Source organism: Maniola jurtina, chromosome 11 (genome assembly GCF_905333055.1).
Source record: "Maniola jurtina chromosome 11, ilManJurt1.1, whole genome shotgun sequence".
NCBI lineage: Eukaryota > Metazoa > Arthropoda > Insecta > Lepidoptera > Nymphalidae > Maniola > Maniola jurtina.
This window is the reverse complement of record NC_060039.1, coordinates 4,886,144-5,030,322: the sequence shown is the minus strand read 5'-3', so window position 1 is coordinate 5,030,322 and position 144,179 is coordinate 4,886,144. Positions and strand designations below refer to the sequence as shown.

At 36.4% G+C, this 144,179-nt stretch overlaps 5 protein-coding genes and 1 long non-coding RNA gene across 8 annotated transcripts; 3 read left to right on the top strand and 3 right to left on the bottom strand.

The window, feature by feature from the left end:
• Positions 1–39,803: 39,803 nt before the first annotated feature.
• On the top strand, positions 39,804–57,142 carry LOC123869372. The gene is made up of 4 exons (XR_006796877.1): positions 39,804–39,908; positions 44,581–44,583; positions 46,869–46,878; positions 57,131–57,142. It is a non-coding gene; the product is annotated as an uncharacterized LOC123869372 (long non-coding RNA).
• Positions 57,143–74,739: 17,597 nt separating this feature from the next.
• On the bottom strand, positions 74,740–97,294 carry LOC123869952 (mitogen-activated protein kinase kinase kinase 15). Of its 2 annotated transcripts, XM_045913069.1 has the most exons (25): positions 97,106–97,294; positions 96,809–97,014; positions 95,798–95,992; positions 93,445–93,614; positions 91,323–91,601; positions 90,786–90,956; positions 90,290–90,402; positions 90,000–90,201; positions 89,752–89,863; positions 89,147–89,316; positions 88,373–88,553; positions 87,898–88,098; positions 87,539–87,689; positions 86,709–86,923; positions 86,472–86,567; positions 85,738–85,877; positions 84,835–84,978; positions 82,681–82,776; positions 80,754–80,847; positions 80,013–80,195; positions 78,641–78,905; positions 77,599–77,743; positions 76,826–76,942; positions 76,320–76,511; positions 74,740–76,075 (listed from the first exon to the last, which is right to left on the bottom strand). In XM_045913069.1, exons 1-25 carry the CDS (start codon positions 97,152–97,154, stop codon positions 75,805–75,807), a joined length of 4,158 nt encoding a protein of 1,385 aa, XP_045769025.1. In that variant the 5' UTR covers positions 97,155–97,294; the 3' UTR covers positions 74,740–75,804. The 2 variants fall into 2 exon arrangements, with proteins under 2 accessions (XP_045769025.1, XP_045769026.1); XM_045913070.1 differs by lacking the exon at positions 82,681–82,776.
• A 1,537-nt stretch (positions 97,295–98,831) lies between these two features.
• LOC123869954 (muscle-specific protein 20-like) lies at positions 98,832–123,010 on the bottom strand. The gene is made up of 4 exons (XM_045913072.1): positions 122,860–123,010; positions 100,638–100,849; positions 99,917–100,037; positions 98,832–99,503 (listed from the first exon to the last, which is right to left on the bottom strand). Exons 1-4 carry the CDS (start codon positions 122,881–122,883, stop codon positions 99,312–99,314), a joined length of 549 nt encoding a protein of 182 aa, XP_045769028.1. The 5' UTR covers positions 122,884–123,010; the 3' UTR covers positions 98,832–99,311.
• On the top strand, positions 105,033–106,784 carry LOC123869955 (myophilin). The gene is made up of 4 exons (XM_045913073.1): positions 105,033–105,149; positions 105,667–105,866; positions 106,028–106,148; positions 106,232–106,784. The coding sequence occupies exons 1-4, from the start codon at positions 105,144–105,146 to the stop codon at positions 106,412–106,414; spliced, it is 510 nt and encodes a 169-aa protein (XP_045769029.1). The 5' UTR covers positions 105,033–105,143; the 3' UTR covers positions 106,415–106,784.
• Positions 114,061–121,656, top strand: LOC123869953 (putative beta-carotene-binding protein). The gene is made up of 6 exons (XM_045913071.1): positions 114,061–114,306; positions 115,816–115,908; positions 119,006–119,153; positions 119,736–119,869; positions 119,955–120,104; positions 120,995–121,656. The coding sequence occupies exons 1-6, from the start codon at positions 114,237–114,239 to the stop codon at positions 121,189–121,191; spliced, it is 792 nt and encodes a 263-aa protein (XP_045769027.1). The 5' UTR covers positions 114,061–114,236; the 3' UTR covers positions 121,192–121,656.
• A 10,167-nt stretch (positions 123,011–133,177) lies between the features above and the next one.
• On the bottom strand, positions 133,178–140,451 carry LOC123869321. Of its 2 annotated transcripts, none has more exons than XM_045912190.1 (2): positions 140,412–140,451; positions 133,178–134,554 (listed from the first exon to the last, which is right to left on the bottom strand). In XM_045912190.1, the coding sequence occupies exon 2, from the start codon at positions 134,537–134,539 to the stop codon at positions 133,430–133,432; it is 1,110 nt and encodes a 369-aa protein (XP_045768146.1). In that variant the 5' UTR covers positions 134,540–134,554; positions 140,412–140,451; the 3' UTR covers positions 133,178–133,429. The 2 variants fall into 2 exon arrangements, with proteins under 2 accessions (XP_045768146.1, XP_045768145.1); XM_045912189.1 differs by lacking the exon at positions 140,412–140,451 and adding an exon at positions 139,254–139,473.
• Positions 140,452–144,179: the final 3,728 nt, after the last annotated feature.

Below are 144,179 nucleotides of genomic sequence, written 5' to 3'. Positions count from 1 at the left end.
TAATTAACCCTCGACCCAAAAAGAGGGGTGTTATAAGTTTGACGTAAGTATCAGTGTATCTGTCTGTGGCATCGTAGCTCCTAAACTAAATAACCGATTTTAATGTAGTTTTTTTTGTTTGAAAGGTGGCTTGATCGAGAGTGTTTTTAGCTATAATCCAAGAAAATCGGTTCAGCCGTTTGAAAGTTATCAGCTCTTTTCTAGTTACTGTAACTTTCACTTGTCGGGGGTGTTATAAATTTTTAATCTACACTTGTATATTTATTATGCATAGCTTAAAGTACTAGTTTACTCCATTTTGCAATAGCAAAATTTGCGAATACGCAAGGTAGTAACCTTACTTAGTAGATAAAGATATAGATACGACATAGGTTGTAAGTATCTATGTAATAATCCCTTCATATAGCAATCAGCAATTCCTTTTATTTATAAAAAGAAATGAAAACATTATCCGAAACATTGTAACTTCGTGTAATGGTTTATTATAGCAATAAATAAAAAGTATGATATGCATCGCGACATTAAAACCGTAGTAACATTTTCACACAACAACCTTTACAAATGCTAAAACAATACGACACGCTGCCTCAAATGAAACAATAAAAATAACTTATTCGACATGATCTGAATAAACTGGCTTCATTTGATTCGCGTAGTTTTTTTTAACGATTTTGTTACTGCTAAATAATATTGGTAATATTTATTCAGTAACAAGGTTTACAAGTTAGCCCTTGATTGCAATCTCACCCGATGGTAAGTGATGATGCAGTCTAAAATGGAAGCGGGCTAACCTGGAAGGGGTATTGCAGTTTTTATTAAACCCATATCACTTTGGTTTCTACACGGTATCGTACCAGAACACGAGTTTTGCCGGAAAGGTGTTAACTAGCCAAGGCCGAAGTCTCCCACCAGACCAGACCGGAGAAAATTTAGAAATTACTAGCCGGTACCCGCGAATTCGCCCGCGTGGATTTAGATTTTTCGAAATCCCGTGGGAACTCTTTGATTATCCGGGATAAAAAGTAGCTTATGTGCTAATCCAGGATATTATCTATCTCCATTCTAAATTTCAGCCAAATCAGTCCAGTAGTTTTTGCGTGAAGGAGTAACAAACATACACACACACACACATACACACAAACTTTCGCCTTTATATAATACTAAGAGGATGCGTGGATTTCGATTTTTTTAATCCCGTAGGAACTCTTGAATTTTCCGGGATAAAAAGTAGCCTATGTCCTTCCCCGGGATGTATCCCAAGTCTGCACCGAATTTCATTAAAATCGGTTCAGCGGTTGGGCCGTGAAAACGTAGCAGACAGACAGGCAGACAGACAGACAGACAGAAAGACAGACAGACGGACACACTTTCGCATTTATAATATTAGTAAGGAATTAGTAAGGATTAGTGTGATAAAATTCTATATTTTCCCGGGACCTTCCACTAATAGGACCACAGCGCTCAGCACGCGCCAGGAAGATCTTCATAAATATTTATTGCTACTAATTCTACTAACTAGCATTGCATAATCGAGAGTACCTACCGCAGATTCCATCATCATTAAATCAACCCATCGTCAGCTCGCTACTGGGAAGGTCTCCTCTCAGATTGAGGAAGGTTTGACCTCAGTCCACCACGCTGGCCAAGTGCGGAATCACCCGCGTGAAATTACTTAAAGCCTCAACAGCTCAACGGTTATAGGAGCGGACTGAAATCCAAAGGGTCGGCGGTTCAAACCCCACCCGTTGCACTTTTGTCGTACCCACTCCTAGTACAAGCTTTACGCTTAGTTGGAGGGGAAAGGGGAATGTTAGTCACGATTCAAATAGCTAATATTGTTTTTTTAAAACTTTGGTTTATTTCCATTCGCTGGTAAGATAGGAGTATTACCAACTTATAGCTTTTATAAAATACTCCCCAGAATTTCTCACCATCTCTTACTCTTGCATAATCTACTGTACCAATAATATACTATCTAACGTTTTGTCATTTATGTATTTACCATAACAAAGGCACATTACGCCCACATCTCGTAACTCCTATTGTTTAGTGTAGTTTAGTGAACTTTAGTACACATTATATCAAGTGAAAAGCAATAGTGGTGGGCATGGAAACACTCCCGCTGTGTTAACATGAGCCTACAAGATGATATTTTGTCCTAGCTTCACACGGGTCTTAGATATTCATAATATAATTATAGGCGTCACTCAGAAAAGCAGGTATTATTTAAATATTTTTATCGAATTATTGGAATGTCCTCTCCAAAACCGACACAAAAAAACACAAGTTTAATGTGCAAGGTTATCCGAGAGTTTTAATCTAAACAAACTAATGCCAAAATAAATAATTTAATTAGAGCGTGATTGCTATCACAACATCTAATTATCCAGTTCACAACCCAAATACCGAAAATATGCGATATCGCTCCGAATCTCAGAAGGAGACTGAACTAAAACCTTCGAAACACCCGTATTTATGCAAGTTTAATCTTGTTGGCCTCCTAGCAACAGATTGTATGACATCGAATGAGCCAAATATCGATTTTATCAAACTACCTGCATTAGGTAAATTAATAATTTTATATTATTTTTGACAACTCAAATCAATTTTTAAAAATAACCTTACAGTTCGGCCGTCCTGAATTTAACACGTCCTCGTGTTTCTAATCAATCCTGTCAAGTCAGTCGCGGGCTTCCTTGCCCTAAGTCAAATCCAAATCATGGGCTATCCTGCCCTCCGTCAAATCATTAAAACCTACCCTTGAACTGCCGAACTCTCAGTTTTAATATCAAGTCAACAATAAATCCAAACGACTAACTTCCCATTCGATGTATACAAAATCTGAACCACTTATTGCAAGTTATTTTCCACTTCACAAAAGACTAAATTCTTAAAAAAAAACTAAATATTTTAATCACCAAATCAAACTCAATTAAAATTTTAATCAAATGTGGGTTGTTTACAAAAAGATACCAAAGCGAAATTAAGACAACGTGAGACACATCCCACTTCTGAATTATAGGCGTCACTCAGAAAAGCAGGTATTATTTAAATATTTTTATCGAATTATTGGAATGTCCTCTCCAAAACCGACACAAAAAAACACAAGTTTAATGTGCAAGGTTATCCGAGAGTTTTAATCTAAACAAACTAATGCCAAAATAAATAATTTAATTAGAGCGTGATTGCTATCACAACATCTAATTATCCAGTTCACAACCCAAATACCGAAAATATGCGATATCGCTCCGAATCTCAGAAGGAGACTGAACTAAAACCTTCGAAACACCCGTATTTATGCAAGTTTAATCTTGTTGGCCTCCTAGCAACAGATTGTATGACATCGAATGAGCCAAATATCGATTTTATCAAACTACCTGCATTAGGTAAATTAATAATTTTATATTATTTTTGACAACTCAAATCAATTTTTAAAAATAACCTTACATAATCATCCTCAGATGATGTACAAACGTCTCTACTACATTACTCTATCTACATTAGATATACACGCTGAAATTTTAATGATTGTCTTCCCACGGCAGAACGATTAGCCCTAAGTAGTACCTACTATCGAAAAGTAGAGTTATAACTAAGCCTATAAGCTATGTTTTTATTTAAAAACAATCAAAAAAAAAAATTCTGCGTGTATAGGTGAATACTGAAATAAAATCTGCTCTTCACTTTTAAAGAGTCAACGGATTGCTTTTTTGCTACGTAAATGATTGAGATAACAAAGGTAGGTACTACGCCATCATCTTGAGTCTCCTATTGTATAGTGTAGTTTAGTGAACTTTAGTGCGCATTATCAAGTGTACTACAGCAAATAGTGGCGTGTAATTCACGTAAACTCCTTATCGCCGGGAGCCGTGAGCTTTTAAAAGTGTATAAATAACGCTTATCAGAGAACCCGCTGGGCTGGTCTACTTTACGATGCAAATAAGTTTGTGTAACAAACAGATAGGTTCAACATTCGGCGCTTTCTTATTTGATGGGTAGGTATAACAGCTCGTTCACACAGGCTGCGTAAGCGTGGCGTAAGCATAGACTTAGCGCGTACTATTGCGCTGTAATGTATGGAACTGTATGAAACATGGCATACCACTTGCGTGGCGTAAACGTTCGCGTAGACGTAATGCGTGCAGTTATGTCTACGGATTCACGCGCGTCACTAGGCACGTGTCACGTGTACGTGCTGCATACGCAATTGGTGTGAATCGGCCTTAAGTAATACAATCAACTTATTTAGAAAGTGTCTTTGCACGACGACGGTGACATTTTCATGGGTAGAAGAGAAGTAAGCACGCTACCAAGTTGGCTCTTATTTGAATATTGACTAATTAAACTTAACGAAAAGGAGACACGTTTAAGAAATAAATATCTAGGTTGTAATTTTTTCAAATGTTCGTAAAATAGTGAAGTTTCAAAGTAACAACGGCTCAAAGATTTGTTAGTAAATCTTTGAGCGGAAGTGTCGTACGGACTTAGTAGGTATTATATCGATTGAACATTTTAAAATGAACTACTTAAGAAAATATGGTATAGGAAAAGTGCTATTTCAGTATTAAAAAGAGTCTTTTGAATACACATAGACCCAGTAGTAGGAATGTAAATAATTTTATACCTATAGAAAAGTCGCAGGCTGTACTTTTTATAGCCAACTTTCATTGTATCGTAGGAGACAAAGCGGTTGCTGTGGGGTGGAGGCACGGACTAAAAAAAGATAGACAGTAATCGAGCCGTCAAAAAATACGTCCGGAGAAGCTGTTTTCAGAAAAGGTCGTGTCGTACCTACTCGTCCGTACCACATGTCGTCGTTTTTTCCTATGGTGTACGCTGTTGCCTAGCAAGCAGGAGGTCTCTTGCTCAAACCCCGGCGGGGTAAAGGCACAGACAGTACTAGTTTAGTTAGAAGCCATGACTGAAACTTACCACCGTAATTAAATACTAGGTATTAGTGATTTTGAGTTACCCAGATACCACGTAGAAAATTTAGTCCGCCGTACTTTTTTCATATTTGTTAGTAACATCACCAGTGATTAAGATCACAATTAACTCAACTACTCTAACATTTTGTTTTCGAATTAAAACAATGTAAATGTAGTACCTACTTAAATTATGACTGCTACATCCATAACTCTCAGAGGAAAAAATCGTCATGCCACATTTGCACAGCCAAGACACGCTGTGAACACAGTCCTTCGTTAGGGCTTCGTCTATTTTTTCCTTTAGTCTGTGGGTGTGGAGGCTGAAAGCTAGTAAAAATAAAGATAATTAGTAAAGGCATCCCGTTTCCGGACAGCTGCCAGTTTCACCTGGCCCCGGTGAAAGGGTTCAGTGAATAATGTGGAAAATATCGCCTGAGATTCTAGCTCATCTGATATCGGGCCGGCTGCGATAAATATACGTACCTATACACGCAAAGAAATAAATAAAAGTGTGCGTGTGTGTGATTTTGTGATAACTGTCTTTTTTAACCCCCGACCCAAAAAGAGGGGTGTTTTAAGTTTGACGTGTGTATCTGTGTATCTGTCTGTGGCATCGTAGCTCCTCAACTAATGAACCGATTTTAATTTAGTTTTATTCGTTTGAAAGGTGGCTTGATCGAGAGTGTTCTTAGCTATGGCTATAATCCAAGAAAATCAGTTCAGCCGTTTGAAAGTTATCAGCTCTTTTCTAGTTACTGTGACCTTCATTTGTCGGGGGTGTTATAAATTTTTTATTTACACTTATTAGCTCATATTGTGGACTAGCGAATCTCGGATGCAATTTAAGAGCATCCTATCTTAGTGAGGGTCTGCTTTATATAGAATCATTCCTAGATATTTGCACTTAATTAAAACCCAAACACCCGTTCTTGATGTTTTTACCTTTCGTTCTGTCTGTTCTTACTATACTTTTACAGATAGCTAGAGAGTGGAGAGCTATGCAAGGAATAATCAAGGTTTCTTTTCATCCCGGAATCAGATTATGTTTATTATTGATAAGCAAGTAAAGCGTGCACAAAGTCGTAGCTAATACTAGTATGTAAATATCACAATCTGATATTATTGCTGATATTACTGATATGCAGGTGATGTTTTTTGAATTGTAGATTGAACGTGATAATTAATGATAATTAACATGATGAATGATCTAATCGAGCAATTACTTAGTATTTTTAAATGATAAAAATGCTTAGCTACATGCTTAGGTAAATTAAGTAAGTTTGTGTTTTTTTTTAATGAGAATGTTTTTACGTATGGTTTCAGTTTATTTGCTGAATATGAGAAGGTACATAGGATATTATAACTTGTACCAATAGGTAAGCGACCTTCATATAGACTACATAGCATGCAAAATTCAATATGATCTTATAATATCTTATATAATAATAATATTATACAAGGAATAATCCATGCGACGGAACTTAGCTGAATCTTTATTTTGATATGTGAGGATGAATTGATGATTTCGGATTTATTAGACTCGGATTTAATTAATTATCGGGGTTAATTAGACATTTTAACTCTTCCTCACTTCCCGCACATCTTTGTTGTTCAGACAGACGAGCGAATTCTAACTGCATCTATATATACCTACTAGCTGATGCCCGCGACTTCGTTCGCGTGGATGTAGGTTTTTGAATAATCCCGTGGGAACTCTTTGATTCTCTCAGGGTATAATCTATCTCCATTCTAAATTTCAGCCCAATCCGTCCAGTAGTTTTTGCGTGAAGGAGTAACAAATATACACACACACACACACACACACACACACACACACACACACACACACACACATACAAACTTTCGCCTTTATAATATTACTGTGATTTCAAATACAAATAAAAACTTAACTAATTTGTACAATAATTGTTACTAAGAATAATATTTGAAAACCGAAATGGGAATAAAAAAAATTACCACTCAAGTATTAAAGCAAATAATTATATTTCAACTAGCTACAAACGAAAAGAATTACATACTTACGAGCAGTTTGATTTTTTTTTTTAAATACAAATAGCGAGCAAACGAGCAGGCGGGTCAGCGATTACCGCCGCCCATGAACATTTGCAGTACCAGAAGAACCACTAATGCTGTCTGTCTGTCTGTCCGTCTGTCCGTCCGTCCGTCCGTCCGTCCGGCCTTTCAGGAATTTGTTGGTCCGCCCCTTGAATAACCCCATTTTGTAATCGTAAAGTACCTAGATACATCGAGAATGTGTAGTAAATCACATCACTTGTTATAACTTAAATCGTGATCGCAAGTCACGTGTAGGTAATCGATTTATGTAATTATTCGAGATAGCAACTCGAAAATATGGTCTTATCGTAATCCGCAGTGATTAAAACTCATATAAGGTTATAACGAAGTGAGAGTGCTGCCGTAACTTTTAAAATAAAAGCGTAATCAGTACCATAATTTTGTGAGATAAGTATCTAATTGTCTTACGAAGTTATGTAGGGAACTAATTAAGAAGTACACGCATATTCGTTAATGTACGTATTATCTAGATAATCTGTAGATTACTGGTGTCGATCCATTAAATATGAAGCCTTTAAAGTTTTAACTGAGAACGGTGAGAAAGTCTAATAGATAGCTTTTTTTTAATACCTTTTATATGTACATGTCAGCCCTATTATAATCTAATTAAATATAACAATACAACAAAATTCTTAACCTAACAAAATAAACAAACTATGTATTTACATTAATACAGTGCAATAAATTCAAAGTCTTTCTCACTACCCATAATAGATAGTTAAAACGTCGGCCTCCTTTTCGGGGGGTCGGCGGTTAGACCCCTTCTTATTCTGAGAGGAGACTAGTTATCAGTAGTGCGCCAGTGATGGGTTGTTCGTGATGATGATGAAAGTACTTATAAATAAATTTTTGAAGACAGCTTTATATAAATGTTTTAAAGTAGGTAGGTACATTAGCAACGCTTATTAATGAAGACACTTTTATCAAGTTGTTCGGGTAGGTATCCCGTAAGAATGTTCAAGAGAATTTCAAGATAAAAGTATCAAATTAATTTTTAACAAAGCGCCGTAAACACGGGCTCGTTTTTCTTTTGTGGGACGTTACAATGGAAATTCGGTAACGCTAAATCTCCTTCGCATGGAAAAAGTAATGATTTATTTATGTCAATGGGCCATAGCTGGGGGGGTATTTTACCTTTCAAATTGGTTATTGTTCGAATAAACTTCTTTTATTACAACATTGTTAGTAAAATGAGAGCAGGTAGCTCTTTTTTCAATTACCCCCTCTTCAGATAATGGCGGAGTTTTTCCGGCTAATCTGGGATTTTTTCATCGTTTCGACGTCAAAATTCTATCGCTTTACGACAGGGGGTTTTTGTTTTCCTTTATACTAAAGCGGGGAGGGACTAGTGAGGAGAAATTTTTATTAGGACGGACATACGAGTACATTGGATTTTCGCCACAGTTATCGCTATTTTTCAGCAGTTGTACCTACATCTTATTTTTTTCAACCTAGGTTCTCATGCACACCATTTTGACGACTTTTTTGTGGGTGCGTTCAGAACTGAATACTCTTTTCCGCCTTTTGCGAATCTTGCGGCAATACGCGATCACCTTTAGTAAGGAACAAATTTTCTTAATACAACGACATATTCCGGCGTCTAGACTAGACGTCTTGGCCACGTGTGATTTACTCGCAACCTGGGAATTGTGTACGTACTAATAAACCCTAAACGTAGGTTGTAAAACTAATAACGAACATAATTTTGTCGTAAAAGTTACTTTCTATGTCCTCTACTTTTATTAGAACGACAAATTATACCTACTTTTTATACCTACCTATAATGAAGAAAATGAAACAAAAAATGTTCTTGTGATAAGTGCTGCTGGAAAAAGTTATTTAATTTTAATATATTTAATCTGCTAGTAGTTTTCACTGATTTTGATAAAAAGATTGGTGTATTTTAAACCTACTATTAATGCATGTGTAATAAATTAAATAGTATACTCGATAAATTATACCAATCTGTTATGCATGTCGACTATCAGTTAGTGTAGTGAGACGTCGTAGTATTAATTAATAAGAGCAAATAGACGCATAGCAAGTATCCTTATCGAAGCATAAATTATGGTGACAGGTATTAAAATTGTTAAGCTAATTTGTGTCCAAGCTACTAATAAAACATTCCAACAAAACCAGTAGTTGGAGAGCAGCTAAGAAAATTAAAAGAAGTGCTTGAAAATTTATACACACACACAAACGCGCGCGCGCGCGCACGCTCGCACGCACGAATCGCAAGCACTTTAGGATTTCAGTCTGTAACCTTAGATTTTAACCCATATATAGGTATTTAACTAAACAGATTTTTAATAGAAGTATTTAGTACCCATCTAACATCGACACCTCCCACGTAAGTTGTTGTAAGCCACAAAATTGCCATTTTGCGTTTTTTACATAACAATGTCTATTTTTATCTATTTTATATGTTCAATTAAAAAAAATCCTAAAAATGTTGTTTTTTAAAGTACTTATGAGGCGTATAATGTTGTATTTTTCAAACGAGGACGACGTAAAATATTATATCGACCTTTACAACGTTTTATGTGGGGTGAAGTCGCACGTTTGCGCCTCGTATGTAACAGATACAACAGATCACGCCGGACTTCAAATGAAATGTTTGAAACTCAAGACACTGATATGTCACGGTTGTGTTTGCATTTTTTTATTTCATTATCGTATTTTAGTAATTTAATAGTGATGCCAAGCTAAACTATTGTATAGATTACATACAACAATTTACGTCGTTGAGGACACCCAAAAACAGTATTGTATGATGACATACAACCGTTTACGTTGCAGAATTATAATAAATTTTGTGTTAAGTGATACATACAACATTTTACTTCGGCATTTATTTTTCAAAATTTTGTTGTATGATTACATGCTATATTTTACGTTGCTATGACATTGTTTTTTTTCTTACATACGACATTGTATACAATAAAACTATGTTAAAATTCAGTTTGATGGCGACATAAACCTATGATAGTCAATGAAATAACTAATCGGCTCATCATACCACTAGGTTACCATATAATTAACAAAAAAATCACTACTACAATATATTATTTCAGAGCCTACCTTTCCAATAAATAGGTTGGTAGAACCTGCCAGGTGGTGGAGTCCAATTTCTTTACGGCCTATCGTCCAAAAATAACAAATATTTTTTTATGATTTTAAAGCTCATGGCCAGAAAAAGGCCAGAAATGATACTGTAGTCTTCAGCAGATGCACCTACCTACTGGCAGATCTCTATTGTACAAACATGTGACTTATGGATCTTTAATTTCGTTTTAAAGATACCATAGAACGGAACAGGAACTCAAAAGTATTCACGAAAGATCTGTCTACTAAACAGGGCCTGCTGATACGACAAAAAACTGACAACACCTCATTTTAGCTAAACTTGAGCTCTTGAAATAAGTGGAGAAGTTCTATGGACATTTATACACCACAATACAAAGACTTGTTGAAGATTTGGCTAAAGATCCCAGAGCTAAATTGACGGGACACTATACCCAAGATATCCCAGATGCCAGTTTATACGAGATAAGTATGGCTCTCAAACAACTCAAGGATAAAAATTCACTCGATGATATTAGAATCACAGTAGAATTCCTGAAAGCGGGTGGCAAACCAGTACTTGAGGTCTTTCAGCGATTTTTCAATCGCCATGACGGGATTTCCAATGCCGTAATAAATAATAAGTAATGGTTTATTTGTTGCAATGTGGGCACAAAAGGTTAGTGAATCTTATATTCAAATTAATCTAGTTCATTGCATAACGAAATTACAAAGTTACAAACATTACTCAAGAAGAGTCATAGACTCATCTCGCTGCTAAGCCATGTCTATAAGCTGTTGTTATCGTAAGTCATTATGAATCGTCACAATAATAAGTTCGATGACTTTCAGCATCCCTAACAAACTTGATTCTGAAAAAGCTTAAGCACTATAGGTCACATTCATAAGCTGCGACATGTTATGCATAACATAACTGAAGGCTATTATAATAATCTGCCTCTTTGCTAAGCGTTTGTAAACTATGAGAAAGTTTTTGATTTGGTGGAAACTGGTGCTGTATTAAGGTTGCTATTGAGATGCTGAAACAACTGCCTGTTCATACAAATGCTGAAATAGTATCCTGTACGAAAACATCATGTCAGTCGACATATAGGACCAGACTAGGCCAGTCCAATTGCAGTGACAGAGTGCATATCGAGACGTAATTCTCTGAAACTTTTTACCGCTGCTTTGGAAGACGTCCTTATCTTTAAGCTTGGATTGGAATGAACTTGACATTAACATCAAAAGAAATTCACCTTCGATTTGTCGATGACATAGTCACTATCGCAGAAACTCTGGGAAACGTCATTAGGTTTCCCAGAGTTTCTACATTTACAGCTCAATGACCTTTGCAAAGTTTCACAACAGATGGGCCTGAAAATGAACATGAGTAAGACGAAAATTATGTCTAATTCTTATGTCTCGGCCCACCCAGTAATCGTTGAGGGCTCTGCACTCGAAATTATAGAAAAGTGTGTAAGCCTGGAACAGGTACTTGGCCCAGGTAGGTAAGTGCAATTTCAAGAAACAGGTCAGCCAACGAATCCGACTCGGCGGCAGCGTATGGAAACTAAATTAGTCTTCGAACAGTGCGTGTTACCGTGATGACATATTATGGATCCGAGATAATATGGTCACATATTATAATGGAATTCATAAGAAAGTTCAGAGTCACTAAGCAGGCAATAAGAGAGCTATATTTGAAGTTTCTCTACGTGATCGAATCTGGAATGTGGATATCGGTAGGAAAATCAGAGTAACCGGCATAAATGGGTTGCGAAGCTGAAGTGTAAATGGCCGGGGCACATAATTAGAAGGACCCATAGACGTTGAGGTCCCAAGGTGCTGGAACCTCGCACTGTAAGGCGCAGCGTTGACAGACTCCCACTAGGTGCACAGACGACATCAAACGAGTGACAAGGAGCCACTGGATTCAGGTGGTGCAAGACCGTGGCATATAGAAGTCCCTACAAGAGACCTATGTCCAGTAGTGGACATCCATTGGTTGGAAATGATGAATCGGACTACACATACTACATTTTTTTTTAAATTTTAAACGACGTACACTGTTGTATTTAACACATACGATGACACTCAACCCGTTTTTCCAGCGTAATTTGTTGTAAGTATCTTATACAACATTTTACAAAGATGAAACACGCCGTAAAATGTTGTATGAACAAAATCTCAGAAATGTGAAGTATTTCTATAAATTATCTTTCAGAATATGTGAAAATACTGTAAACTATAACTAAATACCGAATTTCACAAAAATATATTGAAAAATGGAGCTTTAATTTCAATTTATATCTTTAAAACGCTCTACTGAAAAGTTGTAGTTTTGGGGATACAACAACTTACGTGGGAGGTGTCGACATATTCAACGTGTATAGGACCGCTTGAAAGCTAATGAATATTATAATAAAAAGGAGTATCACACTAATATTACAAAGGCGAAAGTTTGTATGTGTGTGTGTGTGTGTGTGTATGTTGTTACTCCTTCACGCAAAAACTACTGGACGGATTTGGCTAAAATTTAGAATGGAGATAGATAATATCCTGGATTAGCACATAGGCTACTTTTTATCCCGGAAAATCAAAGAGTTCCCACGGGATTTCGAAAAACCTAAATCCACACGGGCGAAGTCGCGGGCATCGGCTAGTAAATAATAAAAGAAGCTACAGAACATACAACAAGAAAAAACCCAAGCTGATTCTTTCTTGCCCAAAATAACATTATAATATAATTACAACTGTCAAGAGCTGAAGCAACGCAACAACTTTTAGCAATAAAACGTTTTTAGCGCTACAAAACGAAAGTTCTAAGAATAAGCTTATAAGGAAGAAATAGCTTTATGGAAGCACAAATTATGTTAACAGGCTGAATCCATTTCCTCATAATGCCCCAGCATCTAATAAAACATTCCAACAAAACAAACCAGTGGTAGTCACGGCGGCGGCATTAATATCGCTAAGATGACCATTACACAGAATTACCGCAAAGCCTTATTGCCGTCGCTTTATCTGACCGATCCCTCGAGTGTACGAATTCGAATAGTTATCGCTATCTCGCTAACACCTGGATCAGAACATCGTTTCAGATAATCTGATCCATATTATGTTTACTATTTTCTGTTTTTTTGTTTTCTACTGATGAGTCAGAGGTTTCAAAACTAGGAGAAATCCACGAAAAACTGTATCATCCCGAGACCTAGGTGCAAGGTACCTACGCCGGCACAGTCGAGGCGCTGCATCTTTCTTGATAACAACTCAAACTGAGCTTTATTTACGGTGCGGCGGCGCTCATGCACCCAAGCGTTTCCTCCGTGCTTTGTTTTCAGTATACCTACAACTAAATTCAACGATAGGTCTTGGTTCATAAAGCTAAGTTTTCTAATGTAGTATAGAAGCAGGCGTTATTTTGCGGAAGTCCATGATATACAAGGAACCAAAAGCTTATTTTGCTATAATCCGCCAAACCAAAGAAATCTGTATGGTGCAACATGCAGCATGCGACATGCACCGCCCGCCCTCCCAATGAAAAACATGCAGGAAAAGCCAGCCACCAAGCAAGCCACACAAACCACTACCACGCAGCACCACACAAATCCCAACACCACTCGACGCACGTTTCGCCCCGACACCGGAGCATCCTCAGAAGATGTAGACCTTACAATGCCTAATTGCAAAGTACTAGTTACTCTAACTACTAAGTTAAGTTTTCTGTTTGGGCCGACCCTTACAGATCGAAATTGAAAGTCCACATAAGTAAACAATATCATGCCAGGAACGATCGTCGCTACAAGATACAGTACAAAATCATTATTTAAAAAAATAATTTCGAATACTACTATCTACAATAAAAATACGCTAATTCAAAAACCATGCAATTTTCACAATAACTGTCCGTTACCAATTTTAGGGTTCCGTATACCCGAAGTGTACCAATGGGACTTTACTACTAAGACTGCTGTCCGTCCGTCCGTCTGTCAGCGTGCTGTATCTTGCGTAATAGGTTGAAAACTGAATTTATTTAGTTAATTTGAAAGAGAGTTGAAATTTTGCAGAGACTGTATTTCTATTATCAAAAAAAATCAAAATAGACACCATGAAAATTAAAACAAGTGTAAATTAAAAATTTATAACACCCCCGACAATTGAAGGTTACGGCAACTAGAAAAAAGCTGATAACTTTCAAACGGCTGAACCGATTTTCTTGGATTATAGCTAAGAACACTTTCGATCAAGCCACCTTCCGAACGAAAAAAAATTATTAAAATCGGTTCATTAGTTTAGGAGCTACGATGCCACAGACAGATACACAGATACACACGTCAAACTTATAACACCCCTCTTTTTGGGTCGGGGGTTAAAAATAGCCTCCATGAAAATTAAAATAAAAAGCGTCATGTTATCTACGATGGTACGGAACCCTTCGTGTGCAAATCCAGTTCGCACTTGTTCGGTTTTTAATGCAATGGCGACAGCTACTACGGTAATGGGTGCACCAGTATGTATCCATTCCATGTCGATACATTTTAATTGGAAGATATTATCGGGCCGCAGTAAATATGGTTGTCGATGCGGACAGTTCGCCAAATTGGAATTATTGGTATACACTGAATATTACTAAATGTAGTCTGGGATAAATATAATTTAAATACTTTATGATACGCCCTATTTACCTACTCTAATAGAGAGATATTGATTAATAATGATATATTCACAATAAAAAAATATTGTTGACTGAACAAACATATGGCTAATTAACATAAACAAAAAAGGTAACTAAACTAATGTATCACTACATATTACAAATCAAAGTCTCCGTCGAGCTGAGTTCTGTTTTTTTTTTTTGGGAAACTCAATAATTAGTTACGGATTTCATACGGTTTTTACCACTAGATATATACAGATTTGTATTCTATGCTAATTATAGTAAAGTAGAACTAGTATTATAATGAACTCACTAGTAAATGCGAGTACAATGAGTTTGAAATTACGATCTTTTGTAAGAAACAAAAAACAAGTGGCGAGGTATTTTCTTGGTCGTAAATATACGAAAACCCTTATTTGTGTCACGTTTAGCATTTAAGGTCTTTTTTTTTTTTTTTTTGTTGACGCTGGGGAATGCATTTACGCATCCCCCCCGGAGGGAGGGTATGTGGGACTCGCCGGCCGAGAGGCGACCGGAATACCCACTAAACCCCAGCGGCGCTACTGCGCGTCGCCTGGCGACTGGGTCACGGGAACGGCCGAAGCAAACAACCGCGACCCAGCCAGCGACGTCTGCCAAGGCAGACCCTCCACCGGGGACCTGCTCGGTCCCCATCGACGCACCTCCGGGACGCACCAACGAAGTGCGTCCCCCGACCTTGGGACGCGCACGTCGCCCGCGTCCCATCCTCCGCTTCATCCACTGTGCCCTCTGCTAGTCAGAGGGACACGCGGAGAAACCTCCCCCCTGCCAGGTCATTAGCCATAGCCAACAATATCTCCGAAGAGAAATTATTAGCCATGTTACCGGGGCGCACCGGCCCGAACACTGCTCTTCCCCTCGGACGCATCCAAAAGGGACCAGCAGCATCCAGGCACACTGGGAGGTTACCTGGCTGGCGCCCCAGCATTTAAGGTCTAATGTTAATCTATTAAAATTCAGTAAGTACCTACCTATTGCATACCATAAACGCAAAGTGTTTGCAATAATTCGAAGATTATTAATATAGGTTATTTATTAAGCAACTGGGTGCCCTACAAAATATAGAAACTGATTGCCGGTCCTAATAAATTGTCCCACTGTTACCCAATACCATACTAAAGTGCATTTAGCAATAGCAAGTGAATAGGTAAAATTATTGTCTTGGTGCTGTATTCATTAGCTTTAACTAATGGATCGGGAGAATATTATGTGGCTTATAAATATTCTAAAATACGAGTACGAAACAGCCTAAGACCACCAAAGTTATTTTACCCTTATATATTGAATGCTACACATTACACAATTATATAAACAACTAAGTAAATGGTACCTGCCACTTCGTTTTTCAGAAATCCCGGGGGAACTCAATTTCTGGGGATAAAAAAGTGTCAATTTGTCTATAGTATCTTTGTGTCTTTTGTCAATATGGGTTCTGAGGTTGAGCCGTGAAAATGTAACAGATAGACATACAGAAACAATTTCGCCTTAAAACATTAGCATTGTTATGAATCACTCACTAAACAGGTGTCAATTAATTTAAATCACTCCAGTGTCTAATGACATGACTAAATTATGGGTCTACGTTTTTTAAACCTAAGGTCTTGTAACTCTCCTCTCCCACTCCCACCCTTCTTCATCATCACACCTTGACAACCTATCAGTATACTTACTCATTGTGACAAAATTAAGTCATTCGAGTATTACGATACCGCATACAGAGTGACAGACTAAGGACTCAAATTTATATGCACGTTTCAGGGACTACTTTTTATCCCGAAAAATTTCAGCGGGATTAAATAAAAATTTATCCTCACGCAGATAAAGTCGCGGGCATTATCCAGTAAATTATTATATACATTGTATCAAAAAACGGTGAACGGTAACCGAAATCTCCATCCATCCATCCATCCATCAGCCTGTATGCGTCCACTGCTGGACATAGGCCTTTCCAAGAGCGCGCCACCAAACACGATCCTCCGCCTTCCTCATCCACCCGCTCCCCGCCACCTTCTTCAGGTCATCGGTCCAGCGGGCAGGAGGACCGAAATCTGCTATAAATATACTAAGTATTAATATGTAGAGAAGTTTTAAATATCGCCGTATTTAGTTTCGTATTTTGTAAAGGTATAATTTATATGACAAAACATTAATATAAAAGGAACTTAGCGCACAGCGCGCGACGCCGGCAGATGGCGCGAGACGCTAATGACGTCGGCGTCGGAGCATTAAATTATTTTTACGATCTACCCGCGCTTAGGGACACCATACTTTTTACGTGTTTCCTGACTAGATACAATCTTTATACGCTGAGAAAATGCATCTTCTAGAATATAGGCAAACGTGTTCTTACATTAGCTAAACTATGATCACTTGGAATTGTACTGAAATAACTAGAATAAACTAAAAAACGAAGCTAATTGGCGAATATAGAAAGGTATATTCGCCAAGCGAATAATCTCTTAAAATAAAGATTTAAAAAAAACAATTTAGCTAATTAACGGTATAGTGAATTAGCTTAGCTTAGTTTATTGTTGTACTATTTGTTGGTACTTATTTAATTTATTTATTGTGATTCCCAACTGTATTTTGAAATTCATTAAACTTATGGGTATCACCCATGTAAATATCTATAAGAGTTATATTGATAAATTAAAAAATAAATGAATAAATAATCACTACACTAATAAATCTTCTTTTTCTTCTTCGCCCTTTATGTCGAGAATAGTGCCTATTAAATGTGCGTAACATGAAAACAAAATGCGATAAATAAGGATCTCTAAACTTCGGCAATCTCTGCCGATGAGGATCACATGCCAATTCTGGATTATGTGTGTAGAAAGTACCAGAGCTAATTTAGATTTTTATAAATCCCTCTTTGAATTTCTGCGATAAACTGTAGGTATTTTAAATCCATCCCCAGGATGCAAATTATCTCTGTGCCTTTCGTTAAGATCGGTTCACGAGCTGAAAAAGTAACAAACGGGTAACTGACAGACTAATTCACCGTCGCATTAGTATGGACGACGGTATGGTAAGCACAGGTATTAAATTTCTAGCTACCAATTGGGGGGGAAAATAAGAAAAAGCCATTCAATATGGTCACCCTACCCGTGCCGCAATCTAACATAACCGTCCGGTGTACCGGCTCTTGTGTAGTTCTTTAGCTTTAATATTGAGTTATGGTCCTAAAGAGCTAATAAAGTCGGTCTAGCGTGGAGTCCGAACATTATTAAATTTGTTGTGTCGCTAATTAATACCGTAAAATGTAAAAGCGTTCAGATTAATGGACCCACTTAAATAACTTACCATAACGATTAACATGTATCAACTTCTTATGGTTTTGACCATATAGAGCCTAACTAAAGTTACTTAAAGGATTTTGAGTATAACACAAAAGTAGTAGGTATATTCCGTAGTATTTAAGCTTAACATTTAAGTATTAAAATTTTATAAGCGCGAGAAAAGAATAAAAACTTTGATCATCATCATGATCAAAGTTTTTATACTTTTCTCGCGCTTATAAAATCAATCGATAGATATCATAGATGGACAGAGGTCTCTTGTGAGGATTTACACACACCATAATCTTGCGCTACCTGAATCTAGCGGCTCTTTGCGACTCATTATAGCACCTTGGTACCCCAACGTCTATTCAAACCCTATCGTATTTTCAAACTATGTGCCCAATGCCACTTCAACTTCGCAGCCCATGTTTAGCTATGTTGGTTAGGTATGTACTGTGATTCTCCAACGGATCTTCTGATTTCTGATTTGTTCACGTATAGAAACTCCAAACATAGCTCTCTCCATCACCCGTACGTCACAATCGTACAAACACAATTTAAGGTTAAATAATATAATGAAACAGGCTACAAACTGAGGCAATTTATTTCAGTTCCAATGCAGCATAATATCAAGTTAAAGTAGCAGAAATATGATACAGCCCGACATAAGAACGGATATTTTTCAGTGTGGCCATTTTTCTCCGTAGCTCCTTACGTTAGGAATTATATGAAACAACTTGTTCAGTTGCGAGACGTATTTTCTTGTGAGAGAAACTGATGTGTTTTTCACCTACGTTCCTTTTTGTACCAATTTGTTAATACAAGTTACTTACGTATGTTTTAGTCTTTATAAATAAAGGTTGGGACTTAATATAGCTACTTATACCACAGAACTCTTATACTTAATAGAAATGCTATCTCTTATTTTTGCCTAATGATATGGCGACTGCAGTCACCGATTTTAAACAAATCACTCATATAAAAATAATTTGGAAAATTGTGCTTTAGCTTAGCGTTAGTTTATTTATTTCGCCTTACACTCTAGTGACTCTATAGTAGATTGAACTGTAATGATATGTAAATAAGTCTACTTACTATCAATAACACGCAATGAATGGTCACTGGCTCCACTGGCCATCAGTGCGGCGACCATCTTACGAATGTTAAAAATTTCAGCGACAACACAAGCTAAAGAAAGGGTTTCTTCATACGCAAGTGCCTTTTAAAGCCGAACAAAATGACATCAAAAACTATAATTGTAAAAATTACCTACATAGCGAATTTTGCGTACACAGCGACTTTGTTATATACTTCAAAGCTACGGCTTCGTCATTGAGCTTAGTGTATCATGCGTCAAGCGACAAAACAAAAACAAAAAGTATGAAGCCACGACTGACTATGCTCGGTGTTCAGAAACTAACCACAAAGACTAATCGTGGCCTTTAAGTAATAAATGGTCCAAAGAAATCAGGCATAAAAGTAGGTAAAATAGGTAGGTACTTAATTGAAAATGTTCAAAATTTTCCAATACAATGAACAAAGATTTTCCAAACAATTTTCTATCCTGGGAATGTTTTATCTCCATCCCTCGAATATTTTATCTTTGGTCGAGATCGAATTATACCAGGACCGCAGACGTGCGGGGGCAGTCAAGTCGGGAATCGAACATTCGGTATGTCAAGCAGTTAGACAAGATTTCAGACGCATTGTTGAAGTTATTCCGAGCATCCTCTCGATTACTTCGCCTTGAAAACAGATAATGCAGGGCTGACACGCTCTGAAACCGCTTTTATCAAAATTGAAATTAGAAGCCATCTTAGTAAAATCATTGTGTTTCGCATAACTGAATACTTTTACTGAAAAAATTCAAATCGGTTCAGAAATGTCGGAAATGCCGGTGCACATAATATACATTAACGTGTATTTTAAATGTACTTCGTACATAATACATAATATACTTCGTAGGAATGATGCTATACTTATTAAAACTTTTCTGAAAGTATGTAAATTAGGTACTGTCTTATTTTCCTGAGAGTAGATGTAAATTATTATACTATAGGTACTTATACAAATATCAAAATAGGTTCATTAGGCCTTGAGATATTCGCGGACATACCTACATCAGTAAGTACTTTTTAAGTCGTTTTAAAAAAGACTACAAGAAGACGTTAATCGATATCTTACTCTTTATAATATTAGATAGACATTGTCGAGTTTTTAATGCCCAAATATTTTTTTATTTTTTATCCTTGAATACCGACACGAACGTATTTCGTATCTAATAATTGCCTATCCAAAATTTTTACCTGATGATTATGGCATCAAAACTTATCAAAACGAGTCTGATAGACAGCAGAAAACAATAGACTTCATGTACATAATGACTGGTTACGATTACAAATTATACGTCTTTATTTTTTGCTGGTGAGTCGGCAATGTGACCTCGACCGCATGAATCATTCGTGAATCAGTTGATAAAGAAAGTAAACTCATAAGTCCATCGCACACTAAGCAAGAGATGTAGCGGCCGCAAACATTACAGGCCGCAAAAGTAAAGAGAAACTGAGTTTTTTGTGGGGTCTTCTCAGACCAGGAACGCGTTTAGAACCTTCGTAGCTTTAGTAGTCGGTGTACTTATAACCCTGGTTGAAAGATTATTATTATAACCATAATCTCAATTGCACATTTGACAGTCAAAAAGTGTACAGAAGTCAATGGTTTCGAATGGTTCAATTTCGAACAAAATTATGACACATTATTTTCTGTACTCTTGATGCAAAGACGTCAGTAGAGTGTGTCAAACGCATCTTATTGTTGCCATCCATCCTGTGACGTTAGCACCTAAAAAGCATAATTTATGTAATACCGGGCTCGTGCCGTGGAAGAAGCAGGTTTCGAAGAATAATTATTATTGTTCTAATATCAAATTGTATGTAGTAGGTACCCAATGCAGTTTAGGTCGTGCGTATCTGTGCTCTGAAAAAACATAAATCACGCTGTATTCAGCGCGTCCCATGCGGTGGACTTGTATTTAACATTAAAAAAAATGTATTGTGTACGGCTCCATTGCGCTGTGAGCGGCAATGTGCGAACAACTTTAAAAAAAAACGTCATAATATAGAGTTGTTTTCGCGAGCGCGGTTACGATCTATTGTGCGAGAAAATGAAACCCGTAAACCATGCTAGGTAGTTTTCATTAGTAGTTAGGTACTTTACTTTTGTTACCAATTTACCGAAAAGTTTCCGAACAATTTATGTTTTCACATTAATGAATACATAAATTGCTCTGAAACTTTTCTAAGATTAGTAAACGGAATATCTACCTATACCTACTTACGTAAATGCCTACCTTCACATTTAAATCAGTATACTACAATTTTTTGTTCTTTGTTAAAACAGTTTTTAATTCTAAAACGCAGTCAAATCTTTTATTATAGTTACCCATCTATAGGTACCCACGTACCTAGTCCTATAGGACTATAATGTAGAGTAGGTAGTGCAACCAGGGTTTGGCTATTTGTCATTAACATTTATAGTCGATCCATAGACCTGACGATAGATTGGAATTCAGGATCCAATGAGTTAATACTTCTGGATCCTGGATTCCAATCTACCGGCTCCTAGATAAAACCTTAATATAGGTAGGTACCTAAAGTGGCTTTTGCTATGTTTTGTCGATAAAAAAATAGCGAAAATGTGGTCAATTATCGCCTAATTGTGCTTGGACTTCTGTTGCAAAAAAATGGTTCAAATATAACATTATAAGTCAGATACCATTAGCTCTATTTACTAAGTGCCATCCACCCCTCGACACAAGTTTCACGAGTAAAAGAACAAATAATTCAATTTAGTACGAAGCTGTCGGATACACCGCGCTATGTAAACTAGACTGTACGCAAACATCGTTTCTATTTTTATTTTTAAAGGCTTCTGATATGCTTTTAAAATATCCTTTTTAACATTTTTTAAATCTAAGGTATTTTTGATGGATAAACATTCCTTAATTACTTTTTAAATTGCATTTTATTTTGTAAAAGAACTTGCTAATTTGTTCTCGAGACTGTAATCAATAGCTCTCTCTAGTTTTCTGATTAAGTACGTAACCGTTGATTTATACGAAACTATATAAGAATCTTCGATTAAGGGCCGATTTTTCAATCGTCAAAATAACTCTTATCTAAGGAATTTTGAGGCTTTGACAATTGCAATTAGTATTGTATTGGAAATCTGTCAACACGTCAAATTAATTCATGAGTTTATCCAGCTATCCAAAACTCAGCTCTTAATGAGGTTAATCTCCACTTAAATATGCAAATTTCCTTCGAATAACAGCAGCCTATGTTACTAAAATGTTGTCCATTGAAACTAGACGGCGTGGTTTCCTAGAGAGGGCTGACAACAGCGACGTCACTCCGAAATCAAAGCAGCCGACCATTTAAAAGTCTGTGGCAGCCGATCTCTTTCTAAAAATCGATATAAGATTAACTGACGAGTACCTACTGAACATAAATAGATACTTATGTTAATGATTTATTTTCTCCTTTTATTGAAATAGATTTCCCGATCAATCTGAACTCCTCAATGCAGATATTTTCGAGTCCCAACCATGCCCCAACTACAATTACGCTGTGGGAAGGAATTTTTTTTTTCCGGCATTTTCTGTGTACAAAGCGAAATTAGAGTGACAAAAGCGTAGCGCAAGTGCTGAGAATGACCACTAACAGAGGTTTACGATTATTTGAGTGGGCCTTGCCACTAACATCCTAATTTATAACCTTAATACAGCCAAGACTTCTTGGTATATCATATTAACAGTCTGGTATATTACCCAAGTACTTAGACTTCACTACCCATAAGTATAGTTTGTACTTAGTCAAATTGTGTTTTATTATCGTAAACTACATAATATTATATTTTTTACCACAAAACGGCATAATTCAAGAGCACACAACACAAAATATTAGTGGATATTCACTTTTCATAATAGATAGATAGGGACCACAAAAAACAAAGTTCCTTTTTTTTTTCAATCTGCCCATTCAAACTGATGGTTGTTATTTTTTATCTGTAGAGATGCAACCGAGCCTAGCCGTTAAAATATCGATTGTTTGTGAAAATTGCACTCTTTAAAAATACGCGATGCCGCGTACAAATTGAGGGTACGGGTTTAATGAAACTGCTATACCCCGCTTCCATCTTAGACCGCATCATCACTTACCATCAGCTGTGAGATCGCAGCCACTTGTATCGGAATAATAACAAAAGTATATCAAAAACACGAACAGCCCTTGAATATCTACTTAAATGTTAATTGGAGTTACAAAACGTGGCCTCGAATTAAAATTTGTAGCAATCAAGCGTCTCAGGGGATTTGCCGATTGCTGTAGTTTGATTGTTTGCAACACCCACAGACTAATTGTAGGAGATAGACAGCTTACTTCTTTCACTTATTGGCCGTTTGCCAATCGACACTATCTATGTATACTTAGCGAAAGATTTGTTTGTTTATTTATAATCGAAAAACTCTGAATCTACGGAACCGATTTTAATAATTATTTCACTACTCATTAAAAATCTACTTTGTCCAGGAGTAATGCAAATTATCTACATGTACCGCAGACGATGTCGCTGGCAAAAGCTAATATAAATATGTCGTACTACTGTACTTGGATATCTACTTAGTTGCTAACACGAAACACAACGGACAGACAACGGAGTGATCCTAAAAAGGTTATTCTTTTCTTGAGCTACGTACCTACTCCTAAAAAAATCCTCCTTAAATATTTTTTTTTAAAGTTAGTCTGAGGTATTTGCAACACCGTGTAACGAAGCAGACCTGCACACCGTCCGCATAACGATACTCCAGCGCTTCAGGGCTTGCAAGCTGGCACTATCACAAACTACAGCCGTAAACAATTTATCAGTTACTTGTTCATTCGTAGCGCGCGTCCGGAGCCGCGGCTATGAATAGCTTAATTCCAATGCAGTTCAACTTTTGGGTAGGTAAGTGAATTTCGCTTAGATAACACAATGTTACAAGTATCTCACTCTATAATACTCTACACTACTATAATACACTTCACTCTATAATATTATAAAGGCGAAAGGTTGTGTGTGTGTGTGTGTGTGTGTATGTTTGTTACTCCTTCACGCTAAAACCACTGGACGGATTTGGCTGAAATTCGGAATGGAGATATATATTCCTGGATTAGCACATAGGCTACTTTTTATCCCGGAAAATCAAAGAGTTCCTACGGGATTTCGAAAAACCTAAATCCACGCGGACGAAGTCACGGGCGTCAGCTAGTAACTAATCATGCGATTACAATTAACACGTCATAGCGATTGTATAATCCGCCTGAGTGTACAAATGTAATTTGGAAATGAAAAACTGGTCAAGTGCGAGTTGGACTTGCACATGAGGGTTCCGTGCCATCGTACAAGTTTTTTTTAAAAAGAATATTAGTCATTAATAATCATGACTAACATTCCCTTTTCCCCTCCAAGTAAGCGTTAAGCTTGTGCTAGGAGTGGGTACGACAATAGTGCAACGGATGGGGTTTAAACCGCCGAACTTTCGGATTTCAGTCCGCTCCTATACGCGTTGAGCTAATGAGGCTTAACATTTATAATATATGCAACACTGCAAGTTAATGCCGGACTGCGCCATTTATATATGATTTAGTAAACTAATTATGTTAGTAAACAATGTTTTTTTTTTGTGATGTAACCACAAATTCATGGTTTTCTGATTTTTTTCGTTTAATAAGACCTACTTATACCTGCTGTAATTTAGTTCAATGTCTAAAGGTTACTTAGATCCCTATAAAGATTAAAGCAAGTGGCGTTTACAAAGTAGGTAATTAGACACGCAAATATTTATTTCAATTAGCACTCCCTTCCCTAAGCGTCTGCGATTGACTGCAAAGGAAAGTGACATCTGAGAGAAAAAGGGTTATTTCTTAGGATTGGAATTTTGAGTTGAAGCTTTCTTCTTAAGCCTTTGACAAGTCTAATTAAGTAGGTTAAAGAGTATTATTTCTTACTGTTTGTGCCACTTTTCCGCTCGTGTAAATTAACGACTTTATCGTTATTTTGTGGTAACTCTAGGTACCGTCATACAAGAAATAACACTTGATATTTCAAATATTCATGGCAGCCATTTTAAAATTTTTACTATTTGTTGATATAGCGGCAAAGAAACACATATTCTGTGCAAATTTCTACACTACCCATTTAGAGTTTACGAGATACGTCCCACTGACAGAGTAACAGACGGACAGACGTAGGCGAAAATGGATGGATAGACAGATGGACAGCGGAGGCTTAGTAAAAGGGTCCCATTGTCACCCTTTGGGGACGGAACCCTAAAACTGGCTGGTTTAGGTATTGAATGGCATATGTACGTGTACGGTATATTTACATACATCAGACATAAGTGTATAAATATGTAAAATGCTTTTAGAAGTGTTTATTATTTTATACAAGCTTATATTTCGTCTAGGCTGTCTCGTTTGTTTGCAATTTCATGCATGTTGACTTATCTCACGAATTCTTTGAGTGCTTTCGGCTTTTGAATGTATTTTCGTAGTATTTTAATTCACTCCGAGCCACTTGAATTTATAAATTGAAATAAATGTATGTAAAAATATTCTGCCACAGAAATACTTATACATAATATCTACCAATCTAGTACTCTACCTACCTTTACATGATCTAGCTTAGTTAGGCTTTATTTTACGCGACATATTTTTAAGGGTAGGTAGGTATTTTTTGACTAGTAGTGACTAGTAGTGACTAGTGAGGCAATGATGGGTTGGTTATGAATTATGATGATGATTTTTAGTGTTGGTATCCGTAAAACTTATACAAATAATTAAACCGTTAAGGATCAATTTATCGTCTGTCTGTCCGTCTATCTGTTTATCTGTCCTTGATTCAAAGTCCTTTTCGGAAATGGTTTTAAGTATCGAACTGAAAATATCGCATTTTTGCCTTTGACTGGCTTAAGTTTGCATCGGTTTAGTTGCAGTAATTTGAACACCTACGTACTACATACTTGTAATAAAGTTTAGATGGTTGTATAAAGTTTTATATATGGGTGAATTTAAACACTGAGCAGCGTAATGCATTGTAAATCATTGGTGGTCTCCATTAAAACATCGCTGCGTGTTTGTTTCCACTATACCTTGATGCATCCAAGACTTGCGAATTTTGTCTCCCGGACAAGTAATTACTATTTGTCTGAGAGACAAAAATGTCAAGACAACACAAACAAGACAAAACTCTGTAGGTATACCGTATTGGTGAAAACTTTAATGATATCCGTTCAGTAGGTAAGTAGGTATTTTTTTATATTAATAATGAGTTGCTCAGTGAGGCCACAGACAAGGAAAGTGGACCGATTTTATACAGTATTCAGGTATTAAAGTCCAATTTTCACTAATACAGTGATGATAACACGCCAAAATTAGCAGTATTTTCGATTTGATATAACAAGTTGCAAAGCTAAAAAAATTCGACAAATGCCTATATTTCTGGCTCAAAAAGTATGCATCAATCAATCTAACATAAGCATCCCTAAAATTTTCACGTGACAAACGCTTGTAGATATAAGCCAGGTATCTATGAAAAAGCATGCAAAATAATAATTTATGAATTCATAACAATTGCCTGATGGGCAATGCCTAGTTTTAAGAAATTTAGAACCTACCAGCTGATTTAGAAATCTAAAAATCTCATGAAACTCTTTGATTGCCCGGGTCGAAATGTTACTCTCCAGGTCTTTAACTACAGCCATGTTAAAAATCACGTTGTTCCGTAAAAAACGGACACACTTTTTGCATTAATAAAATGATTTATTATTTCAAAAATGATAAAACTGTATCTTGGGAATCGTAATACTTTTTCATGCCTGATACTGAGGATGGAAACAGTCAAAGCCTTTTCTCGGTTAATAACACAGTTTACGACAAAGTGACGTTCGCTATTAGTTTTATAACCAACATTTAAGGTTTATTAGTACGTACACAATTCCCAGGTTATTTCACACATGGCCAAGTCTAGACGCTGGAAATACTGGAGTATGTCTTTGTATTAAGAAATTTTGTTTCACGGTAATACCGCACCTGCATTATGCAGGAAATGTAAACAGCAAATTAACTTTGGGAATATGTAATTGCAAGTTTTTTAGGGTTCCATACCTCAACAGGAACCTTTATAATATCACTTTGTTGCCTGTCTGTCCGTCTGTCTGTCTGTCGGTCCGTCCGTCGGTCCAAGCTGGGATAAAAAGATAACTATGTCAATTTCCGGGACGCAAGCTACCTCTGTACCTTTCATACAAATCGGTCAACGGATGGGCTATTAAGAATCTCGTGGGAACTCTTTGATTTCCCAGGATAAAAAGTAGCCTATGTCCTTTCCCGTGGTGCAAGCTAACTCTACCAAACATCAAAATCGGTTTCATCAAAATGTTGAGCCGTGAAAAGCTAGCAGGCAGACAGACAGACACACTTTCGTATTTATAATATTAGTATGAGTTAGTAGTTAGTATGGAAGTATGGATTATAATATTAATATGGATAAGGTCGGTCCGCGACTAAGGAAGGAATTCCATCTGAGAAAAGCCGAGCGGGCTAGCTAGTTGCAGATACAGTCTGCGCCTTGTCCCTGGTCTGTCTGTCGGTCTGGCCTGCTAAAAGCTAATAGCAGTTCGGGGTTGTCATTGTTAGCAACGTGTTCCGACGCGCGCCTGCACCGAAACATATCTCGCTGTCACATATCAGCTGCGGCGCCGGCCGTGCGCCTCTATTTTCATACCCTTCTATACAAGTCGCATGCGACGTAAGTGTTTTTTTTTCATGTTATGAGTCAATAAGCTACTCAATTGAACTAGGATCTAGCCTAATTTATGACTAACTAGCTGATGCCCACGACTTCTTTCGCGGATACCTATAGTTTTTTTTTAAATCCCGTAGGAACTCATTAATTTTCCGGGATCAAAAGTAGTTTATGTGTTAACTAGCCGATGCCCGCGACTTCGGCCGCGTGGATTTAGGTTTATCGAAATCCCGTGGGAACTCTTCGATTTTCCGGGATAAAAAGTAGCCTATGTGCTCATCCAGGATATTATCTATCTCCATTCCGAATTTCAGCCAAATCCGTCCAGTGGTTTTTGCGTGAAGGAGTAACAACATACACACACACACACACACACACACACACACACACACACACACATACAAACTTTCGCCTTTATAATATTATAAGTGTGATCCAGGACAGCGCATAGGAATGTTTTACCCTAGCAAATTAAATTGATCAAATTCATAAACTAAGAGCCTTTCAAAAATGACCGAGGAATGTTTTTAATCAAATTCAAAAACACAATTTTCTTGACATTTTCCACCAAGAAAAATATTATCTCTCTTTATTCGAAAAATTAAAGTACCTAGTACCTACCTAATTGAAACGTAAAATATCGAATGGTTCAATAATAGCTCCCAGCAAACGTTTGTCATGCGGAAATTGAGTGTGGTCTGGCAATATATATTTTATATCGTGAGCGTAGACCAAGCAACGCTGACTGGCGTCGATAACCACTATGGTTGGAAGTTTAAATAGGTATCATAAGGTCTACCTACAATCTTCTGACTGTTTCTAATGTGGAATGACAAAGCAAGTATCACTTATTTAGACAATTTATTAGAAAAAACCGGTCAAGTGCGAGTCCAACTCGCGCACCGAGGGTTCCGTACTACAGTTGTATTTTTCGACATTTTCACGATAAATATATGAGTATTGTGCGTAAAAATAAAGATGATCTGTTTTAAAATCTACAGATCATATTATGATACCCATTTGGCATAGTAATCTTACTTTGAAAGTTGAAAATACTGATTATTTGCCAAATTTTATGATTGTAGGTCAATGGAAAGCTATAGGTTTTCTTGACAGACACGATAGACGAACACACAGGCAGACAGACAGACAAACAGAAAGACAGAGAACAAAGTGATCTTATAAAGGTTCCGTTTTTCCTTTTGAAATACGGAACCCTAAAAATAAATAAAATAGGAAATATAAATATCCGGTATCGTATAGCGATGTATAGCGATGTTATATTCAGTCCGGTATGTAATCAAAAGAGGTTTATATGAATCTCGACGTAATAGTATGATGTTTTCAACATAAAAGCAACCCGTCCACCTCCTGGTCCAGTAGTCCCATCCTGGGCGCCATTAGGTAGGTACGTAAATAAATGTTTAGAGAACAGAATCAACAGCGTTCCACGGTACTAATACGTGAATTGCGTTAGTGCACGGCGGGAAGCAATGGCAAGTTTTTGAAGGTTTATGAATAAATGAGTGGCCCCCGTCTGCCGCATCAATACCACCGGTGGCTGAATGCCAAATGCCGTGCGTGACATTTTCCACTTTCACCCTTTTTTAACGTACACATGATGGATTTTTGTGCGGCTAATTTCATCAGTAACTTTACGTATTTCAAGTTCTACTTCTAGGTACTAGATATCTTTTCTTTCTTTTTTTTTGTTAACGGGGAGAAAATCTTTTCAAGATACCCGATCTCTTTGAGGAAAGATCGGGTTATGTGGGATTGCTACCCAACTAAAACCTCCTCGGTGACCATCCTCAACGCATACTAAGCGGCTCCGGGAACTCTTACGAATTACGTGCGCCCATCCTGGTGGACGCATCTAGTCCTAGTCTCATGCACTTTGCATATAGGCATAACAGCTTGCGCTATGCAAATTTAAGCTGTCGTCCTTAAAACATCAAAAAATAGAAGTTGGATTGCGTCTTTCCGTCTGTTTGTCCATGCTAATCTGATTCAACTGGACTTTTACAAACAAAATATGGCTATATTAATTTACCAGCTGGTATAAAGATTCCCACGGGATTTGTTGAATCCTAAATTTACAAAGACTAAAAATTATTCAAATGTGTCTGTCTAAATCGAAATGTAAGTAAAAAATAACAAGAATATTTACATCAAAAGCGACCATTCAGATTTACGCTTGGAAAAGTAACGAGCTCTCAACCTCACATGACAGTAAATATTATTATTATCAACGTTAAAGCGTATGTATGAAATACGTAGTAAAGCGAGATAAATTCTCGCGCAAGCTCGCGCCTTTGTTGTCGGTGTTGATCAGACTTAACAGAGAAGAGTAAAAACCCCGAATATTATAGACATTTAACCATCTGCTAACGAAATAAAAAGCATTTTTAATAAGTAGATAACCATGATACATATCATCATCAATCATCATTATTCATCATCTACTCTCTTGGAGGGACTTCCACAGGCCATGGTTCGGTAATAATGATTGATGCAGTTCTGGCCATCGACCAGCTGATCTCTATTGGTCTTAAATACCGGTATACTTTGCCCCTTACTCAATTACATCATGCAACCCATTCGCGATAATGTTTGTTTGTAAATATATGGTATCATGACTGACAAAATATAACATTTCATTTGGTTAACAATGGGTAAAGGTCGATGCTATTTGTGATTTTTCATTTTAGAGTTGGAGAGATGACATTTAACATACGTTTGGGAAAGGTGCGAGGCCATTACCCGAGCGGGGACTGATAGTAAGTGGCCTCCCCACTCGTCTGCAGGTTCAACGCCATTAAGCTCTAAATAGTTCGCGCCAAAAGCCCGCTGAAGGTTTCTATCAAAAATAACTTCAAACACGTCAACGAAACGCACGAGTGGAAGCGAGAGCCTCTTCAAACTCTAAAGGCTTGGTAAGACAAAACGCGTGACGACAACATATTGTTATCAAACGCGGCAGTTTTTTGCTTTGTTTTGAATAGGTAAGTAGGTGATAACCTCAAAAAACAAGATTTTTATTTAAGCTTATAGGATTTGTCAGGACAAAGTCAACAAGGCTAAACATGACGGAATTATGATGAGTAGGTATGATGAGTAGGTGTTTCCTATGACTACCTGCCGGTTCCATCATGAAACTCTAGATACCGTTTAGGTCTAGGTATTATTACCTATTATTACTTATTATTATGTATTTTACTAACTAGGAGCTATTGGAAGAGTCGAAGTGCGCTTGTATAATGTAGCGGGCTCTACCGATGTGCAAACCGAAAATACGAAGTCGTACGAGTATGTTGTGTGATCGTATTTGTGCAGTAAAAACGAAACAATGGACAAAGTGGCATCTGGCTGAAACAGGCAGAACAAAACAAGCAGCCCCGGCAAAGGCACAACAATGTCTGCCGCAGGCAGTGAGATGTCAACTTACTTTTTGAGTCTACGGCAGGTGGGTACTTGTGTTTAAAATGTTTACTTTGTTGAGAGAATTAGGTACTCAATACCTTCTAAAGCTGATCGCTCATAAGGAGACGAGCCGCAACTTCGCAAGCAACGGCAATTTTGTCTGTGTTCCGAAGACTTTTTTCGCATATTCGCATTCATAGGATTAACAGATTTTGAATTCAGCAAGTAATTCCGTACGCAGCAAACTGATTTTGTCCGTTAGTATATTATTTTTTAATTCTAACTATACGCGATTGGTCGCATCTAGAATTACTATGACTCCTTATTATTTTTCCTTCAAGACATCTTAATCGGAAAATAATAGTAGACATCTTGGTTCCACTGTATTTTCTGATCAGCGTAATTAAGAAGATATATTTTTTCTAATTTTGTTAAGATAGGTTAGTTAAACTAGTCAACGCGCTCTATTTTAAAAAAAATATCACTTTATATACACTCTATAATATTATTTTTTGACAGTTTTACAAAAAGTTCTCGTGTTTTAACTTTAAGCTTTTAGAAAGAAGTTTTTTTAAAAGCTCTGTCGTTGACGTTGTTGTTTTAACCAATAGAGGTCCACTGCTGGAAAAAGCCTCTTGCTAGGATCTCCCCAGTACACGGACCTGTACCACCTACACCGCCGACGTTCAGTAGCTCCTAGAGACTCACTTGAGAGATTCGCCCAGAGTCCACCTAAAATTCGCATAGAATACCCGCCTAGTATTATTTCATACTAGATGATGCCCGCAGCTTCGCCCTCGTGGATTGATCAGATCCCCTGCAGCTTCAGGATTGAGGAGTTGGAATACAAATTATTATTTACGGAACAATGTTGCAAAGTTCCCTTAACGATTAAAAAAAAATTGCGCAAATGGGTTCAGAAATCTCGGAGATATCAGTTTACATAGGTAGAAAAACACAACTCCATTTTTCAAAGTCGGTTAAAAAGTAGCCTATGATACTCCTTGGTTAATCCTCTACTTGTCTGTAAAAGTCCCGTCAAAATAGGTTCAGCCGTTCCGAAGATTAGCCCGTTCAAACAGACCCGACACTTCAACTTTATTTATTAGTGTAGATGTAGATCATTATTTTTTCTAATGCTACGTTTTCCAGTGCGGGGCTGCCTTTCAGGCTCCAAAAATGCTTTAGAAAACTTAGGTCCAAAATTATTTTCCCAAATAATAGAAGGTAACTATTTACCAAGTTTGATTTCGAAGATGTTTCGTGACTGAACTATATAAAAACACTATTAAATAAAAGTGCACGCCCTCTAATTTGTAGTTCATAGTATCGTTTCGACACAGACAGATTTCTTAGAAGCAGTCGTATAAATTAATGGTAGCTGGTATGTAGGTGGTACACTTAATTCTTCTTCGACCTAACACGTTCCCGGTATTTAAACAAGGTCTGATTTTTATTATAACCTAAATTTTTCATTAGTTTCATTGTAAAGCAAAGTGTCCACTAGCAACAAAACTTCCAGAAGTCAAATCACGAAGGACGAAAAAACTTGCAGACATTACATTTCTGTGAGTGTTTAAAGCGTGCAAGAGACCCGATTTCTTCAATTTTTATTGCTAGGCTTTTATATTATTTCATAATACATAAATACTACTAAAATAAATATACCTTATTTTGCCTTAGTAATAAAAGTCTCAAACTTATACAATACTAGATTGCTAATTAGTCCACGTGGACTAGTTTTAAAATTCCGTGGGAACTCTATGATTTTCCAGGATACTAAGTAGCCTATGTCACTCAACAGGTATTCATTAAATACTAATATCCGTGCAAAGATCAACGTCGATCCATTGCTCCGTTGCGGTGTGATTGAAGGATACCTAAACCAACAAACAAACACGCTTTCGCATTTGTAATATTAGTAGAAATTATTATTGGTAGTGATAGTGGTTGCTTATACATCATCATAAGTTGAACTTCATAAACCTCTAAGAAATCGCAAGAAAACTGGCCGGGCTCTTCTTTATACACCAAACGTAAAAGCCACATGAAAAAGATATATTTCTTTAACATAATTTAGAGGTGAAAAGCGTTAAATTCTTCTGAATCTTTAACGAGGTCCTAATAGAGGTTGGCGGTTCACAAAATTATGCAAGGTCGTTAGAAAGCAAGCTTTGATGAAGTGGTCCGTAATTCAGAGACGCTTTATGATGATTGGCGTCATTATTTTACGCCAGAGGTGAATTCGGTGGTTTGGGGCTTTAAGACGAATTCCTTTTATTTTTTTTTATACGAGTGTGCTTTGGACAAGTGTACTAATTTCTTAACAGGGTCGCTAGGAAAGAAGCGTCAAGTTTTTTGATTGGCTGGCGTGAAGTTTTTCACTTAAAACTCAAGTCTACAGCAATTTAATTTAAAAGGACTTATACCTACCTTTTACTTTAGCAAAATGCTACATTATTATGATTTACTAGCTGATGCCCGCGACTTCATCCGCGTGGATTTAGGTTTTCCGAAATCCCGTAAGAACTCTTTGATTTTCCGGGATAAAAAGTAGCCTATGTGCTAATCCAGGATAATATCTACCTCCATTCCAAATTTCAACCAAATCCGTTTAATAGTTTTTCCGTGATGGAGTTAAAAACATACACACAAACTTTCACCCTTGTAATATTAGTGTGAAGTGTGATTTGTGAATGTTTCAGGTCAAGCATTTATAGCAACAGAGTCGAAATACCTACTTGACCTGATATACAGCCATTTATTCTAACCGTTTAACATGGTGTAAAATTCTTTAAAATTTTCCCATAGCTTGATTTTTACTATATTTGCTATATTATAAATTTTAAAATAATAAGCTGGAAGGTAAGATGATGTAGTAGATATAGTAGTATTTACATAATGTACCATAAGCGACGATATTCGCAAGGAAATTGGACAGTAATCATTGAACTACGCGACTCAATCCAATCCCTGGCAATAAGGGCAAAATAAAAACACTTTATACGTCGCAATGGATTTGCTCAGATATTGAATTGAAAACCCTTTGATGATGCCGTTATAGAAATCGGTAGATTTTGTAAAACGTCTCGTTCGTTCCTTAGATATGAAGTTATCAAAAAAGCAAGTGATCTAGTTGGTATCTACAAGGATCTGAAAATCTGGTAAAAAAACATAAATTTTTAATTCCAAAATAACTGGAGACGGACATAGATTAGGTACTTTTTAACCCGGAATATAAAAGTGTTCCCACGGGATTTTTAAATTCACACGGATGTAGTCGCGGGTCTCAGAAGTACTGTCTCTAAAATCTTTTACGAGCCTTACATAACTGGTGCCAATTTCAGTGAAAATAGCAAACCACAACCAGAGGTCAATCAAAATAACCGACATAGCTCAACGAATTAGCCTATGTCTGTTACAGATTCAAAAGTGCTTGAAAAAGTTTAATTGAATGAAAAACAGTTATAGTTATTTATTTATTTAGAACTGATGGCCGCTGGGGCAGACGTGTTCTGGAGTGTAGATTGCGTACCAATAATCGTAGTGTGGGATGACCTGGACCCGTTGGTCAGTCCAGCTAACCTTAAGAAGGAGTGAGTGGATGAGGAAAAGCGTGCTCTCAAAAGTTCTTAATGTAGGAATCCTTTATTCCGAGATAAAAAATATCCATGTCCATCTCCCCTGTAGACACCACAAGTAAGTTTTCTAATTGTATGGAGTCTTGCCTTATAGAGAAAACCTACACATAAGATCTCAAAATAAACCTTAGTTTGAGCTGTACTTACGTAACATATACCTCAGTTTTACTATGATAATACTTTTCATTTATATACGAGTAGATAGGTATTAGGTACTGCAATATTAGTTGAGATCGATCTCGCATTGTTCCAACATCAATAAACAATCAATCATTTTGCAAAGATCCATTAATCAATGGTCCATTAATCATCATCATAATTTGGATAAGATAGGCAACAATTATTATGATATTATTACTAGGTTTTGCCCGCAATAAAAAGAAATAAGATTGAGTTCAAAAACCAACTTTTTATTTTGGATTGGAACTTATCCGCCATATTGGATTTGTCATGACCTTCTCATTTTGAATAGAGTCCCGTACTCAGTAGTTATTCGGTGATGATTTGATGATGATAATGATAATAAAGTAGTTTGAAATTATGAGGGAATAGATGAATCAACAAATATATGTATAACTAGCTGACCCAACCATGAAAAAATTTACAGAATGGGATCATAAGTTTCGAAGATTATCCCTACATCCGAACTTACAAACTTTATCTACCTTCTATCTCTCCCTTATTTAGTTATAAAAATTAAGATACTAACAGTATGCTTTCACCTTAAAAGATTTTGTAGCGAGAGAATAGGCGGTGATTTTTCCTAATCCGCAATCAGAGGGGTCTTTATTTGTAACAGAGGTAGTTCTCGGCGCAATTTCGTCTTGAGTGTAAGCAAACAGGCTGAAAATGAGAGAAGTACCTCCATGTTAATTAGACGAAGAAAGGGGTTACCATAATTTTATCTCAACCAGGCATCTATTAAAACAAAGATGTTGTTTCTTTTTTCTCTTGTTATTTTCAGTCTATTTAATGTGTTCAAAGTTTTTTATAATATTCTCTCAACCAGGCATCTATTAAACCAAAGGTGTTGTTCCTTTTTTTTCTCTTGCTATTTTCGGTCTATTTAATGTGTATAAAGTTTTATTCTTCTTCTTCTCAATAAAACGCAAGAATACACATAAAGGCGAAAGTTTGTGTGTATGTATGTATGTATGTTTGTTGCTCTTTCACGCAAAAACTACAAACCAGACGGATTTGGCTGAAATAATTTAAAATGGAGATAGATTATACCCTGGATCAACACATACTTAGGCTACTTTTATCCCGAAAAATTAAAGAGTTCTTACGGGATTTTAAAAACCTGTAACGCAAGCGAAGTCGCGGGCATCAGCAAGTCAATTAATAAATTTAGATCAAGTATTTAACTTCAAGCTTTTGTTTCCACCTAGTGTGTTATTGACAGACCAAACTAGGTGGGATCAAACGACTCGTAGGAAGCCGCTGGATTCAGGCGGCTCAAGACCGTGGCGTATGGAAATCCCTATAAGACACCACCCTGTAGGTGTTCAGCTGCAGTGGGTGTCTATCGGTTGACGATGATGATAATGATGATTAAAATTAACTGTAAGTTTTATCTTCAAGTAAAATTGGGTAATGTTTAGTTCATTTTAAATTGTAGAGAGGCCTCTAAACAGCTTATAACTTCATTTCGACAGTGCCTTATTAAAATCAAGTTAGACCTCTCATATTTTATTAATGTTAGTTATACCTACTTAGCTAATATCGCCATTTTTTAATATTTCGCAGACTTAATATTCTTGTAAGATAAGTAGTACTTACTTGAAATGAGAACTTATTTCTTGATATTATTTTGAATGATCGTGAACAAGGTTACCATAAAATACAACTGTAGGTGTATTTTCGAAATTTACGCTATATTTGATACCAGTTTGATCCAGTCTTTGTTGTATTTTATAAAATCAACGGCCGTACTTGTATTATTTATTAACAAAAAAAAAACCATAGAATAAAAGCGGGTAATTCCTTGAAAATTTAAAAGGATGGATCACCTATATTAAAGCTGATGTTACACTGTAAAAGCCAGTACTAACTCTTGAATCCGTAATGGGCCAACCCTTCCTGGTTATGTCACTGCTTTTTATACATCATCAAGACGCAGTAGCTTGCTACTAATTAGGATAGAATGTTTGAATTTCATGTTATCCTCTGGCTGTTTATTTAAATACTTTGCATAAGTAGATTCTATCCTTAAGATTGGCTTTTCCTTACCCTTGAGCAGCAGAGGACCGAATACGCTAAAAAAAAATAATGAATGTTTTTATTTTTCACATTTGAATGTAGCCTACAGCCCAAATTTTAGCTAACAACTTAGGCTTCTGTACCAAATCTGTAACAGATTTCCTCAAAAACATTTAAACAGATGGACCGTGAAAAGCAGACAGACAGACAGAAACACATACTTAATAAAAAAAATACCTACTTACATATTCTAAGTATATTAAAATTTCAACATTCACCGTTCAAAAAAGAAATCAAAAGCACAAAGAGACCTTAACATTCATAAAGCTGTAAACAAACAGCAAGACGGGAAAAACGAAATATAAGTGAATATAAATAAGTACTTGTATAAAAGCATTTTATATATTTATACACCTGTCTGATGTATGTAAATATACCGAAACCGTATTCACGTGGATGGCCATTCAATTCCAGAAAGGACCGAAGCCAGCCAGTTTTAAATATTCCATGTGCGGTCAAGCGCAAAATCTACAAAGAAAATGTATTACCTATCGTTTATTGCATTTCTCCCCTTTATGCAGGCAGCGGTCTGTAGATAACTCTATATTATTTTATCAATATCATAGACACTGCGAATTACGAATGTCTGAATGTTATATTTTTAACCCCCACCCAAAAAGGGGGGTGATATATGTTTGACGTGTGTATCTGTGTGTTTGTGTATCTGTCTGTGGCATCGTAGCTCCTAAACGAATGAACCGATTTTAATTTAGTTTTTTTTTGTTTGAAAGGTGGCTTGGTCGAGAGTGTTCTTAGCTATAATCCAAGAAAATCGGTTCAGCCGTTTGAAAGTTATCAGCTCTTTTCTATTCTTCTTATTAGACGGGTTATTACTATCGGCCTATACAAATCAGTGTCAAGCCAAATTCTAATAAAAATGTGTCGGGGTTTTTTTAATTTTTTATTTAATTTTACCTTGTACCTACCTATAGCTAGTTTTAGTTCGTTTCAGGACTCAGAAGATGGGCTCCGATTGGCCGAAGCGGCGCATGAGTGGTCGCTACTACTGTTGGAGCCTAAAATCCTCTTTATCATTCAGCAATCGATCGAAATAAGCAAGTAGTAGATAGTTATGTACAAGATTTTAGATCTTACAAAATAATATGAACTCAATTTTAAAGTTTCTTATTAAAAAATCAATACTAATGTAAATTGTAAATATTGCATTAGTCTGTTACCTTTACAAGACTCATCCGCTTCATCGATATAATTACAAAATTTGGTACAGAATTAGCTTATATCCCAGCATTTAAACTATTATATTTATCGCGTTAGGTATAGTGATCCCAGGGGATTTTCAAAAACTTAAATCCACGTGGACAAAGTTGAAATTCTATTTGTTACGGAGATGGGTAGGTACTTATCTTGCATTTCGGTACCTACCTATCGTCCTGGAACGTAGACAAAGTTGCGGGCATCATCTAGTATTCTGTGAAAATAAAGCTTTTGATTAAGATATTAAAGGAATAGAGGATACCATAATTAATCAAAATCCTGTCTTTTAAACAATTAGAAGAGATTCTTTACCTACATAATTAGGGATGTAAAGGGCTTTGAAATAAATACCCACTCAATCAAAATTCCTTTAAGAAACAACCCTTTTTCTCTCCTGTGTCACCATTTCCTTTGGAGTCAATCACAGAGACTCTTAAAAAGGGTGTGCTAATTGAAATAAATATTTGCGTGTCTAATTCTCTTAGAAATGGCACTTATTTTATCGTCAATTAAATAAGCCAAGCTACGTCGAACTAAAAACAGAATTTTGAGAAAGTTTTCTGATCGTCACTTTTTCACTGATGTTAAAACCTGGACCGATTCCTATTATTATTTTTCAGTTAGTTGTCAGTCAATTAACCTTATTTAAACACGACGATGTAATGAAGATCTTTGGAGATGGAGGACGGAATTGCTCTACAGATTGCGATAATTCATTTGCGATCAGTTTACCTATACCTAATAAGAGATTAGTAAACCAGCCTTTTAAATAATATTTTAGGTACAGTAGTATGTCTGTCTATTTGTCAAATGAGCCATGTAGCTGACATTTTCAAGGTCCCTCCACTTAGTTGATTTTGATGAAATTTAGTAAAAAAGATAGCTTCCATCCCGGAGACGGAAACAGATCACATTTCATCCCCAAAAATCAAAGATACCCACGGGATATTAAAAAAAACTAAATTCAAGCGTCGCGGGCTCCATTTTATATAATAGGTTCATAAACAAATAATAGTACACATTGACGTCGTCGGTTATTTTTTCAAATCACTACTATTTACTTAAATCACAGGCCTGAAGTTGAAAATAAATAAAATGATCAGAAAAGGGTCTTCAAAACATTGACGAAGGTCAAGACTCGTTAAGAACTTGTTAAGAAGTTTTTCATCAAACTGAAAACATTCACAAGTGTATTCAAAAACATTTTCTATTATAATTTTTGAATTACAATCGCATTTATATGAAAAGCCACGAATATCTGGGGACATTAGAGATTTCTATTAAGTTTTATCGAAGCCAAGGGCAATCGAATCCCGCTAATGGTATGGTACAATTGAAACTGTACCCTCAGTATGAGATTTTACTTCTCACCAATTTTGATAGTATTCGAGAGTCGAAACACAATAACGTGAAAGTGAAATGGATCTAAAGGTCATTGATTTAATGTAAAGTTTCCGCTTGGAGCGCTGGCTGTAAATACATGTACAACCTTGAGCATTAAAACAAGGCTGTTAAGGGCCATTTTACTTTAAAGTGGAAGCGACGGGTCTGCCTGTAAAATTCAAATTTTCAGATTTTTTTTTAGTCCAGTTTAAGAAGTTAGTTTGTGAATTATAGTCGATACTAGAACTAACTTCTTAAACTGGACTCTTTCAAGTAAAGATTTTTATATAAACCTGTGAGGATGACACTGTCATTGTCGCAATTAAAGTGCCATAAGCCTACGTTGTCGTATTAGTTTACAAATTGCGAAAAACCAAGTAAAATTTGAATTTTGCAGGCAGACCCGTCGCTTGCCCCTTAACGCTAAAGTGTTTCGATTCTCAAATACAATCAACGTTGGCCAGAAGTAAAATCTCATACTGAGGGTATTGTTCTGTGGAAAATCGAGCAATAAGTATGCATCACGTTGGGAGCCGGTGGCTGATGGTTTCTAGAGATGTCTGGTCTGCCTCAGTACTATTATTACTGCTTTCGTTCATCTCTGCTTTCAGCGTACCCAATCAAAGACTATACTTAATATTATTATTGTTCAGTGTATTATTCCTACGTGTCCAATTTTATGAAAATGCTAGCTTCCCAGCGGCTTCGCTCCCGAGAGGCTTTCAAAAAATTTGGCTTTATTCGTTTCTATATTATAAAGACAGACTTTGTCCAAAATTTCAGCTTTCTAGATCCAAGGCTAGTCCAAGGGTGTGGCCCGGGCTATGGTGAGTCAGTTAGTGAACTAGGTATATTCATTTGTTCCGATTGATACTTGCTCTTAAAAAAATATTGGTATTTAAAATACATAGTACCTTTTACATAGGTTGTTACTAAAATGTTTTTAAATTAAATAATTGCTTTAAATTAATCCGTTACACGTCATCGTTGCAGGAATTTAATCGTTAACAGAGCTCTCTCCGTCACTTACTCCATACAATCGTAGTTCCCATTTCATTTGAATATTAAGCAACCAAAGTCCATGAAATTTTGCAGACATAGTCTAGAAACTAATATCTGTGTCTGTGGTGTTTTAGATTTTTCTAAAAATATGTAGTTTTAAAATTACAGGGGCTCAAAGATTTGTATTTTTCTTTAAAAAAAGGCCCAACTTTGTGCTCGTTTTTCTAGACAACGAAGCAATTTAATGAAATTTGGAAAAACCACAGACCTAGAAAATTTAATGAATATTATGTAGTAAAAAAATTATCGTTATATATTTTATATTGTTATAATTATGTGGGAACTACGAAAACCAGAAATTACACCCAGAAATCTTGAAAATTTCGTGCTGTCTCGATTTGTGCAAGCGGGGTGGTGAAGTGCGGGGGACGACACGTGAAACTGACAGAAACGGACAGTCTAAACACACGGGCCACATTTAGACTGCACCCGACTCCAAACTTGTCGATAGGTCTAACTAAATACATTTCAACTTGCGTTAGACGTATGCGTTACCTACTCAGACGTTGCCTGTAGATAAAAATATGTCTCATGTTTGCTGGCAATAGCGTATGCATCAAACCCTGCAAGTTGCAACTCTCTTGCAACCTATTCCTCACGCAATACGCACAGCTTTAATATTATAATTTTTGACAATGTATACTATATGTAATGCCATATCACAGGTCACTCTCTGATTTATTGCTAACAATTTACTTCCAAATGCAAAGAAATCTAAGTGTGTTGAATTCACACTGCCCAATACCAGGACCTTAAATGACATACATTCATTGATAAATAATCATATGTTGAAAATAAAGGAGAACCCCGTGTTTCTCGGTATAATGTTAGATGCAAAGCTTCTATGGAACACCCACATATCAACACTTGATGGTAAACTCAGCTCTGCTGCTTACACTGTTAGAAAAATTCGACAGGTACTGACGTGGAAACTGCAAAAATTGTATATTTTGACTATTTTCACTGTATTATGTCTTACAGACTCTTGCTATGAGATAAAGCGGTAGATATTGAGAAAAAAATGTATTACAGAAAAGGACAGGACGTGCAATTTATAATTTAAAACCGCGCGCTGCCATACATTAAAAATATAAGGAAATGAGTACCTTATCTATTATCTTATAGTAGCTTCTAAACATATTTACAACTAGCTAATGCCCGCAGCTTCGCTCGCGTGGATTTAGGTTTTTAAAAATCCCGATCCTTTCATTTCCCAGAACAAAAGTTGCCTCTCCGTAATAGCCCGTCCCCGGGATGCAACTTGTTTCTGTATCACGTAAGAATATTTAAACGGATTATCCTTGTCAAATCCCGAGGGATCACCAGGATTTAGGAATGCAATTTCTTACAGCATCAGGGTTGAGGTCAACGACAAAGTGTTTACTTGGTATAGATACCTTCAATATCAATTAATAATCGACACTTTTTAAATCCCATTAGCTTTAGTAGTCAGGTCCCCTGCAACATCAGGATTGAGGAGTTGGAATCCAAATTTTTTATTGAACAATGTCGCAAACTTTCTTTATCGATTAAAAAAACTACCCAAAATTACGCAGTTAGGTTACCTGCCAAATTTCATGGTTTTGAGTCAACGGGAAGTATATAAGTAACGGGAACGACTACTATAATATCTATTATATACGACTAACATAATATGTATTATAAATTGTGTGCCGTTTGCATTCTCACTAGGTTCTCATTAAGTTTGTTTTATTTGGTTAAACTTTCTGGCATTTATATTGTTATGACGTTTAATTGGCAAACAGTCTGTTTATTGGCTGAAACTCAAAAATTCAGCCAATCACAACAAAGAAAATATTGTAATAATGATTGATGCAGCTTTCTGTAATTGAAAACAAAATATTTGACATTAACTTGAATGTGACAGTGTTTTCCGAATAGGGTTGCCAGAGGCCCCGTATTTTACTGGTTACCCCGTATGTCAGGATAGAGAAACCGGTAATTATGAAAATAAAATACGGGGCAAATAAAACTAAATATTTTTAGGGTTCCGTAACTCAAAAGCAAAAAAAACTCTTATAGGATCACTTCGTTGTCTATCAGTCTGTCTGTCTTTCCGTCTGTCCGTCTGTCCATCTGTCCTTCTATCCGTCTGTCATGTGTTCATGAACAAATATTAGTATTTTCAATTTTCAAAGTAAGATAACTACATATATCAAGTGGGTTATCATATGAAAGGGCTTTACCTGTTCATTCTAAAACAGATTTTTATTTATTTTTATGCATATTTTTTTTAATGCATAACAGTTTTTGATTTCTCGTGTAAAATGTCGAAAAAATACCCGAATCGGAACCCTCGGTGCGTGAGTCTGACTCGCACTTGGCTGGCGAAACCGAACACTGACGTTATGTCCAGTAGAAAGAATATTTTCCTTTTGCGGCAATGCGTAGCCGAAACCCACTCGATATTGATCATGGTCGTAGCCAAGGCGGCGGGGCTTGGTTTGAGGATGTTAGCCTTTTTTTATACAAGTTAGCCCGTGACTTTAATCTTTTCTAGTGGTAAGTGATGATGCAGTCTAATTTCTTGGCCGTTAGGGCCATACTAACCATATAACTAGCCATGACCGAAGCCTCCCACCAGACCAGAAATTTAGAAATGGTGACTGCGCCTGGGAAGCCGTCAAAAACCTAAGCCTAAAATAATACTTACACTATTTCTTGCATTTGCTTACCAATTTTTTTTTGGAAATATATCAAACATTTCGCGCTCACTTCACTCGCGCTTTGAATTTGTATTACTTGGTGTAAGCCCCGCAATTTCGTTTGCATGAATTTAGAGTTTTAAAAATTCCGTGGGGGATTTTCCGGGCTAAAAAGTTTATGTCTGGGATGCAAGTTACCTCTGAATAGTAAGTACCAAAATTTTGGTAAAGAAGATGGGCCGTGAAAGGGTAACAAATAGATAGGCAAATAGATATACTGTCGTATTTGTAATATTAGTATGGATAGGGAGCTTTAAAAATAAAATCTTGCTATGGCTAAACTCGTTTCCCTTTCACTTTAATTCTTTCTGTAATTGAACCAAAAACACTTACGCTCACTGCGCTCGCGCTTTTTTATTGTTGTATTTTATCTCACTGTCAAATTGAAAGGCGAAATTCCACTAACCAGGTAATTAGCCCATAAAGTTGAGCGAATGTTTTTTTCCTCATGACAGGATTCAGTTCCGGCCCTGATAAAACCTCTCCCGAAATCGATTCCTGGCTACGGCCATAGTATTGATACTGTGAAGGTGGAATTACAAGTTAAATGTAAAAAGTTAAAATGCAAAGATTGTATGCATGAAATGTATAACATTTTGCTTTACAAAACTAGAGTTTTTAAAAGCTATTTAAATAAATAAATCTTTTATTTAAAATCACATTGCAAACACAGTTCACCAATCAAGACACGGCAACATACAGAGAAAAAATACAAAACTTACAAATAAACTGAAATATCTAAATAGGCTTTCCATGCATTTCAGAGAGAACCACCGCCTATTTCTTCAAATACTTCAAATTTTTAAATTTCTTCAAATCTAAACCCCGTATTTTTGATGGTGGTAGCCTGTAAATCAAAAAGAGGCAGGTGGCAACCCTACTTGCCACATGACATTACAGAATGAAAAATTGTTTTCATTACTCGGTAAGCCTACTGCCATAGTTTCACAGAAAGTGTGACGGTAGTTGTGACCTCTGATTGGTCGACTCTCTTTCACTATTTGCTAAAATTGATGATTGCAACAACAATTTTTTCTTTTTTGTAATCAAAAACAGAACACGGACGTCATACAGGTTGACTAATTGCAATCATTTCTGACCGGCTAACATTGTTCCGCTAGTGGCTCAAACTCACTGTCGCAGCAAGAACATGGTAAATTCAGCCAATCACAGCAATTAGCATTGGTTATCACAAATGCACCGATCTAGGAACCGAGAATACACGAACCAGGGCAGATAGAGATGAGAACAATAATATCATACGTAGGAAATCGACGGGGGATCGTTGACAATGATCCTCTTAAGACGTAACATGTGAATCATTTCCCGAATTGCCAAATCAACTTCCTAAGGTTTCCCATCGAACCACCCTTCAATACTGTATTCTTAGTACGAGTGCACGCATTGACGACGACGCTGTAAGATTTCGAGTACCGAAATACTTATAGTGTCAGAGAAAATTGACCGGAACGTCCGTTTTAGTGTTCCATATTATCGAACCCTTTTTTCGTTTCTTCCAGTCCGTCTGTCTGTGTATCACATGCATTTTGACGATAAACTATACCTGCCTAAGAGCAACCAGTAATTACCGTTATATAGGCCTGCTAGTAGTACACAAAAGTATAAGAAGTTTTTTTGAGTCACCATTCAATAATACTGATTTTTATGAAAATCGCTTAGGATGCTGGCAGTAGATGGATGGACGAATTCAAACCTTAATAGAAGCGATGTTAGGCCCACTTTACTCTGGCGTTATATACATATTATAATGTTGCGCTGCTCGCAATCTATCAACGTTATCGAGATGTCCCAACTCGTACGAAGCTTCTGGGTGTGAATAGCAAAAATATCTTTTTCATTTTCTGCCTTTTCCGTGTACAAAGCGAAATGAAAGTGACAAAGGCGTAGCGCAAGTGCTGAGAATGACCACTAACAGCGGTTTACGATTATTCGAGTGGGTTCCGTCGCTAACGTCCTAATTTATAACGTTAATACAGAGCCATGATTGTCGTCGGCTACGTTATGCTCCGTGATATTACTAGTGACAATGGGTTTGTGGATATGAATTATGAGGATAGTCATGCTATATCTGAGGCTGTAATTTAGGCTGTAATGTGTACGGCCATACTGTCAAATATGTGACGATGGTGATGTTTTAGAATTTAGATCATTGGCATTGATATCGGAGTAAGCTAGCCCTTATTTTAGACGTTGAAATGATGTTAGCCTTTAATTTATTGCCTGTACTTATATGAAAAGAAAAAAGGTAAAGTTCGTGTTTCGTACCCATATCCAGACTCATTAAATAACGTTGTTATTATGTAAAATTTTTCACAGTGAAAAAAGGAAATCTTTCATAAATCTCATAAAAGAGTTCTAAATAATTAATCAGCATTTTCAAAACTAAACAATCAAGTAAACCTCAGGGAAACAACTAAATAATAATTTTTATGATTATATTTATTTATATTTATGTTAGCATATTCCAGTTGTAAATTTTTTAAACATTTCGTTTCGTAAATAAAGTTAAAATAAAACAGCAAATATTATACGTACTTAGTCTATATTTACTCTGAGGGGAGCCGTATATCTCACGGCGTCGTTTAAAATTAAATTATTTGTTCTTATAATTGAGTAAAAGTTGTGTGGGTGGATATTGGGTCTTTATTGTAAGTAATGGAATCTTTGATGGCCGACAGTTTAATAATATTTGTATTTTACGCTTTTTATTGGAAAAATTTACCTCAAGAAATATTTACTTCAATTTGCTTTGATGTTTTTCTATTTAAATCTATAGTTTTTTCTATTAAACATAGTTTGCTTTTCCATTGGTATTTAAAAAAATATCTATTAGTCTATAATTATGACTGACCGATTTATCAACTTACAGCTCTAATTACTGGACGGATCCGGCTAAAAATTGGCATGTAGGTAGCTATTATGACGTTGACATCCGCTAAGAAAGGGTTTTTGAAAATTCAACCCCTAAAGGAGTAAAATGAGGATTTGGAATTTGTGTAGTCCACGCGGATGAAGTCGCGGGCATAAGCAAGTTAGTATATAAATAGTAAAGGTGCCCACGCACTCGAACTGAACTGCAGCTGAACTGCGCGTCGCGGCAGCGCCACGCACGATATTTTCTCCAGCCGCGACGCGCGTCGTACCGCGTAGCGCGTCACTGCCGCGCGTCGCGGCTGGAGAGAATATCGTGCGGGGCGGGCGGCGCAGTTCCGCTGCAGTTCAGTTCGAGTGCGTGGGCACCTTAACGTCCACACTAAGCGCCGCATAAGATAGGTTTCGACTTTCGATTAGCGCAGCACCATGGCGCGCTACGTCAAAGAGTAGTTTCACGAGGCTGCCACAATAAGTATGGACCCTGCTATAAATGAACTTAAAGCCCATGTAGGCCCAACCCATCTGAGTTATTATGCTATTATTATTAATATTATTATTAGTTAATAAAAATTAGCATTTAGCGCTGAAAATACAACAGTGCGCGATAAAAAAGCGTTGATGTGTGAACAGATACTTGGGAATGCATTATTTTATTCTATTTGAACGTCCGTTAAAAAAGCTCTCGTATGAATGAGGTCTTAATTACCCTCGACATAAGCATTTGCGTTGATTTAGGTGTTTTTAACTCTTCGTAGGATTCGATTTAATTTAGATTCTATTGATGTCGAACCTATGTCTGTCCCAAGATGCTCAGTTTAGCTCTGAAAAGTAATAGGCATACGGTTTTAGGTTTATAAATTTCAATTTCCCGCAATTGTAATTTTAGTAACCCAATCCCCGTGTACGCAGTAGCAACTGGCAGTCGAATTAAATAATCCAGAACAAACCAATTAATATCTGCTCACTCGGTAACCACGGACGGGCCAAGACGGTCCAATTATTCTTGCGGATGGATCGGATAAGTGACTTTAGGTGCGGTTCCTTGACCGCCGTCTCGAGCAAACGAGGGTCATTCATTTAGTACCTCCCGCCTTGTTAACTGTTGATGGATCGGGTTTAATACCACACACCGCAAAATATCGATTTTGTATCTAATACCACCACTATACCACTGTTTATAGTTTACTAGCTTCATCAGCGTGGATGATGAATGGATTTAAAAATCCCGTGGGAACTCTTTGACGTCCTAGCCTAGCTATTATTATTTACCTTACATTTCTGGGTCGGATATAATGGGATACTTTTTGCCCGGAAAATCAAAGAGCTGCCAAGGGATTAAAAAAAATCTAAATCCTCGTGAACGAAGTAGCTGGTCGTTAGTCGTTACCAATTTGCAGAAATAGCTTCGTGAAGATGGGCGTAGGCATACTTTTTATCCCGGGAAAACAAAGAATTCCGACAGGGTTTTTAGAAAACTTAGGTATATCCAAGCGGACGAAGTCGCGGCCATTAAGTATCTAGTAGATACCTACGGTAATGAATATTATGTAGTGCTTTAACTAGATAGATTACCGTCTTGCTTCAACATGAAATTAATGTATTTTCAACGTGAGGGAGGATTATTTAGCTACATAATTTGTCGTATATTTTCAGCCTGTAATCTATTCAGCTAATTCGAACGTAAGCAAATCCATTCATTAGCACATTTGCATGATCGCTGGGGGCTGATTAAATTTGCACTAACTGAAAACGCTCTAAACCTTTCTCTCCTTAAATATACAAAATTACCTTTATTTATCCAATCTTATCTCTCTTTCGGTCGTATTCCTCATCGCTGAAGGTTATCGCTCCTTTCCATTAATCCATCTCAAACCCTTCCACAAACGGCTCAATGAAGAAGTAGGTAAGTACGGGAATTGGACTCTAACGATTTTATCAGATGTAATTAAAACCGACCGGTTCTGTTTGAGTTCCATGTTTGTCTGGTAGGAGGCTTCGGCCGTGGCTAGTTACCACGCTACCGGCACCGCCGTGCTGCCAAGCGATTTAGAGTTCCGGTACTTTGGCGTGTAGAAACCGATCAGCGATAAGTATAGGTCTAATGAAACTGCCATACTCCTTTCATGTTAGCGCGCTTCCATGTTACACTGTATCATAACTTACCACCAGGTGAGATCGAAGTCAAGGACTTACTTCTATCTGAATAAAAACCGACCAAGCAAAGGCAAAGACAAATCCGGAACTCCAAGGTTAGTCCGCCATCCAATATTGAGTTGGAGTTAACGTTGCTTACCCAGCGCAATCGTCTGATATTATGCACTGTCACGAAATATAAGGCCACACGTCACTCTAAAGTCTAAACCAATCTAATAACAATCGTTTCAGAGGTGGGTATTAAATGTGTAATTAGAATTTTTTAATAATATTATCTTTGATTTTGCTTATTTAGCACCGTATTTTCGAATACCTATCCAAGAGAAATTTCAAGTTCGGAGCTCTTTAATTAATAAATAACTTCTTAAGCTAGATTAAATTGAATAGGCGTTGTGAACGAGACGTTTTAAGTTATAAGATCCAAACGTTTTCCTGTCTTTGTAATAATAACAAGTCTCGGTATTAATATAAGTGGAAAATTAAGTAGGTAGACTAATTCCTATAATTGGCTCATCTTCTGGCATCAGATCTGGTATAGTGGGAGACATTGAGCTTAACATGTATTAAAATGCCATTCCTCTCCTAAATAAACGCTATTCCAAATCAGACTGCATCATCACTCGTAATATATGGTGAGGGAAAGAGAAGCCTCGGTAGAAGAAGAAAGCCTTCGCATAGGAACATCCAGGAATGGACCGGGATAACCGGGATACGGACAGGAAATTATTTATCCGAGATGACGGCCTATATCTCCAATAGTGGAGAGGCACGAGAAGAAGAAGAAAACAAATATTACAAGTGTAAATTAAAAATTTGTAACACCGCCGACAAGTGAAGGTTACAGTAACTAGAAAAGAGCTGATAACTTTCAAACGGCTGAGCCTATTTTGTTGAATTATAGCTAAGAAACCCCGATCAAGCCACCTTTCAAACAAAAAAAACTAAATTAAAATCGGTTCATTAGTTTAGGAGCTATGCCACAGACAGGTATACAGATACACACGTCAAACTTATAAATACCCTTCTTTTTGGGTCGGGGGTTAAAAACGCTTTCAGCTTATATTTTCAGTGGCATGTGTCAGAAGCAACACTTCTTAGCGCGCAGAGTTAACCGAAGGGCTACTTGCGGTCATCCGGGGCGTCAGTTTGACTGACAGCCGGAGTGTTCAGGACCCTTGGGATGACTTCCAATGCGACGTAGTCCGTCACGTTTTACTGAAATTGTGCTCCTTGAAATATATTATTTTTTAACCCCCGTTATTATGTTATAAGTTTGACGTGTGTATTTGTGTATCTGTCTATGGCATCGTAGCTCCTAAACTAATGAACCGATTTTAATTTAGTTTTTTTTTGTTTGAAAGGTGGCTTAATCTAGAGTGTTCTTAGCTATAATCCAAGAAAATCGGTTCAGCCGTTTGAAAGTTATCAGCTCTTTTCTAGTTACTGTATACCCTTCACTTGTCGGGGGTGTTACAAATTTTTTATTTACACTTGTATTATACTTACTTGATAAGTAAGTACCTACGTAATACATAGCGCCAAAGAGGTTGTATATTTATAGGACTAGTTTTTATTGTAACAAAAAAAAGCGTCCTAGGAGATTGTCAACTACAGATACACTCTCGCCATCAACTTCATTAGTGATCGTGTATAATACAAATCTCTATACTAATTTGTTTTCAAAATTGGATCATCTCAATAAAGATATAGTGAAAAAAGTAACACGTGAAGTATTCGTGGAAAGTAACGAAATAATGAAAAGAGCGTATAAGGCTCATTCTAAGCGTACATATAGTATTCTAAAAAAAAAGACTAATACAGAGTTTGAACTGTCTAAGAATAAGCATAAATGTAATAAAAAATAAAACTATGGACTGAAAATTACGGGTAAAATAAGAGTAGGTAATATTTAATTATGGGCCAAGTACGTTTTGTACGTGGCTATCGAAATAAGACAAGAAGTTAAGTTAAATTAAGTTATTTTATTTTGTTTTTAAGTTTTACTGTTGTTGTAACTGCAAGTCAATAAATGTTAGATATAAATAAGAAGCTGGAGTCTCAATGCACCGAGTGAATTATTCTGGCAAGTAATTATCATAACTTCGTTCACATATTATGCTGATGATTCCGTATTTCTGCCAAGACTTCTATATTACGTTGCTCGCGTCCTCTGAGACTAAACATTTGCTTTCATGAATACCTTACCATAATAGACGCCGCGAACCGACGCTATAAAAGCAACAATGTAAGTTTAATCTTGATTCTTTCTAAGTAATGCGAATTTTGCGTTCTCATTGAGTGTTTTACTTAGTTGTTTTTCGAAACAAATATAAAGTTTATTTAACAAAATAATAGATCAAGTAGGTATGCTTAGTGCTTACCATAATATATTAGAAGCACAAAAAATATTGCAGCTTTCGCTTTCAGGCAAATATTTCGATGCAAATTGAATAATTTTGTTTTTGATTAAGTTTCGTAGCGGGGACAAAAAGTTCATATTGTGTCAATTTAACTTCTAATCACTTTTTAAATACGTTAGTAGCGAGACGAGCGCGTGATCAACGAATAAATTTGAATTTATTAACAAACTGATTCGGCTCCGCCCGTTTTGCTGGCAGTTCGAGGGGAGCTAAATTGATTTTTTTATACATTCTCTTCCTTGTTGTATTTACTTCGTCTTAAGTAATGGAGAATTAAAGGAAAGTAAGTATATCTACAGCTAATAACAAAAATCAAAACACTTGTATAAATATTTACTGGTTGATGCCCGCGACGTAATCCGCTTGGATGTAGGTTTTTCAAAACGCGAGAACTCTTTTAGTTTCCAGGATAAAGGGTAGCTTGTGTTAATTCAGGGTTTATACCCTGCAATCTCCATTCTTTTCAGCCACGTTGATAATAATGTCAAGCAGTCAGTTCACCTTTTAAAATGTACTAGCTAGCCCATCCGAGCTTCGCTCTAGTGGTATTCTTAAAAAAATTCTCAAACGTGTCTCTGTTATAGGGAAAACCTACTCATTTTTAACCCCCGAACCAAAAAGAGGGGTGTTATAAGTTTGACGTGTGTATCTGTGTATCCGTCCCGTGGCATCGTAGCTTTTTGTTTGAAAGGTGGCTTGATCGAGAGTGTTCTTAGCTATAATCGAAGAAAATCGGTTCAGCCGTTTGAAAGTTATCAGCTCTTTTCTAGTTTTCTTATAAAGGTTTTGTGTCGGATGTTTTTTTAAATTTTGAATTGTAAAACATTTCACCATTTCCTATATTATAAATCCTATGCCCTAATTCCATCAATAGCGGCGGTCGAAACAAAGAACGAGGTTAAAATTCCAAATATCAGCGGCATTCGTTGAGCAATAATAATAATGTTATGCTCAGAAGTTATTCTTTGAAGCAACGTTATAGAAATCCAATTTATTATTTAAACAAAACTGCCGTGAAATGCCGGAGGTTTAATGCACGAGGTAGGGCTGTCACCCGGCTATGCCCTAGCATTTGTTTTTTATAACTTACTAGCTAACCTACTCGAGCTTTCTCCTCTTTTTAGACCCTTGAAATCCTTTTTTAGGTATACATGCAAAATCTCAGGTTTTTAGCGCTAGTGTTTAGAATCGTTCGTTGATACAGTGACATATTTTATTATTTCATACACAGTAGAATACGTCTCACAAAACCTATGATCCTTGAATAATATAATATTATTGATATCTAATATTATGTAAGAATATGGAAATAATGTTCTATTTTGAGTATAGATTAGTGTATGTCCAGGGTGCAAACTGTATACGATTGTACGTTGTTACGTTGTAATGGCGCCATAAGGAAGAGACCGAAACGGATTCAAAAATGGTTCCCTATTCCGATCAATATTCTAAAAAAATGCATTTTTAAATAAAATTGTAATTGTACATTTCTTTAATTATAACACTATTTTTTTTTTCTTCTGCATAGTTATCAAAAAAATAGCGCTCGTTTTGCTCGTGCTTTATCAATATGCCTTTTTATTTCCATATACTTATATACTTACCATGTTATATTGATAAGGACTAATTTTAAAAGCTAATAAAATTGGTATGCCAGTGTCGAGACCTTGAAATTTTTATTCATCCCGAAATCGGCCAATGCGCCAAAGAAGTTTTTACTTCAAAAATACTTTAGAAAAGTGGTGGCAACCGTAACTCGCATGCCTTTATTATGAAATCGGGCGCGGAACAAAGGAGGCAGTGGAGCGTCGATTGATAATTAATATTGTTTTATTATAAGCCCCGTATCTCGACGGAGCACCGCTTTGCCAAATTCTAACGCATCCATGCGTGCTTAATACAATAATGGTATTACGTTTAGCCTAATTTTAATCACGATTTTATTGCAATATGCTTTAATCTGATATTTTTATTAAATTTTTTTTGTAGGCAGCCCCATCCAAATAAACTTATTTCACATACAATTTTTGATAAGTACCTACCTACTAATTTTCTAGCTGATTATTATTATTAAAACGTGAGCTTAAATTCAAGCCGTACCGATACTCATATTATTTATTCTACCTAACTAATATTCGAATGCAGACATCTATGAAAATATTGTCTTAGTACCTAACCATGATATAGATAAGCTTGGGCAGTAAAAAAAATAAAAATAAAAAATAGGTAACTTTGATCTTTTGTCCTTCACTGAGTTAGATTACTTACATTTTAGATCCAAAAAAGTAATTAATAAAGTCGTAATTTTTTTTGCCTTTTCTATAAAAAGTAGGTACCCAACATTAAACTTCAACTAAAGTAAAACTTACTGTTTTGAAAGTAAGCTGTAATTGCTCTTGAATGACTTCGCAATATGCGCATTTCTTTCTATTAGTTTTCACTGGCATGCAGTGTATTTCGGTATGTGCAAAATAAGTTCGACGCCCGTTATAATGGTGTGTAATGGATAGCGTTTATATATTCACGTGTAAAGCCCGTTCAACACTTGCGTGCGTTCCTACCGCGAGAAACCCGCAAACCGTGTAAGCGTCTGGTTTCAGGGATCCTAACACTGTAGTTTGGCAGTTACAGTGTGACGATTGCAATCACCTCTGATTGGCTGACACTCGCTCATTATTGGCTGCAACAGATTGCAACAAGAATACAATAAATAATTCAGCCAAAGCGATTGTATTCGATTGATTGAACTTTTTCGAAATATGCATGCATTGCATGCTGTATGTGACTTTGCACCCTGCTGTCAATTCCCGCGACAGACAGAGGCCCTGCAAAGCTGGGTGACTTATTGGATGGGCAGCGCGTATTATTTTTTAAATGAGTGAGCGAGACAGAGTTTTACTACTATGGGATATCCCAGGACACCTAACGACCTTTTTATTAATTATGTTTTAGTTATTATACCTATATAACAAACATAAGGCGAATCATGTACAAATATGCATAACATAAGGTTTGAACAGCAACTTCTCGTTCCAACTTCGTCGAATTCGTCAACTAGATATCCTGTAAAAAAATCTACAAAGATTGCGAGTGTGGATTCAAAACAAGGAACGCGACACATGCATTTTAAGTAAAATAAATAAATAAAAACGTGCATAGGTATTTTATTCTCTCGCAAATACTTCCTGCCGCGATTCGCGTGCGATGTCTGGAGCAGCCATAATCGACTCCTACCCTTTAGCTGTCAGGCGAACTTGCGATTAACCCTGCCAAAATGGAAATTATCTCTTTTTCAGGATTGAATATATTACTGAGAGCATTTATATTTTTGTTTAGTTATTAAAGTAGAGTTTTGTTGCTGTAAAATACTCGTACCTAGGGAATATGAGTTCCAAAAAGAAAAATCGTAATCTTGGATGCCAGTTAACGGCCAAAACTAATACTAGGTACCTTATAATCAATCCTATCTTTCAATAAATTACTTAGCAACGTTGTTCTTTCTTTCTTAGATTAAGGAACTTCTTTCTTTCTTAAAATTTGGATGTTATTTTTTTGCTAAGTAACTTATCGGCAGATTAGAAATAAATATTAGAAGATTTTAATTCAATATGGGCTTGGATATCCAATTAGATTCTTTAATCCTTGCTAATTTAATATTTTGGCTGATAAATCGTGGAACATCAAAATGTACTCCCACGGAGGTTGTGGTGTAAAGTTTCATTTATTATGTACGGGGTTCATCCCTGAGTGGTTATATTTGTGTTGGAGGGCGACGCGGCTTGATTGATTGCGGTGACCTTAGGTACTTCTAAATGGCTAATTTTAATTTTCATGTGCACATGTTAACTTTATTTGATTTAAATATTTTTTAGTATTAGTACCGATTAACAAGTCATTAAAAGGCTGCCCGCGACTGCTATTATATGTGTCATATATTTGGAATAAGAGCCACAGAAAAGTGAAATGACAAAAATGTCACCATGCCTTAAACTTCCCGCAGGACACACAAAATAGCAATCTATGCTTAACTTCTTCGTATCAAGACTGACTGAGTGGTTTGAATTGGACTGGACTGGACTGGGCGAGGGCAGACTGCATATATTATGACTGATGTAGTCCATTCCGGTCAAAATTACTTTCATTAAAGAATGCCTAGAAACTTCGCTTTAATTATTGTTGTAAAAAACGCTCCTTGGCATTACTCCACTCCGTTAAGCGTTGAGCCACGCACTTGTAGTAGGTACTTACCTACAGCAGATACGTTCCGCACTTCGCAGTAGGTAAGCCTTCATAAAGTCTTATACTAAAGCCAAGAGAGCGTTGAAACTTGGAAGTGGGATCGTTTGTACAAATTGTTTAGGGCTGAGCTTACGAGGTGGCTCCAACGAAGCTGCCCCTCATATAACTCCATATTATGCGAGTTACAACGTTTTGGTTCGCTGCCAGCTTCCTAAAGCCTGACTGCAATACGTAGCTAAAGATTAGAGTTAAATGTGCAAAACTAAAATAAGACTACGGAAGACCTTTTTGGATACAGCGTTTTTCATGTAATTATGGCAGCGATAACGTGCAACTGCAACCCCCATTTTGCAGTGTAAACGCCTTTGTAGATCACCATCATCATGATCAATCTATTACCGGGTCACTACTGAGCATGAGTGTCCTGTCATAATAAGTAGGGTTTGATCTTTGTCAATCATGTGGGCCAAGTGCGGATTAGCAGACGTCACACACCTCATAGAACATTATGGATAACCTGATATTTACCTACTTCGAAGGTAAGTACATGTTATATCAGGTAGGTACCATTATTTCGTCGATATAGCTATCTAGTAACATATTTTATAGTTCTCTCACACCTATCTCTTTACCTTTAGTTTACTGTAGAGACGCGAGAAGCAAATCAATTGATCGCTACCACAGACGTTTTCGCCACGTGCTGCGGTCTTAGGATCCTTTCAGACGTGCCACAACTACACCGCTAGCTGCAAAAATGTTGCAGGCAAAACAAATGTATAGAAATGTAGTCACTTAATCAAATGTAGACCACGATTTGCAGTCAAGTCAAGTTGTTCAAATGCTGTCGCCAACGTGGTGTCAATGCCGATATCAACGCAGCCGCAATGTAATCACTCGCGACATTTGCACGTCAGCGACTGACCACATTGTGATTTCCGTACCATTGCTAGGTAGATGCGACAACACATGCTCAAGCAACTGCAACGAGACCGTTCACGAACACAAAATATCAGTTGCTGGAAGTAATCTTAAATGAAAAATACAACGCGTGATCGTAATGTGTATATTAGTGCCTTAGTATTTAGAAACATGTAAAATTAGTATAATTTATGTAAGTATAGTTCAAGATAGGACTCCAGCCTATAAACCCACGTGGTTCAAGCTAGAGCCAAGGATTGTAAGATGTGAAAATTTTCTATTGTAACTTTGGATAATTAATACAAAAAAAATCACCCCTCCGTTTCATTTACTTGTGAAAATATAGCGAAATTACAAAAATATCACCTATTTGTTTTAAATACAGTTGTCAAATTTTTCAATATTCTCTTTTTTCTCGGTAAACTCCCATTAATCCTGATTCTATGACAGGCAGAGGCTGACATGTCAATGAAATTCCTGTAAACTGGTATAATGCTTCCAAATGAGATGTCGCTCGCCATTTTTATTTTATTTTTCGATTTTAGTCCTTATTTTAAGGTGAACCGTACTTTTGACATGACAGTTGACACATAGAGTCAAAATGGCGAGTGAGTTCTTATTTTGTATGGACTATAACCCTACACGATCTTATCCCTGTCTGGCGTTTGTTTTGCGCGATAATGTGGTTAAGTTGTCCGTCTGAATAGACACTAAGATAATATAATTTAAAAGCTTTCAAGAGAATACCGCTCCACGGCGTGTCTCAAGTATCAATTCAGCTTGTAAGACGACTACCTCTCGGATGTTGCAGACCTTGATGGCTGTATTGGAAAATTGTGCGCCACTCTCTCGGAGTTCGAGAAAACCCGCGGGAGTTGATTTTTATTAAAACTTTATAAGAGATGCTGAATGCTTGATCATGCATATTGCGATTTTATCTCAGTTATAAACACTATTTTAAAATGGTTTTCATTTTTTATGTAAATTTCTCTCTTGATGTATTCTAAAGTTTAAAGTTTTTATTAAAGAATCTTGTTTAGTATCTCAGCTATAACTATAACTTTTAATGTTAGGGCTTTACTCCCAAAAACTGATAAGCATTTTAAAATTGAAGAGTACTTAGACTCTCTAAATTTTATTTGAATTGGTTTTGGTTTCTTAGTGTTTAAACGTGGTTTAAGCTATCGTGAGTTATTTCCATAATGAATAGAGATGAATCCGACTGTACTCACGTGATTTTGGCTTAAATTATACGTAAGTACTTACAGTTAATTAATTTGAGGTTAAGGCTCAAAATTAATTCTGAGCTGTAAGCCCGATTTCTGGGTTCTGGAGTGGAGACCGCATACCGTTAAGTGTAGGACTGATGACCTGAAGAAGGTGGCGGTGGTGGAAAGCGCAAAACCATGTTTGGTGGTGCGTTGTTGAAAAGGCCAATGTCCAGCAGTGTATACATACAGGATTGGAATGGATTGGATTCGGGATCAGATTTTGTAGTATTGAGAATTTCTTAACATAAAAATCCAATAAATAAGCCTATTTTTGGCCCAACCCAAGAATCGAACCCGCGACCTCGTCAGCCGCAGAAGAACATGCTAACCATTAGTCACTAGACCAACGAGGCAGCTCATAAAATAACGCGGTATCGTTAAACATAAAAGACGTTTCCGTTCCGCTGGCTTCAGCCGGGAATCGAAAGAATGCGCCCAAGCCCTGTGATATTTTATCGCGGACTGAAAAGGAACTTACGGGATTCTTCTGTTTGTTTGAACAAACGAGCAACAAATACGTTGCGGAAATGCAAACCGCTTTTATTTTACCGAGCGAAGCAATTCAAAGGAATAGTGAGCTTTCAAGGTAACAAAGGGTAGACGCAATAGAACTTGCTAGTTGCTACCGTCTAAACAACTACGTCTGTATGTTTAACTATGTTTTGTTTTTAACCCCCGACCCAAAAAGAGGGGTGTTATAAGTTTGACGTGTGTATCTATGTATCTGTGTATCTATCTGTAGCATCGTAGCTCCTAAACTAATGAACCGATTTTAATTTAGTTTTTTTTTTGTTTTAAAGGTGGCTTGATCGAGAGTGTTCTTAGCTATAATCCAAGAAAATCGGTTCAGCCGTTTGAAAGTTATCAGCTCTTTTCTAGTTACTGTAACCTTCACTTGTCGGGGGTGTTATACATTTTTAATTTACACTTGTGTGTGAGGGTGGTGTGGCCTAATTGCAATAGCCAATTTATCGGTTGATCGTGCTAGTCAACCAACGCTGACCATGTCGATAGATACCTGGATAGGTGAATGACTTTGGAGTTCTGTATTTGGCCTTTCCCTGTTGGTAACGGTTATTATATCGATAATAACATCTGACAGTGTGATATCGAAATCATTTTTGAAAGTTTATGAAGGTTCTTGGAGACCGCCGCATTATGAGTATCTCAGTAAACTACGTTTATGATGTGATTAATGGAAAGTAGTGAAAAAAGAATAGTAGATATTAGGTATCTGCCATAAAAATATTACTACTACATGTACGTATTACTTTATTTAGAATTCTGTGATAGGTATCTACTTGTTTCTTATGTTTCTTATGATTTTCGTATATTACCAGTTGACTACATAAAGTTAAGTTGTTTTAGTGTGAACCAATGAACATAATCAAAACAATAATTTACATACGCTTCGTCTGTATTTGTTGCAAATGTCACTTATGAAAGACAAAGTGTCTCTGTTATTACGAACAATATTTGTTTAGGCTCGTACAGTTTGGAACACGGGATTTGCATATTGGTAGCTGCAAGCTGTCTTAATTTTGGCGTAATATGGCGGGGTGCGATTGTGTTGTAGCACAAGAACTGGTGGGAAGTTTAGAGAAGGTATTTGACAAAACCTTAGAGCTAGTGAAAGCTAGCTAGTTAAAACGCTATAAAATTAATAGGCAATCGTTAAATACCGAGACATGCTAGGATAAAAAAAGACTTCAAAAAAGTTGAAAATTTGACTAAAAGTTTTGAAAGAGTAGCTCAAGTTATGAATTACTCTACCCTTTACCCTACTATTGACAATGATTATTACCAAATCCCATTGATAACTGACGCCCGTGAGTTTTCCACATGGATTTAGGTTTTTAAAATACCATGTGTTAAATCGTAGTCAGGATCCTCGATGAAATGATAGACATATTCCATTTAGTAGCGTATATTTCTTCCAAACACTATATTAGTTATTTGTGGTGATTTATTTCGTTTACTTGTTTAGAATTTGATTATTCACTTTATTAGGAAGTTCATAGATATTTGGCCGCGCGCCGGCATTACAAAACGCTTCAACACTGACGCTCAAAAACTGGTGGTCAATACCGCCAAAATTCTTATTTATACACGTTACGATTTTAGTATCATGACTTGTAAAAAATGTTTCTACTGAATTTATTCAAATCAAGACTTATATTTTCTACATTTAAATTTGAGTCAAATCAAGACTTTACATTTTCTATATTTTAGTCAAATCAGCTTCAAATATTAATTTATGATCAATGATAAAGCTAACACATGCGAACTTTTTGATTTACGGGGATAAAAAGACACGTCATTCTCCACTGATTACGATTCTACCTGGTGACGATTCAGTCTAAGCAAAACCGGCTAACTTAGAAGTATGGCAGTTTTATTAAACTTCTACACGGCAGTTCGTACCTGAGCGCTAAATCGCTTTGCAGTATGGAACTCTGGTTCTCCTACGTATCTCCTCATTCCTGTTTTGAGCATGTAGCTGTGTTGAGAAACTCCAAACATAGCTCGCTCCATCGCCCGCTAAGTGATTGAGCTAAATGAGGTCCATATTTATCAACCAACTTTAAAAAAGGTTAATTATTCGATCCATATTTTGGTTGCCTGGAAGAGATCGCTAGGTAGCGATAAGGCCGCCAAATTGTACCTACCTGCCTATATTTTGATGTGCTTTGTAGGTATGTGTTTTTTCTGTATTAATTTTATGTCGTACAATAAAAGTATATTCATTAATTCATCCGTATGTATGTATGATGTATGTATCTATGCCTGCAATTATCGGGTTTACGAAGTATATAATAGACATATTATATGGAATAAAATAGAATAGAATAGATTTTTATTCAAATAGACTTTTACAAGTGCTTTTGAATCGTCAAATAATTTACCACTGGTTCGGAATGCCGAATGGCATTTATGTCACCAATATTTTTTAAGTACCTTGTCCAAGTTTTCTGCCATCTCTTGGGTTATCGGGCCTGGCGCCCACATGATGCTATTACTGCGCAATTTATTGTCTCAATCTGCGCGACTACGACTGCCGAGCCGCCTGAACTTACAATTTGTTTCTATGCGACGCGCTCACCAGATTGTATCGGTTCTGCGGTAAACGGTAAAATAAGGAATCGAGACTACTTGGCCTCGAATATAGCCGAATATTCGCGCAACGATTTTATTTAATTTCTTAAATAACTGCTTTAATACACAGGGTTTTAATACTTACAAAGATGCACTAATTCGTAACTACCCTGTAGGTAAGTTAGGTACAAATAGCGGCTTAGGTAGGATATAAAATAAGATACCTGCTTAGGTAGGTACGTAGTTTGTATCTATAGTATCATCAGGTAGGTGGGTATAGTATAATTTTATTTGTAAGTGGATCTTCTTCAAGAACCATGAAAAAGATCAATATTATTGATGATTGAATAAAAAACATTTAGATTTATTCATTTGTTCAAGCTCTTTCTGCTCGAGAAAAAGCTTTTAGGTAGGTATACCTATTACTTAGTTCCCGCAGGATAGCATGCTATAACACAAGATAAAATAACTTAGGCATTGCACCAAAAAATATTGTAACAAACCTCAATTGTTATTAAAACCTTGAGTCACGCGGGCGAAGCCGCGGGTAATAGCTAGTAATACATAACATGAAAAAAAAATAGCTTCCAAAAATATCTCAACAGTCGAACCCCAACAATCCTTATCTAGACAGATGATAAAGGTACATTGACACGTAACTACAGATATCAGAGCAGATGAACTTGAAAATGCATAGGTTATACTTACGTAGGTATTTACTTACCGCTTATGTACCAGAATATTTGCATCTTATTGCAAGATAAAATATTATACAGTATGCCAAAATTTTACAAAGTACAATGGCTCTCATAATTAGCACAAGGACGTCTGTCCGTCGACTCAGCGTTATCTTATTTATGAAAATGCCAATTTTTCATAGAAAATGTCCCGGGACCGTCCCGCCGTAATAACGAGAATTTAAATTGAAAAGTACCTTCTCGGAAAATTTAAATGGCCTTTGTACAAGGATTCATTGTTAAATTTATTCCCGAGACCTCGTATTTTGTTATTTTAAATTAACTCTATTAGTAATTGATTTCAAATAAGTAATGTATATGTACAATAAATAGGCGGAACAGTAAAATAAATATCTACCAAGCGTACACTAATCGTTGAGTTGACTATAATCGTTGGCGGCCTCCCTGGCGCAGTGAGAAGCGCTGTGGTCAATGGTCATATTAGTGGTAAGTCCCAGGTTCGATTACCGGCAGGAGTTAGGGCTTTTATAATTTCTAAATTTCTGGTCTGGTCTGGTGGGAGGCTTCGCCGTGGTTAGTCACCACCCTACCGGCAAAGCCGTGCCGCCAACCGATTTAGCGTTTCGGTACGATGCCGTGTAAAAACCAAAGGAGTATGAGTTTTATGAAAACTGCCGTACCCCTTCCAGGTTAGCCCGATTCCATCTTAGACCACATACCACCAGGTAAGATTGCAGTCAAGGGCTAAATTGTATCTGAATAAATAAATAAATCTCTTTGGGGAGAGGTCGGATTATGTGTGGTTTCTCCTATTGTCCATATTGATGCAGTTAAAAAGTAAAGGTAGAAAAGTTAGTTACAAGTCTCGTTGCAATAACATATTATTTTGTATTTCTGTTATATCCCTGTTTGTTGCTGTAAGATGTCTTTCCATACTGTACCTGCGCAAACTCCACGCAGCTCACTTCTCAGCTACCAAAAAAGATTTAATCGAACTAAATACCTATAGGTATGGTACTAGGTGTCTCGCCCCAGAAGCTCTCCTCTTTGCGCACAGCGGGAAATCAGAATTATGAGACTATTCTCTAGAAAAGCAGACAAAATAATATTTTCTGGAAAATTAGGAAACCTAATCTATCTACCGGCTTAAGCAACTAAAATTCATTCTCACATTCGAATCTAAATACAGAGCGCACTACTAACAAAAACATTACTACAGCACAACGTAAATTCAAGAGCGGAATGCACCGGAGTCATGAAATGCCATAATATAAGTCTGTCCCAAAGCAAATCCACCTTCCGAACTCCCAAGTACGCCGGGCTATTATTCCAGCTATTTCGCCACTTACCCGGGGGATAAATCTTGGATATATATTATTTGGAGGCGAAATACGCGCCGGACAAAACACTTAACCTGATTGACCCTCGGATGGTATTTTTATTGCTTTTCAGTTCGTCCTTCGCGTGCATTTAGATCTTAAGCCGGCTCTACACTCGCACGTGAATTCGCGCCGTTATTTCACGCCGTGAATGTATGCCGCGATCCACGCGTGAACTGTGTCCCTCCACACTCGCAAATCTTCACAGTCTTGTTCGTGACTATGGACGAAACCCTTTGTCGCGGACCAAAAACCGACACTGATCGGGGAAAGGCGCGAAGCGCGAACGCGAAGGCTTGGACAACATCTACACTCGTGATTCGCAGTTGTCGCGGGCTTTCGCGGCCGTTCGCGCCGCGAATGTAGAGCCGGCTTAAGCATCGTTCAGACAATACGAAATTCATGCGGATGCATGCCGTCTTACTTATTTACACTAGCGTCTGAATAAAGCTGTTAGCCAGCCAAATCCAGTTATTGAATAAAATGATATGCCTACGTGAAAAGGATTCAAGAGCACTTGAATTTTTATACTGAACAGCCCAGCTGATTTTTTGGTGCAAAAAATGAGCTTTGCCTTCATTCGCTTTACTATATTGTCTTCATGATGGTTCGTAAAGTACAGCTTCTTGATCAGTTACTATTAGGTAGGTACATAATCTAGACAGTGACTTCGTGGTGATCTCGTTTTTCAGGCGTAATCATCTCTTAAGCTCCATGTACACGCCCAGTTTTTCATGCATGCATACCTGCGCATAAAACAGTTTGCGCAGTTAAAAACGCATGCCTGTGGATGGTAGCGCGCCTAAAAGAGCGATTTTACTCCGGCTTACATGTGCAGTTAAAACTTCAGTTTGCGCAGGCGATTATAGCCTGCAGTTTCAAGACGGAGCGTGTAGCCGGAGCATTACATGTCGCGGTTAAAATCACGCTGTTTTCATCTGCGAATTTTCCACATGTCTGAACTGCCCCTTAGAAATAGTCGGGATATTTCTTAATGTAAAAACTTTTATCTGGATAATACACCTAGTTCACATTCTATTGTTGGTTAAATATTTGTTTGAAATATTTCTCCTTTGTACACAACAATAAACGTGCAATTTCTCAATGGTTCATTGAATCGTTTTTAGCAAGAAGTTATTGCGCTGGTAGCTTACCTAGTAGGTAGTTAGGTATTTTTGATATCAACTTTCTAACTACGAAGGTGTACTTATATTCTAGGAAAGGTAGGTCGCATATAATTTTTAGCTTTTTTTAATTTGATTTATTAATTCTGTTGTACAGAATAAGTAGGTAGGTAAACAGTATAAAAAATCATTTTATCAGCATAAAGCAAGAACTCTTACCTTTACCTTTATAAAAACAGCTTTTGCCTGCGACTTTGTCCGCGTGGTGTAAGTATTTATCGTCTATAGCACTTGGGGATAATGTAGCTACCTATCAGTGAAATAATTTTCAGAATCAGATCATTACTCCTGGAGATTTTCCCTATGCCCAAACTTTACCTGTTTATAAAATTATAAAATTAAGTATAGATGGCAGGAACCAAATACCTAATAAAATATGAAAATCATCTTTATGAAGGAATATCTAAATAGGAAAGAATAGTACAACATGTAATGTTTATTTCCAACCCAAACGCAGTGGGTGTACGAGTAAAATACCCCTTGCAGCCACTGGTGGAAGTTTTCCATTAAATTGCAACCTAACATTAAAACTACTCGTAACATGCCTACAGCATAAGTTACTTTTTACTTATCAGATAAAACGATGAAGCATTTTATATTAAACAGCGTCTCATGCAGTCTGGCTCAAGTTCCAGCCGCTCCTACCTGTTGCCGGTCACTACTTGATAAGTTGACTCGTAAGCTCTAGCGACAATATTTGCCTAGACGCAAATCCAAGACTTAATAAATGTCTTAGCGTACAGTTTGAGAACTAATCTTGAAGATTAGTTTCTATGAACTGTAATCCATTGCATGTATGAACTATAACGTAAGTACCTACTCATTTTATGGTTATCATCATCATCAACTCATCTATAATTGAGCACAGGTTTTTTTTTCAGAAAAGGTTTTTGGTTTTCCACTACGCTGGCCAAGTGCGAATTGGCAGACTTCACACACCTTTAAGAACATTATGAAGAACTCTCGCCTGCAGATTTCCGCACGAGCGATGTTATCTTTCACCAACTCAAAGCAACTAATATTAATAACTCCGTAATGTTAGAGGTGCATGCAGGGGATAGAACCTCGTACCTTCCGAATAGGAGGCGGACGTCTTAACCGCTAGGATACCACGGCTCTTGGATATATTGTACCTTAAATAATATACCAAACAAGAGACGAATATGGGAACTCTATCATGAATAGCAAATCTTCGTCTTGCTTTGCTAGAGAAGTTGTAGAAAACTTCAATGTATCTAAAAAAGGAAAATTCAAAACATTTTCGTCATTTAAAACGAAGTTCATTCGCAGAAGCTTTTGAAGCGATATTAGAATTTTCAAACCGCCCAGGTGTCGGGTTCCAACGTCTTGCAAGTCGTTGAGAGGATCAAAATGTATTATTTATAAACGTTAGACGTCTGCCCGGGGACTGGCGGAGGTATAGGCATTCTCGTTATATGTATACTAGTACTAAAGTCTTAGACAAACTCAACAGGTGAAACAGGGATTGGAGATTTTTATGAGATGTCAGCTGATTAGCCCCGGCCTCGCTGGGGTGTAAATTGTGAAAAATCCGTTTAGTGGGAGTCTATGTTTATGTTATAAAAGCAAAGTCACATGCCCTTAGACCCGGCGATTTGAAATATGCGTTATTTCAGTCGTTATGTTTTTTCTTTTAATATACCCACTTAGAAAATTGAAAAGCAACTTCAAGTTGGGGCTGGTGCCAAGGCTCTCGGATTTATAATTGGGTTTGGACAGTGCTCGGGCCATAGACCTTCGGATTGTTCAGATAAATAGAAACCAAAAATTTCTTTTTAACAGTTATCACTCTCGGATCTATAAATGAAATCTACGCAAAAAGAGTTCCCTGGTCGGATTTTGGGAACGTCTTTATTCTCTCCAATACATTATATGTAAGAGTCTGTGTAAGTTATTAGCACTTTCTATGTTCAGCCACACAATTTGGTGATAAGCTCTTTTATATAATTACATAGTACCCATTAGTGTAGTGTTTATCTCAAAGCTTCACGATGTCATAATAAAAACTGGACTAAATCTACCTTTACCTACGAATATAAAGTTGGTATCACTCAATTTCGTTATGATGGATGGAGACAGTAAAATGTAAAATACAACATAAGAGCGATAGCAATCTTACGATATGTACCTACCGGAGTGAAGGAAGTTGGTACTAATTGGAAATACATGAGAATTTGCATTTTACTTTGTTCCAAACTCCCCGCGGAGTGATGTCTAGGCGAATCCTTTGTCGGCGTCAAAGCTCATTTAAGACTGCAAGTACCTATTTAGACTAAGACGTAAGACTACATTATTTAAGCGTAGTTCTCGTTCTACTCTGATTGTAACGTAGAGTTTAGCATAAGCGTAGACGTAGCGCGTGCCATTGCGTTGTAATGTATGGAACTGTATGAGACATGGCATACCGCTTGCGTGACGTAAATGTTCGCGTAGACGTAATGCGTGCAGTTATGTCTACGGATTCACGCGCGTCACTACGGCTCTCCGCTCGACACTCTCTGGGGGCACATAGAATAGAGAATAGTCTTTGTGCTCTTATATAAATTAGTTAAATAGGCAAACAGAAATTAAAAGTATGTTAAAGTATATAAGTGTTTTATCTCCTACCTATTTTATCTGTAGACAAATACCTCAGATACTAGATAATAATGTATCTAATTCTTGTCTTAACAAAGCATACCTTGTGTTCTTGACTAGAAACTAAAACCTTTATTAATCTTAACGTTCGAGAGCGAAGCAGTTCTGAAATAAGCAGATAGCTGATAGGTATTAAAGTATTGTGTATCGTGAAGATGTACGCCCCCGGGGGAGTCTGGCAATCAGTGCGAACACTCGCTGCTCGTTCCAAACCCATTAAGGATAAATTAAAGGAGATCGCAATCCGCGTAAGCAAATTTAGGAGCAACCACCTGACTTACGAAATCTTTGCATAAATAGGAACAACAATGAATTAAACCACGCAAACCCACCGGATAGATTGAGATGATTTTGAATACTAGTCACAGTTCTAGTTCTTACGTTCTGTTTTAACTCATTATAGCAAGCAATTGACCACAATCACACCTGATGGAAAGTGATTATGTGGCCTAAGATGGGACGCGTTTACGTAGAAGATGTTATTCACTCTTGATTTAAAGACCCGGATTGTAAGTAATTGGTAGGAAACACAGATCGTGGAATAGTATTCCAAACCTCAGCCATGCGAAACGTTTCGTGCGTGTAGATGGACGTCGACGACATTAATTTAAAAACATAAGTTGGTACATATTCGGTAATTTATGTACCTAAGTTGGTAAGGTCCGCCTGGATGTTCGGTGCTATAAATTCCCGTGGGAATTTAATTTTCCGGGTTAAATAGTAGCCTGTCTGTCTGCGGGTTACAAGCTCTGTACCTCGTCAAAATCGGCTACACGGATAGGCCGTGAAAAGGTAACAGATAGACATACTTTCGCATAATTAATTATATTACTTAGTATGAACCTAAGTTATCTAATGCGTTAAGTCAAGGTATGCTGAGTATATCTACCTAAGCTATCTCCATTCCAAGTTTTAGCCTAATCGGTTCAGTCATTGTGGCGGAAAGGGGTTACAAGTATCTTATTACTACTTACGAGTATCTTAGTACTTATTATTAATAGGATTATATTTAGAATCAGTAGAAATAGATTGGACATAGACACATTTCTATTTAGAAGGTTGTAAGGAAAACTGGTTGTAAGGAATCAATTTACTACTATGACATTGATTATACGAATTTCCTATTTCAGTTTCAAAGCACCATAAATATTCAATGTATGGCAGAATATTCAAGCATACCTATATGGAAACAAGAATAATGTCATCTCGGGCGACTCATATATTTCAATATCATACGAGTATGAGAGAAGGGGCCCGGAAATGTTGGAGTTGAATCATTTGTCTTGCCCTTACGCTCTAATGGCTACAGCTTAATATTCAATTTTTTTACCTAATTGTGTAGCCATGGCTCGGGTCCGGAGATTAATGGACCTCTAGTGCACCCTTGCGTTAAAAAATTACGTCAAAGGGTGGGAGGTATCATTCCGTCGTTAATATTGCTGCCATCCGTCATGCGTGCAGTAAATCTGTTTTGGATTGCAACTCTATGACACTCAGTTTTTCATACATCGCTCGTTTCGTTGCGTTAAGTTACTCTATGATTTTTTCTCTGTTAGCAAAAATTCTGTACTTATTGAGGTTTAAGTATATCACTCACACAACGTAGCTTGGTCATACATAGACTTAAAAGCCCTCCCTATTGAGCTCAGCACCTTGTCTTCAGTGTTTCAGCCATTTTCCCACCACGATTTATAATTATTGTCAGTCCAATGCTGCGCTTATCTACTTACTTTTGAGTAGGTAGGTACGTGGTATTCAATCTAGGATTGTTGATTCAATAAAACGGATGGGCCCTTGGGAACTCTTTGATTTTCCGGGACAAAAAGTAGGCTAAGTGTATCCATCCGCAGGATGCAAGCTATCTCTGTAAGTACGGGTATCCTTGCGTGAAAAACTAACAGACAGACAGTCACATTTTCGCATTTATATCTAGTAGGTATGGATATAGGAATGGATTTAGTGTTTTCTTGAGTAAAAAAGTTTTGTAAAAGTATCTATTTCTTATTTAAAAACTGAAAGAAGGTACTGATAACACGTCTAGAACAGCAATGTTTACGATCAAGCAGCCATAACGTTTATTTTAGTTTTAATAAAAATCAACCCCCGCGGGATTTCCTGAACTCCGAGAGAGTGGCGCACAATTTTCCAATACAGCCATCAAGGTCTGCAACATCCGAGAGGTAGTCGTCTTACAAGCTGAATTGATACTTGAGACACGCCGTGGAGCGGTATTCTCTTGAAAGCTTTTAAATTATATTTCAAACCTTTCAGCACGTGGCGAAAACGTCTGTGGTAGCGATCAATCGATTTGATTCTCGTATCTTATCTCTCTGGAGAAGGAATTGAGATCGATTCGTAGTGTCCTGTAAGTTTAAGGCCTCATTCGCACGAGAGCTTTTTTAAAGTCCGTTAAAAAAGCATTTCAAATAGAACAAATAACAAATGCATTCCCAAGTATTTGTTCACACATAGGTACTACCACCACTTATTACTTACGAAGAACATTTTCAGCCGCCCGTGAAATATTCAGGATATGGAAACTGCTTAAAGTTTATGCTACTATGTACAAAGCTCATTTTAAGATAATCTAAAGCTAAGGGAACGTTTGAGGTGGGAACGTTAACATCACTTGTGTAAATTGCTGTCTCAGACGCCCGGGTTCCGCTTAACCGAACTCGGGTCTGCAATAAGTACTTATTATGCTAAATTCAACGTTTTGGTTCACTGCCAGCAGCCCATTCCACTGTAGGTACCTTCTGCTGAAATTCTACTTTACAAATATGCATACAGATGTAAGTAGGTACATCCGCTGTGGCGCCGACACTACCTAGATACGCTGTAAAATGGGTCCGCGCCACGTCGCGCGTCGCTACTACTTCATATAAAAAGCTTTAGATAGATAGATGAAATCTTTATTGCACACAAAAACATGAAAGGAAGAAATAGAAAAAAACAATTGTGTGCAAAGGCGGCCTTATTGCTTAGAGCAATCTCCACCAGGCAACCTTTTGCTGAAAGGAGAAGCTTTCTTACCTTGTTGCGGAAAAGGCGCTAGTGGCTACAACTGGCGACTGCTGCGTCTAGTGAATTAACTCTAACCTCTAGTGGTCGAGTTTAGTGGCCGCCACTAGTAGGGCGGCAGGACTACGGGACCAATTCGAGTTATTGGAAAATTACCAAAATTGAGTTTATTAAATTGTATGTGCAAAGTGCTTAACAGACTCTTTTAAGCCCGCATCAATTTACCAATTTGTAGGATGACAGCCGCTTAGCAAATCAAATCGTTAACTTATTAAGTACTAGTTAAAGTAGCATTTCACCTGATCTTGAAACTTATTTTGTTTTAGAAAATGTGAAAGTTTTCTTGTTAAATAAAATAATTGAAAACAACAAAGTACCTAACAATCGCTTTTATCCAAACAATTTACGACGTTTAAAGTTCTAAGAAATGCCTCGCAATTGATGTAGTCATTAAAGTTCTCAGAAATTCTCTATTCTCTATTATGAACACTTTTCAAGTTAAGTATCTAAACTTCTAAGGGAAGAAATAAACAATCAAAACCACCCCGCTTAAAGCAAAGTTATGAGTAAGGCGCACATATAAACCGACAGCGTAAAGCCAAAGCCCCACACTTTCATGTAAAATTCTAAATTCTAAAACTAATCGAATGCATAATGAGACGATTCTTGAGAAGCGCAAAAGCCGTATGAGGCAACAGCAAAGCATTTTTCACTACTGAAAATGCGGATGACGTCAGCAGGAAGATCTGCCTGCGAATTCTTCGCAGCCAACTTACCTAATAGGATCGCCAACAAAATTCTGTATAATGAGATCAGCTCGATTTACATCAAAAAGCCTTCGGGCGAATCTAATAAAATTAACAATTCTTTCGACTGTCTGACACGGGTTCGGGCATCTCGATTGAAATTCAAATCCGAAGTCTCGAGCATATCTAATATAATTAAGACGCTCCAGTAATTGAGTAGACATCCACCCCAACTGTTTCAGCTAAACTTTCGCTTTATAAAAGTAGAGTCCAATGAAAAGCTTTTTCTTTAGTGTTTTATTAATTACCCTATTAGCAATTTTAATTAGCTGTGAGTTTACGAGCAGCTTGGTATGCATGCCTGCCTTTGAGGAACTTATAGTACGCGACATGTCGAGATGGCAATTGGTGTATGAGGCGGGGGGACGCCCCACACACCCGCACGTCACAATCCCGTACCTACCTGGCAAAATTACTCATACAAAATCAGTTCGCTTAAATGGCTTTGTCAGTAAACATTAATGCGAGAGATTTCCTCATCACCGTATGTCACGACCTTCTAAAATCTACACTAACAATCCCTCCCTTACTTACTTAATACATCCTTGTTTTGCTACGATATAAACTGATTAGGAGATAGGTACTCAGATTACTTACCTTTGCCTTTAGGCTCAAAGCGTTTAGGCAAGTAGATACCTATGTATCCATGATTGATGTGCGAAATAATATTAAAGCTACTTACAAATCTACTCTCATTCTCTAATCTCATTGATGTTAGGTTAGTTTTTCGAACCCTGTGCTATGGTGCTGCGGCCATTGCAGCTACAGTTCCCAAAATCCTATCCTATATAATAGCTATCCATGTGGAGAGTAACCTCCACATAGTAAGGGTAACTATACAGTGTGTAGATTTTCTAACGATATCCAGATTTCCCGAATCACTTGCTAGCTATACCTAGGTTTATTTAGAGCTACTTATACCTACCCTAAACAAACTAATATAAATACCATTAGACGTACGTAACATAAATTAATACGTTTCGCGTTATATGTAAATCAGGATAGACGCTAGCCCGCAAACACTGGGTGAATTAATGTCTTGCGTTGCTCACATGCCCTGGGGAGCGAACTTAAATTGTAACAATATCGGATCCACAGCTACTCGGCTCTTATTAAGAACGTATTCAAATTACTTGTTAGTCTTGTTATTTTGTGTGTAGAATGTAGACACATATGTTACGGATGAATATAAAATGCGCATTTGAATACAGAGTTTCATATCAGTTTGATGACTCCCTCCCTAGCACAGTGGTCTTTTAATCGGGAGGTCCCGGGTTCGATTTTCATTTTTAGATAAGGTCTGATGTCGTATGAAGCCTTAGTCTATCAACACACGTGCTTTTTCAATTTTTTTTTCGAGCTAGTATAATGCATAAGTTTGGGGAAAATAACTAGCCTTATTGGCCCTGTGTCTTATTGATAAATGAGATTAGGGCTTGTAAATAATAAAAAACAGCAAATCCATATCATTATGTATTTTGTACTTCACAACAGAATTATTGAGTATTGTTAGAGTAGTGCTTATCTACGCTATGCTCTAGGCGTACAATAAGTTCTTATGTCTACGACATAATACTTAGATATACTTTGTAAATAAATATATTGTTAAACAGTTTGATTGATTCATAGTATATAATATAAAAATATATAACAATCCATGTGATACATTATAAGCGCACTTTTGATAAACAATTTCTCAGTCGTAATAGGCCAATGCTTTGAACTGCTTATAGTTAGGCACTTTAATAAGTTACTGAAAAAAGATTTTTTTTTTTCAGATTATTATTAAAATCATGCAATTTTTATGATGATGAGCAACAAAGTTTCTAAAATAGTACAATATTATAATTTATAACATACATTTTTTAAATAATTAACGATTAACTTCAATTCTGCAACGTGGAACAGCTGCCTAAAAATATCAATTGGCTAAGGCTATATTTATATTTAGGCCTGATCTCAAGGTTCATGACATAATATTAATAATAATAATTAATTTCGTAATTATTATTTTTGACAATATTTAGCGAGTCTAATATAACAATCGAAAACTTTGTGTCTCAAAAAATTAAATAATCTGGACATGATATGACGTTACTTGCGGAAGTCCATGATATACAAGGAAATTAAAAATTAATATAAATTAAAAGCTTAAGCTTTTGGTTTCTTGGACTGATATTATTGTAATTTATATGACAACATACAATTTCAAACTAAACAAAATATTAAAAATACATACTTTGTAACTATACATAAGGATTAACACTAAAATTACTGTTCAACATTAATAACGTAGGCACTTAGCCCATATCATGTAGTTAACTAACTAATCAATAAATTGTAAATACATCTATGTTACTATGTTGACATAACTATGTATGTATGGCACCAAACACTAAAAATTAATAACTTCTTAATAATTATAAAACCATGATTATGTAATGCATTAGCAAAATATAATGTTTATTCGCAATTTATAACGTAAGTTCTTAACAACATTGCCGTATTTAACCATAGATAATGTAAAAACGTTTAAACAACTAGGTACTTATCTAGTACCTACGGTTAAGGGGAGCGTTTTCCATCAAATAAGGAAAATAAGAATCTAACTTCGATTGTAGTTCGCTCGAAGTACACTACTACTACTTTTATAAATCGTATCGGCGAAAAAAGCACAACCTAACGTCGCTTGACGTTAATGGCCAATTCACGCCAATTGCGTATGCAGCACGTACACGTAACTGCACGCATTACGTCTACGTGAACGTTCACGCCACGCAAGCGGTATGCCATGTTTCATACAGTTCCACACATTACAACGCAATAGTGCGCGCTACTTCTACGCTTACGCAGCCTGTGTGAACGAGCTCTTAGATTTTAAACACAAGAAAAACACGGACTCGTGCTATCTCGCTCATTTATTCGCGCGTACAAAACATGGCGCGTAGGAAACAACCAATAGTGAACGGACGAGCGGTATGATTGGCTGAGATATTTTCGCGCCATTCAATAATAGGATTTCTACGCAGGTAGGTACACCGACGTAACTTATAAAAGTGGTAGTAGTAGCATATTGGCACTCCTGGCAGGAGTCGTACACATATAGTTCGCGACAGACCGACGTGGCAATCGGGGAGGGGACGCCCCGTACACCCGCGACGCTGTGTGGGATTGTGTGTGCACGTCCGCCCTTCCACACCTCACCTCATATCCCGATTGCCATGACGATCTGTCGCGAACTATACTTACATAATCGTTCAAAAGTCCTAGACTCTATCGATTACATCTTAAACTAAGGCTGGGCACATATTGGCTACTATGGTCTGACTTCGAAGTACGCCGACTACTTTAGAGGTGCGTTGGCTACTTTGAAGGCTACTACTATCTCGAGCGGCTAAAAATCTGTCGCTATAACTGCTAGAAAGCGATCGTACAGGCGATCGCAACCAATGTGCACCCAACCTTCATATTACGAAAACATTTCGTATAACATTCATTAAGGCCGTTTTACGCCGGAGCAACAACATGTGACAATGCAGCATGCCACAATAGAAGTATTCATTTTGAGGCTTTTGGGGTTGTTACACTAGCAATACCGTATCGCAAATCTGATACCATAGGATTTTAAACATTATGATATATGTCAATAAAAAAAATATAACTGGGTATACCATACCATCAATATAGTATCGATATGGATTGTAACGAGCGTACATGACGATGACATTGATAGTGTTATAGGTACCTTATGTAGCATGCCTCAATCTATTTTATGCCGAGACAAAATCTTGTTGTAGGATTAGAATTGGATCGAGTCTGCCGACTCTTGCTACATTTTAAATTATACAATAATTCAAAATGTAGCAAGTACAGTCCTGTGGCATGCTTCGATGTCTCACTGTATCGCTCTAGCGTAAAACAGCCTAAAGTTTCTGTGTAACAAGCGTAATTATTTGAAAGGCACTTCATTTCAACCTAGCACTAAGCACCATACACATATGTGCGTCGTATAATAGCCTTGTAAAAAAGCATTATTGCTTATTATTATGCCTCCGTATATGAGAAAATATTTACAAAATTTACATGTTTGTAAATAACATTTCGTATTTTATAAATACTAAATTATATACAATTTTGTTAAGGGTGATACACTCAGGCTTTAAGCGGTTATTGCATAGCGAAGCCGATTTATTGTAAAGAAATCACGTATACATCGAAATATAGTTGCGAAATGGAGATGTACCAAAAGGTCATATGAAACAACTCAAACAACTCAATATTTTATAGTACTTTAACAAAATAGGATCCAAAGGGATTTATGCTGGTTACTGGAATGCCTCTTAAGAGCAACTTTATTTTTTAATTAATTTCGACATTATATCCCTACAGCAAGTTAATGTCGACATTCCAGTATTCCTTTGAAACGCTCAAACAATCTATTGAGTCTAAAAAATATATAAATATAAGAGGTGAAAGGACTAGATGTCAGTCGATTTACAACAATCTATTTCAACGAATAAAAAAATTAAAGTTTGCTATTGATTATTTGACAAATAAATAATTAAATACATCCGGTACATCTCATCAATAGATCACAAAAGTACAATAAATGTATACTCGTATTAATAATAAGGCACGATTGCTTAATTAGTACATATTATTTACCCGACATACATATTGCCTGCATATTGCTTATTGGGTGCAATACCTATTTAAAAAAAAAAATTAATAGCTTAGATTGATTTGTTTTTAAGTAAAAGAACCGTAAGACTGCGTTTTCCACTGACAAAACTACTCACACTTTACTACTTTAACACTTGTTGATGTCTAGCAATGCGCGGGACTTCAATTACTTTTACACATGGCATAATATTGTATATCAAATCTTCGAAAAGAGCAACCGCCGAGTTTCTTGCTGGTTCTTCTCGGTAGGAAAGGCATTTCAAACCTGTGGTAGATGTTCTTGACGATTCAAAAGTACTTGTAAGTCTAATTGCATAAAATTATTTTAAAATGGAGTTGTTAAGGTTACACTTCATACGCGCATGATTACAAAGTGCGTCAATTTTGAGATCTCACACATGGTTCACCTTTAAATTAAGGACTAAAATCGTACTTTGCCATGACAGTTGACACATCGAGCTATTTGATGTTCTAGATCTAATACTAAGCAAATTATCAGTTTATATCTTCATCATTTTTATGTCCCATTTTCGTTCGTAAAAGGTTTTAAATTAACACGGAAAGTGTAACTCATAGTAAGCTCCAAGCAAAGGTAGTATTTTGATCGTAAAGGTAAATTGTTAAGCTAATTTTCCAGATTTTTGTCCCAAATGTGTCCCGTTTTTTGTCAGCGGAATACCAGTCATCTTAAAGCCAAAACCGCAGAAGTCGCCAACCCTGTGGTCACTGTAGAGTGCACCACCCGCGCAATAGTCAAAGGTTGACGATCCCATTCTCCGTGTAATACTCGCCCACCGTGTCATCGCCGTTCACTTGCTGATCCCTGATGACTACTGTGGGGTTGTTGGAGCAGGAGGAATTGTTGGAAAGAGTCCGAGAAGTTTTGCACTTCTGACATTCGACGACGACTATCGAATTCGTGTCCATATCTGTTTCCGTGCTGCTCGTCCGCCGTAAGTGGTTTGAATTGTTCTGCATACGACTTTCGACTATTGCACGCCAAAGACGAAGTTCTATACCGCCCCTGGAAATTATGATTTTCTTCTTGAATAAATGAGTCCTATTATATTAGCACCATCGAAAGTTGTTTTGTTGTATAGAAATACACCTCATGTATGAGTTCCCTTCACACTTAACTGGTGACTTCATATTCTACGGTAAATAATTAGGACGACCATCGAGCTTAGATTTGTCTATTTCTAAATCAGTTCGAATTCCCCGCAAAAAGTCTTTAAATATCAATTAGAATCAGTAGTATATTTACTTACTTCAGATTGAGTCTAGCGATATCTTCTCTCTGCACATGCTGCAAAACATCAGGCAGAGTGTAGTTCTGAGACACTAAAGCTATGGCCGCTTCATCGGGAATTCCCCGCGGTAACAACCACTCGCGAAAAGCTTCCAATTCCTCGCGGTCATATTCACCGGTTGATTCTGAACTCGGCGTGTGGCTTCGAGTACTAAATAAAAGAAAGATAATTATGTAAAAACTTGTATAATCTACTAATATTATAAAGGTTGTGAAAGTGTGTCAATTTGTCTGCTAGCCTTTCACGGCCCATCTGTTTAACCGATTTTGGTGGGCACCTAGACTATGCCTGACTCACTGACGTTCAACTGGAAAGTCGGTCAAAAGTCAAAATCGGTTAAACGGATGGGACGGGAAAAGCTAGCAAACAGACTAACACATTGGCATTTATAATATTAGTATGGAAGTATGTATAATACATATTAGTATGGATAGGATATAGTCAATTGATTTACTTCAACTTACTTTGATTTCTTGTCAACGATTTCCTTTAGAATTTGAGTTTGCATCTTTTGTTCCTCGAGCATCACTTTGAGTAACGCTTGGTACTGTTGATAACTTTCGATGAGTTCTTGTTGAAGTCTGAAAATTATGATTAGTAAATAAATCTACAAATCTAAATAAAACTAGCAACATGATCTAGGTTAACACTTAGGTCTCCTGTTCGGAGGTTCCAGGGTTACTTGCATGGGCATTGGGCACGCATCTCTGATTTTTTTCAGAGTTATGTGCGGTTTAGCAATGAAATATCACTTGCTTAAATGGTGAAGGAAAATATCGTGAGGAAACATGCATGCCTGAGAGTTCTTCATAATATCTTCAAAGGTGTGTAAAGTCCGCCAATCTGCACTTGGCCAGCATAACCCATAAACTCATTCAGCACCGTCAGTATAAGATTTTACTTCTCACCAACGTGACAGTACCTACTGAATTTTTGACTTTAAATCAAGAACGTTTAGGTCCATTTTACTTTGACGTTATTTTGTTTCGATTCTCGAATACTATCAAAATTAATGAGAAGTAAACTGTTGTGCTAAGTGTACTGTTAATATCAACGCGAATCTTAATTTGTTATCGATTACAAGCAAGCAACAAGCAAAAGTAAAAGATGTATGGATTACGCGCGCGGCGCGGCGGGTAAAAAGGTTAACTTAGTTCACTTAGCTTATCTGGAATTGATTAACTCAATAACTTTAGCTCGTGTAGTTTGCGCTTGAGTTTGTCGAAATAAAACTTACTTGTGATTCTCTTGTCTCAGCTGGTGCAACTGCAGCGGGTCGCGAGGGTCGCGCGTGGACGTAGCGGTGGATAGAGCTGAAGGGGACACATCGGCCGCACCACCGCGTCTTTCCGCCTCTTGCCCGGCTAAATTCGCGCCTAATTCTACAGGGAAATGTTGGATATTAGTTTTTAAGATTCGATAGTAAAACAAGGAATTCCTTCCTCCAGTCTGTTCGTCTGACCGACGTCTGGTGTGTTACAGTCATTTTAAAAATAAACTATAAGAGTTGTAAGGTTGAAAAAATGTTATAGAAAGATACTACACAGCAGACACAGCACTACACAGCAGTACATGTATTCAAAAATGTATTTAAAAAAAATTGTTAAAAGTTTTTTAAGAAACTTGGTCTAGACTCTAGCTCCTCGAATGAAAGCTGCCTTGTTAAATAAGTATTTTAAAATCAGCAATATTGCTTCGGTCTTCCAATAATAATCAATAATTCATTATTGGAAGAACAACTAAAGGTAAGTAAGCCAAAAATTTGTAGCAACTAAAATGGCTAGTAAATCCGATCTTATACGGGTTCTGACAGATATTAGACCAGTTTTTTCAAGTACCTACCAAATTTTCACATCAAAATCTGAATTCTACTCCATTTGGCAACAAAATTGCTCTGCTACATTATTGGGAGCGAAATGGCCGAAAACAGCTTGTTTGTCGCATTCGAGTCGAAGTCTGGCTCCTCCTTCAGGGCCGATCACGCTTTGACTTTGATCCGTGATTGATTGGACAAAATTATATAGAACTCACCTGGCGATAGAACAGTAATGGCAGCCTCAACGGTATTTCTAACTAAGTTATCCAACGCGAACATTTCACACTGTACAATATACATCCTCAACAGTCAACACCACATTCACAGCCTCTTGTAAATGGTCGAATGCAACTCGTTTATCGCATTAGAATCGAAGTCTAATTCCTCCTTCAACGCAATTATAGCGCGCTTGATCATGCTTCGGTTTTGGTCGTTCATAGTTTAGACTTAATCTAGAACTCACCTGGCGATAAAACAGTGATGGCAGCCTGAACAGCATTTCGAACTAAGTTATCCAACGCGAACATCCAATGCGGTTTGATACTGTGCATCCTCAACACTACATTCACGGCCTCTTGGAACATGTAAATGGCCGAATGCAACTCGTTTATGGCATTAGAATCGAAGTCTAATTCCTCCTTCAACGCAATTATAGCGCGCTCGATCACGCTTCTGTTTTGGTCGGTGATGTATTCCTTTAGGGCGCGCCTTAACGTCTCCAAATGATTCTGGTAACGAAAATAGATTTTCTTATATCCTATTTAGCCACTGACTTTGGCCAACACTGCACAAGTACACTGGAATGCCGATTTGTTTTTGAAGCTTAAATTTCGCAATTTAACAGTGTCAATTTTGATTCTCGATACGCTGGATGGGGCGCTTCGAATCGGCACTGTCAGTTTGGCCTGTTTCAGCGTACTTGTATATTAACATCCATTTTATTGTATTTAGCTGATTGTCTGTTCGCACATTACGTGACAAATCGCACAAAATTACGCTGTGTGCGGTTAAATGACACATCAATGTGCGATCAGTACGCCAATTCGATTGTGCATAATAATTTAATAATGTCAAAATCATGCTGTCCTTTTTTTCCAAAGGCTACATTTTCAAAATAATAGCACACTGCCCTGTGGTTAAGGTTTTATGTATGTACCTGAATTGCAGCACTAGGGTAGATTATATTGTCAAAATATAGTTTTTATTTAAACAAAAAATTAAGTATGAAAATCATAGTGCTGAAATCTTGAACTATAACAAAACGAGAAATTCGAACAAATCACAAAACATCTAAAAGAAGCTCCCATTAGTAATATTCCATACTTACAGGTTTACATAGAGTTTTGCAACTAGTAATTCCATCAGGGGTCCTTATTATGCACCGGTTCTACAGTAAATTACATGTATGATAGAATTGATTTGTTTATTTCTGCTCAATGTACCTACATCCTACATATTGTACGCTAGGATCAAAGCGACCATATTACAAACAGAATATCTGACTGACGCTAGAGGTCAACAAACGTTGCGTAAGTAGGCCACTCGAAGTCAATACCGCGTGGGGCATTGACCCTAGTTTTGCACGCTCTACAATCTATCACTAAAACTACTAGATGGTTATTGGCATTGGATTGTGTTAAGGTAGTATTATAATAACGCTAAGTTTTTGTTAGCGTTCTGGTTATACCATGTACCTATACGCGTTCGCAAAATGCACGCGCGCACAAAGACAGTGACGCGTTAACAGGCGTTCAGCGCGTTGTGTTCACGTTCGTACGCGTTCCACCTTATTCCACCAAAATTAGCGACTTAAAAGAAAAACATATTTCACTTACCATAGTCAAAACAGTAGTGCCGAAGTCCTGTTGTATGCTCAGCATCCATTTTGAGCAGATCTTCTCGCTGTCCTGCTCTAACACTCGGGAGAGAGTGAAACGGCGCTGCGAGTCTTTCTTCAGGAGGTAAAAGCCGTCGGTTTCTGTGTCTATTGACGACCGAGGCACATTTGGCATATCCACCTAGCAAATGTTATTACTTGGGTAATATTTTGTTTTGTAAGTTATGACTTTGTATCTGCAGGGAAATTAGTTGTTCGACCATATTATACTTTAATCTATGCTTTGACCATAGGGTCGAGGCTAGGTCCTACAGACTTCATATCCTAAGTCTAAAGTCATGTCCACTAACTAAACACTAATAAAATTTGCGAATGCGTAGTTTTCGGTGAACCTTATGGTGTCGAAGCACAACTTTGGATCAGTGTTCACGTTTATAAACGGAAAATTATTTTATTTTGTTGAATTAATTATTATTAATGTCTAATTAATTAATAATTTTAAAATGAAAGTGTGTTTGTTTGTTGGTTTGTCCTTCAATCACGTCGCAACGAAGCAACGGATCGACGTGATTTTTTGCATGGTTATAATTAAAGATCTGGAAAATCAAAGAGTTACCTCGGGATTTTTAAAAACGTAATCCACGCGAACGTAGTCGCAGGCGTTGGCGGTAGTAATACCTATAATTATATCCAATAAAATGATTCTTCGTGACAAACTTTTTGGATAACATAAACCTACCTCAGGTGAAAGGAGTCCACCGGAAGAACTTCTTCTGTTCAGGATTGTATCATTACTGTCCATCTCATCCGTAGACGGCGTATTAGGCATCGTGCTAAAAAATGAAAATCTTACTGTATTTCTAGCAAGTAAAACTAAAAACTAGAATACTCAAATAACTACTTTTTAAGAGCCTAGTAAACATTGGGCCAATATATTTGGCTATCATTCTCCGCAAGTTGCAAGCAGCGCTTTTGTGGGATTTCATACAAATCTCACGGGACTTTTGACGTATTCGTAAACAGCGTTATCGTTGACAAACACTTGCCTGCAGCGCAAATGGCCAATGTGTAGTGGAACCATTAAATATACTTCCTTTATCCATCAAAGATGTATGCACATTTATCGAAGCGTTAGTAAAGATGTTATGTTTTTGTTTGTGGAGGGATTATAACAAAATCATGTTTGAATACACAGAGAGTCACACACAATGTAAAAAAATAAATGTAAAATTGATTTTGATGATAGAAGCTTGGATATTTCGCTTGTAAAACGTATTATATAATTATGATGTTTGTGATTCAACGTATTGAAATATTAAATGTTTTAAAAAGCGCGTATTAATTTTGGGCATATATTTTTAAAGTCAGTAAGCATACATTTAACGGATAATTTCATAGAAATCAATGATTATAAAGCAATTTCAAATTTGGATTCCCGGTTAAATTATTATTAGTTGATACATTTTTTCTATTGTTATTTTTTTAGTAAGAACAATATGTAGCTACGAAAACTGATGTAAGAATCAATGTTAAATAGAATAAAGAGCAATATTTTACGATACAACAGTTTAGTTCAGTATTAGTTATATCTTATTATAACTAATCTACAGAATAAAAAGGCGGGCTACTACAGACCAGATTTTAGACAAGATATTCAACTTTCTTTTAATAAAAGAGGGAATTCATAATTTAATTTTCTGACGGTTCCTGAGGTAGATGCTGGGCGCGGGTGACAGTTAATGTATTTCGATTTTCGATACATAATTATACAAGATGGGCGTAAAAACATGTCGATGACAATATCCTCGCACCCACGTAATAATATATACGAATATATACATATTTGTCGTTTTATACTTTGACATTCTCCGAATAAGTTTTACAGTAAAAACATTTAAACATTTGTCTAAATGACAAAAGTACACGTTGTGTTAAATAAAAGCATCACTAACACTTACCTGCGCACGCGCATCTACATCAGAAGCTGTTTCAGTTAAACAGTGCGCCTACAGTACAATTTGCGTGGTAAAAAAATATAAGCGGATAAATCTAATCCAAATCGAAGCTCTGCAACGTCATGATGAATTTTTTTAAGAAATGATTCTTCTTTTTGTTTCTAGTGCATCACGGAAAAGACATAGTTACGGTTTCCTAGGAGAGTGGTACCGTCACATAGTAGCGTCAAATTGACGTCACTGAAACATTATATTCTGTAGGAAGGAACAAGATGGTGTGGTTTCCTAAAGAGTGGTGTTGACACCGTGACGTCAAAAAACGTTGCCGCTGTTTGCATGATGGCCATCTTTACGTTGCTGAATAATCGTGCGATGTTTTTACAATAGCGATGCAACTGAAGCAGCGAGGATAACTAAAACTAATAGATTTTGTTAGGATTTACGAATAAATTAGGTACTAAGTTTAAAACTACAGTGAAACCTAGTTTAACCAAAAAATTGATAAAAAATTGGGATTCAAAAATAGCGGTTAAGCTACGGTAGCGATGATGGAACTTTCCACGTGTATAATCACCTTGACATCAGTTTTTTCCGTCCGCCATTTTACTATCACATAACGGCCACTATGTGGCAACAACGCATTCCTAGAAAACCGTAGCTTATTACCCCGTAACATCCCTAACATTTACAAAATGTGGTACAAATGATTACCTGCTATTGGACAGGTCCGGCGGGTATATCAGAATCGGCGAGAGCATCGACGAAGCCGTCCTAGTGATGGTCGGGTTAGACCGGACCGTTTTAACCCTTGACGGCGGAAACAAATAGATGCTTAGTGGGCGCACACCAAACGTTGTCTTTAGATGTTAATTGTTGAGATTTTAAGCGTTATTATTGTGACTATTAGTGTTTGAATTGTTCTTTTAGAGCCTTATTTAGTAAGAAAGAAGTATCGTTTAACTTGCAATAAGTGACATAGTTAACTAGATATGCAGGGCCGGTCCAGAGATGCTACGAATTTTGCGATATAATTGGACGCCATCATAAGGGAGGCGCCTAAAGGTACTGAAAAATGTGTTCTTTGAGCAATATAATGGAAAAAATTGAGCTCACTACGCTCGCGCTTCTTCAATTACAATTCTAGTTAAAGCACTATTTATTTCTATTATGCATAAAAAATATAAAATTTTAAAATATTAAATTAATTATATAAAAACTTCGCCCCCGTTTTATCTATTTGCATATAATATCTACTAAAGGTATTATTAAAACTATTTTCCAAGAGTATTTTCTGTATACGTAATAGAAATTTGGCGCTTGTTCTTGTTGGTATAAACTGATGATCACATACCTACTTTTAATTGTATGAAAAATAACTTTCGCAGGTCTAAATTAGGATGGCACATGGAGATGTAAAAAATAATATGTGAAAAAAACTGCAAAATGGTGAGCTTGGGGATGTCAAAATTGCCAGCAAAACATTCGTGTGGTTTGTAAATGTAATTGACATGCGTTTAAGGCTCTAAAAGACAACAATTTTACTTAAAATAACCAATTGAGTAATAACACCATTTGGCCAAGAAATTGTACCGAAAAAATAAATACTTAGTCTTGTTCTGTCTTGTTCTTGAAAAAAACAAATTATTTTTATGGGTACCCATAAAATGATCTAAAGACAAAGAATTGTTTATATTCAAGTGTGCATATGATTTCACAAAATCGTTAAATCAATCACATATTTATTTGTAGATGTTGTTGAAATGAATGAATAATGGCTACTTTGAAAGAGAGATTAGTTTCAATTTGATATGATTATGGCAAAATTTAATTAGAACGCGGCCAACCGCACTTTGGATACGTTTTCGTACGAATTTGACTCGTCCGAACACGTACGAACTCGCACGAAAAATCCCGACCTTACAAGTGCTATGGGACCGCGCAGGTAGAGTGCGAGTTTAACGTATTTATACGTACGTACTATAAGTACAACGTACGTATTCAGTACGCGCATTCAATTCGTACGACCAGTATTCATACGTTTACGTACGAAACGAATTCGCATTAAAAGTGGAGTTGGCCTGATACTTTCACAACGATTTCGAACAGTTTCGCCGCCCAATACATAAGCTCCCTTTCACCATAATATTATTATGAATGGCAAGGAATGACGACACACAATGCAAATTACAAATTCAACTCTTTAACATTAACCCGTAACAGCCATAATAATAATCCCTATTGGAAAAAGTCATGCAAATAAATAAGTGATTATTTCTAACGAGTCGTATTCGGTGCCAACGTTTAATTAATCGTCATATAATAGAGCATGAAGAGAGATGTCATATTCTAGAAGAGTTAACCTTATAAATCAGGCATCAAAAGAGCTGCCCCATTTCGTAGTAGACAAAGACGTAAGCTTGGCACTGACGTAAACATAATATATCTTTCTCTTTTCATTGTTTAACACTAGCGTAAGAGAAGATAGCGATATCTCAGTCTATCTCTTATTGACAGACAGAGAAAAGCATGTCCAACATAAAACTTTTTGACATTAAAGTATGTATATTTAGTGACTTTGTTGAAGATCTTTTTCTGAACTTCTCCCTACGGTAAATATGACATCTCTGAGAAAAAGGTAGAAGGTTGGAAATCGATTCTTTGGAATCGATACTAATTATGTGTTAAACCAAAATCAAACGTCAGCAGAACTACAATTAGACAAGTTCTCAGGTTCTAAGTGGTTTCGAAAAATTAAAATCCATGCTTTTTTAATACATTATCTCTAAGTGGAAGCAACTCTAAGACATTTAGTGGAAACTAAAGAACGCTGTTAAAATTTAAATCAATTAAAATATCGATACTTACTCGATATCTGGCGAACTGGGTACGATTCCTGGGAGACTCGGTTCGGATATTTTCTTTTGAGAGACTCGAGCTTTTTCGGCGGGTACAGAGATACTGCGACTATAGTCGACGCTGTTGCCTAGGCGGCTACTCGACTTTTTCTTTCTAAAACGTTAAAAAAAATTTGGTTGACCTTAATTGCAACCTCATGACTGTAAGTGACGATGCATCTAAGGCTGAGATCTATAGAGAGTACCTTGACTAAAGTTCTTAACTTAAGACTTAAGTTTCAGTTAAAACGAGACCGATTTATATCAGCGATATATAACATCATCTAGTTAACCTAAGTGTGGGCAAAGTTAAAGTTCGATCTGTAAGTAAGATTTCAGCAAGCTAACCTGGAAAGGATTTCTAGGGCCAGTTTATTATACCCACACCCTCAATCAGGTTCTATGTGGCATTGTACTAGAAAGCTGAATCGCTTGGCTCTATAGCTTTGCGAGTAGTGGTAACGGGCCTTCGCCAAAGCTTCTCAACAGGGAAGACCTGAGAGAGTGACATAGACAGACATTTTACACGAAAACTCCAATAAAAGAGTGTAATGTTTTCAGGGTGTACGTGAGTTTCTTTATTCCACCATAACTTCTAAATGCCTGAACAGTTGTTTGTGGTGTCGGTAGAATCCTTACATCATCCCGCGTAACACTGGCTATGATTTTTTTGAAAATAATAATAAAATGGCGGCTGTATAGCGCCATTTTCAAATTTGAAAGTTTTTCAGTTCGTTTTTTGGCTGGGCAGTCGCGTTTTTATTTTTTTTTAGTTACTTGTTATCCCTGAAAAACAGGAAGTTTCTATGGGATTAAAAAGCCTAAATCCACGCGGATGAAGTCGCGGGCGTCATCTAGTAGAAAATATACTCACTCGCACAAAAATGGATCTTCAAGTAGCTCGGTCGCAGTGGCTCGTTTCTCCGGGTCAGCGACGAAGCAACGAAGTATGAAATTTTTGGCTTTCTGGGACAGTTCGCTAGGTATCTCCGGGTGCATTTTGTAATACCCCACCTAGAATAGCAATCATTTACAAAACTTGAGGATACTTTAAGGCGGAAACATACTTATAACCCTTAATAATACGTCGCGTAGTGTTCCGCTTTGGTCACAGAAAAAACAGTTTGATTTGACTCATCACAAATCACTTTCATTTCATTACTCAATTATTGAACTACAATCTAGACTAATTTTTAGCTAATTAGTAATTTTGCTTTAACCTAAACTTATTTAAATTATCATAAGAATTGAATTTCACGTGCATATGTTCTCAAACTAAAAGTCAATTTTACATGCATATATTATTTTAACAATATATCTGCAGTTTTTAAGAATCAGTCTTAGGCTGAAATGGGTGGAAAGTTATGTGTTTAATTAAGTTTTGGTGATGTTGGTTTCTTCTGTATGTTCATGATTTTGGAATGTTGTATTTGCATTATATTTTATGATCCCAAATAAAATATTTTCTTTTTCGTATTTTTCTAATGATAATATAATATTATATATTTTTTTAATGATCCTTAAAATCTTATCCTATAGGTAAAAACACAATCCTTCTTAAAAATTTCACACATACAAATAACAGAAGGTAAAGAGACAGAATCTTACCTTGAATAAAGCAGCCTGAGGAGATCCTAACTCCATAAAGGGTGGGTTTCCTGTAGCCATTTCTACGACCGTACACCCCAAAGACCAAATGTCAGCCTATGCAGAAAAGCAAACAACAATTTTACTGAGTAAACTAGTACAGATAAACAAGATACATGCAAGCTGCTACTTTGAATGCCGGCTACATATAAATAGTTTTAGAGTAAATAACGGATCATATAATGAACAAAACCTTACCGGTGCTCCATAACCACGTTGTCCCTTATCAATGACCTCGGGTGCCATATACTGCAGTGTGCCAGCGAAGGTCTCAGTAGATGGACACAACCCCGCAAGTCGCTTCGAAGTACCGAAGTCCGATATCTTCACAACTCCACTGTACGTGTTCACAAGAACGTTGTCGCCTTTGATGTCGCGATGAACGATCTTTTGATCGTGAAGGTACTTTAGACCTAGGAAGTTTAATTAAGGTCAAGAACTAAATAATTTCTACGCAGTATTAGATTTTTGTTTGACGTATGTGATACCAGAGGGTAAACCTGAACCAAAGTCTCAACAAAAAGCTTACTATTTCAAATTTCGTAAAGGGTACCTACTGAAACAGGCAATGCCCTAATTAATTCAGCAATATGTATCTCAAATTCCCTAAGAAATTTATTTTAAGAGGACTATAACATAGTTATTATTAACTATAGTTAGTCTTATGATTAAGGGTCGATCCACATGGCAGCGAATCGAAGCGAATTTCTAAAAATGTACATAGCATATAACTTTATCTCTACCACGTAAAGGATGCGAATTCTCGCGAATTTTTTTGCAGGATTTTTTTTTTTGCATAGTCTAAAATGCTATACCTACTAGTCTAGTCTAAAATATATATACGTTTTTGGATATTCGCATCGATTTGTCACCAGTGTTAATTGGCCCTTAGAGGAAAAATATTTTACAATTTTTAATAGAGCTGTGTATTTAATCAATTTCAGAAGAGTGCCAACGTCAAGTGAATGTGACTATCATAATGTAGCTGTTAAAGTCCCTTACTATATCTACAGGGTGTCAGTACTAACCTTCTAGAATTTGTTTGGTATAATACGCTATAGTTGCCTCGTTTTCTTTGAGCGGTCCCCACTTGGACCTTAGCAGAGCGGACAGCGATCCTCCGGGAACTTGTTCCATGAAGATCTTAAAGTAGTTGTCCTCCGATAATGATCCGAGGTACTAGAAACATAAGTACATGGATTAAGACTGCGTTTGCAATGCTTTGCGAATATGTTACAAACATCTTCTTGCAAACGGCCATACAACTCGTATGTCTATCCATTTAGACGGGAGGGGAGAGGAGTGAAATGGCGGGAGGGGAGCGGCTATACGTCGCCCAGGTTCTTCTGCGTGTTGAGGTGCAACACTGTGCGGAAGATAGCCTCACCTGCACAATATTCCGATGCCGCAACTGTGAGTGCAGCAGGATCTCCTCGTGCAGCGGCTGCACGTCGCCCAGGTTCTTCTCCGGGATCTCCTTTACGGCGATGCGGACCTGCGTGTTGAGGTCGCGCGCCGCATATACCACGCCGTATGTGCCTTTGCCGAGGACGACACGCTTGTTGCAGTCGTCTAACTCGTATTCGAACTAAAAATTAACAAAGTCTTTGAATCATGTATCGTTATGGGGCTGCTTATAGCGAAATATACAGACAGAAATACACGGATGACCTCGTAAGGTATTCTGCTCATACTTAGTTTGCTAAACCACAACACAGACAAGTAAAATTAGCCCACTATTTTACAAACTCTGAATACTAATGGTAAAACAATATCGAGGCTGGTCAATCTCTACAAAAACTTAAGGACTTGGTAATTTAGCTGAATATTTTGAATTTCACCAAAGATGAAACTGAATATACCTTCAACTGATCCTGCATAACGCTGGTGTCCAAATCCGCCATCTTTTCATGATCAGCGGTGAGTTCCCCCAACAAATCATACAGATGTTGCCTGAACTGCTGCGACGGTAGGAATATTTGGAAATCATCGGAGTTCTCACTGACGTACAGGAATAGACATCTTTCGTCGCGCTTGTATAAACTGCAAGAAAAGTTTTTTTTTTAAATGGTAGGGTTGCGCTTGACGACAACCATGCTTCAAAGAAAGCAGTGACGAGGTCTACGTTGGAGCGCGCTTGAAGAAGATGCCTATTCACTCTTGCCTTGAAGATACTTAAAATATACGTAAGTTAACCCTGGAAGTGCTGTGTTGTACGCTAAAAGGCAGTTAGTATTCGCCATTAAGGTGGATGCGACGGGTCGGGACGTCTCATGCTCCTTAAGGATCGCTGGAATCGCATTGCATATAGGTATATTTGTTTTTCAAATAAACTTTTACAAGTACTTTTGAATCGTCAAATGTATCTACAGTTGGGAATGCCTTTCCTGCAGAGAAGAACCAGCAATAAAATCGACTGTTGTTCTATACGCAATGTAATGCAATGCAATACGGCGGTTGGTATATCACAATGGATCGATCATTTTCAGTCAAACTGAATATTTCATAAGACTTTCCCCTCTCTATATCTGTTCCAAGAGCCCTAAATTTTGAGGAGAAAACAAATAGAAACTGCAATATAAATCTTCCGTGAATTGAATATAGAAAACTTGACCATGGTGGATTTTATATCTTACCTATAAGTTCGTATCATATCGGACGTAAACAGCCACCGATGAACCTGTCTACAGTCTCCGCGCATTGAGTCCAGGCAAAGGTTGAATATCTCCACGGACTTCTCCTCTGCGCCCATATGCACGTTGACGTACGAAGGTATGTATACCTTCGTCGTTTCTAATATTACGACCTGGAGGATAAAACAATATAAATTATGTTCTTGTGTAGGTATGTCCCATATACTCGGGCCTGTGACATAAGAAAGAAAAATTGTACCACAGTGGCCACATTTTTATAAAGTGCTAGATGATGCCCGCGACTTCATCCGCGTGGATATAGGTGTTTTCAAAATCCCGTAGGAACCTTTTGATTTACCGGGTTAAAAAGTTGCCTATGTCATTTTTCGGGATGCAAGCTACCTCTTTACCAAAATTCATATAAATCAGTTAAACAGATGGCCCTTTAAGAACTTCGTGCGAACTCTTGGATTTTCTGGGATAAAAAGTAGCCTATGTCCTTCCATTTGATGTAAGTTAACTCTGCATCACATCAAAAGGCCGTGAAAATCTAGCAGACAGACAGACACACTTTCGCATTTATAATATTAGTATGGATAAATACTTACAGGAAACCGAATAATATTTTCACATGTGCTTTTAGTTGCCTCTACGAAAAACTCCATCCAAAACGAGAATACTTCCTGCTCTGGTGATGTTTCTCCACTTTTCTTCCTAAACCTAAAAAAAAACATACAAACGAGTGATATTTTTGTATATATCATTGAATGTTGACAACATAGGGATGGCGATTTAAATAATACAATACTCTTAAAATACAGAAATCTGTTAAAGTCAAGAAAGTAGGTATATTTACCTATCTATTAGTTCTATATTCCCTATAGTTGACTTCAGGTACCAATTGGGCGGTTTCAGTTTGAACATGCACTCAGCTGCTTGAATCGCCTTCACATAGTCTTGCGCTAGTACTGAGATCTCAAAGAAGGTGGCCACATCCCAATAGTCTTTCAGCGAAGATAAGCTGCCCTTTTTTCCTATTAAATGGTTTAGTATCCTTCCTGAGAGAAAAGATGAAAGAAACACTGTACATGGCTCTTGAGAATATGATGCGAAACTGACAATGTGAAAAATAGGGATTTTCCATACCTATATGCTGTAGCTCTTGGGAATTCTTGAAATCATTCCCGGCTATGACTAGCAGCGTTGCTAAATTAATCCCCGCATATTCGTTTGGTTGTACTTCGAAGCCTTGTCTATACCTGAAAACAGTAAAGATAGGTGAAATGAATGTTTATTAATCTAATTAAGGATGTGTGTGCGTGGGTGTTTGTGTGTGCATGCGTGTTTGTAGCGAGCGTCAACCAATCAGAAGTGATTTCTATCGTGACACAGGCCTCCAGTCTCGTAAAAAACCTGAAAACTTTCACTAAGTCCCAGAACGCCCAAAGTTACGTAAACTTACAATTTCTTCATATTTTGAGTATTTTACGAAATATTTTACAGACACTTACCAATGAAGCCGTGATAGACTAATGGTTCAGATGTCCACCTACTAATAGGGAGGTCGGTGGTTCGATCCCGGACACGCACCTATAACTTGTCGGAGTTATGTGCCTTTTAAGCTATTATGATGATCACTTACCAATGTATAGCGCTCGTCAAACTCTCCACGTCCGTATGCTGAGATTCCACAAACTTATCCTTATATATTCGCCCACAGAGACACAACATATCGGGAAACCTATTCTCTTTCTTCTCTAGAGCCTTGACGCAAACTTTCAAAGCATTCTCTCTGTCGCCTTCTTTATTTCTCCTGCAAATAGAATGACAATGAAATCATAATCTCTTTTACTCTAGTTATATTTATACAAGAATTGCGTTATGATCAAGATAACGATATTATTTTGACTACTAGATGATGCCCGCGGCTTCACCCGCGTGGTCGAGGTTTATTAAAATCCCGTGGTTTTAAATACATATCAAAAATTGTGTAGGATTCAAACCAGCGTCTTCTGCGTTCGTTCGTGCCCGACGCTTTGACCGAGTAAGCTGTGGCATCGCTTACTGTAGTGATATGTATGTTCACTCAGTACTGTAGCGACGTATTAATGCCATCTAGTAGCGACACTTAGCAGCTATCTCTATGTATACTCGTAACAACATCGTAATACAGTCTTACCTGTTCATAGCAAAAGCGTACATAAACCTAATAATAGGCATATTGACGTAGTTCTTTCTGTTCATAATCGTTTTCAAATCATCAACGATCTGTACTATGGCATCGTAATCTTGTATTTCTCTGTAGGATATGAGGAGGTTGAGTATGGTATCGCCAGACAGGACGGCGGGGTCGTCGAGGCGGCGTCGCATGGCGTGAAGGACATTCGCCAGTTCTGTACCGCTGTAGGTCTCGCGAGCTTTCCGGAGGTCTGATAGGAACTTTTCTTGGAGATGGGCTCTAGAAAATAATTCATTATTAGGTACATGTATTGATATGTAAAAGCAGATTTATGGTGGAACAATAGTTGCCACCAGATTCGCCGAGTGTTGAATCTGGAGGCAGGCGTGAATGACCATGAGACTTTAAGAAAAATACTGTCACTTTCAGTCAATAGTTACTAAAGTGGAAACACTTGTGCTGGAATAATTCCATTTTTTTTAAATTCGATGATAAGTTAGTACCTAATTGAAAAGCCTTATTGAAACCCAACCCGTTTTCGTAAAATCTGTCGTACATTTTCCAGGTTAGCTGGGTTTTATTTTAGCTTGCCTTAAGCCACTTTGAAATAAATGCCTATGTTTGGGTGGATTTTATAAGAGCCTATTTTTTTAAATAACTCCTAAACAACATGGATGTAAATATTGGACTAATACCCATGTGAGTTCAAAAACGGGGGCATAACCTTTAAAACGAAAAAAAGTCTTAAAAAATCAATTTTTCCCCTTCTATTTCTTTATATTATACATAAGCAACCAAAATCTTAATTCAAGCAGAGCAATTCGCCAGAATTACTTAACTATTAATATAATATTTTGAAGGATAAAGACAACATAAACATGGGTTTCATTAGGCAAGATGACAATATAATCCTAGCGTGGGCGTTCAATGTACGCAGTAAACCTTTGATATTACCACAAACATCGCCATACACTTAAATGTCGGCTTAGGCTAGCGTGCTTACAATTGATTTGCATACTAATTAATATGCCTACAAAAGCATATTTTGTTCTCAAGTTCTTCCAAGGAAAGACATTATCTTGGATTAATTTCTTTGAATGCATGCAATGCATTTAATGGCATTGACCTAAAGCTAAGAGTTCACTAGCAGTAAAACTTGCAGAAGTTAGCTTTAGAAAGCCACTTGCACTGGAGAAGCATTCACAGCAAGTCAATTCTTACAAGGTTTAAATACTAAAACTTGCAGATTTAACACTGACATGGCAATGACTGCTGATTTCTGCAAGTATTATAGCTTGTGGACACTTAGGTTGAAATCCACACACTTTGACTTTGCTTAAACTTAAGTTTTAGTTAAAACGAGACAGATTTATGCCAGCAGTATTACACTGTCTCGTTTTAACAGTGTCTTGAGTTTGAGCAAAGTCCATGTGCACTCTATAGATTTCAGCCTCAGTATAACAGGTATACTCGTAATAGCGGTCTTCAAAATACACTTAGGGTTGCTTTCTTTTTATTCAATGACAAGTTAACCCTTGATTGCGATTACACCTGTTAGGGAGATGCAGTCTAAAATGGAAGTGGACTAACTTGCAAGAATGGCAGTTTCATTAAATCCCTAATCAGATTCTACGTGGTACCGTACTGTAATGCTGAATCGCTTCGCGGCACAACTTTGCTGGTAGAGTAGTAATTAAGCACCGCCTCTTACGAAACCAGACTAGCGATAAATTACATTTCCGAATTGCCCCCCACTTATAAAACAGCGCACATCGCTAATATAAAGGAGTGGACCCTGCATTATTACTCTGAATTGAAGAGTGTGGCACAAGATCAAAAGGGTTTTCGATACTGAATGCCAAACTTCGATTTAAAAATGGCACCTTTTTTTTTATTCACTATAGGCAAGCGCTTAACCACAATCACACCTGATGGAAAGTGATGATGTGGTCCAAGATGGGACGCGTTTACCTAGAAGGTGTAGGCACCTTCTAGGTAAACGCGTCCCATCTTGGACCTTCATTGGACCTTCACGGACCTTCACTCTTGTTTTAAAGAAACCCGGATTGTAATTGGTAGGAAACCACCTGATGATGATGATTGGTAATATTGAAATACTTACTTGGTCTGAACCTCAACATCTTGCAATATATTCTTGAGCCTCAAAGTAAGATGCTGTTTAGGATCTGGCGCCTCCTCTCCTTTAAACTTGGCTGCGGCCGGGTTCGTGGTAACACAGGTGCCCGCGTCTGTTAGCTTGTATGACACAAACAGAAAGTTTGGTAGCGATATCTGTAAGCATAGAAAATCTTAAGTTAAAGTTATTGGGGAACTCACAATGCTTTAAAAATACGGGTAAATTGAGGCGAATCCCGTTGGGAGTGCAGCGATTCGCTAGAGCCTATTGTAACAAGTCGTATACACATTATGTAGGTACATTTGTGAAACTGATACTATGAACTTTCCCGCAACCCGTATAAAAGCACGGGAATTCTTTATATTATTATCCTAATCCTAATATCCTAATTAATATTATAAATGTGACAGCGTGGAAGTTTGCATGTTTGTTACACAATCACACAAAAACTACTGGACGGATTTGGCTGAAATTTGGAATGGAGATATATTATACCCTGGATTAACACATAGGCTATTTTTTATCCCGGAAAATCGCGGGATTTTGAAAAATGTAAATCCACGCGGACGAAGTCGCGGACATCAGCTAGTAAGTTATAACATGGGTGAGCATTAAGATAAGATTTTTGAAAATTCATCCTCAGGCTGTAAAATAAGAGAGATTTTTTTGTTTTATATTAATAAAATCTATTATATTTAAATTCTATTATAATGAAATTAAAAAAATATTATTAATCCAGTTTAAATATAGAGTGCCTACCTACTTGTAATTCTCATCTCTGAATAACACAACATAGTTACTTGTGTCAATAAGAATATAAAGGACGAACACAATAACTGCTGCTTGGCACTAATTTAATAAAGCCACAGGTATCGAGGGACTTCTAATACAAACTGACAACAAAACTGAATTTTAAAAAATATAATGTATAGTTTGGTCTATTGTGCTTCTTTATTATAACTGATTTCGAACAATTGACACCTCATTCATCAAAATCGGCCCAGTAGTTTCGGCACTAGGATGGAACACACAGAATTTGGATACAGACATACATACACACATACATACATACATAAATACATACATACATACATACATACATAGACTGTTTAAGTCATAACCCTTCCTTTTGGCTTTGCCGCAGTCAGGTAAAAAGAGGGAGGTTCTCAATTCCTCACATATTATGTTTTCTGTAGACATGTGAGTGCCTTCTCTATAGAGAAGTTAATATGGGGCTTGCTCTATTACATAATCCTATACAAATGTCAAACAAAAAAAGTCAAGAGGTATTAGTTAACCATTTTGAGTTAGCATACTTAATTAATCACAAAGGAACCTAGGTACAAATTTTTTCCAGTGGATAGAGTCCTGAACAGTACAGTATAAGGTTAGTTCTGTAGCTGTTATTTCAGTCTGTCTGTTGGTTGTAAAATGTATTTATATTTTCCTTACAATTTTTACATAAGTACGCATGATACTTGCATTTTTTGCCATTTTTTTTTATTGTTTTGAATATAATCAAGATTTAGAAACATTCAAGGATTAAAGGTTATTAGATCCTGTATGCTATTTTATTTCCATAGTTTCAACATAAAATTATTATTTCCTTGAACCCAGTCAATGTGAAATGTGTAACAAACACATCTAGTCTGCATAGAGCAATTGAGGAATTGAGAGTAACAACTATTGAGATAATATTATCACTCAAGGCTGTGATAACTGAGAATGTTTGTATGTTATATCTTAGATCTTTTATATCCTCAGAAAATGGATAATTATAAAGTTCTGAAATCTTGAAAATCTAATTTACCTTCACTTTCCTTTGCAAGCTTCTGACTTCGCCTTTTTCAGAAACTCTCTAGGGGTAGAGTTGGATGGACAAGACTGTGGAGTGCTCCGATTTTGTTATGGGCTATAATCAACCTAATCACACTAATATTATAAAGGCGAAAGTTTGTATGTGTGTGTGTGTGTGTGTGTGTATGTTTGTTACTCCTTCACGCAAAAACTACTGAACGGATTGGGCTGAAATTTAGAATGGAGATAGATTATACCCTGGATTAGCACATAGACTACTTTTTATCCCGGAAAATCAAAAGAGTTCCCACGGGATTTTTAAGAAACTACATCCACGCGAACGAAATCGCAGGCATCAGCTAGTCTTATATATAGATTATATTTATGAACTTAAAGAGAGTTCCAGCAATAAGTTATGACCACAATTTCAGTCAAAATTCTTTTTGAATTTTGACCATTGTTACTTAATAAAACAAGTTATGACTTATTTTTTCCCCAGTCCCTTCCTAAAGATAATAATAATGATCAATCAAAGTCATACCTTGAGTCGTAGTGTGGCATCTGGATCGACATCATTATAGAGCAATACATTTTCCTTCATATCAAAGCTCTCCCGCACTCCGAGGTGGTACAGCAGAGAGCTCTGTTGTACTTGCACACTGAGGTCCACTAAGGCCACATCTGCATTGTAGAACGTGTCTAGAACACTTGTTTCGCCAAAGTCTAGTTTTTCATACTGTGGAAAAATTAGAAGAAATATTCTTGATTGGTTGCTAATTGTTATTCTGTTTTAATTTATAATTGTTACTTTTTTCTATTTGTAATAAGCAAGCCTAGTAGCAGGCCAGCATTTTCTGAAGCACGCTTATAGGTGGCAAAAGGTGCTTAAACTTCATACCAATAGCTACATATTCTGTGTCACTATGTGTATGTGACACACACAAGCATACAAGTTTTCACTTTTAAATTATCATTGTATGAACTTTGAGTTTTACAATATCCTTGGTGCTAAGGTTGAAAAAACAGCAAAGCAAAGTCTGTAAGGCCAGCCGCTTATTATCATAATTTCTCACACTGTTTTCATACATTTTGTACTAGATTCCCTGGGTTGAACACTCATTTCAGACATTGGCAGAGTGAATGTAAGAGAATGTTTTCTAACAGACAATTTTGAAAATATTCAGCTAGCTTAAATTTAAATTAAAGAGTGCAGCACTAGGAAAACTTGAGCAAACATATCATGTTTAACATAAAAATATTATGACATTTAGGTACATTCTATTAGTATTCATATAGCTTCAAAAGGGTTCAAAAATTAATATTGAAATAAAAGCGCTCAAAGTGTTAAGATTAAAAATTACATATTAGCCCCTGGATTGATAATTGATCATGGAATTACGCTATTAAAAATTGTAATAAGTAACCAAATTGACTAAATTATATATTTAATTAAGTTAAACCAATAAACATACAATTTTAGTGAAGGGGACCCCAAATAATACTAATATTTTTTCTGTGGTTTAAGGTTTAACAAAGTAAAAGCAATACTCACATGAATGTGGTGTACGTTCGCATTGACCAGCTCGGAAGCCAATCGAACCTCCTCAAGTGCCCTTTTTCTATGAGCAAGGTTCAATGTTTGGTTTATGTCCAAAACACATGCGATGTCCATACGGGGCCTCTGGTTAGAGGCGCCGGCCTGCACTGTTGCATTGGAACCATCGCTGCAAACACTTTCGCAAATACTCCGAACGTCGCCTAATTAAAACAAATAGATGCAATTCAAACACAAACTCGAATATCAAAAAAAAAATTGAACTCCGTCGTACTCAAAAACTGATTTCCATACCAGATTCCTCTAGCGCCGTCGAAGTATTTGCTCCACCGAATGTTATCATTTCTTCGTTTTTTCACAGTAGGATTGCATATTTCTAGGAAATAAAAGCTTTTTAATCACAAAATGTCCACAAATAAATTTCACTCGACAGTTAAAAACCACAACAAGTGCTCGCCAGGCCAGTTGTTATTTAATAATAGTGATGTCTCGTGTCCGGCCCGGCATTACAGTTAACTATTACTCGTATAACAACTCGTCAAAATCGATACAGTGGTAATGGGTAACTTTAGAAACATAACGTGTCAATTGATGGTTCAATGGAATTAATGGTATTTTAAAATTTAAGTAATAATTACTGCCACTCATGAATTGGCAGCACCAAAAAAACCGTAAATGCGTTGTCGGCTTTTCAGGAATTAGTTGATCCTACCCTTGAATGATCCCATTCGTCGAAATCAAATGGAGACATAGTCCAAGGAAGTTGGTTCCAGTGAGTAAAACAAAAATCTGGCACAACGGGTGGTCGATACGTCAGGCACCTAAGGGGTAAAGGTGAAATTGCTTTCGGTGGGTTAGTCTGATATTATTGTCCGCAAATCGGACTGCCTGCTTTCGAATCCGATCAAAATGGAAGGAGCTAATTTTTTTTGGAAACTTCTTTTTATTAACGTTTGTAAAATTTTAGCGAAAATACCATTAGCTAAAATGTTTCAATCACGAGATTTCTCTAAAAGGCAGGTAATTTAGTTATTAGTATGGAAATCCTATTTGATAAAATCTATGACTGTTTATTTTTTCTTTTGTTTTGTAAACTATTCAGTAACATCTAGGAACAAATACTAATACTAACTACTAAATATTAGTAGATAATTTTTACGCAAAACTTTTTAGTTAATGGCATGGCATGGCATTTCAAATTCCCCGCTAAATATTTGTCTTACTAAGGGCCTTTTCAGTGCGACGCGGACGACCCACGCGGACGCCCGCGACGGACGGCAAAATGTATGAAACCTCAACAACTCCGCGACGCGGACAGCTCCGCGACGCTCTGAACGCGCTGTTGAGGTTTCATACACTCCACCGTCCGCCGTGGACGTCCGCGCAGGCCATTCGCGTCGCACTGAAAAGGCCCTAATTTTACCTGGCAGCTCTACTAGTTACTTAAATTACTATCATATTAATCAAAACTTTTCGTTGAGCGCTCCACAATAAAGATTGATAGGTAGGCTAGTAGGTACATAGGAAGTAATATTTGGGCAAAGATTTTTAAGAATGTTTCGATTATTTTAGAAGTTCGATTTTTATCAAGTGACATTTCATGTATCGGACATCCCTATGAACGACCTTGAACATCCGTTTTATACCGTCATCTATTAAGAAATATGCGAACCTATGATCATGACGTTGTATTGATTTTTCCTCCGCTCAATAGATGGCTCTATAGTTGAACAATATCCGAAATCGGACGAAGTACAAAATAATTTTATTATAATTAGGTAAGTACATTTTCAGGAGTTGGGATCAAAGGGTTCGTAGATCAGGACTAAAAGTAAGCTATGGGAACACGAATTGAGATATTATAATATTTTGCGATTGAAGGTTGCTTTACGTACCTAATAAGTAATAAGTAAATAGGTAAGTAAATAAAAAGAAAGGCTTTTCTATAATATTTAATTCAGTAGGTAGGTAATTCTTTGATTCAACACCACATCAAAGGCATAAAAATATAAAACCCACGTGAATTTTCATATTCTTTTATTTAAAGTAGGTAAGTACTTATATAACTAGGTACCTAATATTTTTCTTACGAATTCTGCTAACAGCTTTATACATACTTAATATTTTAATTTATTAAATTATAATAATAATGACTTATGATATTAAACAGGTAAGTAAATAGGTCTTACATTAAGCAAATAGGAGTAATTTAAAATATTTAATCGGTAGGTAGGCACAGTTTATTTATCTAGATTCTTTGGAATAAGTTTGGAGTCAAGTTGTTTGTTCATAGTAAAAATATAAATTAAATTAAAAATTAACCACAACAATAAAATAACTGGGGTTGTTATCTTATCATTACGTAAGTCAACAGATCCATAATAATATTACAAAATTATTCAATTGTATAAGTTTATTACTACCTACATTTATATTGTATGACCTAGACTTATGATGCGTTCGTTGTATAACGCTTCGGATTCCTAGCGCCTTGGTAACTTCACTTGCCGAGAATGATCTTGCGCGAAGCACCGAAGCTTTGTCCCGATTGTGATGCCAATTTGTTTGTGCCAGCTTGTAGGCCGATAACTGATTCTCCTGCACGGAGGACATCTTCGCTGAACTCACGGCGGTTTTCTTCAGCAGGTCTCGGGCCAAGGAAGGGACCACGCCATTCTGGATGTTTGTATGACTGAAAACCCCAAAAGAAAACATTAAAAATTATTATTAAGTATGTAATTTCGTTTGATCTAGGCACCTACAATATACAGCGCGCTCTTTTCTGAACCGGCAAAAATCGGTCAAGTGCGAGACTGAATCAGGCACGAAGGGTTCCGTACCATCGTTCAACCGATTTTGACGAAAGGTAAAGAGAATAGCTTGCATCCCGCGGAGGGACATAGGCTATATTTCTGGAATTCTATATTTCCTATATTCCTATATATTCTATATTCTATATTTCCTGGAAAATCAGAGTTCCCAAAGGATTTTTAAAAACCTAAATCCACGCAGACGAAGTCGCGGGCATCAGCTAGTGATATTATATTTTCGTCGCATTTATTTGTTATTCGCCTATTATAATGAAAAATACAATTATATTATTACCGTCCTGCCGAGGGCAAAGATTGTTTGCGTCACCAGCGCGATGTTCTTTTGGTCCCAGAGGTCAGTTGATTGGAACAGGTCCGTATCTGGAACTCCGTATTTGATGCAGGCCTTTTGGAATCTGAAATAAAGAGAAAAATATTATTTTGAGAGGTATTTTTTCATTGCATTTTTGCGCCTGACGTCAATCATACTTTGATGATAGCAATGATGAGGTCTGGTGCTTGTCTAGAAGATACCTATTCGCTCTTGTCTTGAAGGTACAGTCAGCAACAAAACTAGGTTGGCACCCGTCAGTACAAGCGATTATGATTGGGTGCAAACCTAGCTTTGTTGCCTACGTAATTTATACGTGGCGAAAAACATGGACGCCGAAAGGGATATCACCACACGAATATGGACCGGCACGGCACACCACTTGTGGTACACATCCCTCATTCCCAACAGTTCTATTATAGCTACATGCCCGCTGGACCGATTGCCTGAAGAAGGTGGCGGGTAGCGGGTGGATGAGGAAGGCGGAGGAATGTGTTTGGTGGCGCGCTCTTGGAAAGGTCTATGTCCAGCAGTGGACGCATACAGGCTGATGGAATCTAATGCAAGTAGACGTTGACAGAATTGTGTCAACAACCATTCCTGAATCTTAGACAAGAAAGAAGATTATACTCACTGCCTATACATCCATTCCTGAATCTTAGACAAGAAAGAAGATTATACTCACTGGCTAATGTTGTCCATGAACTTGTAGTCGCCCCCGGAAACATTCACTTTAGAGATGATGCCTGGCTGAAGCTTGTTCATTAGCTTGCAGAGGATGATGCCATCACGGAGGGCCAACTCGTATGGGAGGTTTGATGGGAACTTCTCTCCGATGACCGCTTCGATCCATCTCTGCGCCTCCTGCTCCTTTTCGGGCTCGCGTTTGTTGGCGCACTGTAAAAATTGAACAAGAAAATGGTGTACCTATGAAACTAAATACAACTTATCTAGCTAATACGCAGTGTTTTCAATAGTGCAATAAACTCTATACTGATAAAGCATCGATGGATAGAGAGAGATAAACAGAAACTTTATTTTGTTTGATTTTTAAAAATCCCGTAGCGAACTGCTCGATTTTCCAGCATTTAAACAGATTTTTCTAAATATCAAAATCGGATTCCATGCTTGCTGTGAAAAGGTATTAGGTAAACATTCGCTTTTGTTATATTATGCATTGGACTAGTATGGAAAGTTCTTCAGTCTTCACACTAGGAAGTTTTTTTAACCTACCCTACCATAAAGATACTATACTGGCACTTGACCAGTTGTTTAAATAAAATCATAACCCTTCCTTTCGGGTAGTCGGGTAAAAAAAACAACTAGATTGGATAATGGCTACCTTAGTTGGTGTTGTTGGTAATTACTAATTATTAGACTTGCAACGAATATTCGGTTACTATTCGGTATTCGGCCTATTCGGCTGCTTTTATTATATTCGGCCGAATACCGAATATCTACATATTATTCGGCCGAATACCGAATACTTAAATAATATAATATTTTGTCGTAGAGAAATAATTGGTAAAATGAAAAATTAAAATCGATTGATTACGTATATATCCATATTTTCATTTCTGTTATATTAATTTAAGTAGTCATTGGTGCATAACACAGGTACATAATCATCTTCTGAATTGGAAAAATGGAGGATTCTATGTATTTGAATTATTGTGGTAATCAAAATTTAGAAGGGTAAGGTTCTCATTTCTTTTATAATCATTTATTAAGTAGTCATTGGTACATAAAACAGGTACATAATTTAATCATTTTCTGTATTAAACAAGTTAAGAATTTTTCTATGCATTTGAATTATTTTCATAATCTAAATTTAGAAGGGGAAGGTTATGGTGCAGAAAGACTAACTTTTCTGCATTTTTAGGAAGTAGTTAACTTCTTTTTTTCTCGTGGACCATCCCAACTTCAGAGCGATGAGTACATTAGAACAAAACAAAGGAGCGCGAAACAATCACGTCTGTACAAGTTTTTGGCGCTAAAATCCGGCCGAATACTTTTGCCGAATATTCGGCTATTCGGTCAGGAGCCTCGCCGAATATTCGGTATTCGGTATACTGCCGAATATACTATTCGTTGCAAGTCTACTAATTATGGCTTGTAAATTAAATGCCAGGCAAATACCTACCTACTTTAATTTTAATTCCTTTGTATCGAAATAAGGGGTTTCCCGCCACGCGCCCTACAAAATATTTTTCACTTTGGTTTGGATGGCTGCCAGTGCAGATTTATTAATAAATCGTTCTTATTAATTTATTATACTTTCAAAATCGACGGCCATTTATTTTAAACTATGAATTTATCTCTACTCGGTAGACACCTAGATACTAAATACTAATAGGTACATATTTTTGGCCCCGGCTAAGGCCATGTGAAATCCGCTAAGAATTATTTATTTAAGTACTAAATACTACAATAGAAATTAAAATAATAATATAATAATGCATGGCGTGATATTTCCTAATACTATTCCGAAGAAAATATAAAAAAAAATTGACTTTATACTTTCACATAACATTTTTTACACCTTTATTACCTGTTATCTACCAAAGCCACCATGATCCAAGTTCATAATCGCTGATCGTTCCTCCCTCTATTGGGACAGTACGCAATAGAAACTTTCAGCTTTTATCCATACTAATCCATACTAATATTATAAATGCGAAAGTCTTTCTGTCTGTCTGTCTGCTACTTTTTCACGGCCCAACAGTTTAACCGATTCTGATGAAATTTGGTACAGGGTTAGCTTATATCCCGGGGACGGACATAGGCTATTTTTTATCCCGGAAAATCAAAGAGTTCCCACGGGATTCCCAAAAACCCATCCGCTTAACCGAATTTGGTACCGAGGTAGCTTGCGTCCCTGTAATTGACATAGGCAACTTTTTATCCCGGAAAATGAAACAGTTCTCACGGGATCTTTAAAAACCTAAATCCACGCGGACGAAGTCGCGGGCATCCTCTAGTTTCGTTATAAAATAACGAAAGTCTGGCACGCGCTGGCTCTTAGTCCATATTATATTATGGTACTATGGTAAATTCTGTTACAAAATAAATAAGAATATTTGAATAAAGTTTGTTCTGAAATCAAAGCTACACTACTGCACTCGAAAATAAAATCTAATATTAGCAGCAACGGGATTAATGATTGAGCGTACGAACCAATATTTCACAGTTGTATAAATGTTAATCTTTTCTCTATTTATAAAAACGCCGGCGCACACGCGGAGCTTATACTAGCTTATAATGAATCAATTTTTTTCGTCACCATGAAAATTCTCCATGTATTTTTACGAGCTTGAGGACATTGCTTATCTTTTTAAAGCCTCAATAGCTCAACGGTTGAGGAGCGGACTGGATTCCGAAAGGTCGGCGGTTCAAACCCCACCTGTTGCACTATTGTCGTCTCTTCTCCTAACACAGCTTTGCGCTTAGTTGGAGGGGAAAGGGGAATATTAGTCATGATTAGCATGGCTAATAATCTTTTAAAAAAAACTTGTGGGTATTATAGCTACTGAGCTTGCAAATGGATCGAATTCATCAAATTTTGTTTTCATATCGATATCTAATAATAACAATGTTTCAATGGCCTAAGTTCTTAATTTTGTGATTTTCCATTGTTGAAGTTTGGCCGTCATTTTGTCCATAATTATTATAAGTATTGCACTGTCGTTGGCTATCCCCAAATCCATTTCAATTTCAGATGATTCTAAGCCACGAATTTCTTCGTTCACTTCGTTTGCTTCTTTTTCCCCGCCCCCCCGGATAATTTAACCTATTATAATGGTAGGTATCCCCAAACATACCATCATGACGGGATATTTACTATCTCAGAAATGACTACTTACTAGTCAAGTCATGTCTGAAATAATACGTCAGATAACTGACCCTATATTTGATGGTCCAAAATAGGTCTGTAACTCTCTATACTTTAAATTTTTAGACCTCACTTATTTGGACGCCGTGCATTAGATAGGTATATTTAGAGGCTTTAGTTCGATATATTATTTTCAGTATTAATAAATTATAGTGTGCACACAGAAAAAGAAAATAAGCCTAGACTTTTAACGAATACATCTCATTTGAGTTTAAAATAATGAATTAAGAAAATCAATGGTTCGGCGAAAAGATTTACGCGTTTCCGCTATTCCGACGTAAAGAAAATAAAGTATCTTTCAGGAATAGATTCAAAAGCCGGAAATCACATCATGGCCGTTTTAATAGAAGTGCGATAAAGTGCATATAAATGTAGTTTGAATATTATCAACTAGACGATGCCCGCGACTTCCTCTGCGTGGATTAAGGTTTTTTAAAAAACCCGTGGGAACTCTTTGCTTTTGCGGGATAAAAAGTTGCCCATATTAATTTCCGGGACGCAAACTACCTCCATACCTTTCATATAAATCGATTGAAAGGATGGACCTTTCAGTAATCCGTGACAACACTGATTTTCCGGGATAAAAAGTAGCCGATGTCTGTCCCCGAGATGTAAGCTAACTCTGTCCAAATTTCATCAAAATCGGTAGATAGATAGACAGACAGGTTTGATACAAAGATCACTAACACTGAATTCCAATATTATTGAACAAAAAGAATTGTTATAGTTTTTGTGAAACTCTATTAACTTTTACCGAGAGGTGCACTCCTCTACCAATTCAGGCATCTTCCACTATTGTTACTCAAAGTACATACTCAATAGAAAAAATAAATAAACAGAGTGCCTATTAGATAGATACTTATAAATGAAATGTGAAAATAGCTATATGTCTCTAAATACTCTACCTATTTTCACCTATATACATATTCTTATTATAATAACAAACAATTAAAGAAAAAAGAAAAAAGAAAAGAATTAAGTAAAGTTTGAACTATTCGATTAATTACTAATTTTAGCCACCTTACAAATCATAAGATTTATTTAACGACTATTCACTTAACATAAAATATGAGTCAAAATAGCTCCTAATAGTTTAACATGCTATCATGAGCTGAAAGGTAATGGTGTAACGACTATAATTACATATGCGTTTGGTTAATGAAAACAAGCAGTGACGTCAGACGCCCCCGTGGACGCTGAAATGCTTTGGGCGGGCGGTTCCCAAGCCAGTCCACTTGTTGACACGGACCAGGATAGTTCACTAGTGTTTTAAGTTCAAAGTCTCCACCAGCAACCAACATGCCTGTAAGAACTTCACTCTTGACTTTTTTACATAAAACTTTGTGTTTCAAAAATTCTAACTTTAAAAGTTTTGAAAGCTTACCCTTGGAAGTAAAATTTTTCTGTTTGTAACTATCCCGAGCCACGAAAGTCATATTAAGGACATCACATAAATTTTAGTGTTTTTAAAATAAAACCCTTTTATGAATTGATGATGAGCATCATAATAGGTACTTTAATATTTGCTTTATTTTCGCATTGAGGAAAATGGTTAGAACTTGGTTTATATTTAGTAAAAATGTTTGTGATTGAGCACACAGCTGCATGCCATAGTGAGTTACGGTAGTCCTTTAATCTCGAAAGCGTTGCAGACGCATCTTTGCTATAATAACTGTAGCTTTGCGTTAACGTTATTTTAGGAGATGATTCTGGAATTTAACCGCTCCACCATCAAACGACTTGGCACTGGAGCAGATATTTTATGGCCGTTGTTCAAAAACTTGCACTTATTTACGTCTCTGACATAAACATATGTTTGCAGGCCAGAAACAAGGAACAGGAGGATGAAGTTTTGACCTGGATCACCGCGGTCCTGGGAGAGCCTTTACCCAAGGGTGCCTACGAAGACGTTCTGAAGGATGGCATTGTTTTGTGCAAACTTATCAATAAACTTGCCCCTGGATCAGTAAAGAAGATTCAGGAGAAAGGAACCAACTTCCAGCTCATGGAAAACATTCAAAGGTATTGTTTATTTTAAAGAATTCATACTAGCAGAATTTAAGCTTATCGAAAATTCTTTTTAATGTTGTCTAGCATTGGATAGAGGACAAAAAGTCAAATGGAATATAAAAGCATCTGACGCTAAAAAACTATTTATAACTTTTATATATCGTAACTTGCAGGTTCCAAGCAGCTATTAAAAAGTACGGAGTTCCGGAGGAAGAAATTTTCCAGACTGCCGATCTTTTTGAGAGGCGTAACATTCCTCAAGTCACTCTGTGCTTGTACGCTTTGGGAAGAATTGTAAGATCATTCTTTTCATTCACTCCACGAACTTTCTTCTCTTTATGATGTGTTTGTTATATAGTAATATTTACATTTTGCAGACTCAAAAACATCCGGAATGGACTGGCCCACAATTAGGGCCCAAGATGGCGGATAAAAATGAAAGGACCTTCACAGAGGAACAGCTTAGGGCACATAACGCTGAACTTAACCTTCAAATGGGCTACAACAAAGGGGCTTCTCAGTCCGGACTCGGTAGCTTCGGTAACACCCGTCATATGTAATTTATAATTTACGTTATTAATTACATGTCAACACCATGCCAAAACCTACAGGGTGTTAAAAATCAACATCGATTAATACAGAATATCAGTATTTTTAAGTTTAGCAAATTCATTAGTATCTCTATTTTTATATCAGGGTTAAGTTTTTTCAATTTAAAATGTAGTTTTTATGTTGCTTGACGAATGTTTGTTATTAACTTTATTTTATTTGATTTGCTTTCTTATGAATCTGGGTTTAAACGCGAAGTTAAACATTAGATTATATTTTTGTGAAAGAATTACAAATTATATTTAGCTAAGACATTTTTACCTGACTAATATAATTTTGTACATAATATTTTATATTTAATAAAAAATCTTTTTTTTCTTATGCATTTATTTATTTCTTAATAATATATCACAATTGTACTTACTATACTTTCTTTTGTTTTGTGTTTATTATGAAACATTAAAATTGTTTCAAATTTTAAAACACACTTCACTTCATGAACCACGAGGCTATTAAAAATGAATAATTTCTTGGCATATTTCAGACGAAAAGCTTGACGTTGCCAATAATATAAAGCCACATAGTACGCACTAATGACAATACTTTATACTATGTAGAGCATGTAATTCATGACATTAATAAAGTCAAACATACGAGTAATATTATTACCAATAAAACTGCCAATATACCTACCTACTCAAAGTCGCATTCTTTATTCTTTGGTCAATCATCAAAATTAAACTTGAGAGTATTTTCTTAGCAAGTGTAAGTTATATCTCGCTAGTATAATAAAATAAAGTATCCTGGTCTGATAACTGAGGCTACCTTTAGGTAGTTATGTAGTATTTAAATGGAAAAATTTAAAGTAACATACCTAGTTCAATTGAAGCAGCTATATACCTAGTGTACTTATAAGCTATACCTAACCTGTTAAACAGACAGACATACAGACGACAAAGTCATCCTATAAGGGTTCCGTTTTTCCTTTTGAGGTATACTGGAACCCTAAAAACTATGAATCTCTCTCTCCTGTGATGTCTGGGTGCGAGAATCCTCACCCAAACTTCACAGGAGAAATATTATAAGATACCTACTACTTAGTCCTTTACTTTGCAGATATTATGTACAATATTTCATCAGAATTTTAACAGTGGAATTCTTAAATGAAACGACTGCTATATAAACAGCTGTTGTTTATTGAATTACCGTAAAACATTGGCGTAATAGAAACGTAACATTTTAAAATACAATGTCACAAAAATATATCATATGAAAAATTATATAATTTTGAAGTCAATGAACCATGGACGTTTGTTTCTATTTAGTTAAGAATCTAATCCAAATGTAACTCTTTATAAATTTTTGGCACACAATGATACAATGCCATTAGTCGGTTACCTACTCAAAAGTTATTTTAGTGAAAGTAATTTATTTACATATTTTACTGAAAATGTATTTCATTTGCAAGTATAGGTTATTATTATAATAAAGGGTCTAAAAAATCTAACACATTAGAGTTGTGTTTTCTGTAATATTTTAAAAAAATCTTAAAATTTCGCATGTTGACAGACAAACGGTTGCAGGCGAAAGTAAAATGTAGTTGACAAACTTAAGAGGGGTCTCTCTGTCACTCGCTTCATACAAACGTAGTTCCAATTTCATTTGAATACTAGATGATGCCCGCGACTTCGTCCGCGTGGATTTAGGTTTTTTGAAATCCCGTAGGAACTCTTTGATTTTCCGGGATAAAAAGTAGCCTATGTGCTAATCCTGGATATTATCTATCTCCATTCTAAATTTCAGCCAAATCCGTCTAGTAGTTTTTGCGTGAAGGAGTAACAAACATACACACACACGCACACACACACACACACATACAAACTTTCACCTTTATAATATTAGTGTGATTAAGCAACCAAAGTCCATGAAATTTTCCAGACATATTCTAGAAACTAATGTTTATGTCTGTGGTATTCCAGATTTCTGTTAAAATATTCGGTTTCAAAGTTACGCGGTCTTAAAAATTTACATACAAATCTTTGGGCTCCTGTAATTTTAAAACTACATATTTTTAGAAAAATCTAAAACACCACAGACACAGATATTAGTTTCTTGAATATGTCTGCAAAATTTCATGGACTTTGGTTGCTTAATATTCAAATGAAATTGGAACTACGTTTGTATGAAGCGAGTGATGGAGAGACCCCTCTTAAGAAGTGTCAACATTGCTTCTTTCGAAACATACCTACATATATTTTAAAGATGTCAAGTTAATGTACCCACTAAGAATCCCACGTGAGATTACGCAAGAGGTCATCTTTATGCATTTGAAACCAGACCTGTGGTTTTCCCTGTATATTAAATAAAAACTAGAAAAATCTTGAATCTTTGCCTAGCCCGTTTCTGGTAATTAAAATCAAAGACATTAAACGTAATTCACTCGTAACTCCAGCCAAGATACCTCGTTCTTGGACATGGACCTACAAATATTCTTGGATCAAAATTTCGCGCGATTCCTAACTATGGTTTCAATATCAAGAATTAGGCACAAGCAGACAAAATACAAAGGTGCCATTTTTATAATTCAGTTAGAGGAACTTTGCGACATTATTCCATAAAAAATTTGGATCCCAACTCTTCAATCCTGATGCTACAGGGGATCTGACCAATCCACGCGCGTGAAGCTGCGGGCATCATCTAGTTATAAAATAAAATAAAACTTAACACCTAGGCAATAAGTCTAAGACTTTTGAAATAAGGTATAACTATTATTTTTGCTTTTATTTATTTTTCGAGCCGCTTTTGAAGCACTTATTACCATAAAGCTGCCATGATAATATAATGGAGCTTATTACAAATCTTGGAAGTCATATCGTTTATTAGGGCAGAGCAATATCATCGATCACTAGAACAGAAATAAACGGAAGTGTGACACATGCTAAATTAATAGCGACAGTGATGAGATGATAGGGATTTTTTAAATTGGTTTACGCCCATTTATAAGCTATTATATTATAAACGTTACTATGTAAGAAGCTATAATACTGAACTATATATTCTATCAATTGTTTTAAGAAACCTTGGTCAGAAAAACCTCAATCAAATCAATCGGGGAGGAATGGTTTTGGCACGAATGAGACTTTCAATGGAAGACGAACAGGAATTGCTAACAGCAAAATTACAGCGATACAAAGCTTCTATTCGTTTTCAGATACTACAGGTAAATTATTGCATTCAAGTCTGTTCATAATTCTTTTTATTAATTTTCAGATCATAATATAGGTAGATCACTGCTTTCAAGTCAATCCATAATTCTTTTTTTCTGTTTAGGTATGTGGTCTAGTTCATTCGTTCTGTTAGGTGCTTACTTCTTAAAAATATCTGTGTTTAGTTACTGTTAGTAAAATATACACACATACCTACTTTGTTCATCATGAAACAGTCCGTTGCGGCGTTTACATTATTTTAGACATTGTTTACGTGCAGCCATAACCTGGTTTCGCGCAATAAAATGGGCTTTAAATAAATATCCAAGATTACTTTGTTGTTTAGCTATTGTTTTTTAAAATGAAATCCGAATTATGTATTTTTATGAAGCGAAGTTAATCTAAATATGTAGGACAGTAGTGTCCTACTTTGAATTTTTAGAGAGACCTTACAGAGAGAGCCAGCGCGTGCCAGATCTTCGTTATTTTATACAAGCTTAAAGTTTCTCTGCGTATTGTTCCCAGTACAGCTGAACGAACAGCGACTTTAAAGTTTCGATCATGGTGGTTTGGAAGATAACAGGTAATAAAGGTGTAAAAAGTCTTACGTCAAAGTACCTATAAAGTCAATTTTTTTCATATTTTCTTCGGAATAGTATTAGAAATCATGTCATGCATTGCCAGACACCTTAGTGTCGAGGCAACCCCTGCTGCCAGACCCCGTTAAAGTTCAAAGTTTAAGGGAAGAAAATATAAAAAATTAGACTTCATACTTTGACGTAAGTTTTATACCTTTATGACTTATTATATCCCAAAGCCACCATGATCTAAAATTCACACTCGCTGATCGTTCCTCACTGTGTTGGGGACAATACGTAGATAAAGTTTGAGCTTTTATAAAACAACGAATGTCTGACACGCGCTGGCTCTTAGTGCATTAAGAAAAATAAAAAACTTGAAATATTCGAATTTACAAGATGATAAGGAGAGCGTGGAAGGATTTAAATTTAAAATCTTCTGATGTTGTTTGCACATCTGGAGTAGCTGTTTATAAAAAGACCAGTTACCAGTGTTACATAAGCACGGAGATAAATTCAAGGCTGTATCGATGTTGTTTTTGCTACAGAAAGCACGAATAAACGATATCAAAACAGCCTTGCATGAAAGGTAGATATAACGCTAACAATAAAAGTTGCAGAAATCTGTAATTGCCATTGCTAAGAAAATCAAATTCAGATAGCTTATAGCTAGATAGAGATAGCTTGTATCCTAGGAAAGACTTAGGCTACCTTTTTGTTCCGGAAAATCAAAAAGTTCCCACGGGATTCTTGAAAACCTAAATCGACGTGGACGGTCATCTATTTGGTACAGAACTGGCTTGCATCCTGGAAATAGGCATAGGCTACTTTTGCCCCTGAAAATCAAAAAGCTCCCACGGGATTTTAAGATACTTAACTAAATCTAGCGAGCGAGGTCGCAGGCATTATCTTATTTTACTCAGATACAAGTTAGCCCTTGCTTGACTCAATCTCACCTGGTGGTAAGTGATGATGCAGTATAAGATAGAAGCGGGCTAACCGGCAAGGGGTATGACAGTTTTTATAGAACCCATACCCCTGTTTTCTACACGGCATCTTACTTGGCGGCACGGCTTTGCTGGTAGGGTGGTAACTAGCCACGGCCGAAACCTCCCATTAGATCAGATCAGAGATTTAGAAATTATAAAATTTCAAACCCCTGCCGGGAATCGAACCCTGGACATCCCACTAATAAGATCACTGCGCCAGGTTGGTCTAATAATAAATAATATCTACTGACTAAATAAGGAGAAACAATCCCATCCCACGTATTGGGCGCGGCGCGATATTCTTGGAGTAATTAGTCGTACAAATCACAAAGTTTGCATGAAATTGGTCATCGCGAATTATATAAGGTAGCGTGGGTAATTTGGCACTAAGTATCGTACCTAATTATGAGAGACGGGCCAATTTTTAAAAAATTTTATGACAAATCACACTTCACACTTCACACTTCACACTAATCACACTTCTATATTAATGTTATAAAGACGCAAGTTTGTGTGTATGTGTGTGTGTATGTTTGTTATTCCTTCACGCAAAAACTACTAGACGGATTTGGCTGAAATTTGGAATAGAGATAGATAATATCCTGGATTAGCACATAGGTTACTTTTTATCCCGGAAAATCAAAGAGTTCCCACATGATTTCGAAAAAGTTAAATCCACGCGGGTGAAGCCGCGGGCATCGGCTAGTTAAATTTAAATTTCGGTATTAGTCTAGTGGAAAAGCTGTGATGGCCTTGTGGTTAGCACGTCGGCCTCTTATACGGGGAGGTAGGGGGTTCGGTCCCGGGCACACGCCTTTACCTTTGGAGTGCGTTTTAAGTAATATTACTTGCTTTAATGGTGAAGGAAAACATCGTGGAGAAACCTGCATGCCTAAGAATTCTCTAAGGCCTAATTTTTTTCATTCTGAGACGAGACCCGTGCTTAGTAGTGGACCGGTGATGGGTTGATGAAGATGATGATCATGATGAAATTTTAATATCATAATTAATTTTACTAAGCATTTGTTTCTCTAGCTTTAGTTCTTTTCTTTTGTCAAATAAGAATGTAAGTTCTCCCACTAAACGTAAAACATGTTCGGCACGGAAACAGGCAGCTGTTTTGGGTAGGATTTTTCTAAGATGTTTCCGATTTTAGTCCACCTTTAGGGCTACACAATGTAGCAATAAATCCCTAATAAATCCCTTATCCTTTACTCCTGCTTGTTGTGTAAGAAAAGGCTGCATTCACTGACTCAAGGCCAAGCCAAAGTTTCCAAAGAGCCGTTCTCTATACACCCCCACTAATGCATTAATTGCATAATGGTACAGCTCAGAAGTAAAGTTTACGTTGAAGCAACCAACCCAAAGGTTAACAATTTCATTGACCAACCAACGACGAACAATATACGTAATGACAAACGTGACAGCCTAGTGGTTAAGACGTTTGTCTCCTATATGGGGGTCAGGGATTCGATCCTGGAACTCTTACTTTTCAGAGTTATGTATGTGTTAACCAATTAAATTTGTCGTGCTTTAACGGTGAAGGAAAACATCGTGAGGAAACCTGCAACCTCACAATGTTTTCTATCACCGTTAAAGCAAATGATTATTTTAACTGCGAAAAGTTAGACACGCGTATCCGGGATCGAACTCCCGACCTTAGAATAGGAGGCGGACATTTTAACCACTAGGCTAACACCGCATAGTTTATAAATATTTCAATCACTTGGCGAGAGATTTGGTTTGAATATAACCAAGGTCCTATTTACTACAAGCAGGAAGACCATCATAATGTTACCTATTAGAAGCTGTGAAATTATTAAAAAAAACTTGCAACATGACCGAACTGTAACAAAAACATCAAGTGCCTATCATGAAAACCAGGATTTATAATATTGAACTAGATATCGTTGAAAAATAATGTTAAGTTATACCTAGGTACTTGACGTGAAGTTGTTAATATTTAAACACCTATGTCAGCAGGCACATGCAATAGAAAAAAGATCAAGTATTTTAACGCATATTTAAAGAAAATAAAGTAAGAATCCGTTAAATGATTACCAAATACGAAATGGTTAAATGGCACGGAACGGCTGTAACACTTATTACAGCTTATTAGGTTTCTGTTACGAAGGCGATGCTTCCACGAACTAGAACTTGTTTTGCAGGGACTAGATGGCGATACATCTTGTTGTCTAGTTTTGAGTTGCCCAATAGGATGGAATAAGGATCTACGAAAGTTGGAAGCCTTGGTGTACCTTATGATTGCAAAATATGCAGGTACGTTTGAGCCAGAAGTAAAATGGTTTAAATTTTCAGAGAAAGTTTTGTAAAATAATACTGGATCGTTATGAAACTAAATTTAGTTCAAGAATGAAAAAGGAGAATGAATGTGTTAGCTTAGAAATATTTAGGAATAATCCAAAAATGATAGCTATATTTTTCGTTTAGAAGACCGGACATACTAAAGATACAAAAATATAATGAGCAATCTTGAAATGTTCAAACAAGTGGAAAGAAACAGAACAATGGATCTTCAAAACTGAATGGTGATCTTAACTAATCTTGAGCAATTATAACTTTGCCTAACACGTGAAACAAAGCAAAACAAACGAAATAATGGAAAAATTATATTAGCAAAGGTGTTGCGATGTTAAGCAAACGCCGGGCTAACCCAGATAACTAAATCAAAGTTACATAAACATAAAAAGATGTCGCGGATTATGCAGTCTTAGTACTTATTGGTACACTACTAGGCGCAATAGAATTACGTAATCTATCTACGAGTATGAAAAACACTGACGAATTCCTTACAAGCTAAGCCTACAAGGGATGGTCTGACAGTACTCTGACAAGTGATTCCAGTTATAGTGAGTAACTTTGATTTAGAAGGACAAAGTTTATGTTGTATTTACATTGCTAACTATTGCATGATCCTCCCCTCCTCGGTATACGGTGGTGGAACAACCGGCACTATGTGCCTTAGTCTCAAACTATCACCTCGAGCAGCCTGCTCGAGGTAATATACCTACAGAAAAAGTAAAACAAAATAACGAAAATATGCAGTTCATATTGTTTATAGTGTCTATAGTGCTCCAGTATTCGGCTGGGGAATATTACAAAACGAAGCGTGAGTATTTTTGGAAACACTTTTACTTCGCGTGTTCTGATTAAAACCGTCCTACTTCTGATGAAAAACATACTAAGCACTTACGCTCGTTTCAACTGATTTATAACCGTCTGTATTCGTAATGATATCAATGCGTTTGGGTTTGTACAAGGTGATTGTAAAAGTTATACTAAGTAATTCTTATCTATTGATACGTTATACAAGAGATAGCTACTAGTATAATAATAACCTAATCTTTAATTTTGTGAAATTAAAATAATATTCTTCAAAGCTAAAATTTGGATGCTTTGTGTAGGAACATCTTCCGCGATCTGTGTTTCCTACCAATAACAATCCGGGTATCTTTAAAACAAGAGTGAATAGGCACCTTCTAGGTAAACGCGTCCCATCTTAGACCACATCATCGCTTTCCATCAGGTGTGATTGTGGTCAAAAATCTATAGCAAAAACCTCGTAACTTTTAGTATTAATAATCACTAATATTTTAAAATTAGAACTGTATGTACCTATATTCGTTTAGTGCGTGCAACATAAACACCACTGCTGCTTATATATTTTTAAGATGATAACAGAGTCCTTTTAACCCTCAACAACAAAGGGCTACTAGTAGTTTTGCATCCTGGTTTTAGACTATAATCTGAACATATTGTGCCGATGTGCACATATCCATATCACGCGGACGAAGCTGAGGGAATAATTTTAAGCTACTCATTCCAATAATATTAACTCGTTTTTCTGTTTGTTTGTTTGTTATTTCTTTACACCTCAACCGTTTTTAATGTTTGGCACACAGCCAAAAACCATAGGTACTTCTACTTGCTGATACGCAGTGATGGACTAAACTCGTCGACCGACGCGTCTGGGTCGGCATCACTATTTAGTGGGCCCTATTTAGTGATGCCGACCCAGACCCTTCTTTGATATATTTTTATGTTTCGCGGATTTGACTCCTAGAGTGGTCCATGTGGGAAATAATGAATCTACAGCGATATATTTTTGTAAACGCTGATGCAAGTTTTTGCAAATTTTTTCTTAATTTTACAGCAAAGATCTTATTGATTTATCTTTTTCACTGTTTAATTTCTTATGATGGGCTCCACCTCCAAGCTTACTTTAATCAACTGAGCATATTTGTGACATTTTATTAAAGAACTTCTCAAGTCTGCCCTTTTCGCCCCAAGCCTTAATTCGCACGAGTGTTAAAAAAGCGTTGCGTTAAGCCCCGGCGTTGCGCTGACAATACAAAGTGCGCGTTAAAAAAGCGTTGATATGTGAACAGATACTTGGGAATGCATTTGTTCTATTTGGACGCTTTTTTAACAGACGTTAAAAAAGCTCTCGTGCGAATTAGCCCTGAGTCCGTTACTGTCAGAAACAAAGAGCCAAAAAAACTAAACGCGAATAAAGTTCCAGCCAAACGATTGCCAGAGAGATGTAGGTTCAAATCCCGCCGATTCCATTATTTTATTACTATGTGTTTTAAAATTTATTCATTTCAATATTTTCCAGCCAGTTTCGTGAAGACCTGTTTAAAAAGTGATCCGGATTTTGACGATTGCTCCAAGGAGGCGGTACAACAACTATTCAATGCCTTAGGACCAGGTATTTATTTACTTTCAATCTTTCAATAAATCTGTTTACGTCCACAGCTGGACATAGGCCTTCCCAAGAGCACGCCACCACAAGCAATAAATATTGTTTATTTACTTTATCTTTATATTTTTTGGCACGCTGTCGGGAAGGCCTCCGTCCAGCAGTGGACACAAATAGGTTGATTGATTGATTTACGTACTTTATGTAATACACTAGTGACCGCCCGTGGTTTTGCTGCATTAGGAATTTATTTTTCACATTATAAAGGGAATCTCTGTGCAAATGTCAGCGTTTCTAGGTTCAAAGGTTTGGGCTGGGTGTTGATGAATAAGTCAGTGAGTGAGTCAGGACTTTTTTTTTCTGTATGAGATAAAAGGACGACTGACTGTTTAACATATCAACGTAAGTAGGTTGTTCGACCAGGCTAAGCCGCTGGGCCAAGGAAACTGAGATTTTGCATGCAATTTTTCTTTTTAACGTAAACCCCCATTATGAATGGATTTTGAGAAATTCCGACCGGGTTTCTAAAAATTACGCGAACAAATGAAAATATGCTTGCTATGTTTGATGGTTTATTCAGCCATTTAAGATGAATGGCTTCTAGAAATTAATTTTTACGAATACTTCACGCTTTACACTAGGGGTAGGACGGACTTAAGACTGCTAGGACTTAGATGTCGGGGTGCTGATGTTTATTTTTGGGTTACATTAAACCTTAATCTAATTGAATGATTTCTGAAAATGCGGACCATAATACTTAGAAGTCGTATTCCATTAAAATTGAGAATGTTAAAATTATGATGGTTTCAATGGTGCGTAGTATTTTTAGCAGTATTTTTGGAAGTTTAGAATATTATTCGAAAGTAAAGTTTTTATTTCGTATAAACTTACCTACTTAATTGTAATTTGAACAAACCTCTTGGTTGTTTGGTAATTGATTAATATTTTGAGTTTGTACGAGTAGGTAGGCATATTCTGTGTTTATTTTTCGGTAGCTTATAATATTATAAGTTACTAGAGGATGCCCGCGACTTCGTCCGCGTGGATTTAGGGTTTTAAAGATCCCGTGGGAACTGTTTGATTTTCCGGGATAAAAAGTTGCCTATGTCAATAACAGGGATGCAAGCTGCCTCGGTAGCAAACATACAAATCGATCAAGCGGATGAGTATTTAGAAATCCCGCGGAAACTCTTTGTTTTTCCGGGATAAAAAGTAGCCTATGTCCTTCTCCGGAATGTATCCTAAGTCTGTACAAATTTTCATTAAAATCGGTTCAGTGGTTGAGCCGTGGAAGCGTAGCAGACAGACAGACAGACACACTTTCGCATTTATAATATTAGTAAGGATAACGCAGCTTTGTTTAGTATCGTATACCTGGTTAGACACAGTTCGCTTTACGAAACCATTATTATTTACTATTTACATTATATATTTTTTACTCGTAATCGTAATGCACTTGCGCATCATTTCTAACGTTTGTATCTATTACGAATAAGTAGGTAACATGCGGTTACAAGACCAGTCAACTGCGTAAGTCGCTTGCAGTTGGCTCCGTTGCACAACGTTGCAGCACACACCTACTCCTTACTCTGAACTCCTGGTTGGCACTACCTCATCGCCGTTACTTTTTACCTTATTCTGCAAAATTTTACTGTTTCCTCCTCTCCCACTTTTTACGGCAAACTTGACTGGGTAGTGACTATCCAAATATTGTTGGTTCAAATCCAAATAAAGGTTGCCTGGTAGAGATTGCTCCAAGCAATAAGGCCGCCTTTGCACACAATTGTTTTTTTCTGTTTTCTTCTTACTGTGTTGTTATCCTTTACATGTGTTTTTGTGTGCTATCTATCTATTGTAAATTACCAACACGTAGTGACAAAAGTCCTGTATAAGTATAACTAATAGAAGGTAATAAAGGATATAAATGCCAAAGTGTCTCTGTCTGTCTGTCTGCTGCTTTTCCCGGCTCATCCGTTTAACCGATTTCGACGGATAAGAGACAGCTTTCATCCCAGAGATGGATAGGTATAGGCGGATTATTTTTTATCCAAGGAAATCAAAGAGTTTCCACGGAATTAAAACAATTAATTCCATGTCGATGTATCAGGTATCATCAAGTCACAATAATTAATAATATGCATCTTCGGATAAAATAATGACGAAACGAAATATAGGAAGATAGGTTAGGGGGCAAAAAGTCGTAAATAGTTTTTTTTTTAAAGAATATTTGCCATTTTAATCATGACTAACATTCCCCTTACCTCTCCAACTAAGCGTAAAGCTTGTGCTAGGAGTAGGTACGACAATAGTGCAACGGGTGGGGTTTGAACCGCCGACCTTTCGGATCTCAGTGCGCTCCTATAACCGTTGAGCTATTGAAGCTTGAGGATTCGTATCCCATATTTTTATGGGAAAATTTTATCCTACATAAACTAAACTCGATCATTATTATGTGGATAAATTCAATTCAATTTAAACTAAACAAGATCATTATAATGTGGGTAAATTCAATTCAATTAAGTATGAAAAAGTACAAACGTATGATTGTTTGTAGATACAATGTACAAAAGACCGATAACTAGTGGGTTCATAATGCCATTAAGGTGGTCACACAGCCTCAATTACGAAATGTGTATGTCACAGTTAGTAGGACATAACTTGCGGAAAGCGAAAGTGCTATTTCTTCATCTTTATCACACGGCAGTGTGACGATATAAATAATTGAGGAGCTTGCGAACAAAACGGTGTAATTACAATAAAATTTTGATCAAAATACTTTTTTTTTCTTTAATTCGGGCATCTTTCGCTCACTGAATACAAATCTGCCTACACTGAACTAATTGCCAAGAAAAACGGTCTAATTATACTGAAATAATGGAGTCCTAAGTTTTCGAACACTGAATGTAAACTTGAACTCATTTTCCAACCATAAAGCTTCAAACTTTTTCAAAATTGAGTCCAAAAGAACATGATTTCGATTAACATTGTATAATTTTATTAAAGTTTAAATAGCTGTTATACGGTTTTTTTCTTCCTGTATATTTCGTACAATTACACCGTTTTGTTTGTCAGCTCCTCAATTAAATTGTACATATATTTTTTCCAGGTCTGCCAGAAATCGATTTGCCGCCATTGGATCCGTTGAAAATTCCCAAAATAAGGATATTGCAAGGAGAAGGTCCCGTTAACGTAAATGCCGCCCTTGATAATGTAGTCGTTACAGGTTTTGGAAAAACTGAAGTGTTGTTAAGCCAGTTAGTTAACTTTTGTTATGATTCTAATGCTGTTTATAGACTAGCTAATTCTGTTGTACAAAATCGCTAAACTAAAATGACAGGTCCAAATATATTGCTCTCCCTATGGAGATCTACACAAGGACTATCACAATGCTTCCTGCAGAAAAAGAAAGCATTTGATTTAAATCTGTCAATTAAGTTTAGGTTAAAGATTTTGTATAATAAGTCGCATCAGCTAATTCTATTGTACATAATCTGTAAACTATACAAATTAATCAACACTATTTTGTAATACGTCGATAAGTTACTTATCAACGTTGATATAATTATAATTTATCAAAAATTGTATGATATTTTTTGACAAATAACAGTGTTGCTAAACAATTTAGTGACAAACTACATATGGATTGGTTTATTATTAATTTGGGTCGTAAATGAACTTATTGCTATGCCTTTTATAATGCTCCTTGAGGAGAAGGATAGCACTAGATTTACACCAGCTGTCAATCTAATTAATATTGTGTCAGTTGTATACACTACATAGTACAAAAGAATTAGCCATGTTGTATTTTTTTTAAATCTGATTTATTTTGTTTTTAGGGTAGACGGCAAAACATATGATTTCTACACTAAGGTACGAGTCCCTAAAATAAGAATAGAAGGCACATACGATTTAAAAGGAAAAATTTTACTAATACCCTTAGTTGGGAATGGTCGGTGTTGGTTTGAGCCCAGTAAGTTTTTTTGATTTTTTTATATTCATTTTTCACGAAGTAGCGAGGTTATTGCTTATTTTTAATTTTAAAAACTTTTTTACAGGCAATATGACAATCGATATCATAAGCGCAGTTAAGTTATACGAAAAATCTGGTCTTCCATTCTTTAATGTTACTCAATGTCACGTGAAATATAACATAGGAGGCTTAAAATTGCACATGGGCAATCTATTTGATGGTATTTCATCTCTTGGTAAGTCTATGATTTTATTTTAATAAATACGTTAGTAGCGCACTCTATCTGCCTAAGCGAAAATTTGTAGAAGCACAGTTGCAACTACTCGACGACAGATAGCGCCAGAGAGGCAGTGATTGCTAGGTTAAAACTCAACGATAGAGAGCGCCACAGAGGCAATGAGTACTAATCTAAACTAAGGATTGCCTCCAAGCTTATGATAGCCTGGTAGTATAGTGTCACAAATTGCAACGTTGAAACGTCGTGAGACGTCGGTGGTCGTGAGGAGGACCTTGAACAAGTTTGTTGCCAATTCGCTCGCTACGTTTTTGCAAAAATTAATTAATAATAATATTAAAATTTATTGATTAATAATAATTAATTGATTATTAGATAAAACAACATTGAATTTCATTATTAATTTTATATTAATCTACGGACGAACAAAAAATAACAAATTAGCCATTTTCTTACGTGATAAAAAATAAATATATGCTAGATACGATGAATACCTAGGTACTTTTTTCATTATTTCTCTCATTTATTTATTATTTTTCATTATTACCACATTTTAAAAAAATGTTTAAAAAATAAGATACTAATAGAAATTACAAAAAATAAAACAACAAACACTAAAAATACAAAACAACAGAAAAAATAACAGAAACAACAAAAAATAAAATAACAGAAACAACAAAAAAATTAAATAACAGAAACAAAAGAGAAATAAGATAACAGAAACAACAGAAAGCTAAAGTAACGGAAGAAAAAAACATTGCCTAAAAATATGGTAAAATAGGTCCCACTAGCAGCGGGGTATTATTATCTATTATCATTTTACTATCACTGTTTTATCATACCTATTTAAGTTGATTTTCTTAAAACTTTTCTCTTCTTATTTTTTGCAGAGGAAAGCACTAACGCATATTTAAATGCTAATTGGCGGCCAGTATCCGAGTCTTTGAGACCAATTTTGTCAAAGACTATAGAAGATATTCTACTTGGTTTCATGCAACAGATATTCCACAATCTGCCAGCAGATTTCATGATTGGAGATTTGAAAAGCCATCTAGTAAATAAAATTGAGAAGAAAGTAAACGACTAAGAATATTGAGTTTCTTTATTTAATTGCATTAATTTAGGGGAATTTAGACTGTTAATATTACATTAATAATATTGAATTCTTTATAATATAATATTTTAAAGCAGTTGGATCTCGAGGAACAAAAACATTTTTGCATAAATGCCTATAATTCTTATATTTTTGGGCTTATTTATAGGATTGTAGCCCATTGAACCTACATAATATTACGAATTGGGGTTGTTCATTTTGTGATAGAATAACGCTACAAAATTGGTAGATTTATATTAGTTGTAATCAAAAGTTGCAGAATATTCAGACAATTTTCTATATTGAAAAATGCAGCAGACAGGTTTTTGCATTGATATTATTATAGTAAGTTAACGATTTATCATCTCATAATGTGAATATTGTGTTAATTTTGTTTTTACTTACTGCTTTAACTTGCGAGTGATATTATAGGTTATCATTTTAATTAATTTGATGTAAGTTAGAATTAATATTTTTTTGTAAATAATAAGATATTTTAAATAAGTGTTTGTGTATTATTTCAACACACTTCTTGGAATTTTACTGTGAAATTTTACTGTGTAGTTTTTAAAGACGTAGACTAAGGTCTGCAGTCTTGCCCTGGTTAAAAAATACAAGTTCCCGGCAAAACATAAGGCCTTTCGAAGTGCATTTTCATACTGAATGTCTTCATCATCATTATCATTAGATATCAAGCGATAGACGTCTACAGTCGGACATCGTACGTCTCTTGTAGGGACTTCCACACGCCACTCCACTGAAGTCTTGTTCACTGACAAATCACCAAAACCTAGGTAGGTACAATACATACATTTTGAGAAAGCACTCAGCATATTTGCACTATGTGTCAACTGTCATGTCATACCCTTAGATTAAGTACTACAATCGTACTTTTAACATGAACAGATAGTTCATTTAGAGCAAATAATATTATGGTGAGACCTTTCTCAAAATTATCAATTGGTGCTCTACAATCTTGAGCTTTAATGGAAACTGCAAAGTAATTTAGAATAAATGAAGGAGCACATAAAAAAATTATTTGAAATTCCGTGTGGAATAATAATCATGAGACAAATTTATCAGTATCCTAACAATGAAAGCATATCTATTAGGCAGGTAAGTAGGTAGGTAAGTACATATTTAAAATATTTAGACTGCTCGTGGGAATGAATATAGTTTTACAGTTTACACGGATTCCTGTTATTTTCAGGTATAACCAAGGTTACGTTGATTAGTCATCTTGTTTAGTTTACGAACTGAATAGCTTGATGACGTACTCGTACACCTTTTCATTTAAAATTCTATCTGATTTAAAATATATACGTATTTAATCGATATTTATTAATATCCAACGTAAATAACAGTTGTTAACTGACGAAATAATTAAACTAGTCTTTTTTATCGGCTATGCTATTACTCTATTTGCTAACTCTGTTCTACACAGTCAATTTTTGGTAATCTGAGGCACTATTTAAATCAAAGTAGGTAGGTATATTATTTCGAGCTATGTATCATTTTTATCGATTTAATGACTTTTTGGTGACAAACATAGTATTAATGGAACATTATTACAATATTAGGTATAGGTATATTGAATTAAAAAAACAGTGGCTTTAAAATATTATGGTTAATTGGGGAAGTTAGTAATTATTTAACATTTACCTGCCAGATAGGACGTCCAGGCATTTTGATTATTTAGTATTTCCGTAAACACTACACAGTTGCACTAATCACTCGCACGAGCTTGGCCCGACTGACACTAGATGGCTCTCTCTCAAAAGTTGAGAACAAAATAAGCACTATTGACTCACCTTACGTGTTTTATACGGCGAAAAGCGCTGTTGGTGTAAATAACAGTGAGAACGGACACTACGCAGAAACGAGCAAATGACGTACAAAAATATCTCTACATAGCCAGGAGAAGCAGATACTTTACTCGGACAATAATAAAATTAAATCTGCATTTAGACATGTTTTTATTTCTACAGATCGAAAAAGAATTTTTCGAAGCTCTCTTTTCTTTCATCTCTGTAAAACTTTCCATGTTCCTTCCAAAATACTTTACATTCAATTTTCTTATTTAATTTGTTTATAATAATAAGTTTCTTTAAAAGCTCTACAATTAAAAAATTGAACTGACATGATTTTATCAACATACCTTCAGCTCAAACCAAAGGGTGTAGAAACTTGAAATTTTGCATGGAGGTTTCATTATAACTTAGACCCAGAAAAAGATTTTTAGAAATCCTGCGCAAGCAAAGTTGGAGTGGGTCAGTAAGTCTAATTATATTATACTACAGCTGAAGTGCGTGAAGCGTTTTCAAAAATGTTTTGAATGTCATGAATACTGCATAAGATTATATCGAATGTGACTCAGAACACATTATAAGCACTCCAACTTGAGAGGTTTTGCAAAGCACAAAACCAGAAGATGTTCTGGCGTAGTCCATTTAAAAAACTCGATAATCTTAGATTTCTCATTATCATCACCACCATCACTATCATCATCGTTGCTATCATCACCATCACTATCCACCTCACCTTCATCATCCATTATCATCTTTCCTACTTACATTCAGTGGTTTCTTTCTTTAGTTTTCCTTTCATTTTATGTAGCTATCAAAAGCAACTGCTCCGTGCGTTAACAGATTCGCAACGTTAGTTTTAGCATTAACTAGGTCAAATTCACAAATCTGATATTTGACCTGATATTCCGCATTTTAACGTATGTCCTTTGTATTTACCTGGTAATGTCCACATTATCTGGTTTAGTAAAGATTTCCGTACTCTAGAGTTATATTGTAACGTTCTACTTAATCTGCAAATTAGGAGTACCTAGTTTTCAAAATGCCTTAGCTGAATTAGTTTAAAATAGTTTCAGAATATTTTCAGAGCTTTTACGAAAACTGATTTTAGAAAAAAAATAAAGATATTGTTTCGAGATAAAAGCTTAAAAGTTTCTTTCGGGTGCTTTATTTTTAACTGAATGCCAGATTCTGTATAAAACTGGAACAAGGTTGTAAGCTTTTCGTGCTAATTGATTTTATTTCTTATAGGTACACAGCACATTTCTTTGATATTGTGGAAATTACGTCGAATTTCTGTAGCTCTCCATACTAATATTATATACGTTAAATACTTGACCTGGAATTATTTTAAAATAACGTAATATAAGATGAAAATACACCTTGAATCCATAATCTGATCTGGCAACGATTTTGATTATGATTATGTTGACATTATAATAGCGTTAATATGTTGGCAAAATTTTGTGTACAAAACTCGTAAATTATTATTTGTGAAATAAAATATAGTAGTCGATGTTATGACTGGAAAACATGAATAAATAACTATTTATTATTTCTACCTAGTGAACTGAACCAACTTAATTTAAATTATAACAGGATTATAATGACCCAGAAACGAGATAAACTGTGTTTTTTAAATTTTTATCGAATCATCATCATCATCAGCCTGTGGATGTCCACTGTTGGACATAGGCCTTCCCTATAGAGCGCCACCACACCCGGTCCTCAGCCTTCCTCATCCAGCCACTTCCCGCCAGCCGCTTTATATCGTCGGTCCATCAGTCACTCAAGGACTTTCCGGCTCCAACGGCCATCGCCTCTACGACAGGCATGGCCTGCCCACTGCTACTTCAGCTTGCTAATAGTTTGGGCTATGACCTTGGTTCTCCTGCGAATCTCCTCATTTCGGATCTTATCCCTCAGGGAAACTTCTAACATAGCCCCCTCCATAGCTAGCTGAGCAACTTTAAATTTGTGAACAAGGCCATTTGTCAGTGTCTACGTTTCAGCACATAGATGAGGTTTTATCAAATGAAATTTTAAAATACAACCTATAACTATGACGATTGACGATGTCCAACAAGTCTTATAATGTATTTAAAAAAAATATACTACATAATATATGCAAATTAGTCAAAGCTTTCAGTTTTATATTCATAGGTATTGACAACTAAAGTGTGTAACTGGCAATATTCAAAGAACGCTATGAGCAATGGATCATAAAATATATTTTCGTCTCTGCATATTGATTAAAATAACACGTGTCGAAGGTGATGACGTAAAACAGAAAATGTTTAATATTATCAAAAGATAGAATACCTATTTTCACCTCGAGTTAACATAGGTGCTACAAAGAGTTTTAACTTTTTCGATAGCTCGAAAAGTAGTATCGACAGCGTGGCGTCGCTTTTGAGAACTAATTATTTAGATTTAGAAATAATTAGGTAGATGCAGTTATGCATAAAATTGCATTAAATTACTCTTTCATTTACTGTTCGCCTTGTCCTTCGAGTTCCTGGTAAGACAAGCCATAAAGACTAATTTTGTTATGGACGTACGTTCCTTTGCTTATTTTATTCAAACTTTTTTTTTCTTTTTTGTTTTAATATGTAAAATGTTATTTCAAGCAGATAGCGCTATTATGGAATTTATTAGGATAGAATAAAGGTTAATAAGATTGAAGAGCCATTTTAAGCTTTTCATTGTTTGATTTTTTTAATGAAATTGCAATAAAATAGACCACGTGACATACAAAATATAAAACCATTATTATTGAGTAGGTAATAAATTATTTATTATTTTCAAATATTTCAATTTCCTTTTGCAGGATTCGTACTAAGTATATATTTATAGTTTCATTAATAAATATTTAAATAAAATTTCCTGCTGATACCTGTAGTGATGTAGCGTTAATCCTTTATATAATAATAAAAAAATATGTTAAATAAAGTAAATCACATGATAATGTCTTAATCATATAGTAGAGTTTTTAAATTGCATAGGAGAGTAAGCGCAATCAGAACGAAGGTTGCTCGGTCAGTGACCGAGTGACGAACGGATGACCCAGAGAAGGGTGCTCTCGAAGGGGATAGGGCCCCTTTGGTGTCGCTGACAAAAGGAACGGTCACCAGGGTAGCATGAACGCAAAGAGATCGAGGTGCATACATGCACTTTGCACCGAATACGTGTGACGTCAACCAGTTCGCATTGTATTGTTTGCTGTTGCACTTTTCAAGTTGGTAGATGTCATTCATTTACGTAGGTACCTACTTGCAGTAGCATGCGTTGAATAATCCGTTTTGCAAGACATCGTAAGAGTGATTGCTATCTAAAAAAGTAGGCAAAATGAAAACAAATATGAATATATGCTATGAACTGTGGCTATGAATTAATGTGGTTAATTTGTTAATATGACTAAACGATACTATATTTCAATATTGCGTGGTTAATGGCGAAAATAACAGACACTTAAGACTGTAATATTAATTGGGTAGGTAATCATAATTATAATATGAGTCATATATTTTGACAAATATTACGACAATTATCTGACGAATAATACCTACTTACCTTATAACTAGCTGCATTTGAATCCTAACAGAAAAATATTAACAGAAATAGAAAAAGTTAAAGAAAATGTGAACTGATAGCCGATAGATATACTACTCGGAGACCTATTGCTTTTTATTTTAATTCTATAAGCACCTCCTCCTATTTCAAAGTTGGTTAAAATCTGATACCAGAGCATCCTCAGGTGCTGATGTGAAACAATCGAAAAGTGACAATCGTATCAAATGTGATTCCGTTAAAAAGGCATTATATCTCAGAGTCTCTAAGGTCTCAAAACATGTAATAGATAACTGTTATCAAATTGCTTTAAGAAATTTGCTGATTCTTCAGTCTTACCCTAATACCTCCATTTCAAAATAGTAAGTTCTATAACAACTCTTATGTTTGTCTTTGCAACCGCTTCATTATCATCAATTTTGTCCAATGAATTTCTTTTAGAATTTGTGTAGTTTGGCGTAAATTTTTTACCCGACTGCGACAAAGCCAAAAGGAAGGATTATGATTTTAGTAGTCTATATATGTATGTATTTATGTATGTATGTATGTATAGTATATAATATGTATGTATTTTTGTATCCAGATTCTATGTGTTCCACCGTAGCGCCTACACTACTGGGCCGATTTAGATGAATGAGGTGTCAATTGATTGGTTGTAAAGGTCCACATGACATAGGCTACATTTTATACAAAAAAATTGACCTAACGGATGTTACATAAAAAAAAAGTGGGGATCTCCAAATTTTTTTTGCTATTGTATCGAGTGGGATGTCAAATGAAAGAAGAAAAAATTCTGAGTTCATAAATATAAACGTTCACAACATTGAAATCTAAGTGACAGAAAAACAATTTTTATACTTATACTATAATATTTCAGCGTTTATTAAGACGATCGCAGTCGGGTGTTAGTTTTCACTTTATCTTGTTGTTTCTCTACACATACAATCCAACTTTTTTTTGGCTTTTTCTGTTGGATCGTTCACCTATTTATGATTTTCATGCTCATTATTAGGTATTCCGTATTTGCTCCAGGTACCTTTATCATGCAGCAAAATCACGTCTATTCGTTTCTCCGTTATGGTGTGATTGAAGGTCAAACCAAATAAAAAAATCTTTTGCATTTTATAATACATATTAATAATGATTGATAATATACCTAATATTTATTGACTGATTTATTCTTACCCCATCCCAGAACAAAAAATTCTGAAAATAATTATTACGAATAGGTGCCATTAGTTTACTACAACATTTACAACTTGCTAGCATGTAAAAATTTCTTCATTAAAATTTCCGCTGTTTAAGACCAAGGGTTTGGGCTGGGCGTTGCTGAGTCTATCAACTCTTCTTTTTATATATTTAGATAACACATTCACATATTTTACAGATCATATTTTACATTTTTTCACATATCCATGTGAAATCAGGATGAAATCGAACAAAAGTAAGTGCTTCAATAATATCACGTAACACAAGCATAAAATGTGACGCTGCAGTCGTTACAACGGCGTTACTTTGGTCTAAAAATATTGTGGAATATTCTCTCCTCATGAATTCCAACGAGTAGCGAAGCGAGGTTTTATTTAAAGCCGTCGTTAAACGGCCAATTTTTAGGGTTCCGTACCCGAGGGGACCTTACTACCAAGACGCTGTCTGTACATCCGTGTCTGTCTGCCCGTCCGTCTGTCTGTCAGCGGGCTAAATCTCGTGAACCGTAGAGGTAGAGAGAGGAAATTTCCACAGAATGTGTTTTTCTTTTGCCGCTATAACAAACAAATAATAAAAATTTAAAACTCGTTGTCATTAAAGTTAAAAAAAGTGTTATTTCTTGTACGATGGTACGAAACCCTTCATGTGCGCGTCCAATTTGCACTTGACCAAATTTTTACCGCACACGCTATCTGCCTACGACGATCCAAAAATATATCCGCATGGAACCTCGGCCAAGCGAAAAATTCCTCCAAAGCCGTTGGCACTATCCAAACATTTATGTCAATGATTCACTATCTGCATTTTACCCAACTATGTCGTAGCATAGGAAGGGTAATGTGTTTTACAGTTTAAGTAGGTATGTATAATCTATACTAATAAATAAAATTGGAGTGTTTGTCTGTAATTTCGAAATAACTACCGCATATTAAGGTCATATGGTTATTTGAACGATAGGTACTATAACTGAATCACACGTTTTTAAAATTTTTGTCTGTCTGTCTGTCTGTCTGTTTGAAAAGGCTAATCTTGGGAACGGCTGAACCGATTTTGACGGGATTTTCACAGACAAGTAAAGAATTGACCAGGGAGTAAAATAGGCTACTTTTTTAACCGACTTTCAAAAAGGGAGTTGTGTTTTTCTACCTATGTACACTGAAATCTCCGAGATTTCTGAACCGATTTGCGTCATTTCTTTTTTAATCGATAGAGGAACTTTGCGACATTGTTTCATAAAAAATTTGGAGTCCAACTCCTCAATCCTAATGCTGCAGGGGATCTGACCAATCCACGCGGGCGAAGCTGCGGGCATCAGCTAGTAAATAATAAGTAAAGGTAATATTATATAATATATTAAGTATATTATATAATTATATAATAAATAATAAGTAATTATGTATGTGGGTAGAGATACCTCTATTGGATCGTACCTACATCGTCGTTATCATTGTTGGAAAATGGTGTGTTCTTGGCTTCGTCTAAAATGTTGCGCGTGTCATGGGCTATATTATGACGTCATGAATCATCTAATATGGCGAATATGACAAGCAGAAAAATCGATTTCGATATCAAGTGATACCTATATTATTTTTGTATAAAAATTTCATATTTTAGGTACGTGATATTTTTAATGGCTCAAAGATTTGTATGTGAATTTTGAATACCGCGTAACTTTGAAATCGAATATTTTAACAGAAATCTGGGAAACCACAAGCATAGATATTAGTTTCTAGAATATGTCTGCAAAATTTCATGGACTTTGGTTGCTTCATATTCAAATGAAATCGGAACTACGTTTGTATGGAGCGAGTGACGGAGAGACCCCTCTTAATAGATAGTATTAACTTTCGAATGGTATCTTCAATCTTGCTTATCATATTTTTGAGTCTTTGTTCCACAAGCATGTTTCTTAGACATGATTCATGAAACTTAAATAGGTCTGCTTCATGTTGGTTCAAGGCAGTGGCTACAGGAATAGCCCTGTGAGTGAGGCGTTAAAAATAGAAATCATCGTAGGTTTACCCCATTTCATGCACGTCAGTTACTCTTTACCTATTACAAATATTTTGTATAAGGAAAGGGACTGTTTGAAAAACAGAAAACCAAAGCGAAACAAAATGATAAGGAGAAGGCGATAATAAGAGTTTCTAATTGGATTCGTTGTGGCCACTTCAGAAACAGGGCGCATTTGAAATTGACGATCGATGCATCTAGACTCCAATATATTATTGACGATAAACCAGTCATAGGAGAATTCAATTTTCTACTACTTTATGTCATCAATTTCATCAAAAACTGTGTTTATAGTTGTCTCGTTAAGCCTTTGATCGAACGATTAGAACAAAACTATCTACTGCATATTGCAATTTCGTCCACGACTAAACTATAATATATTATGTAGTTTATCTGAACGGTAAGCCGTTTATTCGTTGAAGCAAGAAACAGTCCAAATAAACATTTCATTAATTTAATGCCCAGCTCTAGTTTCAAACTAATAGTTTCTTAGGTTCAAGAAAAAAGCTCAGAATTTGATAGTTTGCGGTCGGTCGATGCGTATTATATAAAAGGTTTTGTTGATAAAAAAACCAAAAGTACGTACGTTAAGTTTACGTTAAGAATAAGAATAAGAAGTGTTTATTTGCTAGAATAATATGGTACAATATATTTATGTCTTCATTATGTCTTCTGGGAGCTTATTATCAACACGTACACAATTATTACCAATAAATGAATTGATAACTTTACTTACCCTAGAGGCAGGCATTACAAGTTTTTTTTTTCTAGTATATGTATAGTACTCTAGTACTAATTTTTTTGTAAAGTGCACTAGCATGAACATTTCTGACATAGTACCAAAAACGTAGGTACCTACAATAGGTGGCGCGCGAGTCGTACTGCAACGCATGCTAACATAATAAACATTTTTTTTTCTTTAAATCTGGCTTTACTCTGATTAGCCAATGTCAAGTTTGTGATATTTTCAAGTTATTGAATTTATACAAGTATGGACTCCGTCTGCGCCGGCGCCCGCCGACATACGCGCGGCGCCCCTTTAGAGCGCTTCCCAGTCAGTTCCACCACCAAAAAACACCAACTAACACAAAAACCAGCCACTCTTAACAAAAAAAAAACACTCCAAACAAGCACAGCACGCGCGCCAGCAAACGCCATCACAGACGAAGTCCCATAATAAACATTGCTTTATTTGTTGTTGTAATAATGTCTATGCCATAAGTGGCGTATCCATCTATCGATAAGTATCTGAACAATTTTTAAGATTCTTTACAAGTTTTTTTGACAGTCCCAGGTCCTTTGCTAGTCCTAGTCTTTTATCATCATTTTTTTTGTTGCTATTTATTTTCCGGCAAAGTGACTCACGTGTCAGTTAGGTATTTATATATTAGCATGTTGATATGTTGATGTCTCAGAAATCTTCCCGCAAATCTCAACAACAACTGTAAAAAGACTTAATTGAATCGGAATGAATAGGTAATGTCCGAACGCATTTATGCACGTAAAATAAACGAAAGAGCGAAAATATAAGTACCTATTAATTTATTTATTATGTTATTTTATTTTATTTCAATAATAATATATTCTGTATACCTACACTTTATTTAAACAATTTTGTAAAGTAATAATAATAAAGAATAACAAACGTTTTGTTGCATCTACATTAGTTACATAAGTGTTATAGATGAAGTAATATTATGAAGATGCGACGACATCGCAGAATGCCTGCGGAACGTTAGGAACGTGGGTTCGCCAGTGGAGAATCTGGAGCAGGCAGTTACAATCGCCATGTACCAGGACACTATAAACTACAAAGATGTTTGTGGAGTACTTCCAACGCCATCTATTGTACAGCGGAAAAAGTTTTTCATTTTTGATATGAACCATTCATTGTATCTAAATAAAATTCTCATGAACCCAGTCACTAGGAACTAATATTGTGTTACTTGTGGTCTGTACTCTGTAGGTAAATAATGTAGTTAGCATTTATGCCGTAATAGATGTCACAACAGAACAGGTCTTGATGTCAGTACAAAGGTAGGCACAGTATGTAATTACCTATCTTTATTGGGTTCACCCACAGAACAGCTGTGGGTAATTATTCTCTTGTATGGACCTGTATAGGTACTATTTTGTATTGTAGGTAAGTATTCCGAGCTTGTACTTAACCCTAATGTATGCTGATTTCATAATGCTCCCTGCAGAAAAGGTTAACACTATAAGATTTAGACCTGTCAATAATTTAGTTTTAATTGAGATCGAGACTACTTACTCTTGCATACAATTTCTTAACTATCCTTTTCGTAGGGTGCACTAATGCCATTATTGAATGAGTTAGTTCTTAGATCTTAGTAAGTTCTAGATTTGTAGGTAGGCACCTTTGGTCAGGTAGGATAGCGATATTAATAAACGTCTTTGGTCGGGTACTAAGTATTATGGCAAGAGCAAGAGAACTCAGGTTCAATTTTCGGTGACAGGAAATTAAGGAAATTCCGGATTAAATTAATGAAAAACAAGCTATATCTGTGTCTATGACATTTATTACCAGTAGCAATAAATAAGTGTTGTACAATTACTTGTTCAATTGCCTATTTACATTATAAGTAGGGTACCTCAAATGTTTAATGAATTATTCAACATGATGAAGCATTTTTCTGAATATTTCTATTCTACAGAGTTGATTTTGTACGATCACCCTTAATACTATTCTAAGTAGGTGTCATTAATAATATTTAAAAAAAGATTCCGACGAATTGAGAACCTCCTCCTTTTTTGGAAGTCGGTTAAAAACTCAGTCACGCTGCGCTGCAACGACGGCCCATGTCACATGTTTTATAGCCTATAGTTAGGTATATACAATGTATTTGTGCCGTAAATGATACCCGAGTACTTATTAATGAGTAATGTCTAATTGAAGATAATAATGTCATAAATATGTTACAATTTTCTTAGCCTTCATTTATACATGCGCCATCGCGTTCGCGGCGCGATTGGAAATGCCGTAACAATCATAATTTGCAACTGTGCGGTTGCAAGACGAGACCGGGGACACCCGGAGACGAATGTGTGAACACTGTACAGATTCGCGCGCGGCTCGCCATGCGCCTCGACCTCTTTGGCAAATGAGTAAACACACCTTTACAATTTCTACTACACTACTTTCTTTACATAGATTGATACATCTAATATGCAAGTCATTTAAATGCTTTTGTATATGAAGCTTATTGCTTGAAACACGTATCACAATATTTACAATATTTCATTTGTAGCACATTATTAGTATCTAGGTAATCAATCTATTTTACTTCGGAAACATATTTAATGTGGTTCATGAATCATGATAGGAAAAATTTATAAAATAATATGTAGGTATTTACAAATCTTGATGAATAATCAATCTACTGTATTCTAAAGTAATATGTAGATAGGTATAGGTCTACTCTATTCTGGTCCCACCACTTAAAATTTGTAGAGCCCAAAATAGAGTCACGGACACAGAGATTTTTATCAATAATTTCTATTGTTGTGCAATATTATTAAAAAACTACATTTACTAGAATAAAATTTACAACGTATTTTTAATACAGTTCGACGCTAAAACACGACAAAAATTAGTGATTGTTAGTGTCACTTATTTACACTAGGTCGTCGTAACTTCCGTTGAAACTTTGTTCCATTGCGCCGCTGTCAAAAGGAGTGTCCTTTTCACAGCCAGTTTCTTTTTGAGCAAGTAACCTATCGCAGGCATTCAGCCGTGCATGTAGAACATCGTACACCCGCGTCATAGAGGCAACTTTTTCTTTGCTTGCAGGATCAGTCTCAATGGCAAAAAGTCGAGAATCGAGCAATTTGATCGCAGCCACTATGTAGTTCCGCAAAGTTTTCGTTTTATGCTCGCTACTGATTCTTTCCAAGAACGCGCAAACTTGCCTCTCCCCACAAAGAAGCACGTCCACATCGTAGGCCAACGGCGAATGCTGTCGATGCAAATAAGCAATCAACCGTTTCGCATAGCGTCGATATGTTCGGTAAACTTTGCGTTTCCGTGTTCCGAGCGTTCGCCCCATTGTCATCGATTTCTTCATATCATCGATAACCGCTTTGTATCCTGCATCGATTTTGGAATCGAATATATCTCGTAAGCGTGTTTCCACTGGTTGGAGTTCGTACGGTGCTGGAGATGGTGGTAAGGAGGGTGAAGATGGTGGAGGTGATGGCGGGAGGGAGTTACGCGGGTTTTCTTCCTCACTCGACTCGCTCGATATTCGCCTTTCGACAGGACTAGCTTCGGGTATAGAATATGGTCTTGGGCGTGCTCTGGATCTTTGAACACGGGCAGGTCGAGGAGCAGTCCTCGCGTTGTACGCTGTTAAAACGTTGGCGTCCTGTTCTGTGAGAGGACGAGCACGTTGGGAAGCAGCCAATGGAATTATCCTAATTTTTACAAGCCCGTAGCTCTGGTGTATTTTTGCTCGAATCCTGGGATCGTCGTAATCGGCGCCCCAAAGGTCTCGGATGGCCGTTTCTTTCAAATAGCGCACTTGGCAGAGTTCTCCGTTGAAAAATCTCTTTCTCTGTTGCTCATTGAGTGCGTCTCTTTCTGCACCTGTCAGACCGTGGATCTTGGTCAAGTGGTCGGGCAGTTTTCCGTACGTGAAGCGTGCGCAGTCCTCGATGGGGCACGGAATGTTCGCATGGTTCTGTTTCTTGGCACGAGCACCGGCTGCTGCGGGCCGTGTACCCATTTTTGTTTAAGTAATCTGAAACAAAAGTAAACGGAATATTTCAGCTTTAACCTTGGCTTTAATTTTAAAATGTTAGTAACTTACGCCTTTCTAGTCTTGGGTCTGATACAATTTAAATATGAGTTTTGTAAGAGCAGGTTCTTTTTTGTATTGAGTTAGTGCTGCAGTGAGCCGATTCAAATGAGCCGGACAATCTTTCTATCGTCATTTCAAATACTTTATAAGCTTTCACGACTTGCCGGAGCTTAGTGAAGAGTATAGATACATGACATTAATTTTGACTTTCTCTTACATTTTGAAAACGTTGAAAAGCTTTTTCTTCGGTGTGGACTAGGTTTTTAATCCCGTGAGAACTCTTTGATTTTCCGCGACAGAAAATATTCTATGTCATTCGCCGGGATGCAAGCTGACTGTATTACCTAAATTATATTAAAATCGCTTTGGAAGGATGGGCTTGGGCCATGAAAAGCGAGCAGGCGGGTAGGTTACAAACAGACAGACAGATATAGGTAGGTAGTTAGGTACCTAATATAATTTCACACGTACAACATTAGTATGATTGTGAAAATAAGAAATTTAGATTCTCCAAAAAACTTGAAGTACCTACAGTATTAACTTGAAAGTAAAAATTTCTCTCCAGTAGAATCGCAAGCAAGTAAATAAGTCCAGTTAATTTATTTAGTACATGTTTATCAACAAGGGTGGCTGTCCGAGTATAATAATTGTGTTGACGGAGCCCGGCGGCTGTTTGCACGGGCTTGTCCGCTTAATTTATTGAAAACAATATCTCCTTCGACTATGAAGTACAAGGGATAGATGTCTCAGCTGCTTTTAGTATATATATTATTCTACCCGCAAAAATTCTACTCGCTAGAGAAGTAGATATAACGCTTTCTCTGTTACATTACCATACAAACGATAGAGGCAAAAATCTAGTGGGCGCTATTTGGAGGCTCAGCTTACTAATACTAATTAAATTATATTATTATTAATATTAATTCGTTTTTGGTTGTATCCTGTAATACTATTGGCATAACACTAGGACCTTAAACAACAATATCCAATCCAATGAATGTTAAATACGGCAAAGTTGTTACAATAACATCGCTGTAGACTTGAATGACTCGAATACGGCCCGAGGAGTCTGATTGAGCTAATATTTATTTTGGAAATTAGCTCGTAGACGTCTTGGCCTACGCCCACTCGCCGCGAAATTATAAATAATCTAAATTAAACGTCTCCCCAGTGGCAACGATATCTTGCTATTGTTTAATATTCTCCAATTAATAATTTTTGATTAGCTTCGGCTCGGAATATTGTAGTAGGGTAGTTATGTACGTAAATTAGCTTTGATATTTTCATACAAGTTATTAAAGTTGTTGTTTCAATTCTATAGTATTTTTTGTTGAATTACTTATAACGTTAATTGTAACTTTTGCCTATTACAAAACGAATTGAATAACAACCAAATATTTGTGACATTCAGCACGTATCTACATCAGCTGGTTGAATCCCGAAATCCTGCATCAATCATTATTACAATCGCAAATGTTGTGATTAACTGAATTTATGGTATTCTTGTTGCAACAATGCATTGTAGCCAATAGTGAGCGAACGTCATCCAATTAGAGGTGATTGCGATCGTCACATTGTAGCTGTCATTCTACAATGTGTGGATACAATAATATGATTCTATAGATGAACTGCCGTGAAAACTCAATCGTTTGTTATAGCAAATAAAAAGTTTGACCAAAATTATGATGATGACAATATTAAATTATGATGATTATATTCTAAGTTTTATTTAATTACAATGGTTTTTTTTTGTGAAATTGTTACAATAACATAAAGCTAGCCTTATCTTATTACTGTACAAATCATGCTCACGTGGAATGGTGCCAAGAATACTGGCTACATTTCCGAGCAGGACAGCCAGGCTCGATCCTTTGCGAAAATGAGCCAGTTCAGTATTCTAAATGAACAAATTGGAATAAAATAATAACTATTCAATAATAGCAAGATACATACGGTTGGAGACATTAAACATGTAAGATGAAATTCTAAAATCGGGGAATTTGCGACATTTTCTCATCACAAATATGACAAGAACGTCGCGCAAATTAGCGCCAAGTTTTCATAGACTCCCCTCTGAAAGTGGTGCGACTTGAATAAATAACTAATTTGCATATTTAATACAGGTATCGCGAGCAGATTCAATTGTTCAATCCGTGAATTATTAATCCGAGCCAAGCCGCGGTTAGCTTATTACCCTCTGGCTGGAGTAATCAAATATTCAGATCAGCTTTTCTTTAATTAGCCCCGTGTTATAATGAATATTTTGTGTTCAAGGCGACTCCTTTTTCGGACTACAATCTTACACCGTATTGAAGGGAGATAAAAAAATCTCACTTTCTTTATTTTTCGAAAGCGCGAAGATCCTATTTAGGGTTTCGTACCTCAAAAGGAAAGAAGGAACTCTTATAAGACAACTTTGTTACCTGTCTGTCCATCTGTCGTATCTGTCAAAACTTATAAGGTACTTCCCGTTGAATCATGAAATTTGGCACGTACTTAGTTAGGTAGGTACTATAACACAAATAAAGGGAAAAATCCGAAAACCGTGAATTTGTGATTACAATACAAAAAAAATTTGTTCACGAAAAATTTAATTTACTAAGTTACATAAAGATGGCGCAATCCGCCATTAACTTGCAGTTTTCTACATAAATGTGTTAGGTTTACTTGTATGATGGTACGAAACCCTTCGCGTGAAGGTCCGACTCATACTTGACCGGTTTTTATCCGTTAACGTGGGAAAATCATTTGAAATTCAAACGTATGAACTACAGTGCACTTAACGATAGTTTTCTATTTAAAAAAACACATAATGAAAGTTGAAATGTTAAGAAATGCGATTCTTCTTACATACTAAACACACTATTAGTAATTTAAACACATGCACAACTTTTCATCTTCCTACAGCGAGACTTGTGTTTCGCTCGGCTGCGAAATTATTTGCGTCTTGTGTTTTGAATCCTCTTTGCATCACAGAGGGCAATATACAGTAAACAAGGGGAACAAAACAGGGGTGCATGTCGAAATGCAACAATAACAACACCTTGCGACGTACCTGTTCAGATTTTAGGCAACTTGGTTTAGTTAGAACTCTATCTATCTATAAACACTATCATAAACATGCACATGAAACACTAAGAAACATTTAACCTACTTAAAAGGCACTACAAAAACATAGGTACACATAAAATGCGAACTAATTCAATCTTCAGAGTTCATAATCTGGTTTGGTTGTTTCATAAAACTAATTTGTTTTGCTGGCCACCAAATAAAAGAGAATAATTTTGGTAAAATATTGAGGTTTTTTAACCCCCGACCCAAAAAGAGGGGTGTTGTAAGTTTGACGTGTGTATCTGTGTATCTGTCTGTGGCATCGAAGCTCCCAAAGTAATGAGCCGACTTTAATTTAGTTTTTTTTTGTTGGAAAGGTGGCTTGATCGAGAGTGTTCTTAGCTATACTCCAAGAAAATCGGTTCAGCCGTTTGAAAGTTATCCGCTCTTTTCTAGTTACTGTAACCTTCACTTGTCGGGGGTGTTACAAATTTTTCTTTTACACTTGTTTAATGTATTTTCATAGTTAATATACTAACGAAAACAAAACAATATATAAAATTACTCGAATAACATTTCAAAATTTAAACGTCACTTTAACAGGGCTCTCTTCGTCACTCGTTTCCACTCGTTTCATACAATCGTAGATCCAATTTCATTTGAATATTAAGCAACCAAAGTCCATGAAATTTTGCAGACATATTCTAGAAACTAATATCTTTACCTGTGGTGTTTTAGATTTTTCTAAAAATATGTAGTTTTAAAATTACAGGGGCTCAAAGATTTGTATGAAAATTTTAAAGACCGCGTAAGTTTGAAACCGAATATTTTAACAGAAATCTGGAAAACCACAGACATAGATATTAGTTTCTAGAATATGTCTGCAAAATTTCATGGACTTTGGTTGCTTAATATTCAAATAAAATTGGAACTACGATTGTATGAAACGAGTGACGGAGAGAGCCCTCTTAAGGTTGAATAGCATCATAAAGAAAGAACTCACAAAATTATTTTGGTGCGGAAATAAAAGCATGCCAATAATATTACTACCTACTATGCTCTATAATATTATGTACCTATGTCAAGATTTTTCCTTTCGTTCATAAAAGTAGCCCAATTTGGGATGCAAAAGGTATAGGTGAGCGACCTTCAACTATGTGGTTACTAATTATAATTATTATTCAATAAAGGTAGATAATCTATCACAGCTAAAATAGAAAATAAAACTATGTTATAAAATAAATCTGCCGACGGATTAATTTTATTATACTTATCCATTTTGTGTCGGAAACTAAAGCAAAAACTGGGAAACTGTTACGAATAAATGAAATTAAGTAATTTATGTTTTTTTTTTATGAAATATAATATGACAAAATAATAATGAAGTCTTTTACAGTGTGAATGAGAATCTCTCTGAAAAAGTGTGAGTAGTGTATCAAAAAATATTTTTCAGAACTAAAAAAGTTAGCTTCTGTGTAAAAACACTTCAATTTTTAGAAAAAAAAACGATAATGATATAATAATAAAGACAACGAACACTATTATCCACCTATCTCAACAGTACCAAGCTGGTACAACTTGTACTTACCAATCAATCGTAAAGTTGACAAAGTCCAAAAAGTTGTGTTGTTTACGACCGTAAACACGTTGTTGTTGTTTATTGTATACTCGGAAAAGCGGATGAAACGTGCTTCCCCCTACACTGGAGAAACTTAACTGACGTTACGTAACACGTCCTGGCGAATTCCTTTACATCCCTCGATTTCCATGCATTTTCTCACAGGGCGCACCAAGCTAGTTTGACCCCCTCCTCTCCCCTCGATCTCTACTAATTCGGGCTTGTGAAGGGGAAAACATTTAGTTTCAAGGGTCTATGGTTACTGGATTCTGTCTGCTTGTTCACTTTCGTGTACTTTCGGGTATTATCGTGGAAATGCCCCGCCTACGGTTTCAGATTTCAGATATTACTACGGAGTCTCGTAGCACGTAGTACTTCGCTACGTTTAGTACTCACTACTAAGATATATAAGGTTGTATGTATTTTTTTCTAAATATTCTTAAAATATAGGTAATCGAAATAATATTGATACTGTATCCATATACTGTATGTATAGAGATTGTGAAAGATAAGTTTTTTTAAGGTTTTAAAATAAATGGTACTTTTATATTCAAAATTAAATCTCCGTGTTTTTAAGTATTTTAAATACATTTTTTAAGCAAATTTATTAGTAATTGCTGTTTAAATTGCTTCAAAAAAAATTGTGTATTGCTGTGTGATTTTCAAAGTTTTTAATTATAAACCTAATCGAATCCTACAGACATTAAAATAAGTACTTAAAGCATGGACTATGAAATATGGAAAATTATTATACGAATCATTTTAATATGATTTTCCGCATATCGACACGCCTATAAGGTGGGCGTGGTAATCTTTTGATACGCCTTCCGCACCTCCTTCGAGTCTCCAGACTCTTGAGAGAGAGAGAATATCGTTATAACACACCTAATTTTAGTATACCATTTGGAGTAAGGCAGATTTTTAGAAAAATGGCCTTAATAGAAATTGGCCGTCTTATACGGAATATGGCGATTCCCATATTGATCGCTTCAACTTTTCAGACGATTGATTAGCACCAATCTAGTGGGGATAGATTAAAATAGGTTTACCTACTGAAAGAGAATCATGAAATACGAACTCCTTCATATTCAACTTTAAAACGGTATTGTAAGTAGGTATTAAGCGTACCTATTTGAAAAACCGCCCATGGAGTTATTACCACATTTTAACACAACTTATACCATTAATTTACTAATGCTGTAATGGCATTTAAACATGTTATTATGTTGAGTGGATAGCCTTACTATTCGATCCCGTGGGCCGTGGCCATGCACCTTACTTGTCACTAAGTGAGTGACACTTAAGTGTCACTTGCTTTAACCGTGAAGGAAAACATCGTGATACCTCCATACCTGAGATGTCTCCATAATGTTCTCAAAGGTGTGTCAACCTATCAATCAACCTGTTTGCGTTCACTGCTGGACCTACTTATGTACTTACCTACTTAGGCTTTCCCAAGAGCGCGCACCACACACGGTCCTCACAGATTTGGCAGACTTTACACACCTTCCCACCAAGGTGCCACGTTGTCAGTGGCTTTGTCCACAAGTCCACAAGATGACCTCCAGCCCGTTGGACTGATGACCTGAAGAAGGTGGCGGGTGCGAGTGGATGAGGAAGGCGGAGCACCGTGGTGGCGCACTCTTGGGAAGGCCTTAGCATTGGACGCATTTAAGCTGATGGAATGGAATGGAAACGTTTATTTGCGTTGTTGATACATTACGCATTTCGCTCTTGAGCTCCGCACGTAGGTAAATATTGATGTCAATAGTATGCTCTCACGCTCCAGGTGAAGCGACAATGAAGAGCACTCTTAAAGAAAGCACGTCAAATCGTTCTAAAGGTTCTAAGGTTCTGGTTTCTCGCCCTACCACGTGTTTTTAAGCGGGCTCTCAACGTTATCAATCAAAGATACCGGGTACAAATTTATCACGAGCGTCTTATTGTGACGCCGGATAACACAATATCCATCGGATATCCTGAGGGGAGCTCAACATCATATTTTTATCATCATTATGTCAAAAAATTTGGGTTATCTTATTATGGACTTACCTAATATATTTTTTTATAGCTGTGCCCGCGACTTCGTTCGCGTGGAATAGCTCTCAGCGCGCTTTATATAGCCACGGACGCTCAGGCGCGAGGCGTGTAGTACGTACTCTGTACGTTAAAAATGTTCGCCGTGATTCTTTAAATTGACATAACTTTTTTAATTATGAACCGATTGACATGAAATAAACACTAAATATTAAGTGAAGCTTACTACAATATATTAGTGAAAACCGTATCTAAATCGAATAAGTTGTTTCTGATATTAACGTGCACAAACACACAGACAAACAGACCAACAGACAAAAAAAAATTAATTACAATTTCGGGTTCGGCATCGATATAATAACAACCCCTGCTCCTTTTTTTTATATTTCCATTGTACAGACACCACTTTTCTACAATTTTATTATATGTATAGATATAAGTATATAAAAGGAAAAGCTGACTGACTGACTAACTGATCTATCAACGCCCAGTTCAAACTACTGGACGGATCGGCCGTACTGATTTAGTGTAAGTACTTTTCTTCTGAAAAGCATCTAAGTAGCAACAAAAACTGGTAACTTATGCATATGTGATCAAAATAGCGAGTCTCACATAGCATAGTACACATATACAGACATTATTTGGTTTTTAGAAAAATAAAAAATACGACGCAATACGAACAATGCCTTAAAATAACTTTATACTTTGAAAAAAGAAAACACCACGCCAAGCTTTCAATTTTTATACATTTCACGTTTTTTCGGGACATATCCATACTATGACTATTTTTATATTTTGATTCTCGGCGGTGTTTTTAATGGGAGCTGCATCTTATTGGCTGATTAATGATTGCACAGTCACCTAGAGCCGACACTGGATAAAAACATTTTTTTTTTAAATTTATATTCAGTTAGGGATACAGAATTTTGAAATTAGTTTTGAAAATATAGAGAACTAGCCGATGCCCGCGACTTCGCCCGCGTGGATTTAGGTTTTTTGAAATCTCGTGGGAACTCTTTGATTTTCCGGGATAAAAAGTAGCCTATGTGCCAATCCAGGATATTATCTATCTCCATCCAAATTTCAGCCAAATCCGTCCAGTAGTTTTTGCGTGAAGGAGTAACAAACATACACACACACACACACACACACACACATACAAACTTTCGCCTTTATAATATTAGTGTGATATTTTATATACCTACTAGTCAAACCATAACAAAGATTATATTCCGTAACTGTTTCTAAAAATTTATGAATTCACATCAAAAATCTTTTCCTAAACGAACGTTTGAATACCACCTGTTTAAAATATAAAATCTTATTTCGTTTAGTTATATTATGCGTAACTAACTGATGCCCGCGACTTTGCCAAGGTATCTAAAAATCCCGTGGGAACTATTTGATTTTCTGGGATAAAAATAGCTTATTTCACTCTCCAGGTGACCCATTCAAAAAATCACGCTCCGTTGCGACGTGATTGAAGGATAAACCGATATAAACAAACACACAATTTCGCATATGGGTAAAATATGGGTAGAATATTCTATTTAGGAGAGCCTTTTTGATTACTCAAATAATCTCCATAGCAAAAATCCAAACCTATATAGATATGGTATATATTATATTTATGTACAAGTTGACTGAATTACATCAAAAATAAGTATTTTCCATAAACCAATCTACAAATATAGCGTGCTTAAAAATACTGGATTTAGATTATAAATCTTATACTGATTAGTCCGTATAAGAAGAAAGATAAAAAAAAGCAATTCAGTTCTTTGGTTAATTTTTTCAGCACGAAAAATAAAAATATTTTGAGTACACATTTTCAGCGTGCATGCAGCGTAAATCATAGGGCGGCGTGCATAATAACATAATAAAATAGGGCCCCGATACTTTGTTTATTGTTTTGATGAGTTCGCAGATTCCACCCCTGCAAGGATCAGGGTACGCTGCACCCGCATATGCTGAAGGAAAGTATTGGAGGATCTCCTTTATTTTTATCTATTGAGTAGGTATATTCATCATCATCATGATCTACCATTGCCGGCTCACTACTAAGCACGGGTCTCCTATCAGAATGAGAAGGGTTTGAACCATAGTTTGCCACAGGTAAGTTTTAAAGTGACAAAAATTACCTAAATAAGTCAACAAAATTGTTGAGATATGACAAATTGAATATGATTTTACTGGATGATGCCCACGTTTTAATCCGTGTGGATTTAGGTTTGTGAAAATCCCGTGGTAAATCTTTAATTTCCCGGATAAAAGTGTCCTATGTCCATCTTCAGGATGCAGGCTATCTCTGTACCAAGTAGATGATGCCCCCGCTCTTTCATTGACGTGGGTATAGATTTTTAAAACTCCTTGGGAACGTTTTGATTTTCCGGGACAAAAATAGTCTAGTCTCTGCGATGCCAGCTATCTCTGCACCAAATCTGTTAAACAGATAGGCTGTGAAAAGCTAACAGATAGACAGACAGTAATTTTTTCCTATTTATAATACTAAGCAGGTATGGATTATTATTTTGTCGACAAACTAAAATTTTGATATCGGCATATTGCGATTATAGCGAGATTTGTTTATCAATTACGCCCTGGTGAAATAACTTGTAAAATCTTAGGTAAAGCCAAAACAGTAAAGCGTAAAGGTAAAGCCAGTGTCATAATAAAAGACTTTTCGCAAGCGGTTTTCGGAAATGACTGGAATAAATTGCCAACTATCGTCATTGACTATTGGGACGCTTGTTTGGCCGTAGCGGCGATTAAGTCGCTGAATTTTTTATAACTCGAATCGTTGAGAAACAACAGGCGAATGTTTTTCACTTCGTTTTTCAGGAATTTCGCCTGATTGTC

Excerpts from the sequence above, each read along its gene's own strand:
- LOC123869952 (XM_045913069.1), bottom strand. The coding sequence starts at position 97,154 with ATGATAACATTCGGTGGAGCAAATACTTCGACGGCGCTAGAGGAATCT. Across the intron at positions 90,403-90,785 it reads TTGACGAGCGCTATACATTG|GTATAGACAAGGCTTCGAAG; the intron begins GTAAGTGATCAT and ends TACTGTTTTCAG. Across the intron at positions 85,878-86,471 it reads CTCAGGCTGCTTTATTCAAG|GTGGGGTATTACAAAATGCA; the intron begins GTAAGATTCTGT and ends TTGCTATTCTAG.
- LOC123869955 (XM_045913073.1), top strand. Across the intron at positions 105,867-106,027 it reads CTCATGGAAAACATTCAAAG|GTTCCAAGCAGCTATTAAAA; the intron begins GTATTGTTTATT and ends CGTAACTTGCAG. Across the intron at positions 106,149-106,231 it reads TGTACGCTTTGGGAAGAATT|ACTCAAAAACATCCGGAATG; the intron begins GTAAGATCATTC and ends TACATTTTGCAG.
- LOC123869953 (XM_045913071.1), top strand. The coding sequence starts at position 114,237 with ATGCAGTTCATATTGTTTATAGTGTCTATAGTGCTCCAGTATTCGGCT. Across the intron at positions 114,307-115,815 it reads GGAATATTACAAAACGAAGC|CCAGTTTCGTGAAGACCTGT; the intron begins GTGAGTATTTTT and ends AATATTTTCCAG. Across the intron at positions 119,154-119,735 it reads ACTGAAGTGTTGTTAAGCCA|GGTAGACGGCAAAACATATG; the intron begins GTTAGTTAACTT and ends TTTTGTTTTTAG.
- LOC123869954 (XM_045913072.1), bottom strand. The coding sequence starts at position 122,883 with ATGCCTGGACGTCCTATCTGGCAG. Across the intron at positions 100,038-100,637 it reads TTCATGGACAACATTAGCCA|ATTCCAAAAGGCCTGCATCA; the intron begins GTGAGTATAATC and ends TCTTTATTTCAG. Across the intron at positions 99,504-99,916 it reads TCTTTGCCCTCGGCAGGACG|TCATACAAACATCCAGAATG; the intron begins GTAATAATATAA and ends TGGGGTTTTCAG.
- LOC123869321 (XM_045912190.1), bottom strand. The coding sequence starts at position 134,539 with ATGGGTACACGGCCCGCAGCAGCCGGTGCTCGTGCCAAGAAACAGAAC.